This window comes from Blennius ocellaris (genome assembly GCF_963422515.1).
Source record: "Blennius ocellaris genome assembly, chromosome: 22".
NCBI classification, from domain to species: Eukaryota; Metazoa; Chordata; class Actinopteri; order Blenniiformes; family Blenniidae; genus Blennius; species Blennius ocellaris.
Window position 1 is genome coordinate 10,601,371 of NC_137671.1, and position 109,119 is coordinate 10,710,489.

Below are 109,119 nucleotides of genomic sequence, written 5' to 3' on the forward strand. Positions count from 1 at the left end.
TTTAATATGATTTCATTACCTCTTTTGCATGTTGTATCTCTAAACGTAGCTCCACTGTCAAATATCCTTCAGGAAGGAACAGAGTGAGGAGGGAGGAGGAAAGTCACACATCACATAGCTATAGAGTGTGGGAACAATAGTGAAGCTTGTTGTATATTTAAAGTATCCCAGCAGTCCAAAGCTATAGCAGCCAGACTAGAAAACAGCTGATGGTTACCTTAACTTGGATTTGTCAAATAGGAAGGTTTGATCCTGAACTTACAGGTACAGACTGGGTGAACCTCGAAGCTGGTTCCATAACAGTCCCATCGCTGAAACTTGTCCTTACAATTTAGTTTTATGAAGAAATAATCCGGAATTTTCTGATGTGAGACTAACAACTGTTTGAGACATGATAGACCTTGTTTTTTAGAGATTTGAGTGGTACGAGATCAGTTTAAAATTCCACTTTAGATTTTATAGGAAGCAAATAAAAAGAAAGTTACTTTCATTTTATTTATTTTTACGAGTATAGATTTCCCACTAGCATGTCTTTATAAATGTCTTTTGGGATTCATGTTTGTTAAAACACTACATAAATGCATAACTTTTCTTTGTATATAATTTTCTTTCCCAATCTCACGCTTTTCTTTCTCCCAGGCACTGACACTAAATACTTTTTTAAGTGTCACAATTAAATATTCCACCTATAAAGGTGGGGTAGCCTCTAACACACTCTAAACTAAGACTAGGTGGAGTAGAGCTGAGTTTCTTTAGGTGTTTCTGCACATGCCCGTCAAGTTTTTCAGGTTCGGTGAGTCTCTGTTGCACAGCAGCGGATTTAGGTTGAACCAGGTGGAAGCAAAAGTAGGCCTCAAGGAAAAATACTAAAAGAAAAGGGTTTATGCTCAGGTTCAGTGCGCAGACTTAACAGTGAGCAGGATGAGTGTAATCAGTGGGAAATGTATATGTATCCTGCTTGTGATATATTAAGTATCATTGATATTCATTCATTCAACTGTAGAACAAGCGGTTGAAGCACACAGGGAAGCAAATAGACTGTATTTAGTTCAAATGTAGTCACTGACTTTCAGGCTTCCCTAACATTTAAAGCTGCTATTCCAGTGAGCCACATTGTCAACCCCTATGTTGATCCTATGAGAAAAGACAGATTAGTTTAATAACCTCACTGTGGGACACTCTTGCACATACAAGCTCCAAATATAATCTAGATACACAACATATCTTTCAAAGAAAAACCATAACGCCTTGATATTGAGGTGCAGACAAAGTATTGATGGCAAGATCAGACACGCATCTAAAATATGTGTCATTGAAAATCCAAAAAAAATTGCTTTATTACAAACTGACCGAGCTCAGATACAATCTTAATGACATTTGTACCTGAATATTTCAGCATTCAGTTACATTTCACACTAGCCTGATAGACCGTTTACATTATTTGGTAGTTGGAGGCTCGAAAAAAAGCGATTTAAATGGATTTGGTGATAAAGGTTCAGACGGACAGAATTTGATATTTAAACTGCTTTGAAATTAGGAATGAAGCAGTGTCTGACAACATACACATCGAATTTCCTTTATTTAGTTGCATAAATGTCTTACATTTTATAGTCTTGTACAAGTGCACTGTGTATAAATTACACTCACCCTTGCTAATTGCTATTGATGACATTCCTTGAACATATGAATGCATTCCAAAAGTAACTTAACTGCCGATAACTACTGAAAAGACAGGCCCACTTTAATGGTTGACATAACATTATCTCATGTGTCGAACTGTGAAGAATGTATCTTGTTAAAACATCATGTTTAAGGCACTAAAGAGAAAGCAAAAACATCCTCTGTGACTGAACATATTGCACCAGCACAAACTCCCTAAGGTGCATTAGTAAAATATGTACAAGCCATGCATGCTTGCCCTTGTTCAAGGCTCCTTACTGTAGCCTAAAATGCATGTTTAAATGCTGAGTGTCCTCTTGGGGGAGGGTTGTGAAACCTCTGCAGTCTGTTGGGAAAATTAAACATTGCTCTATTTGATAGGAACAATATGGGTGTATCCGGTTTTAAGCCTCCTGTCAACGAATTTCGAGACAAAACAGAGTGAAATGTACACTTTCAGCATGGGCTGTACATCAAATCTCTTCTCTCCATTTCCCCTGAGGCTCTGTATAGGAACTGGAGCTGTCTTAATCTTACTTTGCTTTATTTATGGGCTATTTATAGTTTGTAGTAGTGAAAGGAAATGGGTTTGCATCGTCCAAGAAACATTGCATATATCAGATTATGTTCATCATCATGGAAAACTTTAGGCCTTGTTTAGAAGTTTTCTTGACCTCTCCTGCTTTTAAAGCTTAATGACTATGGGTGCATATTGTCATCATCGAAATAACACCATTAGCCTCTTTAAATAGCCATTTTAGCTGTGCATTACTTCCCAGGTCAATAATTGCTCTCTTGATCTCTCCTGTTTCTACCTTTATTCCTTATCTCCTCCCTTTCTGCGCTCACACACATTCCTGTCATGAAAGCCACGGGCGGACAGGACCAAACCATCTCCATGGAGGGTGTCCTGAAAGATGCATTTTTATCAAGAAGGATTTACTCACTGTACATAAACCACAGCGTGTTATAATAATACAAGATTTATGTATAAAGTGCTCTTTGGTTGTCGTGACACGGTTTTCTCCTGCGTGATTATGTGGGACACAGTCGGGAAAACGGTCCCCCCCTCTTCCCTGATAGTGGACACGTCCCGCCGCTGCCATGTTGGATGGAACTGACTCCGGGCTCTCTGGCGGACGGACTTCCCGGGAAAGTTTTCACCGTTTTCCGTCTGCGCTCCAGTCGCTCCTGTTTTGACCTTGTTTCGAGTTGGAGGAGGACGTCGCGCCACATTCCCACACATCGTGCATTTTCCCGGTGGTGTTGCTGCCGATCCCCGGGGACGGGACAGAGCCAGCCGGTGTGCGGGGTCGGAGGCAGGCCACGGAGGAAGGACCGAGGGATTGTTTATGTCTCTTCTTTTTGGATCATCTAACGAGTTCCGAGTCGGTGCATTACTTCAAACCTTAAAGGATGAGTGGACATCCGCAACGGCGGCCGCCTAATGTCAGCTCCATGCTCCTGACACCGCAGGAGAATGAAATCATCTTCAACCACCTTGGCAGGAAATGCATCGTAAGTTTTTTTTGTTTTTTTTCCCCCCTCATTGAATTGCTTTACGATAGCAGGCTAAAAGGGGGTAAGCTAATGCAGCCAAACTGGGATGGAGGGGGTTGTTTTTGTGTGTGCAATTGTGTGTCTGTGGCCTCCATTGTTTGTTTGTTTTTTAAGGTTTGTGTTGACTGGGAAGACTTAACTTTGAGAGGTGGGTTTGTTTTGACAGCCGAGACAGCACCGGGCAGAGCTGCCAGAGGGGCGACACTCGAATGTCTCCGCTCAGGACGGCGGGGTTTGTCTTTTAAAGAACAAGATGTATCCCGGCCCGGGGCCCGTGTCTGTAAGGGTTTAATTTGAGAGGAAAATCAAGGAAATACTGAAATTCCGCAGTCGGTCGCTGCACCGCACCGAGCCCGGCGTTGGCAGAGTGGGGTTAACAGTCCGGGGTGTCGGGGTTGCTAAATCCATCAGCGCCTCGCGTTGATTTTTTTCTTTCTTTTCTTTTTTTTTTTGCACTGACATTACATAACGTGGCTGAACCTTTTTGGTTGTTTTTTTTTTTAATGGGAATTGTGCACACAAAACAAAAATATGTGGAGAAAGTCCTGCTTATAATGCTCGACCTGCCAGTCACACAAAAAAAAAAAAAGAAAAACCGACGCCGGAGCGGCGGAGGAGCCGCTCCACTGTGACTGCAATCAAAACCAACAATGCAATGTCACGACTCAATAATGAGAGATCCTCGATTATGTAACACATTTAGCATCCAGCTGACTCATCTGAAGGCTCTCAGCGTGCACCACGTCTCACCAAAACATATGGAGGGGTGAACAAAAAAAGGAAATAGTACGTCAGACATCCCCCAGTAAACACTGCAGAGACCAAATAGACCACCACCGTGTTTTGCGGACTGAAATAGCCAAATATTTGGATGAATTTTAAGAATTCATTCAATCCTGAAACATCTGATTCATCAAGCCTCCATTCATTGTGCAATGAAGCATTACGTGCGTGTATTTGCCATGCATGTACAGATATCTTCGTCCTCCTAGACCCAAATGTCCAACTTAATGTAATATAAGCCACCTAAATCTCTTGCTTCACAGCAGAGGTGTCGATCACATTTTTAGTTCAGGAGCGTCTGAAGGTCCAATTTCATCTTGAATAGGTTAGATTAGTAAAATAGTGCTATAATAACCTTTAAATTTCAACAACAAAAATGTCCTTTGCGCAGTAGGGCCGGGTGATTTGGCCTGAAAATAGAAAGATGATTTTTCTTTAAAGAAAAATTTGAATTTTAAGTCGATTTTCACTTAAAAATGACTGCAGAAAGCAAATTTATTGCTCCGTTTCTGTTCCGAGGTAAAATGCATATAAACAATCCCAAAATCAAAAGTAAATGAGGCTGTCATTCAATAAATTCAAGCTTTAGCCCAGGTATAAGCAAAAGTGCAACAGCAACTGCAGAAACCCACAAGAAATGGTACAACGGAACATGAATAATGCTGAAAAACTTGAAATTGCCAAATAAAAATCATTTTTAGCTACAATTGATTGAATCGATTTTTATCTTTTTTGCCCAGCCCTATTGTGTAGCAGAGTACATGTGTTGAAAATGTCCATATTTTCACAATAAAACACAATTACTCCTTAAAATAACCACCATAACTTAACATATTTCAATGGTGCTGGTTAAATTGTGCATGTATTTATAAACTCGCCCAAACAGCATGGCTTTAAGGTAATGCAAAATCACTCGCAATGATCTCTGGGCCTCAGTGTTGTGTTCACTGCTCTTAAGAAATTTGTTTAAGAGTCTGCACATTAGTGTTGAGTAAAGTTGGGATTAGTTCCATGAGAAAGGGTGGGGATAAGGCTTCACATGAGCATTATAAAGGCTGTTTCATCATGCATTCAATAGCAATCAAGAGCAATATCCAGTATCATGTATATTCTCATTAACCCACAGTCACTTCCGTATTCTGTGGTTACGTATAATGTGCCAACGGCACTTACTTTAATTGCCAAATCTCATCTTAGAGTATTTGGTCCACTGTGTATGACCATGACAAGTTTACTAATTAAAAACTCATGGGAAGATTCAGAACCACATGATCAACAGACTTTAGATTTCACCTCTATATTTCACCATGGCTGCTCATAATGGAACGTTTTCTGACTCGACGGTTGACCATTGAACCCGAAGTCACTTTGCTCTTCTCATGATGGTATAAACAGTTCCGTGTTGTATTCCAGACTCTCCGGACACCAGATTGACGTGCCCTCATTGGGAGGTTGCTGTTGGCAGACGAGGTTGATTTGTTTTTGGGTTTTTTTAATCGGTTCACATCTTGGAGGAGCCGCGTTGCAGCTCAGTGTCGACTTCTCGAAGAAATAATACGTTTGACTCGCGCGTCAACCAAACGTGCTCTGCCACTGCACTTTGTCTCAAAACACTGAGCTGAACTGACAGGCCGTTAACCTGGACTCTGATCGGACCATAAACCGAGTTTTAATACTTCATGATTTCATTCAGAGAGTCGCAAGCTGGTCAGACTGGAGCCTTAACATGCATTTTAACATCAATTTAAATGTTTAACGGTATGATACCTCGGTAAATGTCAAGATTTTAGAGAAAAGACTTGTATATGCAAACTAGGACCGTAACCGTGATTATTCTTTCATTGTGACTTTTTTCTTTTCTTTTTTTTTTTAATGGCCCATCCACAGGTTACTTCCTCATAGCGATCATTGTTTCCTGTTATTGTGAACAGTAAAGGTGGCAGAAAGCTCTCTCTTCCTTCTTTGTGTGCCAGTAACGCTCCTGTCCTAAAGTCACCACATCGACCCAACCAGACAATTGGTATTTGTGGTTTCTTTCTGAACGTGTGTGTGTGTGTGTGTGTGTGTTGGGGAAAAGCCACGCGTCCTATCCCGTGACCCAGCCCACATTAGGTCACACGGTGAAAGCCCCTCCCCCGTCCGTCGTACGTGACCACACAGGTTCTCTTAAGGTGTGTCCCTCCCACAGCTATGTAAACCTGCGAGAAACCCAGTGACTGAGCTCCTCAGGCATCCAGGCAGTTGTGTCGAGCGGCATGCGAGAAGAGACGCGGGATCGGGAACATTCCTGGCAGTCCTACGCTCCTGCGTCTTCTCATGCAGGGCGAGAGACGAACTGTGGGAGTGTTTTGTGAGAGACTGGGAGAGAGACGCTGTGTGTGTGTGTGTGTGTGTGTGTGTGTGTGTGTGTGTGTGTGTGTGTGTGTGTGTGTGTGTGTGTGTGTGTGTGTGTGTGTGTGTGTGTGTGTGTGTGTGTGTGTGTGTGTGTGTGTGTGTGTGTGTGTGTGTGTGTGTGTGTGTCTCCCCCGCCAATCTAATTAAAATGCTCATCAGTGACGTGGAGGCTCCCCGATTGCACATTATGTAAGACGCTTATTATGCAGGAAAACTTTGAATCACGTCGTCATTTTTTTTCCTTTTTTCATCTTCCTCGTGCACAAACTCTGCCGCATAAGCAGCACGTTGTAGAGGGAATGTTTTAATATTAGTTTCCATTATCTATCTTTTTTTTTTGTGCTAGTTGCCAAATTTGATCTGTCTTTACAGAAATATTATCGTCACATTTTTGTTTTCTGTAGTTTTTTCCACGACCAAATAGAAGTGCTGATCTTTAGCTGGAAGTATAAAATAATGACGGCAATAGAAAGCAGCTTCAACAATCCAGAGTAAAAAAACAACCTTCAAGGAATCGACAATAACAAGAACAAAATGACAATCAATCTTTTCTTATCCCATTGAGTACATTTTGCACACCCTGCATTTAATGCAATGAAAGGTTATATTATTTTCACAATTGATGTTATCCCAGCAGGGGGAAAAACACAACTAACTGCCATTGTTCTTTGGGTGAGTACAAATGTTAATTGACCCCGGTTCCCCATCCATAAGCCACTTAGGGGGGAAATCCTGCAGTTTCTGACGCCTGGGCTTTGATTGAGAAAACAAAACACACGTTCTAATGCAATAGAATATCTGACGGAGCTGAACAAGCCAATTTAAACAGTGTTAATCATTGACAGCCTGCAGAATTCAGTTAATCCATGTTGGTACGTTCAAGAAAAATCACATTTCGTGTTTTGAATAAAAAGTGTTTTGGGTTGGGGTTTAGATGTGGAATTTTAGAAAATAAAATTGAAAAAGAAATTCTATCAGCTTGAGATATAGACAAAAGTTTATAATTCTATGAACGCTTTTGGCAGGATGCTGACATACAGAATCCATCTTAAACTCGCTCATAACTTTAAAAAGTGTTTTGACCTGCCTGTTAAAATGTTTATTGGTTTTACACTTCCAGTTCCCCAAAATGCTATTTGTGGAGTAAAAAAAAGAAAAAAAAACCCTCACTCTTTTAAGCTGTAACTAAGCTCACATGCTCAAAATGTAATTATGAGGATCAAGTATATAATTTTTGCCTATATAAGCATTCGTGTGCACACATGGAGGCTTTACTCATTGTTATTCCCCCGAGCTGCTTTCACTGTCAGCAACAGCGTCGGAAATGGCAAAAGGTGGAAAGGGTCCAAGTCACACTGTGTGTGTGTGTGTGTGTGTGTGTGTGTGTGTGTGTATGTGTGTGTGTGTGTGTGTGTGTGTGTGTGTGTGTGTGTGTGTGTGTGTGTGTGTGTGTGTGTGTGTGTGTGTGTGTGTGTGTGTGTGTGTGCGTGCAGACTGCCTGATCAGCAGTCCTGTCCTGCAGGAAGTCCCGTGGTCGGCCTCCTCTGGAGATTTGTGCTGGAGAAGGGGAACATGACTCCTCTTTCCCTCAACATCCTGCTTTTTTCCCCAATTTTCTCCTCTTCCTCTCTACTGTTTACTCCCTCCGTACCTCTTCGACACCATCTGTTCTCATCTTCTTCTTCTTTTTTTTAAGTCATTAATTTTTCTTGTGGCTTGCAGCCTAGCTTTGAGCCTGTATTGCGTCTCATCTGTCATATCTTTTCTTACCGTAAGCCACCTCTATCTCTCCTGCTTCAGCTCTTTAATCTTCCCTCTCTTACACTTCTTTTTCTTTTTCTTTTTTTTTAACCCTCTGGCTGTCGGCGCTGTAATAATGGTTAGCTTGTGTCAGGAAGGAGTGACCAAATGATCAGAGGATGACATTTAACGCCAAATGATGGTAAAAGGGACATAATTGAGCGCAATTTAAATGCCACGGTTGTTTCTTAACCACAGAGAGGCTGAACACAATAATTGGCTGGGCTGAGTGGTCTTCAGACATTCTGTCAATTTGGCGCAGCTCGAAACCTTTTAAGCTGAAAATGGAAGAGGGTGTAGATCGAAACCTGCTTCATTGCAGAAATATGCTTATTCATAACGTGCCCAAGCAAAGCAACTCCCATCGTCTGTCCATTTGAACGTCCGTCGTTAATGTTTGTCGTGCATTGCTCTCTGCATCGCCTCTGCGTGGTTGTGTTACGAAAACAAACAGCAGCACCGACTCGTGGCCCAACGACGTTTTCAAAATGACGTGTCGGCGACGCGTCCTCACTTTAAACGTCGTCTAAACGGAGCCCCGGGGTGTGCAGGTGAGCGTGCAGACGTCGAGTTCACGCGACTCGTTCACTTCTCGAGTCGCTTAACCGATGAAATTGCTGATCGTGTTTTAGGAAGTGCGCGGGCGAGGGGTTTTGTTTCAGGTTCGCGCTTGGTGACGCCGCTCCGCACAGCTCCGCTTCCCTCCAGCCTCTGGGCCTGTCGGGAGCGATCAGGGCTCCAAGAGCAGATGAAACCGTGGGGCTTCGGACCGAGAGACGCCATTACAAGGCTGCGTGGCAGAAACAAAGGGGGGGGAAAAAAAAAAAACCCACATGTGAGAGCAGAGTTGATTCTTGAATCGTGTATTCACATATCTGAGCTATAAGCAAACAAGTGAGATTCGATGCTGCTCCGCTCATGTTGTGTCCAGCGTTTAGTAGCTGAACTCCGCTTCATTTCCATATGAGTGTAGTGGAATCGGACAGATAACTCATTGCGCGAAAGGCTAATGGCTCATAGCTTTTCTTTGCGAGCTGTTCACATCACCGTCTTTAACGGTCTTTAAGGTTCCACCTGCACGTCGATGGACGTTCAGCATGGTCATAGGAAGTTGGCGTTAGTTTCAGTTAGAGCCCGACTAATATGGATATTTTTTGGGGGGGCCGATGCCGATTCCAATATTGGGAAATTCAAAAAACTCTGCAAACCGATATATCGGACTATTACATTTTTTTGTGCCGGGGTGACGCGTCACCGTTACACGTCGATTCGTCATGACATGTGTCAACGTCCACTCAATGTGGCAGCGGTGATAAAAGCATGGAATTCATGTTCACATTTCAGTGTAGTATTGATGATGTGACAGAATAGAAACAAATGTGAAAACGTAGCTGATGGTCAATAGAATGAGGACATGGACGTTGCCCATTAGGCTTAGGAATAGTAAGCATATGACACGACAACACTACTTTTAGAGGCTGATGTAATGGGAATAGTTTGAACCAGCCATTAGCAACACAATGCATGTCGATCTACAGATCTGCACATATAGGAGAAGGTGAAATCACATCAGGTTTCTAACAATCATAACTCGACACAGTTGGACATTCGCTGGGATCCTAAATACACCCGACTACAATAAAAACCCAACAATGTCAGGGGTCTGTCCTGTACGTTGTTTTAAAAGTACCCGCTAGTTCCTGGAATTATGTCGAGTTGAAAAATCCCAGAAGCCACAGCAGGCATTTCCTCCCATAATGCCTTTGCTTTCATACATGTATGTTAATGAGGGTGAACTTGGACCTCTGTGTGTGACTGAAACCCTGCAAGCAGCATGTGGAGGCCGGTCTGGTCTCCGGTCTTTTTGTGTGACATGGGGGGGGCTTTAACAAGGTCTGCAGCCTCCGTCTTCATAGAATGTGTTCACCAGTAATTTGCGTTGGAAAAAAAATAAGTCCTGGGTTAATTATCACATGACGTGGCTGCATTTCTTTTGAAAGGCCAGTAAGCAGCATCGCAGGCGCTGTGGAGATTCTGTACGACTTGACTTTACTGCATTAAAGCAAGTTTTGTGGGATGAACCGAGATGATAAGATACCTGGCTTCTCTTCTCTCTTTGGATGGCTGCCGTGCCTCTCTGAAAGTTTGATCTGAAAACTTTGAGACCAAAAGGGCCGTTTTCACGAATTTTCCACCAAATAGAATTAGTCTGAAATAAAGAAGAAAATAAATTCTACACATACAAAAAGCAAGGCATTAATTGATTGCATTAATGAAGTAAGCAAGTACAATTTTAGAGATTTAAATAAAAAATTTCTCTCTTGAGCCATTTTTATACTTTCTGGGATATTTTTGCCTCTTCAGCTATTTATAGCTGCAGGTTTAGCTATACGGACTTTGAAAAAATAAAAAAACAAATTTTCTCTTTTTTCTATCTTTCCTTTTCTTGTTTTTCACCCTTTTTTTCCCTTTTCCTTAAAGCTATTGCTGACTCATTTAAAAAAAAATTTTTTTTTTTTTTGCTGTAATGCAAATAAAATTAAATACAAATTAAAAACACGTTTATTCACGTGACGTATTCTGAAAGCTTCGGAGGAGTTTAAGAGGCGCAGGCCTCTGGTTTAGCTCATCGGTTTTGGTTCATTGGTTCCTTAATAGTCTGCTTTGTCTCGCCGGAGGATTCGTGCCCTACTTTTGCCAGGTTTCCTGTCGAACGTTTTGTCAATGATTGACTTTTCAACAACTTCAGAGCTGCGGCTACCCTGCCATTATGTCATGAAGTTGTTATGTGTTCATACTGCTTATCAGTGTCGGCTTTGTATTTAGTCAACACAAAGGTATGTGCGCTTTTCCCCCCAGCCGATCCGACAGCCACTAACTTCTCCTCTCGCTCTCCAGTTTCATATCTGCTGGAAGTATTACCTTCAGAGTGTGGCGGAAGCCTCATGGAGGTTGTAAAGTGGCATCACACTGGGCGAGGGAGAAGGCTCTTTGTTCAGGAGCTGCATAATAACCCCTCAAATTGTCACGACTCCAAATGTTCTCCTTTTTGTTTTATTCTGACGTCTTGTCAGAAAATCTGAACAAGCGGAAGAAAAATGAAGTTGTGCAAAAGACAGTGAAATGATGTCCACATTTTCTCATTAAATGTTATTGCGTCCAAAAGTTCCCGTGATCCTTTTTGTCTTTTTTTTGAGATTTCATAAAAGGTAATCCACCATGATGAATCCAAAAGTGACATCTTCTATAGTCATTATATCCATTTTTCTGTATCATTAACCCTTGTCACAGTCTATCATTGCCTTTTTGTTGTCAAGTGCATCTATTTCTTCTGTCTTCTGACAAAAAAGTTATATATTCACCTATGCACGTTTACGTTTTATTCCAAATCGTGTGCATGGATAATTCCTATCCATATATAAACATGATTTTAATTTTTACACATATTATGATCAAACGTGATCTCGAGATGAGAACAGCCTATCAGCAGAAGACGAATACTCGCTCTCTGTGTTTTGAGGCATGACACATCTGAACTTTCTCACAAAAAAAAGCTTCTTAATAATGAGCGTCTGCAGCAAACGCGTTCAGATAGCCTAACTTTTCCTGAAAAAAAAACAAACAAAACCTGTCTAATACATGACCGTGCTCAAAAAGCAGAGACCTCAGAGGTTGAGACGGATGATTTCTGCAGGATTCAGAAATCTATCCTTCAAAGTGTAGATTTGGTGCTATGAATCATTTGCAGCGGAGTCTTTTGGTGTTTTTAAACTTTGTAACGTCACCCGGTGGGCCGGATTCGACTCACTGGCAGGCCAGTGTCTGCCCTCGGACCGTATGTTTGACAACCTGCTCTAAACCAATATGGTGATTTCTTCTGAAAATGTAAAAAAAACACAAAAAAACACACTGACACATTTTTGCTTAACACCATTTGCTGAGTTTGGCTCTGAAAGTAAAGCAGCCATCTGTTGCACATGACAACCGCTTTGCTGCCCCCTGCTGGCGGGATACGGACACTATATTTTGAGATGCGCAGACAGTTTCCAGGTTTTAATGGCGCCTTCACATTGATCCACGTGGCAATGTGGAGTGAAACCCGCCGGACCAGTGTCTTGGATACATCTAACCCTTTGTCCCTTGTCCCTTGTCCCCCCCCCCTGCAGTCATTGTCCTCGGCGGTGGTCCAGGTCTTCACAGCAGACAGGAACTCCAGCTGGACCAAGAGATGCTGCGGGGTGGCCTGTCTGGTCAAAGACAACCCTCAGCGGTCGTACTTCATCAGGGTTCTTGACATTAAGGTAGGCAAATGCTTTATATAACGTCTTAGTGGTTGATCCACATCATAAATGATACAAGACCACGATGAATACAAGTGTTGGTTCACCTTCATTAAGTAGGAGGATTTTATATCATGCTTTTTATAGCCGTTAAGGATTTAAACAGTTTTTTTTGTGTGACCTTGTGCAAAAAAGAAAAAAAGCTCTTCACTATGACAAATCCATGAATTGTTCTCCCTCTTGTGTTTGTGTTTTCTGACAGGACGGTAAGATGACGTTTGAACAGGAGCTCTACAACAACTTCAACATCTCCCTCCCCAAATCCTACTTCATCACATTTGCTGGAGATGTAAGTTCTCCTCATTCCTTCTTTGCTTTTAAAGACTACCATTAAACGTAGTGTGAGAGAAGAAGAAGGGTTGTAAAGGATGGTGAATTTCTTCTTTTTCCTTTTCTCATAATCATTTGTGTGAAAATAAAGCAGCCAACAAAACATTTTATGCCATAAAACACAAACGAAGACAATTCTCCTCAACAACTGCCTCCCAACATGTCCTCAGTGATCCTCAGTCCTGGTCGCGGTCCAAGCTTTGACCAACTGGATAATCTTCTGGCGCGTCTGTCCGATGAGGACGTCTGCGCGAGCCCACCACAGTGCTCCAGTAGTGATCTGAACACGGTCTGCCACAGCGTGCTCACACGTCGAATGCCCTCGCAAGGTGCAACAGGCACTACAGTATTTAATCGACGAAAAGTAAATTTCACCGGAGAGTAAATCCTGCACGTCCGTCCACCATTTATTTACATGCTTGTGAAAACGTGTGGACGTCGGTTCCAGTCCGGCACGGTTTGCAGGAGCCCGATTGAGAAACCCTTTCCATGTTTTCCTTCCCAAAAATCCAACTGCTTTTCCATTCAAGCGCCGAGCTCTGTGTCAAATCTGGAAATCCCTCTGTTTTGGGAGCAAACATGTTGCTGGTGGAAACAGCACGTCACGGATATCGGTCTGGAAAATCTGTCATTAAATCGGTGTGTTGACGACCCTCGAGTGGAGTAACAAATGTTTCTGTGTCGACAGGCATGCCAAGTGGGTCTGAACTTTGCCAGTGAAGAGGAATCCAAGCGTTTCCGGAACCAGTTGTCAGAGCTGCTGGGGAGAAGACAGAGGAAAACCGGTACCAACTCAATGCTGCCGCCGCTAACACACCTCAGCTGCCGACCCCCCCCCACACACACACAAACCCCCCCCACACACACACACACAAAAAAAAACCCCGCGCAATTGAAATGACATGATTAGGAATTGATGTTTGAAAGCACCAAATCGAAACGTGGCACTGTGTAAAAACTGCAAGATATAATTGATTTCTAATCATGTCAGTTTCAGTTAACTCCAGGTTGCAGAGCTGGCAAAAAAAACAAAAAAAAAGGTCAGAATTGATGCAGGAAGTATCGTACTGGTCCGAAAATAACAAGACTCCCCCCCCCCCCCCCCCCCCTTTTTACAAAGGGCCATTCTCTGGGAGATATGATTCATTTCTGTTTAGATAACGATGATAAAAACGATCAAAAGTATCAGATATGCAGCATTTTAAAGCCTTTGAACGGTTGTTAACTAACAGCTGTGGACGGCTTCTCCTCCTCCCCTCAGTGGATCACATCCAGCATCCTCCTCCGTTTCCGAGGCCCAATTATCTGATGAAATGCAGAACTTGGTGTAACACCAGGTTCTGAGTATTAAACCTTAATTATGACTCCAGATTTTTTTTTTTTTTTTTTTGAAATTTAAGGTTATTTTCGGACCATTACGACAGGAGATTTTCTCAAAGGATCCTGTATCGAATAAAGCTGAAGATTTTTTTTTTTTTTTTTTTGTCTGGCTCTGTTAACCATCTCTCTTGTTCCTCTCCTGATTCCTCACAGTCTCACTCTGTTCCTCAAGCTGCTGGTAAAATATCAACCATCTTCTTCTACCAGTCTGCAAACTTTCTTTAGAAGCCGTTTCCATCAATGTCCTGTTGCTCACAAATGTAGACCCGGGATCTTTGTTTGTTTGTTTTTTTTCCCAGTCATATGAGGGATTCGTCTTCTAAATCTTTAGACGAGTCCAAACGTCACTAAATGACTTTTCAGCAAAACCGACGGTAGAAGTGATGCACCACAACATCACACCTGGTCTTTTAGAAGCATTACACCGACTGGCCTAATGGGGGCGCTACAGTGTCATGCTGCAATGTGAAAAACAACCTGATTTGCTTCTACATGTCAAAAAAAAATCAAGATTGATGATTTCCATAGGTTTTTTTTTCTGTATAATCCTTTATCGATACTTCACTTGAGTGCATAATTTTCTCCATATCTGTATTTCTCCTTAAATATAGTACTACTATTCAGTTTTTTAAGTACAGGTTAAAGAAGTTGAATCAAGTCTTTTGTTTAATCTGTCCTTCTGAATAAGTTAACAATGTGAGTACTTTAACCAACTAATGATTTTTCGTGCCTTTTTTTTTTTTTTTCCTCTCCAAACCGCCACACTTCTCAACTTTTTGCCGTCACCTTCTTGATTGACACCGCCGGCCTCCTTTTTTTTTTTTTTTTTTTTTTTAGACGCGGGTGATTTCCTGACCTTTCAAATGGATCGCTCACCTCCAGCTTTCCCTCTCGGCTAATCTCGTCTACAAGGCTTCTAAACTGGGAAAACCCAACGCTGAGTGTTTTAAAAGTGTGTGTGTGTGTGTGTGTGCGCCTGCTTCCCGTCTGCCCGACACACTAACACTTTGCTTGGCAATATTTCTTCTGAGCATCGCTTCAGCCTGTGCAGCTCGCGCTCAATCCCTCCAAAGCTCTTGACTTACGATAAAAAAAAAACACAATTCCTCTTTCCGTGACTCTGCGCACTCGTCCTCTCCTCATTAACACGAGTCGTCACTCAAGCAGCGCCGAACTATAACAATATAATTTGTCTGTGTTCACAGAGAAGAGACGCGACCCCATCAATGGTATGTTTTTTGTTTTGTTGTTTTTTTTCTCCTCCTCCCCCCCCCCCCACTGTTTTTCTTCATAAAATATCCAGACGACAAGTGTAAAACCAGAGTCTGACCGGTGCTGGCAAACGCTTCTCACCATCTGCTCAGAACGTCAAGGAGGCGGAGTCTGGGGGGGGGTGATGAGTTCTTTTTTCCCCCGGACCATGCTGGAAACTTTGCCATCTACGTCGCGTTTTATATTTTGTGTGGGGAGAGGCGTCAACAGTTTATGATGAGCTGAGTCGACGTGAACTTTCCTGTTCAGTTAAAAAGAATAGAGTCGAGACTTTTTTTTTTCTCGTTTTGTTTTCTAAAAAAGTAACTTCTCTGACGTGTATAACTCCCAGACAGAATGGTTCGAATCTTGACTGTTGATTTTCGGCGTCTCCGACGACATCCCGGATAATGTCATGTGACAGGCGCCCTGCAGAGGAGCCCGGCGTGGCGTCATTCTGAGTAAACGGATATGTGGACAGGACAGCAAGAGATAAACGAGTTTCAAACTGACAAGCATGTCTGTTTGTTTGCGTGTGTTTGTGTGCGTGCAGGTGCATAAGAGGGTGTGACCATGCGAAAGACACAAGTGGTTAGCTGATGCTCATTTCCACCGCAGGTTATGAGCATCAGGAATTTTGTTTTGCCTCCCGCCGCACGTCATCGGGAAGCCAATATGGGCTTACGTGACGCGCATAAACCGGCGTCATGTAATTCAGGGATGGACAAGGAAAAAAACCCATTTTGGATTAAAGGTTGACTCAAAGGGATTTTTACATCATTAAGCTTCAAAAACGGGCTCATTACATGTTTTTGTGCACAATTATGTCACTTTTTTTTAGAGCTCCAAACCTCCCCACCAACAGGTGACCGTTTGTAACTTTCATGCAATATCCTGGATAAATGGATCTTTGCAGGTAAATTAGTTAATCTCCAGACAAATCTGTCACTTTCTTCTCTCCGCCTCTTCATTACCACCTCTCTCTTCCTGTTCTCCTTCTCTGCTCCTCATTCTCCGTTTCACCTTCTTATGACTTCATTCTTTTCTCTCTCATTCGTTCCCTGCACCGATTCATCATGTTTTCCAAACCCTGGAGATTATTGTGGGATTAAAGCATAGACGGGGGGGGGGGGTACTAGTTACGTAAAGTCCTGTAGCACATCCAGAATAATTTGGCGGGATTACATCCATCCGCGGTGTTTTGCCGGGAAAGGGGAGGAGGAAGGGAGTTGGAGGTGGGCGGAGACACGATTACATCAAACCAATCCAAAGCTTGATAATCTGACAGTGGGGAGTCGAGGAGGATGAATAAACTGCGCGATGGCTGGCTCTGTGCTCTTATGATCACGCCGCGTGATCTTGGCCCTCTCGACACGGACAGGATGCATATCTTTACCACCCCGATGAGGATGTTGATTCAGTAAATGACGAAAAGTTGCACTTGTGGAGGTTTACTTTGTTTGGGAGAGATTTCCTGAGGGCCAATCGCTTCTGAAGAGAGACGTGGAGCTCCTGCTTCTCTCGGCCTTTTGGAAGCTTCGCCACATCTCTACGGCTAGAATGATGTTCTGCACCACCTTCCTCTCTGCTCCCTCCGAGGACGTTAGCCGTGAGCGAGGAGGAGGAGGAGGAGGGGGAGGAGGGGGGGCAGCGACGCCTCTCGGCGGCCCGGGGAGTTGCCTGTCGTCTTTACACTGCCTGGTCCTCCCTCAGGACGAACTGTACCCGTCCCTTTCCGACCCCACCGCCCGCCTCTCCATCTGCGCAGAGGACCGGCCACGCGGCCTGGTGGGCGCGGTGCTCCTGGACGTGGGCGTGGCCTCCTGCGGAGCGAGAGGCGGCCGGTGTATCTGGGACAAGATGAGGCGGCGACGCAGTCGGTCGGCCTCGCCTTCACCCAGCAAAACCCCTAAAAGTCCGTGTAGTGAGAGCGTCGGAGGTATACGCTCCTGCTTTCATTCCTCTGTGCAGCACCGGAGGAGGAGGAGGAGGAGTCATTAAATAAGGGATTACATAATATGAATGAAATTGCCGGCCTCGAAAATTCCCATGCTTCTATGTCCATATGGAGCAGGGTCACTTGGTCATTGAGCGCAAGTCATTAAATACTGAAGTGTAACTGTGGTTCTGTCTCCGTGTCGTCCCCAGGGCCCGCGCTGCCCATGGCCACCGTCGACATCAGAAACCCCGAGATCCACAGCGGTCACCGTTTCCACAACTCTCAGGTGAACAACATTGTGCACTCCACCTTCCCCAAGAGGGAGAAGAAGAGCAAAGGGAAGAAGAAGCGGCTGACCAAGGCTGACATCGGCACGCCGAGCAACTTCCAGTGAGTCACTGCAGGCGACGCTGTGCTCAGCTCAGTTTTCCAACGGGTCTGATCTTTCTCTTTTTCGCTTTCAACTTAGAACAACTGAGCCTTAAATGGTTTGATTTCTCAATTTACACGAACACCTTTATACAGTGTGTAGCCGCTCCAAGCTAATTATAGTAGCCGATGAAGCATATAATCATTGTGTTATTAGTGTTACAGCCGCCTGAGATTTCATCCTTTCTCAACAATTTGGTGCTCTTATCCACAAGCTGATTATGATGAAATAATGCATTTATTTAATTTTTACTCATTTGAGTTAGAGAAAGGGTCACGTCACATTGAATATAAAGCAGGGCTGTTAATGATCATTCAGTTTCTCGTAGAAGAAGGAAGTAGTATCCTGTCGAAGTGGTTCCCAGTCTGCCCAGCCCAAATTGAGTGGGGAAATAAAATTTGTCGCTAACAGACGTTCAGCTTCACTGTCTTTTTCTAGCATATCAGAGGTCAGGGGAGGTTTGCAGCTTTTCCTAGAGGCTATGTACGGGACCGGGCAGGAAGTAGTTCAGTCTGGCCTAATGGGCCGTAATCCAGAGTGTTCTCCTATGGAATATATATATATATATATATACACATACATACATACAGATTAGTAGTGCAGAAAGATGTCACTGTGTCATGGCTAAAATCCCAGCTGATTAATTACTTGACCTTCATGCCCCCCCCCCCCCCCCCCCCTTTTTAATCCCAGTACATGAAGCGTAATGCACCATACACCAGTCCTTCTTAACACGTCTCTCTTTACTTTTTCCACAGACACATTGGACACGTCGGATGGGATCCAAACACAGGCTTTGATGTAAGCAGCTATAAACTCATATTAATGTGTCTGCATGTGTCCGAGGATGTAACTTTTATAACTTTACCCAGAAGTCATCCATTTGCCAGTCTCGCCACCAGATATGGGAAAAAAAAAAAAAAAAAAGCAATATCAGCTTTGTATTATAAAGCCGAGCTGCCCGGCTGAGTCATCAGCGGCGTTACACAAGGAGATTTTAGAGGAGAACCAACCTGCATCTGCATAATCCATGGACCCATTCCCAAAAAACATCAGCAGTAATTATTCTGGATGATGGCGACGAGTTCATACAGGTCGCAAGACTTACTAAATGAAAGAGAGGAGAAAAAAAAAATGTAAATCTGATGACGTGAGGTTCCCGCTTTAATGCTGTCAAGGACTTAGATTGATTTTTAAAGTGGTAAGTTGGAGCAAAGCTTCCCCTCCATCTCGAACTGTCGGCCTGCTAAAGCCGTGGATTCACCAAGAAGTAAAGGGTGTATTTTATATTCATTATAGCTCAACGTATCCCTGCTCTTTTTCATCCCTACGACTGGAGATAAAATCAAAACTGCTCTTTGAAAACCAAAAGTTAAGACCTCCAATGACTTCCTGTGTTTAAAAGGATTATTACTACTACTTCCTTTTTTTTTTTGCAATCACAACTTTAACTTCATGGTGGGAACTAGAAAAACACGCAGTTTACCATTCCATGCCTATATAACTGTCAAATTCTGTGTTTTTCCACAGTCGGTTTCAATATCTGGCAGAGCGTCAATGTTGCTGTGTTTTCAAAAAAAAAAAAAAATGTGACGTGCAACCACCAGGTGGCAGTGTCATGACTGAAATCCGGGCTTCATCTGCAGCTATTTTAAAATAGATTGAAGTGGGAATGTATTAATCACGCAACCTCACAACTCCATTTGATTCCCCAGCAGTCAAACCGTCTGATCCTGCTTTTGTCGCTCTCACTGAAGTCCAATCTGAACGTCAACATGTGACCAGGCTGCAGAGCTGAGTCACACGACGTATAGAGCCAGTGATTGTGTGTGTGTGTATGTGTGTGTGTGGGCGGGCAGGGATGAACTCATGCACTGCAAAAACTGCTTAATAAATGGGGGAAAAAAAAAAAAAAACTGCCAGTTTGTGAGAGTCGCTGGAAGTTTAGTATATTCAAGTAAAATAGCGTGACGTGTTCGTATTTCTTTTCCCTGAACATACACTTCGTAAAACTGTAAACTGTCAATCTCTGGAGCCCGTCGTAAAAATGTGGAGTCTCTCCTCAGTTGAACAACTTGGACCCGGAGCTGAAGAACCTGTTCGACATGTGCGGCATCTCCGAGGCGCAGCTGAAAGACAAGGAGACCTCCAAGGTCATCTACGACTTCATCGAGAAGAAGGGAGGTGTGGAAGCTGTCAAGAACGAGCTGCGGAGACAAGGTAGACCCCCCCCCCCCCCCCCCACACACACACACACACACACACACACACACACACACACAAGAGGCCTCAGCGCATTGTGATCCTGTAACTCGGGTGTCAAATGTCATGCTTTTTTTTTGCAGGATTCTCGTCGTGTGAAAATGTTTTTTAATTCAATCTAACTGGTGTGGTGGTTTTATCCTCAGGTCCGCCCAGGTGGAGCGGTAGGTTTCCATGCATGACCTGCTGTGACTGTGCATGTCGAGCAAATCTATGAACTCCAGCTGTGTGAAGTCTCTGCAGTTACTTCTCTAGTGAAGCCTTTGCTGTTTTTTTGGGGGGTTTTTTTTGATTGTCTGAGACAGCTGGAGACACACCAGACCGTTAAACACACGTTTCCTTTGTGTCGTGGGATTACCGCCGTGCAGTGATACGTCTCTGTAAACTTCATAACTCCCGTCGGATTCTTATCGTGCAGACTCGTAATCTCCTGGTTTATCGCATTTCAAGGCACTTCTGCATGCGATGTGACGCTTTTATTTTTTTTAATGCGGATTTAATCAATGGATCAGATTGTCCTGATGAAAGATTTTTTTTTTTTCTTTTGCAAATTTATAATCTGATTTTGAGGTATAGTTTGTTTTTTTTTCTTTTTAAATGAAATTGCAGCTAACAAAATTAACAACCAGTTGCAGGTGAGAAGGCTGCCCCCTGTGGCGAAACTATGTAATTGCATGGCTTGGCGGCAGCAAGAATTGGGGGATTTACAAGCATTTTTGTCATGAGATGCAGTGAAATCTTGAGTTGATCCTCCAGTGGAACAGTCGACAGACTGAAATGTGTTGATCTGTGTGACGTCTGACTGATGTTTAGTCGTTTGTTGATTCTCCTTTGCTCTCTTGCCCTTCAGCTCCTCCGCCGCCGCCCTCCAGGAGTGGGCCTCCCCCCCCGCCGCCGCACCACGGCTCGGCCCCTCCTCCCCCGCCTCCCGCCCGCGGCCGAGGCGTCCCGCCGCCGCCCCCCTCCAGAGCGCCCGTCTCCGCGCCCCCCGCCTCCCCCTCCGCCTCCGTCCCGGCCGGGCATGTCCGCGCCCCCGCCTCCCCCCCCGCCCAGCCGGGGCTCCCTCCCGCCGCCGCCGCCGCCGGCCCACGCCTCGGTGCCCGTGGCGCCCCCGCCGCCGCCGCCTCCCCCCTCCGCCCCGTCCGGCTTCGGGGCGCCCGCTCCGCCGCCCCCTCCTCCGCCTCCCCCGGGGCCCCCGCCCCCTGCCCCCCCGCCCTCGGAGGCTAATGGCGGCGACGGCGGCTCGTCCTCCATCGGCAAGACGGCGCTGCTGAGTCAGATCAGGGAGGGGACGCACCTGAAGAAGGTGGAGCAGAAAGAGCGGCCGGTGTCCTCCTCCACCGGGCGAGACGCGCTCCTGGACCAAATCCGACAGGGAATCCAGCTCAAGCCTGTAAACGTCTCGCCGTCGCACCGTTAGCTCCGCCGGCGGCTGCGAGGCAAACGGCGCTTTAACCGTTTTCCTTCCGTCTTTACAGAGAGACGATAACGGCGACGCACCGGCGGCGGCGGCAGCGGCGGCTTCCTCGGCGGGCATCGTCGGCGCTCTGATGGAGGTGATGCAGAAGAGGAGCCGGGCGATTCATTCTTCAGGTGAACGTGAACCTTGATTATTAGTGATTTTTTCTTTTTTCAGGGGGATTGAAAAGCAAACGATCAAATATGACTGAGTGGAAAACCATGTTTACTAATGGATTAAAAGTCTGCGGCTCGACGTCTCGGCAGCCATTCTATCCTGTAATGTGCAAAAAAAAAATTATTCAACCATAAATTATTACTCACTGTAATACAAAACATGTGGGATATATGCTTGAAGCCCTATACTATATATAAGATCATGCATATGATTTAATATCACACAGATATATATTATGGTCCTCCACTGTCGTCGCATAGAAAACCGCTGCACAAAACATCACATAAACTTCTCTCTATATTATATTATATTGCTAATCTACAGGATTGGATCTTTAAATACCATAATTTACAGACTATAAGCCTCTTCTTCTTTCTGAGGTTTAAATGATGAGGCTGCAAATTTCTGGATTGTCCATGCCGCTGATGCATGGATGATGCGTTCAGGTGCATCATGTTTTCTGGGGTTTTTTTGTTTGTCTTTTTTTTTTATTTGGTGGGTGGCTTCTACTCAGGTGCGTTCAATAGTCTGGGAATTACGGTAATGAAGGTCGATTGAACTTAACAGAGTTCACTTTGTCTCGAGAGTCATTTCTGGTTGATTTCAGTGTTTGGAGAAGTTAATGACACATAATGTCATTTCATTTTTTGGGGGTTTTTTTAAACTGAAGTTTCACTACTTCCGCATCAGCATCAAACTTCCCCAAGATCTTTTTCATCATGTGATTTTTAAGCCTCGTGTTCATGCGTTTCCTCTTGCTTCGCGTTTCATGAACGTTTCGCTCGTCTTCACAGATGAGGATGACGACGACGAAGACGACGAGGACTTTGAGGATGACGACGAGTGGGAGGATTAGCTCCGCCCCCCCCAAAAAAAGAAATATCCCCTGGGATGATCATGACGCTAAAACTGTTCATGTCTGTCTAAAAACAACACACACAAAAAAAAAATTCTTTAATTTCAAAAATTCTAAGTGTAAATGTTCTGTTTTTGTTGTAAATTTTTTGTTGCCTTTATGCTTCTTTTTTTTATTATTATTATTAATCTGTGCAATACCTCATTTATTCTGTAAATGTTTTGTCATTCTCATCTTTGGTTGTTGCTTCTGTCTCCTCACCACAAAGTCTTTCATTTTAACTGTAATTTCTTACTTTCTTTTTCCTTCCCTCCATCACTACGTCCCTCCCCCCCCCCCCCCCCCCCCCATCCTCTCTGTTTATCACCTCCATCTGTCGCCACACAGCCATATTTCATCTGTCGCCTCCCGTCTTCCCACTCCTCACGTGCAATTTGAAATTGTCTCTTCAAAGTTGTTTTCTTTTTTTTTGTTTTTTTGTGTGGTTGTGTGTGAGGGTCGGTGATCGAAAGTTGCCACAAACTCTTTAATCAATTGTGTCGCCGGACAGGCGGTGAAATAATTAACTATTTTCATATCCTAATGCTCTGTAGTTTTATTTTTACGTATTCAAATGATCCTAGCTTAGCGCCCATATTTTCTTAAGGAAAAGACTTTAAGTTGCCTGCGGACTGTAAAATCTGCTCCGGAATTTTGAGTCTCTTATATTTTTGCACAGATCGAGAGAAGAAGACTCGCTGCGTGAATACAGGACATTTTGCAGCTCTGCGGCATTACGAAACACACGCACACACACACACACATACACACACACACACGCTTTAAGTGATGAGACGGAATAGACTGTAGGCGTTGAGTTTAGTTTTTTTTAACCGTTGACGTACAACACTACACACACAGACGCAGGTGATCCAGTGTTACCGCTGTCTATTGTGAATTTCATTTATATTCTTTGTCACACTACAAATTCAATTGATTTGTCCTTTTTTATTTTCTTCTCTCTTATTTTTTTTTTTTACTATTATTAGTGGCAAGCAGACTGTTAATAAAGGCCTGTTTGTTGGAATCGGGAATAAAGACATTTTTAGTTTCACACACCGGATGTTTCTAATGAGTCCATATTGCTCAGTTACTGCACAGAAACACCAGGGAGAAAGTGTTTTCCTTTTTCTTTTTTCTTTTTTTCTTCCTGCTGTGGAAATTAAAGCTGACGCTCAAGTATCAATGTCGTTTAAACTGATAAATGTTAATGGGTAACATAATGCAAATAACTGTTTCCGCACACCGTTGTATTATGTAATGGAAGATGTGTCTTAGTTCGGAATTACTGCAAACTACAGTCTCAATAGTTCAAAAGACAATAGATGTAGTAAAAAAATAAAGTGGCTGCTGTCTCTTATGCAAAAGCATTTGGAGGATTATTTTCTCCATAATATATGCATAAATAAATCTGTTTTTGTTGTGAAAAATAAATGCAACAGCATGTTTTCTCCCAAAAAAAAACACATATTTAGGAAGATTCATAGTCAGTATTTTGGAATATGCTTATATCTTTTTGTTTCTCATCAATAAAGCAACACAAACTACAGCTGATTTACTAAAACCTTGCATTAAGCCAGCTGCTCACCGATTCCGCTCTTCAGTAATAATTAAGGATAAATACCAAGGTTTGTTAGATACAGCATTATAGCATTGGTAGCAAATTTCACTTTTCTTGAGTCGATAAATCTGATGTTCGCTACAAATTTAAAAGTATTTGCAGCAAAAGTGTGGATATTTCCTCCTTTTAAGGTCTTAAAATCTGTTTTTAAGGCAACAAAGCCATTAAGTGCTACTTATTTTTACACTGAAGTTAAAAATGTTTACATTTTTTGACTTTCAGTTTAGTTTTCTTTGTTTTAATCATAAGATGCATTTCCTGAGCAAATATACTTGCATATGTTCGTTTCTTTTTTTGCATCTTCAGCCTAGATTTGAGCTTTTACCTTCAGACCCAACATGGTGATTCACTGTGACAAATATCCAAAATCTGGAGAGAGAGAGAGAGGGTTTTTTTTTTTTTTTTTTTTTCACTTTCATCATTTCTTCTGCATACTGGTATCACGCCATCTCGGGTCTGCAGCCACAGTCTTGGTCGAACTATAAAGAAACTTCCTCGGGAGGGACAAACTTGACCATGTTTTTCCGCTCATTTTAGCTTCTGTCAGTGAAAAAGGTGTCCTGGACGCCAACGGGCATGTAATGAACTCTTACATTGTACACTACTCCAATAAAGAAAAAGTCGATATTTACATACTTTTGTCTATTTGGGCGTCTTTTACCTTCATGTCATCAACTTTGACCCTTTTTAAACTCTAGTGGGCGAAACGGGCAAAGCGAGGAATTACAAAATCCGAGATATTTTTAGAATTGCTTCTGCTTTGACCACAACAATTCGTTTATTTTTAGTTGCTCACATCAGCCGACTGTGTATCGGTTCCCTTTGCAGCTTCAGAGAAGGATTAGAGCAGGTATGATACTTTCCACTACTGTGCCACGACTTTTCGCTCACCAGCTGCATTTCTTACAAACGATGTAAGAATAAGTGAAGTTTGGGTATGGATTGTTTATTTTACTAGATTTATTTGGGAAAACTGCTCAATATAGCTTATTTAAAGATGATGCAGTGTGACTTTTCAAAGTATGTATGATTGAAAATCAACACACTTTACATATATGTAATAACATGTTAGAAGTTATATAAAGTATTCATGATTTCCACTTTGAGAAGGCTGTATATGAAAACTTTAGCAGCTGTGTTCACCTCATTTCAAAGGTTAATTGTATTGTTTTTAGGTTATTTCTGAATATTTAGGCTAAAATGTGTGATAAAATATTAGAATTTCAAATATGTTACTTGAACGACATCTATTTTAATATTCACACAATCAAGGATCTTATGTGTGAACTCACAGAAGAAATGTAATATACCCCCGCAAACTGATCCAGTCATCACTAACACAATCGATCTTATTGAATCTATTAAAATATATCTAATAAGTCATGTACGTTTTCACAGACTTGGTCAGCTCTAGTTTATCTTTTTAAATGTAAGAATATTCAATGTACGCTTAATCTACAGCTAATTTTCTTGGATTAAATAGCCTGCGGACGTTGTAATTCTCGGCCTTTCGGGAACATAAAATATTAAAAACCAGCCTATTAAATAGACGAAGGGTCTTGATCAGCTGCAGTGTTTGTGAAATCAACTGATTTTGACGCCAAACATCAAACGTACCGGACACAACATGTTCTGTGTGGACAGTGAGCGCCTCTGTGCATCCTGCACATGTGAACGGAACACGAGGGCGACGCGGTGACCGCCCTGAGTGCATTCACGAGCGGGAAGGAAATACATTTTCGCCGAAGGACCCCCCCCCACACACACACACACACTATGGACTTTTTGACAGGCGAGAGCGAGTGCAGTGCTCTTTTATACTTAGGACACTTAGCTGAAGGCACGCATTGCGCTTACTGATCATCAGCTGCTGTACTTCAGGAAGGGTGGGGGGGTCATTGAGCTGACTGCTGGTCAGCAGGTTTGGTCAGCAGGATCCCGACTAGTAACTGGCGGTACTGAGAGCCGCTCTCTACAATCAGTTCGAATCTCACTGATTCACTCGCTTCACAAAGAGCCATTCATTTTAGGTTGTTCTTCACAACTGCACCGGACGAGACAAACTTCTCTCTTCTTCAACTCCTATAGGCTTTTCAAGGACGTCAAACCTGCAGAGATAGCGAACACACACACAGGCCCATTGTGTGTGTGGGTGTGGGTGTGTGTGTGTGTGTGTGTTGCAACAGGTGGGCGAGCCAGGAAGACTCTCATAGGGAGGCAGGAGATCTAAACACACAGGAAGGTAAAAAGCTGCACTCACACAGACGAGCGCTTTGTGGCATTTATAAGGTATGACTTTGTTTTGTGTGGCTCTGATGCACCGACACAGACAATCAATATAAGTTCAGAACTATTGCAGAATAAGTGGTTAATGTCATCTGAGGAACATTGCGAAACTGTAAATGGGAATGTGCAAAAGTAAAATAAATTTTTTTGAGGGGGGGCAGTTTATTGACAGAATAGATAAAATTTTGTTAAAAAATTTAATTGCAAGGAAAACAAATATAAGAACAAAAATATAGAAGGTCCACGGATAAAGAGGCGTCCTCGATTTTGTTTGTGGGGGAAAATAATGTACATAGTCAGACTCAAACCACATTGATAGGATTTTTTTTTTTTTTTTTTTTCAAAATAACAGAAAAGTTGGTCAACTTGCTACAGCATGAGGATGTCAGCGACTAATGGATGAAGCCTGAGCTGCGACAGAGAAGCAATTAACCTAAAATTTTGTGTCACGCTCCTGTAAAAGTTCAGGCCATTGGATACCCATTGACAGGCACATTTAAAGAATAAATCCAGATTGTTATTCATAAGATTTTCTTCTTATTTTCAACATTAGTCAATAGGCTCACATGTGTGTTACCACTTGGACTTCATCCGGGAAAAGGAGGCGGGGCCTGAAGAGCTGAACCTGTGTACTGGATTGTTCCTCACTCAGTACAAAAACAGTGATTTAAGTACGATTCCGTGAATGTACGTGTTTGTTTCCGTGGCTGGATGCATCGCAGCTCTGTGGTGGTTTTGCTTTTTGACCCTGAATTCCGGTTTAAAAACTAAACAAGTTAGAACAACAATCTTTCTTGTTGTTATTTCCGACATCAATCAAGTCACAATGATGTGTGAGGCCATTAAGTTATAATCATGTGGGTCAACCTTAACGATATTGTAATATGTGTTGAGAATCATGTCCTGTATAGTTTCTTCCCAAGAAATTTGCTTTTTGTTTTGATTAACACTATTATGAAGGTAATTTTTACACTAAATCAACCAATATTTCATTCATATTCTCAACCAAAGGGCTTTATATTGTGCGTCACTTCCACACATGTGAAGCAGCTGCCACGCGGGGCTTCGATCCATCCATTGGGGGCAGTTTGGGGGGGATTTACTATCTTGCCTCCGGCTGAGAGATGACAGGTTTCTGAGCCCATATTGATGCACCAACAATGAAACGTGTCCCTTGTCACTGTTGCCACCCGGAGTCTGTGGACAGCTGCACCGGGGATTTAGGAGTCGTGGGGGAACTCTTCCAAGAAGTATAAACAAATACAGGACCGGGATTAGAATGGCTGATACTAATAGCTCACATCTTTCAGTGTGTCTTCAGTGTCTTCTTCCAGACATGTGTCCCACCGTCTGGTTCACTTTTTCCCTCACTGGCTGCAAAGTAATTAATGAAATGCCAACATAATTTAATTACAACTAACCAGTGAGGAAGGATATTGAAGTAAACAGATCTGCCTGTGAACGCTCACGTATTTAACGGCGACCAAAGCAGTGTCGTGTGTGTGTGTGTGTGTGTGTGTGTGTGTGTGTGTGTGTGTGTGTGTGTGTGTGTGTGTGTGTGTGTGTGTGTGTGTGTGTGTGTGTGTGTGTGTGTGTGTGTGTGTGTGTGTGTGTGTGTGTGTGTGTGTGTGTGTGTGTGTGTGTGTTTGTCTTGTCCAGTACTACAATACGTGCTGGTATTGTTTAATGCAACGCCAGCGAACAATCCTTTCTCTTTCGGAGCCTTGCTGTGAATCGCCCCATGTGATACGGTTTATGAGAAGCTCGCAGCTTTCCGTCAGATGTCATGAAGTTTATCAGAACCGTTGATGTCACAGTCAGCATCGAACCCCCCCCCCAATCGCTCATCATTCATTGTGAATTGTTCAAACGAAGTGCACAAGCGTCCTGCTTTGCAATACGTGCTCACAGGAGTGGGCGTCCTGTGAGTGTCTCCAACTGGGACTATGTATCAGTGGCACTTGACCAGTGAGGCTGACTCACCGATAAACAGAACGGCGTCTGTACTTCCACACAACAGTACGACCCCCCCCCCACCCCCCAACGTTCTTTCATCCAGTAAGAGGAGAAGAAGAAAACAGCCTGCAGACCACGACGAGTGGTTTTACCCAACAGCAAAAAATATATATTTTAGAAATGAACACATAGCTCAACCAACAATGCCTCATATTTACAATTTTACAGCTTTTGAAAAAAAGAAGAAAAGAAAACGCGTCGGTAGACAAATCGGCCAGCTCATTGTGAATTTTGAACACAAAACATAGTTTGAATAAAGAAAAAATGACAACATTAAAATGTAAAGCTATCGTTCCGCAGTGCAAGTCTCCAGCATATTTGTTGCATTTGATGAGTTTGTCTTCTCGTTTTCACCCGTCGTGCCTCGCCTCCTTCGTCACGCCATCGTCATCATCACGATGCAGGTTCAACCGATCGGATGGATCTTTTTTCTTCTGATATTCCTGCAGGTATTATCGTAGGTGAGGGGGGATCTCCACCTGGAAAAACGACAGAGATACAGCAGTTTTACTTATAAATGAACAGCAGCAGAGCTTAAAATGTCAAATCCTCTTTAATTGGCAAATAGATATTGTGAAGAGATTCTACCACCAGTGGTGAATCCCATTATCTCCATCGTCCGGTACCAAACTCTGTCCTCCAGGATGAAAATCCTACCAGAGCGGTGTTAGGGTGCTCCGTCTAGACCTCAACACCAACTGAACACTTAGTGAAAGTGACCAACAACAGCCACGGCGGCTAATTTGCAGTCATTGCCGGTTCTCAGCTGTGTGGAGTTCTTCTACCGAGAAGCATAAAATTTAAAAAATGAAATAATGTCTTCACTTTTCGCACATAGTTTAAAAAGATAGGAAAGAGATGATTCAGTTGTGAAGACCAAATATGGCCTGCATGCGAGGTTGAAGTCAAGCTTTGTTGATTTTTGAGTCATACGAACGTCTGCATAACACTGTGTTGTTTATAGATTGTTGTTGCCCCCTGGTCGTTCAGGTGAAGGTGTGTTATTGTTGTTGTTGTCGTCGTCGGTTGCGTGCTGTGGTAACGCGTTATATCTGTGTTGGTCAAAGCCGCAGTGAACACGTTCTATTAATACCTGCACTAAGTGGCAGGAATCTCACAGCTGAAGTAGGAGACCCCGCTATCTGAGGGCACCGCTGATTTTCCACTCAGACAATGTAATGGGCGACGCTAAAGCTGCAGGCGGGATGAGACTTGTGTCTCTTCACAGATGAAGGAGCACTCGAACCCAACTTCCTACGTGCATAAGCGACAGTTTGTCTATTTATTCTGGTTTTCTTTCCGTATCCATAAGCATGTTTGACATTATTACGGCTATATTTTGGATTTTCTTTACAGATCTCTGTCTAAAGGCGTTGTGATCACAACCACTGTGCTGGAGGCCCGCAGCCATTTGCCTGGTATGGAGACAGAACACGCCATGTCAACCGCAGCGATGACTCAGACGCCTCTGACTCCGTGTCATCCCCATCGAAATCAAACGTCCCCGCTTGTGTGAGTCGAACCAGTGCTCTTTACTCATCCACTTGTGTTTTTGTCCCGTCGCTTCGTCGAGCCCTCTGACTCACAGCGTCGTTTTACCGATCCAACAGTAAAGGGACGCTTTCATTTCAACCACTTTTTGACACATTTTGAAGTCCAGCCTGAATGTGTTAAACGATAATGATGACGTAACTCATAATGATGTTACAAAATAAATAAATAATCATCGGTACCCGTCTCAGGCTGCGGGTGCTGCTGCTGCGGATCGACTCCATCAGCTGGTCGTGGGCCGACCTCATGGGCGTGGACGGCCTGCTGCCCTCCTCCCCTCTCCTGTCCGCCCCCACCGGCCTGAGGGCGTTCTTCAGCTCCTTCAGGATGCTGCTCGTCTCGTCTTTCCCCGCACTCTTGTCCTTCCCCTTCTTCCCCTTCTTCCCCTTTGTCTTCACCACCTTCTTGTCCCCCGCCTCGTGCGCCCTGATGACCTCGGCGATCATCCTCGTGGGCCCCTTCTTCTTCTTCTCCGCCAGTTGCTGGGGAGGCGGTGGCGGAGGGGGAGGTGGCGGCGGCGGTGGCGGCGGGGGCGGAGGCGGCGCCGGCGGCGTCTGTTTTTTAGCCGCGTCGCTCCGGGGCAGCTTGGGTGAGGACCAAGGCGAGTTGTATGGCGATGAACACGGGGTCCCTCTCTAAATACAGAAGAGAAGCAAGAAACGGGCGATTACATCGAAGCGTGATTTCATTTGTCCGGGTCAAAACCGAGAAACGCTACGAACCAGCGCCGTCGTTCGAGGGTTCACGACCCCGTCTTGTTGCTGCTGCTGCTGCTGCTGCTGCTTCTGCTCCTGCAGCCGCTTCTGCCTCCGGCGGTCCTGGTTCCGGGTCAGGATCCCCGTCATGCTCATTCTGGGACCGGGGAGGTTGAACTGGTAGCCCAGTTTGATCAAAGTGTAGTTCTCCCTCAAAATCTTCACCATCTCCATTTCCACCTGGTGACAGTTCGTTGCTTGTCAGAACACCACAAACGACCATGACGACCAACCACGGGGGGGACGAACTGACCTGTCCTCCACACATGTGCCGCTGGTTGTGGAAGCGGAGTTCGGTCAACGTGCTGTTTCCCGGGAGCGCCTGGACCAGCGCCATCACGCCTTTGCCGCTCACGTAGTTGGACTCTATATTGAGACTGACGATGGAGGAGTTCTCCCGGAGCATCTTGGCGACGGCCACGGCCACGTGGTCGTCGGCTTTGGTGTTCGCGAGGGTGAAGACCGTCACGTGTGTGTTGGACCTCAGGGCCTCGGCAAACCGGATGAGATTTTCCTTTGCGGTGGAGGAAAGAGTAGAGGATTCAACAAGATTACCGGATTTCAAACCCAAAACAATCAATTCTAAAGGTTCAGTTCAGTGATATAATGGTTCTTTTTACTGACATGGAACAAAGGTCAGGGTGTCGCTGGAGAGATATCACACCCCTCTCGGGCCGGCGTGTTTACCATGTTGACACAAGAGCTCACACCCAAGTCGTTACTCCAACGGACGCTAAATTTAACCACGTCTGTCACCGACTAAGCCCCAAGATGTTTCAAATAGAAAGGTGCCCCCGCAACATCGAAACCCTTGAGCTGAGCTCAGTTAAAAGTGGATGCCTTGTATTTGTTCAGTGTTCAGAATTGTTTGGACCGCAGTCGTTCTTTGTTGCGTAACCATGATACGCGGGTCTAAAAATAAGCAGGTATACAGCCAAAGAGAAGAACGACTATAGAGTTTGTTTTGTTTTTTTTAATCTGCTGCTGTTAAATCTATTCCTGGGCATTACCAGACAACGTTCGGTGTCACGCCAGGGTCGTTTTTCAGCAATTCTGGCTCGTGAGGACGCTGTGAGGTTTGTACCTGCGAGATGTCGTCGATGTTGTTGAGATTAACCTCCGTGAGTTCGGGGTCATTGCTCAGGGCTCGTTGCAGAACATCGTCCACAACGGTTGGGTTTCCGCACGAGTCGGCAGGTGGAGGGGGAGGGGGAGGAGTCAGCCTCATCGGCTCCACCCGCTGAGGTTTCAGCAGCATCGGGCTGTTGGCCTGCGGCACCTGCTGCACTGGAAACCTTGAAGGTTCAGGCTCTGTTTTAGTAACTTCTTCTTCTTCTTCTTCCTCTTCTTCCTCTTCCTCCTCCTCTTCCTCCTCTTCTTCCTCCTCTTCTTCCTCCTCCTCTTCCTCCTCTTCCGTCACAGGCTCTTCCTCTTCCTCTTCCTCGCTCTCCTCTTCCTCTTCATTGTCCTCGTCTTCCTTCCCCTGTGTGTCATACCTTTTCTGCTCTTTCTCGTTTCCGTCATCTTTTTCATCCTCCCCTTCACTGTTTCTGTGATTGCTCTCCTCATCTGGTTCTTCTTCCTGTAGTGAAGTGATCCAAAGCTTTAAGTATACCTTTATCAAATCTAAATATTGATCAACTCTAAAGATGCAGTTTGAATATACAGTAGTTTAAAAAAATTATATTTCTTAGTTTTTCCTTCCTATTTTTTTCCTTTTTTGACATTATACCTCATTGTCTCACACAAGATTACAGTAGAATACATTTCTATTGGTTTATTACTGACCAGTGCGGAGCTTCTTCCACCCATCTCGTCCTCCAGTAGTCTACGTGTCTCATTTTCCCAGTACTTCATGAGGGCTTCCCTGCTAAACGTTCCCGTCGGTGTTTTGTCAGTTTGGTCTTTCTGTCTGAGTCCTATCGGCACGTTGTCGTCGGGGTCGATGTCCACCAGCTCCTTCTCCAACTCGGCCAGCTCCTCGGGGCTGAGGGATGCCAGGAGCTCGTCCTCGTCGATGTCCTCATACTTACTCAGCTCTCTGCGATACCCGAAACAACTCATGGCCGCAGGGTGACGAACGCAGGCCGGTTCAGAGTTAAAATATACAAAAGAAACGATTTTTCTGACTCACAAGTGACTTAATGGCGATCCAAAAGTGAAGAAGTCGGAAGAAAAGGACTCCAACAAAAGATACTGTCCATCAAGAGGCTGCCGGATGGCCAACGACAGAAGGCGGTCATTTGAAATTCTGGGTTTCGGTTGGCAAAATTTTTTTTCCAGTTGGAGAGTTCTTCTGATGGGTGTCAGGTCCAGTCTGAACTGGAGCCGTCCTGGCTTCCCAAGTTTATGTGAGGCAGCTTAGATGTGTGTGTGTGCGCCCCCTGTCCTCTCCCTCTCTAATCTCCACAGCTGCTGCAAAGGCCTTTAAGAGCGGGATCAGAGGGGAGCGTACCGACGCGTAGGCCCCATGATGCAGCGTCTTTTTTTGGGAGGCTACGCTCTGAGGAGCGGAGCTACAAAAAGCCTGTGAGCTCAGAGAGCGTTCGGTCTGTCAGCGGCTCAGTCTGTCACCGTCACTTGAGTGGCTTTGTTCATTGCTAAAAACGACCAACCGGACCCAAGAGATGCACACAATGAGACAGACAAATAATAATGATCTTTACAGTGTCTAAAGAGTGTCCTACTCCTTCATTTGATTTAAAAATAACAACATAATTGTAATTATGGTTTACAGACAATGTCCAGGAACGAAGTAGTTATGGGTATGATGGATCATTTTCATGGATTTATGTGACTCTATTATGTTATTTTAGCTCAGTGAAGTGGTTTTGGTGAAAACTTAAAGCCTAATATAAAAGTTAATGTCCTGCTCTTTGGGTAGTTTTGAAATTCTTATGATTCAAAGTGATGTTAAAGAAGAGATTGCAGTTTTGTAAAATTTCAACCATTTTTCCCATTAGATTAGTGACTAACTGACTCCCCATGCTTCGTTGGGTTGCACCCTACCTCCAGCTATTGTAAGATGCCCCCCCCCCCCCCCCCCCACACACACACACACACACACACACTGCAAAATTTATAGAATTATATTTAGATGATGGAGCCATCATAAAAAAGCCAGAAAAAAACTTCCACAAAAACTGTACATTTCTCAACATGTTTTGTTTTATTATCATCATTTATTATAAAATAAAACATCCATATCACATTTTAATTTCAACGATATAGCTTCAAACTTCACGTTAAATGTAGACAGTTTACTCCTTAGAATCAATTGAAAACATTGAATACGAATGTTTTGTTTGACGTCTCCTGTTTGCATTTCTCTCATTGTGTAGCAACTGTCAGGCGGGACAGCTTATCGTCCTCCTAATTGGTTCCGGCCACTTTCATTCCCCAACAGCCTTATCTAATTTGTCATAAGTGAGAGCAACAGGTTGCCTTTCCACACGTGTAATTTTCCAGCGTAATAACGACGATCCTGTTTCACGGGTGCAGTCGGCAAGAAGGTAGTCGATCCAGATTGTTTTTCATTAGGAGCGTTGCTGCCACAGGAAGCTATGGATGAAATGAGCTCGAGGGAGATGAAAGTTTGCTGTACAGGTCGTACTCCCTGTAGGTCAGATAGTCGGTGAGTCTGGGGGGGAAAGGAGCGACGGCCATGGCTCCGGGGTCATTCAGGGTCCCGAGGCTCATCTGACCTCTGATTACCAGCCGACACAGGTGCTGCAGGGAGCGGGGCTTACCTGAGGACACACAGCTGTACTTAAACTCAACTCAGTTGAATTCACATAAAAAAAAAAAACATGCATCTATATGTTGCTTTATAACCTCTCGGCCTCGACCAGCTGGGATGTACTGAGCACATATGGGAGAATGAGGTCTGTCTGCTCGAGCAGAGGACGTTGGCAGCCTTACTCAGTATTTCAGAAATGTCGTCCCACTCCGGCCGCCTCTCCAGGATGCGTCTGAGGTTGGAGCAGATGCTGACGCGGCCGACGTAGTCCAGAAGCGTCCTCACCACGCTGCCCACCGCATGTGCCAGCCACGACACGGACACAAACTCACAGAACTAAGAGATCAGAAGATATCAGAGAAAGTGTTCACTGCTTCAGTCGTGCCGTTGGCTTGACGTTTCCAGGTCTGTCATCTCTTACTGGAATGACATCGGGTTGAGCGTAAATCTGGTAAGCTTGGTTGTGGAGGTCATCCCAGGTACTGTCCAAGCCGTCACTTTTACTATGGCAGCATTGAAAACACCTAAATAAAGAGAGTCGGATATGTTGAGGCTGTTCACCGAGCTGAACAGCCTCCATTGTCTGACGGGTCTCAAGTGGTGGGTTACGACGCGAAAGGTGGGCCGTTGGCTTATTTTCAATGGGGTTTGTTGGACTTTGCCTGGGTCAAAAAGTGTCGACATCAAAATCTGTGTTGTTTTGTCAATTCAACACTTCCTATAAATAAGAGGAGAGTAAGGCCCCCATTTATGCAACGTTTCAATAGGACACACGTCGTTTTGGTATTTTCACTTCAGACAAGTTTGGCATTACATGGCAATTTTTGGGGAAAACGATGTACATGGAAACGGCAGAATTCGTGTTGGGCCACGAGTGGGTGCTGTTGGTTGCTGTTGTAGTGAAACCACACACACGTGCTCAGAGAACAGTACACTATATACATTAACTATGGTAAGTACGCTGACATTAGTATGGACGACCATGTTGGATTGGTATTACAAGTGAGTCTCAACTATATAACTGCCACAGTGAGTGTTGACACTCTGGAGGCCGCCATTGTTGTTATCGTCCATCTGCACCCACATGTACAGAAGAACTATATATTTTGGCCGTGGTGCTGATGTGCAGAAGCAGCATATCAGACAGGTAAATATGATTTAAAATTTGTGCATGTGCATGAAAACCCATCTGAAGTCACTGACGGTAAAGTATATCTTAAAAATCCATCTATCTTAAATCATAAATGTTTTTAACATGTCTTAACAGAGTGTGATTATGTTTAATTGAGCTCCTGATAACAAGCTTCTTTCCTCATTCATGTTTGACCAGATGTGGATTTTCGTTTGCCGTCGCTGTACGTGCTTGTGAGCGTGATATCCGCCGTTGAGCAGCAGCCGCAGCATGACTTGGTCCCGGAGGCAGTACTGCAGCGCCGTGGGGAACGTCGTGTCGCTGATCGCCCTGAAGTAACAGTTCACCTCGGCTCCGTAGGACAGCAGCAGGCTCACCAGCTCGTACCTTGCGCACGGACGGAAGATGGTTAGGCGTCACAGCCCGCACAAGAGAGTGCGTTGAGGGCAGGCGCTCCCACCTCTCGGCCCGTACGGCCACCAGGATGCATCGCAGTGGGTCGAGGTCGGGCTTCGCTCCAGTTGCCAGCAGAGTCTCCGAGCAGGTCACATCACCGTTACAAACGGCGAAGAACAGAGGGCTCTTCCTCATGTCCCCATAGTTCTCTGCAACAACAGTTTAAAGCTATGGCGGGTTTCAAATGGTAAATATATTTCTCACTGCGTTGTGGAAATGAGCTTACAGGAATCTCACACTGAAACATCCCGCTGAGACTTCATCATCGTGCTACTCAGTGACCCTACACAAACACATCTTTGTTTACCGTTGTTTATGTGTTTGGGCACACATCCCAGCAGCTATTGTTAATTATTCCATCTCATTTGCAGTCGGAGAGTCAATGTGCCGACAGAGACACACTGGTGCTTGTAATGCTTTCGCTGCGGTTCTGCACTTGTGCGTTCACCTGTAACCTACCAGAGATGTGCGTCCCGAGCAGTGCGTCGACGTCGAAGTCTCTCTGGAGGAGAAGCTGCAGGCAGTCGACCTGCCCGCCGTCCGCCGCCGAGTGGACGGGGCTCTGGCCCGAGAGATGGATGGCTCTCTTCGTGGTGATGGGAATGAGAGTCTTCAGGACTCTGAGAGGGGGGGAAACGGTGGGGGGGAGGGTGGTTAAACAGGAAGAGAGGGGGCAACAGAAACAGTTGAAAACACAAAACAGAGCGGGGAGAAAAATGTTCATTAGGCTGTGTTTTGAGCTGCAGTGTCATTTAGAACTGAAAAATAGTGACGGACAAAAGACTCTTTGTCGAGACGAGTGCAGAGCGAAACACTGCAGAGCTCAGAGGTTAGAGGGAGAGAGGAAGAGAGAGAGAGACAGAGAGAGAAAAGACATGTTTTATCCGACAGTTTGTTCAATTTAGCTGGAAAGCAGGAGGAAAGGAATTTTAATTTGTCTGAGAAATGTCTTTTATTTCAGGAACTTATTTACGGATGCGATGACCCTCCTGCTGTCTTGAGAACGCGGAGCCTCACTCACAGTATGTGTCCCTCATACGCCGCCCGGTGGATGGGCAGCTGGTTGGCGTAGCTCGCCACGTTTGGATTGGCTCCACGCTGCAGGAGCAGTCTGACGCAGTCCAGGTTTCCAGAACCAGACGCATCGTACAAGACTGTGTCTCCATTACTGGCCCGGGCGTTCACATCACCGCCTAGTGGAGGGCAGAGGAAATACACACCGCACGTGGAGGTTGGGGTGGGGGGAATCTGACGTGCAACATCATGCAGCAAAACACACAAAATGGATGGAAAACGTGTTTGTGTTGAGATTCTTGATGGTGTTTTTAACCATGTTGTATGAGAACGTCCAACGCTTCGGCGTTTCCATGTTCAGCTGCGATTCCCAGAGGCGTGACGCCATGACCGTCCTGAGCCATGACTTTGGCTCCGTGTTGGAGGAGCAGCATGAGAATGGCCGGGCAACCCGCCTGAGGGGGAACAACACACACGGCGTGAGGAAAACACTTGAAAGCAAACAAAAAGAAACAGAGATGCTCGACCTTCATGCGGAATCCCTTCCGATCGTCGGTCACCTTGGCGGCTTCGTGAGTTGCCGTCCACTTAGTGAGACACACCTGCTCCACGAAGGCCCCACCCATGGTGAGGCATAACGCCATGTCATAGGAGCTCTGTCTCACTGCTAAAGAGTGAAAAAACAAATAAAGAAAAAGTACTCAACGCATGATATTTACAACAGTGAGTCAAACAGGAACTTCCGATATGGCTCTTATACCCAGGAGCAGAGGGGACTCATTCCTGCTGTTGGTGTTGTGCGGCGAGGCTCCGTGTCGTAGCAGCATCTTGACGTTTTCCAGCCGGGCGGCCTCCACCGCCAGAGTCAGAGCCGTGTCCCCGTCCCGCGTCTGCACCTCCAACGTCAGCTCCGTGGACGCCATCGCTGCAACAGGAGAAAGTCGTGGACTCGAACATGCAGCTGTTGTTGCTTTCAACAAAAATTTTCTTTGTTTTTCCTTTTCTATCCAATTTCGTTCTCTCACCCTGCAGCACCACTCTCAGGACGTCCAGCCGTGGGAGTGCAGCTGCAGCGTGCAGAGGCAGCCAGCCCCTGCGGTCACTCTCTGTCAGGACGGACTCGCAACCTGACAGCTCCTGCAGCACATCCGTATCACCTGCAGAGGTACAAACCAGAAACACACACGACACAGAGGGAGCCGTGTGCAATATTTAAGAATGGCCATATGAGCTCATGCACATATGTAAAAAAAATTTTTTAAAACAACAATAAAATAAAAGCTTTTAGCATCACACCACGTGCAAACATCTTACATTTGAGTTTTACCTTCATAAATGGCTGACATGAGCTTCATGAAGTCGTCACTGTTTGACTCTTTCCTGATGAACGTAGCGCAGCTTTAATGGAGGATCTCCATTGCAGTGGCTTTAGTTCAGTTTCCTTCACACTGATTCATTCATGATTCCCCGTGTACTCGCAACTCGCGACGAACTGCGATATAAACATTTCATACCTGTTTGATTGGAGCGAACATGGCAGCTCGTAGGCATCCTGAAAGCTCTCTCGGATGGCAAGCTCCATCAATTCTTCATTTATACCTTCTTGGTCAAGGTCACCCATTCCTGTGTGCCGGGGAGAGAACGCAAGGCACGGGCCGCTTGTAAACAAAGATCTACTCTTACCACACACACAGACAAAAACTAAAGTTTGTTTTAGCATAATGAAATGACACTGGCAGGTAAATTCAATCGTGTTGAAGTCACATGCTTGTAGCTGGTGTGTCGTTCTCGGCCGTAGTCATGCAGAAGTTTGCAGGCATGTTATCAGGCCTCGTGCTGAAAATAGGATCCTACACGAGTGCATTAGGGTCAACTCATTCGATCTACACACACAGAATTAATGTAAGTCTCGTTGGTCTGCCTCACCTGTTGATCTGAATGAATCCCTTTGAGCTCCTCTTCTGTGGGTGTTTTTGTTGTTTTGCAGGGTCCGAGGCAGCCGGCAGGTTTATATTTAGATGTGACCCGCTTTCGTTGACCTGAGTCAGCTCAGAGTGTGTCTGTCACGTATTCACCCTCAGTTCCATCCACGTCATGATTTATATACATACAAGTACATTTTATTGTTGTTATTGTGCTCCAGCGTTTACCACAAACAGTCAAGAGAAAGATGAATCTGGATTTCCACTCTCTCGTTCATCCCTTCCTGTACATGTCCTCAATTTATACTTTGTGACTGATATTGATTAAGTAATGGAGATCAATTATAGATAATGGGTTCACTTCATCAGCGTGTATCATGCAGTAGATTAAGCAACTAAACTTCAGTCTGCAGACCCAGTGAATAACAGCAACAGTGCAAAAACATATAGAAAATACTTGAAACCTGAATCCATCAACTGACTGTGAACCTTTAAAAGAAAGCAATACGACTGAATATGCATTAAAAAAAAATTAATAAATCACACAATCCTGATTTACACTTTCCAAACAACAGCTTGGGGAATAACCTTGACACATCCCAGCCGAGACCGTCCCCGCAGGAGAACAAGCACCCACTTTCTCCTGACGAGCAAATTGAGACGTGGGAGTTTATGGAAGTCTGAGACAGCGTCAGTGTGTGACATAATGACTCATCCTGTAGGCGGCCTCTCCACCACGTCAAAAGACTTCAGCAGTTTGAAGTGAAAGCAGACTGCCGGCCCGTCCTCAAGTTTCATTACACGCTTTGGACGCTGCACACACACACGCACACACACACACACACACACGCACAGAGATGAGCTCTGTCTCTGGGCTGACAACACTGAATTTCATGCGCTGGATTTGAGAAAGCTTGGATTTTTTTCTCCATATGAGGAAGAAAGTAAGTACCTTTCTTTTATTAATGCATATATTTCATCATAATATGTATTTATGGGATATGTTTCAGGAAGCAGAATTCATATGTGTGTAGTGATCATGGATTATAGTTTCATTGATGTGCTGTAGAATTGTTGTAAAATCTTGAAGGAAAAAAAGGCTTTTATTGTGTTTTTGCAGGGATAAATGAAATGCAGATTAATTCAGTTGAAGGTTTTCAGAGAAAAGTTCAAGTCTGGACAAGTAAACTATGTAAAAAAAAAAAAAAAAGCTTCCCTTTAGAGGTGGATTAAGAATCTGCAGTTATTCTATATCATGTTTCTGATGCACTCTTTTCAGACAACATGCATGACATTGGCAACTATAAGCATTAATCCCTTTTTGCATGTGTCCATTTTGATAAATGTAATTTAGTGTCCAAAACATCAATATACTGCAAAGAGAAGAAAAAAAACAAATATTCACATTTAGGGTTTGAAGGTTTTGTGTTTGTATGTGGATGGAATCATCAAATGATTTACTGCAGTTTTACCTCACAAGATGTGATATTCAACCGCAGCCGTTATGCTGGGGGAACTCTCAGCCATACCACAGGGGACGGGAGGAGGGGTGATTGTGCTGCCCTGCACAAAAACACAACCACAGTCCCTTCAGGAAAACCTTTGTGAGCACGAGGAGAGCTTTACTGTCCGGCTTCCTGCTGGGAACTTATAACTGGATTCATCTAAATCACATTTATGTTGACTTCCGCCACTCTCAGGAAGGGAAAAGAAAAAAAGCAGCTGCTTGTTACTGTAGGGCGTAAATCTGCTGCGATGTAAATCTACATTGTGCTGCTCTTTTGTCTTCAGATCTTGAAAACACCTTGTCTCCTCTTGAGTCTGGTAACAAGTCTAAATCTCTGCTCTGGAAAATTTGGAGCACCGATAACTGATGATGTGACGAAGCTGACGATACTGGTGAGATTATAATAAATGCTTGGTGGCAAATATACAGCATGTTTTTATAGCATCACCTGCCCGTGTTAACCCTTTGTAAAGCATTATATTTACTATGTCCTCTGCAGAAGCAGAATATCCCCTCTGATTATGAGATTCCTATCAGCTACATTCCTAAAGAAGTGGTACGTATGAAGCGGTGGGTGAGGAATTATTGCGGTTTCCTGTCATCTATATAAGTTTGACTGTGTTTTGTGCCCTCAGGCCGGCACGTGCTGGGTGGTGTTGAATATCTATCCTTTGGAGCAAAGCCTTCGGAAGCTGGCCAACATGTTTGGCGCCATCTCCTCCAACAAAGAAAACATCGTCGTCTTCATCGCCATGGTCAAGAGTTTGCGCTTCACCTTCGACCACGAGGAGCTGGTGAGTGATTTTTTTACTTTCCTCACCGTTTCATGGTTGCGGAATTGAATCGGGGGGGGGGTTTTCCCATCGTTTTGACCTTTTTGACCGTCTTAATTCCAGGAAACAGCGATGCAAGTCTTCCAGTGTCACTATCAAGAAGGAAGCCTCCTGTCCGGTCTTTACTTCGACTACATCAAAGACATCTTGCACAGTGCGACTCAGGGAACGTCCGGCTTCTCGTGCAAGCCGCCACCGTGCCTCAATTCTCAACATACGCCAGGCACGTCTTTAATTTCCGTCTTTTAAAACGAAACTTTGCAGCATTTTAGACTGCAAATATTGAGTTAAGGCAAAGGAAGGAGGCTGTGGACAGGAATCCGATATGTAACATCCACGTAATTAAAGTAATTACACAATCAAAAAGCATTTAAAGGCAGTTTTATATTATAAGTGTTATGCCACCTGACACCATAAAAGGGAATAGGAGTGAAAGTTATTGATTGGGGTAACTGATCTCGTGCCTGCAGACGAGCCCAAAGATGAAAGGGGGATTGTTTTTCCTCGCTATCACGTTTCTCAAGTGTAACTGTTGTCAGTAACGTATTCCCATCATTTCCTTCTCGCAGGGGGTCAAGAAGAGAATCGCCGATACAGCTGGTCGACGAGAGCGCCCTTGCTTTTGGCTCTCATCCCCTTCACAGCTTGTGTTGTTCTCGTAGTGTGGCTGGTAAGTACGCGCGCCACTTTGAAATGATTAATAGTTTTTATGATGGCCAGTTTCTTTTTAAGCATTATTTATTCTTAGAAATTCAAAACCATCTCCAAAACTGAAGATTTTTCATGATGATTTTCCCTCTTGAAGCACCGGAAATCTCCGCTGTGAACTAAAACACAGACACAGGAAGTGCGTAATGCTGCTAGTGAGCATGCTTTCCTTATTTTTAAGAAAAGCCATTGTCAGATCGAGCCTTTAACGTGACTATATACGTACACAAAATTAATTACAAGAGTATTTCAGTCTGTCGTACCAAACAGACATTAAGATGAGTGTATATTTTCAACGATTGTTAACATTAAGCCAACAAACTCTAAATAATGTATTACTGCAATTATCAGTTGTTGCGTTTAGGAGCTGCGCAGCTTAGTTTTCATTTAAAAGCTCCTCTTGTCTGCCTTGCTTGAGAAAATAACACCACCATTATTACGCTACAGGCATCAGTGTGTCAACAGTCCATAAAACACTTTTATATCTCGATACCACAAACTGTGGCTCCTGCAATTGATTCACTTCATTGGCTGTTTTCAACAATGAAAAGTTTATCATCCTTTTTTTTTTTTTTTTATGACATCAGACGTCCAAAGTGCTCCGGCGCTAAATGTCCCCTTCAACTGCTTTGACTCTTGTTCCTGCTGCGGTTCAGCCTAATAAAGGCCGCTTGGTAATGCACCCGCATCTCAGCAACCACTTCCAGGAAGCCAATTCTTGTAAACTTAACGACAACTCATCAAATATTCATCAGTACTCTGAGGCCCCGTTTGAAGTGAACATATTATCTGGTCATTTTCGGTCGAAAGGCCTTCATACGACATCTTTCTGATTTCTCTCTCTTTTTTTGTTGTTGTTGTTGGGGGTTTTTTCAGGTCCAATCTAGAAGGCGCTTGCCGGTGTGCAACACTGAAAATAGCCAAATGGCACCGTCCGACAGGATCCCAACTGTGTCTGTCTCCATCCCACTTCAAACGCTCGCCCACGCCGCTGACACTCAGCCAGCGGGGGAGGAGATCGCCGAACACCAAAGTGGATGAAGCGTGATTAACGAGGACGGAGAAATTGGACGGCAGTGTGGATGGCTCGCTCTCCGGGTTGCCCCGCGGTTCGGCGGCGGCGGCGGCGGCCTGCTGGACATAAGGGGTGGCGGTCTGACACTCTTCCTCCGCCGCTACTTTAACGTGAGCGTTTGCTCACCTTTGCCGTGCGACACCAGGAGCTTCACCAAATTCCCCCGGAAGCGGCAACTCTCCGTGTAAAAAAAAAAAAAAAGCTGGTTATCCGACACAGCGGCTGGTGAAATACACACGTCTTTTGTCTCTTTGCTTCTTGGCCGGCGTTAAACAGTTTTTTTTGGGGGGGTGGGGGGCAAGTTTTGGTAATGTCACAGTGTCAATCAGGGTTTTGTTGCTGCTTCGGTTTGAAGCTGCAATCACAAATATCACTGGAACCACGAACGAAAACGATATGACAAGTTTGAGAAGGACTTTGTTTTTGTTTTGTTTTTTTATTTCCTAATCATTTGGCCGTTGATCTGCAGCCAGCAGCTTGTTGGTCTGCGGCCGAGTGTTTATTGAAACTGTCCTTTTCTGCTGCTGTAGAGTCACACAACTGTCAAGACATACTCTCACCCAGAGTTTATGTTCCACTACCGGTTGTACTCGATTCAACGCGGCCCCTCGTGTTCTTGTTGTTGACGATATTTTGATCGCCACTCGTCGTGCTTGTCACAAACAACTCGCTGAGCGGTTCAATCAGACGTCCCCAGCTTTTGTGTATCAAAAGATCCGACACAGATGGCAGATCGCCCGTCGCCAGAGGCCCCTTTGAATCCAGTCATTGTGTTTGAAGGCCGTTTGCCCGGTGATCTATCGCCGCTGCTCGGCCGCGCCGAGTGAGTTGGAGTTTTTTAATGCCTCATTCACTGAGTCAATCACGTTCGGTCATGAGAACATGACTCTGTGAGTGTGAAGGGGAGCGAGGCAGGAGGAGGGAAAGTGGAGGAGACAGGGATGGGTAGATATGGACGGACGGACGGACGGATGAGCTCAGTGAGAAGCATAAGGAGGGCTTGTTCTCGCCACAAAAGGACTGGCCGTAGGCTGGAGGAAATGCCAGTTACAAACAGGACCGAAGTCGACAGATCCCAATGAATCAACAGGCAAAGAATCTCCCCAGACCGCAGGCGATGAAGCCTCCGCTCCAGAGGCCGGTCGGTATCTCAATAACAATTTTCTGTTCTCTGATGATTTTCCTTCCAAAACATACCAATTAAATATACATATACCTTCTAATATGAATGTTTTTCCTCTTGCTGACTTGGACTAAAAATGTACATTAATATCGTTAATTGTGAACAAATTGTATGATTTTCTTTTCTTTGTGTGTGTGTGTGTGTGTATTTTGTGAAATCGTGTATTTGCTTTGTATGTGAGATGTTTAAGTTATTTTGTCACAAGTTATCATGAACTTTTCCTTCCACGGTAATATGAATGGTAAAAACGGTTCCGCTCAAGCCGTGAATGTACAGGGGCCAAACCAAATGCTGTGAACACAATGAAAACCAATAAAGACGCCCCTGAAAATGAATATCCAATAAAAAAAAATGACACCACGATGAAAGATCACATCAATAGTAGAGCCAATTTTTGTATGTATGTGTGACTGTTTTACCTTTTTTTTCCTTGTCTGAACATTTTTTAAAGACATATAAGCCACGTAGTCAGTGTAACTAAACCTGAATGTGTAGATTACACCTCATGTTGGTGTGAAGATGCACATACAACTGTGCCGATTGTTTAATACTTTTTATGATTTTTATTACACAGTCACCACGATACACATTATTATGAACTTGAATATAGTGTTAGGCGGTCTTCTGTCATAACCTGAGCAAAAACGTTTGTCTGCGTTGAATGTGCAGTATATCCACAGTCCTTTCGACTCGCACCACAGGCTAGGCCACTTTCAACAGCAGGTCTCCCGCATATTGGGTAAAGTCTCTACCCGATGTGTCCCCAAACAGGACACTTGATGATTTAACGTACAGTAGTTCTCATTTCCCAAAGAAATTAAATGATACACCAGTTTGGCCTTTAAGGTGAAATGCTGGCACTTTGCAGAGAGAGATCTCAATACAGGTCGATTAACATTTTTCAACATTGTGTTGAATTGCACAGATGAACCTACTACTGCTCATCTCGATTTAATGTTGTGGTGACTGTAACAATAAAATTATTTACAAAAATATACACAAGTGCTGGTGTAGTTTTGTTTTTGTTAATGTTGGAAAAGTGACCACAACTTCATGGCAACAACAAATTTAGATAAATGCTCCAACGCTGGAAGACAGAAAGGAGCTTTGTAAAAAAGATCACTCAAAATGAAGAAATTAACTGTATTGTATTTCTCCAAAGTTAGAGTCATTATTTTTGTTTTAATTTACACACATTTCATCGATCCATTTTCAACAAAAATATACTTGAGATGGCCCAATGTATTTATTTATATTGATTGTAATATGAAGGATTGCATGTGTTTTTGCTTACATATATGATATTGTATATATTTACAAACAATGTACCAGTAAACATATTTAGCCTCGAAAAATGGGTGTAGTTAATGCAGAGCTTTCTGATGGCCCAGTCTTGAAATTCTTCTGTTTCTGTTCCTAATGCAGCTTGATGTCTCTCCTGGAACAATTTGATTTTTAAAATACAATTATAATCTGATATTTTACAGGGAATCATGGGTGTTTTTGTTTTATTGAAACATTGCAAAAAGATGATTGGCTATTGCGCATTAACATCCGCCGGAAGTGCTTTTGTTGTGGAAAGCCGCTACCCAGTGTTTACTATCATTACCTCTGGCTTTACGGTTTATTACTTTTGACAATTTCAGACTGCTTGGTGCTCTACGTGGACCACTTCTCAAACTAGTTTGAAGTCCTGAATAAACTTGCGAGAAGCTCTGACACATCTGGTATGTGGCTAGGCTAACAAGCTAAGTATCGCCGGTGTCTCGGATTAACTGGTTTCCGTGTTTACCGGTGACTGACTTCCACAAACTGCCAGTAACCGAAGTTAAAATAAGACTCACCAACGATACGACATTGCGAAATTTTAGTCTAAATGCGGTTAAACAGCGTTTGCCTGTGCAACCACGGATTTTGTCAGGTTTTTAAACATCTTCTGTTACGCTCGAGAACGCCGACCACCAGTTGACAGGGACACCAGTTAATCTGAAACAGCGGAAAGACACTATAAAGAACACGGTCCATCTGTCGCAGAGAGCCTGGTGTTGGCTAGAAATCGCCGGCAAACGGCAATGTATTGACGTCTGTCGTGTTACTTGCGGGCCAAGCACGGTTGTTGGCTCATTAGCAATCTGTAACAAGGGCTGTTGTTCAGAAGGTTTGATTCTCTGGCTTGCTGGCGCTCCTGCTCGCGTCTTGCGAGCACTGCAGCGCCCCCTGCTGGGGACACGGCGGGACCACAGGCACGTCCACCCATACATCCATATAAAATAATGAGTGAGTTTTTGCACAGTTTCAGAAAGAAAGAACAAATCTTGTTCCGTTATTTCAGTGTGTCTGTGATACATCGACTAAACAGTGTGGGCTAGTCGAACACTGAGTAATTCACTAGCTGACCGTGTCCCCGTAAAGCTGTGACATCTTAGTTGCAGGCTTTGTTTATCCACCATAAATGGCTCCTTGTCAGGATTCGTGAACTAAATTCAAAGTTACAAACTCACAGTCAGCAGACTCCGTTAAAATCTAAAGAGGAACTGACTGATCTGATTCAACATAAGCGCTATAGATTGGTATTTATTCACGAGTGCATTGAACCAGTTACTTCAGGGTCTCCCTGCCTTTTTGTTTTACTGATACAGCGAATAGAAGTGACTTTTGAACTATTCTATTTAATAAAAATGACATCATCAATAGTGTATATGTTATTTTTGTGGGAATTCACAGGAAATGACCGAAGTTGCATGTCAGGTGTATGAATGTGTGTTCAATACGTTGCCATGACAACAGACATTCGATCACCGTTCTGCTCAGTATTTTATGTCACAATGTAGTTTGTGGATATTACATTTAAATGAATCATGGTGATCTGTTGCTTAGTGTTGGGTTTTGTTGTTTTTTGTGTGTGCTGGCTGTAGTTTTGGCTTGTATTATGGGAGCAAATGACTGCAAATCTTTACAGCCAATAATTACAGGGACGCTACAAGATCCTGTCCTTTTGGGGGCCCGCTCCCCCGAGGAGGGACAGCTCGCTCCCCGTGTAAGGAAAATGGGAAACCACAGTGAGTTGAAGCACCAAACATGAAACTTGAGAATGAAATCAACACATGAGTTTTATTACAAAGCAATCTACATAAAAACACTTACAGAAATATTTCTGGGTTCGAAGAGCCGTTCACCACACAGGTGGATCTTGCTTCTCAGAACCAAAAACCGGACCCAAGTGAATACGGCGGAGGAAAATGGAAAAGACCCCTGGCTCAGAATTACTGCCTCCTTTTCTCTATCTCCTCCAAGGTCTTCCTCCTGTCCCCGCCCGTGCTTTTCCAGTCACGGGACATCAAAATGGAGGAGTAAGCTGGTTTGCACCGGTTCTTATCAATTTTAGCAGGCCCCAGCCAGGACAACTACAGCCCAAAATCAAAACAATTTTAACAATCCTCACATTTAATGATAATAAATATCCAACTATATATATCTGTATAGCTAACTAATATGGCACCCATTAGCCTCAGCGATACTTTATATCGAGAGCTATATTCATAAGCTCCAGTAAAGTTGTTTTCCTTCCATAGAAGTTCCTTTCTCTGAACTTGTTCTTTCAATTGTAGACAGAAGAGGTGATACACAAGTATAAATTTGGAGGAAGAAGATATATAGTTCTTATGTACAATAAAAAAGAAACAGTATGTTTAAAATCAAGTTGTATGTCCCTTCAAAACAATAAATCGCGTACTTGGACGTATTATGTTTACTTTTAAAAAGTAGGTGGCGCTGTGCAGTGCAGGATCTCACTGAGCGTGACGTCACTCTGCCGTCCGCGGGTATGTCGAGACATGCTTGGGATCTGGGCGTCTTCTTCCTGCAGGGACATCAGTTGACCAGCAGGTGGCGCCAGAGACAGAAACAAAGTGAAACACAAGGCACTGACGAAGAAGTGGCAACAGGGCAGAAACAAACAGGAACGTGAAGAGACGAAAGACTCGAAGAAAGAAAGAAAGGCTTTCAAAGACGACTTTTTGTTCAATGACTAATTATTTAAAATGTTCAATGACAAACTGTACTGTCCATGTTTTTAGCTCCATACCTCTACAGCGGCAGTGTGTATGAGAGCTTTGAGTTATTTGTGGTGCGTTGGAACATCTCAAAGTTGATTAGCTCCGCCATTATTCAAAGTTTCGCTCGTGAAAACGGTCTATATTCCAGTGATTTTCCACCAAACTTCCCGGAATGAGCTCCCTCCCTCCCCATGTTCCCTACAAAACCGCCCAGGAAGTCTCCATACCGGGGGCACAAACGACGCCACCTGCGCCGTTTCCTGGAAGCCCCGCCCGGCGCGCTGCTGCGGTCCTTAAAAACAGCGCACCCCTTCCGCCACTGAAGTCCAGAGTTCAGTCGACTCTCACCTGAAAACAAAGTTCACCGACTTGTTTCTCGTCTTGTTTCTCCTCACTCCAATCCAAACATGACACAAATAAACCCGGGCCTGAAGCGCGTCTTCACCATCTTCAACATCCTCTTCGCGGTAAGTTTTTTTTTCTTTTTTTAAAATCTCGATAAAACATTAGTTTTTGAGACTGGAAACGGCGCATGTTTTTTTTTTTTTAATCTCTCTAACACTTCCTCTCTTCTTGACGCGGAAATAGTTTAAATAGGTTTACCTATTCATTTTAAAGCGATAAAAGTGGTTGTTTTTGACTGCGCAATGTGCACCGTCATTCTCAGTTTGAGGCCTTTTGAATTGAACAAACTGCGTCAAGCGTTCTGTTTGTTCCTGTGCGGAGTTTTTTTTCCTTCTTCCTTTTTCTCCTCTACTGCTTTGACGCTTTCGCTGTTGTATAACTCACAGTTTGAAATCTATCTAAATAGATAATTAGAGGGATTTTTTTTTTGTTTCGTGTCGGGTTGCTTGTGCGTTCGTTTTGACTTCGTGAGATTCACAGACCAGGAGCAGCTGCTCCTGTCTGCACAATAAAAGGTGTCAGGTTACAGTGTTTGGGGTGTTTCCTGTTGAGGTTTACTTTCTGAGTTTGTTTGTTTTTTTGGGGTTTTTTTTTCTTCCCACAGCTCAATTAACTCACAGACAGATGTCGAAGCATCAAGCAATCTGTTATGATATTTGTTTGTGGTTGCAGATCATCGGGGGGATCATCATCGGCCTGGCCCTGATCGCTCAGATCTTCACGAACTTTGAAGGACAGAACGTGAGTAAACTTGTCAGGAGCAAAAACTAAATAAAAAAAAATAATAATAATAACCCTGTTAAAATGGTTACCCAACTCGGCGGGTCCACAGATCGAGGATCGCACCACTGGACTCGTCGTCCTCTATGTCTTCGGCGCCATCACCATGGTGATCGCCCTGGTGGGAGCCTACGGTGCCCACAAGGAGAGCAAGCCCGCCCTGATCGTGGTGAGTTCCAGGTCAGATAAGGGAGTGAGAGGAGTTTCGTTCTCTGTCAGAGGGAAGTTGTGAGAGGGGGGATGCGTTTCTGAGTCACCATGGTGACGTGTGCCCGTCTGTCTGCAGTTCCTGGTCTGCATGGTCATCGGCAGCTTGGTGATGCTGCGCATTGGAATCCCCACCGCCGCCGCTCGCCCTCAGGTACCCTCGCCGTGTGTGTGATATCATGTGGTGTTGTGTTGTAGTGCGCCTGTGTTGTAATAACATTGTTGTTCATAACGAGTTGTTTGTAATAACGAGCAACTTGGTGTATAATGTTGTTGTAACAACACTGTCTTGTAGTAACATTGTAACACAATGACAGTGTTGCAACATTGTTGTCGTATAATAACATCGTGTGCCTGTGTGGTGCAGTTGTATAGCGTCCTGGAGGAGAAGTTCCGGAAGGCTCTCCCGCTGGACGAGGCTCCAGAAGACGTGAGGACCATGGCCGACGCCCTGCAGACTCAGGTGAGCTTGTTCTACTGCATTTCCTGAGAGGGGGAGGGGGGGGCACAGCGAGCCCTCTGATTGGCTGAAAGTGTTAGTCCAGTGCGCCATTAAAACTGATATATGAAACCAGGTCAAAGAGGAAGTTTGATTTCCTGCCTCGGCTCAGTCGAACCATGTTTTATGTGCGAGAGGTGGCGGATAAATAAAGTTAATATTGAATGTTGTTCGTTTGTCAGATGCACTGCTGCGGCCTGTTCAGCTACCAGGACTGGAGGAAGGAGATCCCGGAGTCGTGCGATTGCGACGTCGCGGCTACGGCCACCGAATGTCTCAAAATTGATTACACGGTGAATTTCCTGGAATCTCAGTCTTTTATCCAAGTTCCGTTTTTGTATTTGTTTGACTCACTTCCTTCTGCCTTCGTTCCCCCTTCAGGGTATGATGCTGTCAAGGTTCATCTACTCCAAGGTCAGTGAACGCACCGTTTTCCCTCTCTCTTGTTTTTTGGGTTTTTTTTAATCTGAACTCTCGATTTTTAATATTTCAAATGTTTTGTTTTGCCTTCCAGCCGTGTTTCCCGATCTTCATGACGTACGTGGATCTGATCGTCGGCATCACGCTGGGCGTCGTCTTCACACTCGCCATCCTCGCAGTGAGTCTGCGTGTCTTTTTGTTGTCGTTTTTTTTTTTGCTTTAACACTTCCTCCAGGAGGCGCCGGCATGAACCAAGCGACCCGTTTCTTTTTTTTTTTTTTTGTCGTTTGTTTTTCAAATGAATTTGACCCTCTTTCCTCTCTCTCTCTCTCCCTCTCTCTCTCTCTCTCTTTTTCTCCAGCTGCTGGGTTTGGTCTTGTCCTCCATCATGATCCACCAGATGCGTTTCCCCAACCGTCCCACCGTCCTCCTCTCCGTCCCCGCCATCTTCAGCTCGCCGCCGCCCAAGTACCAGGAGCTGCACAACGCCCCGGCGTACTGAGGAGCTGCACTTTTCAAACTCGCATTCTTCAAATAGTTTCATCTTCCTTGATTAAATTTATTTGTCTGTTGTTCTAAAATTTCCTAAAAGTTGAAAATGTGATGAAATCTTCCCTTTTTTCCAAGGAGGATCAGAAACAAAGTTTCATAATGTTGCACCGAAAAAGAAGGGAGAATAAGTGGAAAAAACCTTCCGGTGTGAAGTCAAGTTGACTCTAAACTGAACAGATGAGAAAAAGCGACAAGGAGTTAAAGTTTTTTATTTATTTTTTTTTACTTCATTGTGGGGAAAAAAAAATAAAAGACTTGACAGCCACTGTTGTGAATTTCATGAGTCATGGAGGAGGTGAAGGTCACTGATAAAGATTTGTTTTTCTTTCTTTTGTGTGACACTTGATTTTTGTAAAAGAAAAATATTTTTGAAATCCAATTAAAGAAAAGCTTTAAAGAAGACGCCTGTGTTCAGTCGTGTGGGTTTGAGACTTGTATTCACTTTTTTTGTTGTTGTTGCTTGTTTTATACCTGTGGAACAAAACCAGCTCTTGATTTACAAGAAAATTGTTTAAAAAAAAATTTTTGCAAATTTTTAGAGGCTTGAATTTTCAACATAAAAGTGAGACTTGAGCTTTGATATCAGTGATTGTTTGTAAAAATGCCCATAATGCAACTGCTATAAATGGTTTTTTTTCCAGACATTTCACTGCATTTAGCACCAGAAGCAAAATTTGAATAAGTAGGATTAAATATTGGGTGATTTGGCTGGAAGAAGTCATTTTCTTCCATCGAGAGAACTTCACTTTTACCTCGTTTGCTCCCTGATGAATCAACTTAATTTTGATTCGTGGCAAATTTGTTGAATCAACTTTGTGAACGAGGCTAAATTCCATTCCTCAGGTGATTTTTTTCATTTTCACACTGGGCCAAGTTGCTGTTTTGGACCAGAAGGTCCCGAGTTCGAATCCAGGCAGGAATATTCTATAATGAGACTGGATGAAGTCATTTCAAGGATGGAGAACAAAATTAAACTTTAAACCCTTTTAAATGTAGTATTTTGAAACTGGTGAATTTTGTGTATTCATAACAAAAATACTTCAGATTTCATTTTTTTTTCTAAAATGTTTTATTTCAAAAACAAAAACACCAAAACATTTGGATCCGCAGCATAAATTAAAATCTTCAGAAAACCAAGAAAGAAAATCTCCCCCCAAAAAAAGAATTAAACAGGGTACATTTTATAAATTCTTTTACCTAAAAAAAAACTGTTTTCTGCACCAACTTAAGATTCAGAGGAATTTTCTGTATTTTTGTTTATGAAAAACAAACCATAAAATGTTAAATCATTCACATTTGAGATACACGATGTTTGAATTTTAATGTGGGAGTTAGAAATCAGAACCCAGCAGTTTCTATTTTTTTTTATAAATTTTAGATTACTTGACTTTTTAGGCCGTTTGTACATTTTAAAGTTAACATGTTAGTCATTTTCAGTGATTTTTTTTTTTCCGGCTTTATTATAAAGCTCACACTGTTGCTACTGCAGGTCTTTAAATCAGCCGTGTGTGTGTGTGTGTGTGTGTGTGTGTGTAAATGGGAATCATTTAAAGTAAAACTTGTTTTAAAAATTATGTGCAGAGTCTCTTAGCGCCGATTTGTGTCTCTGAAAGCGATTTATTCTCTTTTATTTGACGAGAAATTACACAAACAGCTGCAGTCAAAGTGCTAAAAACGTGATTTAATCACTGAACACAGTATATATATATATATTTTTTTTTTTATTTATTTCCAAGGGATTAGACGGAGGACTCCCCAGGCTCCTTTTGCGGCGGAGCCGAACAAACGCAGGATTATTGGGTTTGAACAAAAAAAAAAAAAGCGACCAATCAGACTTGACGAGTGTGGCGGTGGGTGTTGTGTTGTCACGGCGACCCCTCCCGTTAGCCGGAGGAGCAGCAGCCCCCGGTGGGCGTGGCCTGTGGCTCGTCGTCGACGATCTGCACGCCCCTCCGGCTGGACGCCGCCTGGCTGCTTCCGTTTCCCTTCAGCCGCTCGTCGGCCTGCGCCGTCTCCATCATGCCTTTGGACGGAGGAACACGTTTAAAAAGAGCGTGAGCAAAAGGTGAAGGTCGGCGCGTTTAACGTTGAGGTTTACACTCCGGGGCGGCGTCTTACGTTTACACAGATCCAGGAACAGCTCCTCGATGCCTTTGTTGAGTTTGGCTGAAGTGTGGAAATGTTTGGCTCCCACCGACTCCGCATAACTGATACGCAAACAAACACAAAAAACAAACAAAGGTTTCCTCTTCAGCAGGCTGAAACCCGTCACAGCTCTATAGAACCTCAGATCGGTAATTACTTTGTAAACTTATTTAACGGCAAAAACCTCAATTATTAGAGATCAAATTAAAGACTCGCCGTCAGACCGATCGACCACCTCTTCAGCTTTCTCAACGGAACTTGAATCACGGTTATCCAGCCTGCATCCGATAGACTAGATCAGATCAACCCATCTCTAATAACAGAAACCTTTAAGGTTGTTGTTGTTAAACCTCTTCCTAAAAAAAACCCACCCTTGACCCAGGTGTCTTAGCAGGTCACACACCAAAATCCAACCTTCCCTTTATTTCCAAACTCCTAAAAAAAGATGTTGGAATTCAGTCATGTGACCATCTGTGCAAAAACGACCTATTCGAGTCGCTCCAGTCCGGTTTTAGATTCGTCATAACACAGGTTCTTATCGTGGCCTCCGACAAAAGGCTGGTCTCTGTTCTAGTCCTGTTATAGACGTCAAGTCTGAATTGGTTCCACTTTGTTCATGTTCATCCCTCTTTAGCTCAGACTTAAGTTAAACACGGAGTTCCACAAGGTTCCGTCTTAGGACCTATACTTTTCACGTTATACGTGCTCCCTGTCGGGAATTTGATTAGAAAACACTCCATTCACTTCCATTGCCAAGCAGATGACACACAAATCTATTTATCTATGAAACCAAATGACACTAATCAACTTAAACTAGAATCTTGTTTTGAAGAAAAAAAAGCCTGAATGAGCAGAAACTTTCTGATCCTGAACTCGGATAAAACACAACTTATGATATTTGTTCCAAAACATCCGAGAGAGAAATTATCTAAAAGAAATATAGCAACACTGACATCATGTCACCAACACTCTGCTGCCTTGCTCAACATTTCCATTGAATTGAGCCAAACAACAACAACAAAGGATAAAAATACAGACAAGTCAACAGACACAAAAGTGACAATAAACTCAGCACATTTGTCGTTCTCACCTTTCAGCGTCTTCCACTGAAACGTTTCTGTCTTTATCCAAATCGATTTTATTACCTACGGAAACACAAAATATAACAATGTGACAACGAAAAAGCACGACAGACGACTTTCTGACTGAATAAACAACACCATTAGTTGTTTTTCTCTCTTTGACAATGAAACTTACCAACTATACATAAACAAATGTCGTTTCCCAACATTTTCCTCAACTCTTTGACCCAGTTCTTCACCTGGAAACACACACACACACACACACACATCGTCATTCGTACAGCTTGAGATTCGCGCCCGTTTTCCCCAGCGTTCCCCCTTGAATCTTCCGGGACGTCACCTTCTGGAAGGAGTCCTGGTCGGTGACGTCGTAGACGAGCACGGCTCCGTTAGAGTCTCTGTAGTAGATGGGACCTAAAGCGTGAAATCGCTCCTGACCGGCCGTGTCCTGCGGAGGAAACATTGGAAACTTTCAGCAAAGAGAAAAAATAAATAAATAAATCCTGAAGCTGAAAAACAAAAAAAAAGAAAATAACTCACCCAAATGGCCAAATTGACTCGTTTTCCTGTGATATTCAACTTCTTTGTGAGGAAAGATGCCTGAGAGTAAAACACAAGAAAACTTTGCAATTATGACAAACATTTAGGAACAATCAGGCACAATTAACAAGAAAAACATGACTTATCACATGAAAACTGCCGATTTACATGGATTAAACAAACAAATGTTTAAAAGATCAAATAGATTTTTTTTCTTAAACGACTTTTCCTGAGATCAGAGGGATTTTAACAGATTGTTTGTTTAAAATATTTTTAATTAAAAAAAACAAAATCTTAACACGTTTCACGTTGGAGAAACTTCCCACACAAAGCAATGATAAACGTCAGATCTGAGGAGGTCAAAGGTCGGCATGACTTAACAGAGGAATGCGTCAGGCTGGGGTCAGAGGTCAGTGTGGGGCGGAGCGGCCGGGTGACCACGTTAAGAAATCCTCAATAATCAGTACAACTGCCTGGATTATCAGAAAGGATGTGGTCACAGTGCTTAAGCAACTGCTGTGGTCGACTACTAGGATTACAAACTTTTGCTCATGACATGCCGACTTGCCTTAAATTTCACTGCCCCAAGGCATGCTGGGAAATATGAGCCGTCAAACAGAAATGCTGGGGAAATTGTGTGAATGAGTGCCTAGATACAGCTGATGGGAGGTCATGTTGTCACGTGTCCTCAGATGACCTCACAGCTTCAGCTTCCATGCTCTTCATCACATGACCTCCTCCTCCTCCTCCATCATGAGATGGGAAACTTCGGATGGAATTAAACAGGATTTCACAGATTTTCATATTGAGGAACTTTCTTCTGGCGTTTTAGTTTCCATCAAGAACGTTTAATCCGACTTTAGTAACTACTTCTTTTTTCACATTCAACCCGTTTGAAGGCAAATGATCGAAGGAAAATGATTAAATATTAATGATTAAACCGTGCAGGTATAATTCATCTAATAAAATCATGAATTATCTTCAAAACTTTGATAACGAGGGCACGTTTATACAGCTCATGGAGAACATGTGTAATTTTTAGTATGTCTTTAAAAGTATGATCGAAACCTTGAATTTAAAGCATGAATTGTGATCAAATATAATTATTGCTTTGGTATAAATCTATGAAAATGTGATCATGTTCGTTTCTTGGTATGAACCCGTGTAATTACGATGAAAGTGTTATGATTATTGGCACAAAATAGTGAAAATATGGCGAACATGTTTGATTCTTGAGAATTTTTACTAAAATGATCAGGAAATCTCACGCAGTGTCGACGTTCACTGAGGAAACGCCTGATTTAAACGCCGGCTGATCCCGCTGAAGCGGGCGGGTCACGCCAATGTCTCTATTTCACGACAACCCCGCTTCCCTGTGACGCGTCGCGCGTTCAACCACGCGCGCATTACAGAGCAGTGACAGACACGAAAACAACCAGACCCCCCCTCACCCCCCCTCCTTCGGCTCGAGTGTCCCCACAAACAGCGGCTCCTCGACCCGGAGGCACCCCGCCGGTCGAACCGGCCGGGGAAGCCGCCAGTGGAGCCCGAGCCTCGGTTGTCGGTGTTTCACCGCAGGCCCGGTGGCCTTACCTGTAGGGTGGTGATGTGTTTGTCGTTGAATTTGTTCTCGCAGTAGCGCAGCACCAGCGACGTCTTCCCCACGCAGCCTTCCCCCAGTAACACCACCTTAAACGAATACGTCCTGCTGCCGCCCGCCGCTGCCGCCATCACCGCGCAGGTCCTCCGCTGCGATCAAAACAGGCGTTTGTGGAGGGAGCGGCTTCCCACTTCGACCATGGGGCGGGCGGCTCCACGGAGACCGAACCTGGCCTGCTGGCTCCCGGGCGGTACGAGTCCGTGGTGGGGGTGGGGGGAGGCGGTGAGTGGAGCGGGTCTGAACACGAAACACTTCCCGGTGACGCTGCGCGGACGGACGGCTGCTCCTCTCCGCTCTAATGGCGTCCCTCGCAGCTAGCGGCTAAACAATTAGCATAACCACAGATCGTCTATCTGCCACAGGAGTTCTTCTCAGTGATTGTTTTTGTTGTTGTTTTTTTAAGGTTGTTCATATTTTATCGCCCCTTCTTTTTTTTTTTTAAACATCTGTTTTGTCTTTCAACATTTAAATCATGAGATTAAATGCCATCATTTATAGACAAACTGAAGTTAAATAGAACATGATAAAGAGGCGACGTTTAAAACAATCCTGATGAAATTGAAAGAATCAGATATACATGAAAGAATAATAATAAAAAAATAAAAAAACGAAAAACCACAAAGTCAAACAATAAATTTGGATCAAGTTGGAATTATCATTTAAAGGCCCAGATCTATTGTTTCTATTTTAGCAATAATACAACTTGAGGCAAAATCACAAACACATCGAGCTTAATGAACCAGTTTGAGTAGGAAATGCAATCGGAAAGGGCGTTTTTTTGTTTTTTTAAAGCCTCTTCCTGTTGCTTTTAGACTGAATTCGGAGCAGTGCGTAAGCTGGTGATCAGAAATTGAAAACGAGTGACACTTCTAACCGACGGCTACTCTCTGCAGTATCACATGCAGAGATCCGTCAGCACTGTTGAAAGTTCAACAGAGGCGAGCTGTGCCGAACGGAGCCGATCTGAGCCGAACGGAGCCGAACTGTAAACGAATCTGCGTCACTGAAGTGACGAAATAAAGAAAGAGTTCTACTTTGTGCACAGATTGGCAGAATTTCATTGACGCCATAAAACAACAGAAAATTGTTTGATCGAAAACAAGAAGTCAAACCTACAAAAAAATTAAAATAAATGCACCACATTTGACGATGAGGGGGGAAATGATGCAATAATAATGAGCCAGAGTAACGCTGAAAATTCTGACGTGTGAAAAACGAACCCACAACATATGCAAAATACAAGAAATTCAAATCAACAAAATAAAATGAAGTATTGAGAAAAAACAATCAACGTGATTCTCTTTTCCAATCAAAAACCGGTTCTTATCAGTTATTGAAAACCCCATAGTCATGAACCATCTGTAGTCTGTTCAAAATGTCCTTTTATATTTACTAATATGTGCATTTATGTGCAGCTGTAGCAGACTTGATCATTTTCTTTTGTTTTCTCACTCATTTCAACAAGGCCAGCCAAACATGCTTATTCACCGCATTTTTGCACTGGGTTTGGATGGATGAAATTACAAATTCGTAGGAGAACATACTTGCCCTCAAACTCTGACTTAGGAGATCTGTTCAACACAGCCAGTTTTGTCATTACCCAAGTGTTTATCAGGTATTTATCAAGTGTTTATCAGTGGTTTGTTGCCACCAGTCAGGAAATGACAGATTAAGTAATGTTGCTGGCACGGTCGTCTCCTTACAATGATCAATTCATTGCATTTTATTCACAATTTGAACTTTCTCTCAGACATTTTATTTCAAGTCAACTCCGAGGTACAACTGTTGACCTCAAATCTTCTCTTTCCTTTGCATCGGTTATCTGTTCTTGCTGTCAGGGACAACAGAAAGGAGACATCGCCACTGGAGGAAGACAAAACAAAATACTGTCAAGGATTATCTCTCCATCCGCGTTCAGCCTCCGTTGCTGCGATGAGGGCTTGAGTTTATAAAATGTTGCGACTTCAGTTTGATAGATGCCACGTTATGAAGGATAATGATATGAACACATCGTCTCTTCGCCACCCGCCAGACTACTGTCTGTCCCCTGATGGCCTTTAGTGTTGCAGCTCAGATCCCAGAACGAACCCCCATGGACAGACAGCCGCATGCGGCTCAAGGTCTTTTTTTAGCATATTTTATCTCTCAGATCCCAAGAAAAGTGTGAAAACCCCACCAAAGTCAGCCTTTTCAATTCAGACCTAAGACTCTTTCTGTGGGAAACATGGGAGGAGTTTTACTGACACTGCTGCGTGTTTGTGGAAACACACCACAGGTGTGTTTCCTGTTCAAAGCTCAAAGTCCATCTGAGAGACGAGACGATCCTGAAGCACCCTGGAACAACAGCTGGATTACAGAAGCTTCAATATCGGGGGACACGTAGAAGGGGAGCGCCGTCGACATGGGGGGACACATTTGAGAGGGTCCGCGTCCTCCGCACATGGACTGCACCTGAACACCAGCGGGTCGGAGCCCCTCTGACCGGACGCCATCTTACACTACCCAGGTACGCTTGAGCCAACATGTCGAGCACGTCCAAGCCAATTGTTTGCAGTCGGTTATGTAGACATTTTCATAGATTGCATAATGAATTCTGGATTAAAACTCGAGTGTCAGGTGAGTTGGATGTACTGAAATCAGAGAGAAACTCCTCTGTTCCCTGTGTGTGAATCAAACGATTTATCAATTAATATAGAACCAAACAGGCTTTAAGGAATTAAAACTTGTCTGCGATTCTTCCTTAGTTGGATCTAAACGGTCAGAAGTAAATAGTTCATCTTTAAATTATATTGATTTCAGAAACAACCTACAAATAAATCTTGTATTATACAATTTTATCATAGTTATGTCTGAAATTCCACATGAAACCTCTCCATCATAAAAAGGAAAGGATTTCATCTGAGCTTTTGTGCGGCATTGAACGCCGAAGTCTCACCAGAAAACAATTTGTAAAATCTGTTCCATAAATATGGGTTAGTGGGGATCAAATGCACCTCCTGGAGCCAGCAGGGCAACTCAGTGGTGACCTCAAGTGGTTGTAGCAGTTCTAACATTAGCTCCTGAGCTTGATACTGGCCGACGTTTACTTTGATCACAGAATTGCCTTATTTATACATATGAACTTATTTCATTTACATTTGATAATGAGGGACTCAGAGCTCTGGACCCAAAGGACATCAGTGTAAAACAGATCCACTCGTCATCTGTCAAATGAGGAGCGACACTTCTGCCCAGATTGGCTGCAGTGAAAGTACAACCGCTGACAACATTCAAAGATAATTAAAATTGCAATGATTCAAAATTAACCATAAATGTTTCGAGTGTTTGTGAATTACTACAAAATGAGGTTACTACACACACTGCCAGTGAAATGGGGAAACAAAGAGAGAGACGGAAGACACAGCATTGATGCCCGAGGGACTCCAGCACCCACTTCACATGATAAACAAATGAAGTGTCTCATATAAACACACAACGTCTGTATTATGGTTAAATAACATAGGCTTGTGCTTTCTTTACACTGCTGTCCTCATAACTACCAGAGCCCCAGGCATGAAAGCGCCTGAATTATAAAATTCCTATATTCTGTTCTATATAATAGAGGTCATTTAATTTAAAAATGTAGCCCTTAAATCAAATCCTGACCAGGTTTCTTATAGCATTTGAACTGGCTGATATATTGAGATTAAAACAAAAAAGATTAGCAAAATGTAGAAAAAAGTCCCAAGATTCCTCGAGGGCTAAATCTGGGTTCTTCACTTTGGTTTGAGTGTCATTTGACAAAGACTGAAGTCCTTGTGGAAACTGCAGGAACTACTTGACTTACAGAGAATTAATTTAACTATGAGACACGGCAAGAACCAGAGAAACTCCAGGAACTACACAGAGGTGCAGACACCACGGGGACTAGGTGGTAAAGTAGATGGATGGATGGACGGATGGATATAAGAAGGAACTACATGGTGATGGTAACTCAACCCAGGGCAGGATTATTGTCTGTCAAGTATCCCACTTGTGTGAAAACTGTCTGCAGACTCCTTTCGTGTTTCAACCTTGTTGGTTTTCACATTTGCTTTCATTTTTTTCTTTTTTTTCCCCCCAATTCGATTTTCGGACCTCCATCCTGCAGCCTGACACTTACAACTTGTAACTCTGAATTCTGCATATGTCAGATTAAATGACTGTCAATAACAATCCCATAATGCATCTCTGTGGAAAATGTATGCACCTATTTAGATTTGTTTCTTTGGAGAAGTGGTTCTTCATAACAAACATTCTCATTTCCCTTCCAATATCACCAGTCCTGTCGCAGCTCCAGCCTCCTGCCTCGTCCTCCATGGACACTGGAAGTGGCCAGTCGGCCCCTCAGGTCATCGGGGAGAATGAGGCGCTGCAGCAGTTCTTCAGTGGTGAGATGATTCAGAAAGCTTCACAGCAGCTCTCCTGTTAGGTTTCTTTCTCAAAGGGCCTGAATGAGAAGCTTCAGGATGGATTGAAGAGTCGACAACAAAAGTCCCACTATTAGATTTTAACCTGTAAAACTAGTTGAAAAAATTATATATTTTGAAAAGTCAAAGTCACCTGCTCTCAGTAGGTCAACAGGCCAAACTGCATATCGTCATTATGGCCATTAGGATTAATAATTTTTTTGTTTCGTCTGTGTCGTAGGTCATGATATGAGCATGTTAGATAACTCCGTCGCCGTGGATACGAGTATCCTGGAGCAGTACCTGAGTGCTGACATGGACCCCAGCTTGTGAGCACACACTAACTCACACACACACTTATCAGCTCAGCGGGGCTGTAAACTGAGAGAAGTGCACTCTTATGTTTCTTGTGTTGGTTTATTCCCAGCATGCTCCCCGAGTCTCCTCCTGATTCCTGCTCAGAAGGCTGTTCACCTGCACAGATCCCAGGTACCGTTGTGGAGTGAGAACATGCAAACTCCACGTAAAAAGATCCCCTCTTCGGGAAATAAAGTTGAACCAGTCAATCCACTTTTTCTTCTTTCCTCATTGGCAGATTTTCACCACGAGGCGTCCTATTGTTCCAAACCTACGGTTTCACCATCCTGTCCTTACAATCCAAGTTCCATCCCACCCCACCCCAGCCTGCTCACCCACGACCAGCTTCGCTGTTTAGGCTTCACTAAAACCTGCGTCAAGACTGCTGCTCCACCTGCCCCTTCTACCTCACCTGACCCTGCACACAACCACAGGGTCTGCTCAACCGAGCAGCCACAATACCCCAGACCAGGAAGTTCCTTGCAGACTCACAGGCCGTCTGTTTCTTCTCCTCCACCCTCTATTACGCCGTCACGCCACACTGCTGCCATCGCTGGTCCGGACACGCTCCACAGACCAGCCTCCAGCTGTCTACAGGGCCCCGCCTCCACACTCCACACACCAGGCTCCGCCTATCTGCAGGGCTCCGCCTCCACACTCCACACACCAGGCTCCACCTGTCTACAGGGCCCCGCCTCCACACTACAGTCCTGGTAATTCAGTTCTTAATTTCATGACAAGGTACAATATGGAAAATGTGATAGCGTGGCCAACAGTCAATTAACGGACCTGTCCAGTTTCAGCACTCATTTTTCATGAATTTGTCTCTTCAGGTCTCCAGACAGTAAAAAGAGAAGGAGATCAGAGTGTGATGAACCCTTAACGGGACTTGATGCGTCAGTCCCTGATGGTGTTGGGACTCATGGATCTTGTGGATCTGCTCTAGGATCCTACCAGCTCCTATCCTGGGAGCCATACCTCCCAGGACAGTGTTGCACTTTGTACGACAGCAGCTTCCAAAGATTGTAAGTAAACCACGGAACTTTCTATCGCCATCACACACACACTCGTTCCAGTCGCCTCCTCTTCCTCTTTTTTTGTTTTTGTTTGTCCATCAGGTCTCCTCCTGTCTACCACGTTGATACAGACAAAGGCTTCAGCTACTCTTCGACTGATGAGGTCTTCGTTTGCCAGAAGAAGAACCACTTTCAGGTCACCGTCCACATCGGTGTGGCAGCGGAGCCGCAGTTCGTCACAACGCCCAGCGGGCCGCAGGAAATCCACCACTTCCAGATCAAAGTGTTCGGGGTGAAGGTACGTACGGTACTCTGAAACAGTTTACATCTGCCGAGTTCCGGTAAGACATTCCCTTGTTTACCAGAATCACTCTATTGTTTAATACTACTGAGAAGCTTGTAAGCAACAACATCTTCAAGATCTTTATCGGCTCAAAAAAAATATAGGAAAATGTCCATTTACTTAGAATTACATTATAGTAAAAGACTGCATAGATATTCTAAAGGATTATGTGGATGAGGAGAGTCAAGTCATTTTCAAGCGCAATGGTGACTTTTGATGACACCGCTTGTTAATGAAGACATTACCTACACACATTACCCCACACACACACACACACACACACACACACACACACACACACACACACACACACACACACACACACACACACACACACACACACACACACACACACACACACACACAACCTCCACTTAGTGTCTGTTGAACAATCTGTCTCCTCTCAGATGGACTCAAACCACCTGGTGACCATCGAGCAGTCTAAACCTGACCGGAGTAAAAAGCCCTTCCAGCCCATCAGGTAATCCACATCAGATATCTGTGTGATTTACAGTTCCCTCTGAACACACTCTCATTTCTGTAATTTAAAAAAACAACAAATAAACTTCCAGGGTCAGTCTACCTGCCAGGCAAATAACCAAAGTGACGCTCGGTCGGCTGCACTTCAGTGAAACAACGGCCAACAACATCAGGAAGAAAGGCAAACCTAACCCGGACCAGAGGTGTGGTAGTGGATGATGAATGGATGTAGATGAGTGTGTACTGTGCAGTAACAGTGTGTGTGTTGATGTTCAGGTACTTTCAGATGGTGGTTGGTCTTTACGCTGCAGTCAGAGAGGAGACGTTCCTGCTCACCGCTCTGGTATCCGAGCGAATCATTGTCAGGGTGAGTATCGACCAGCAACCACCATCCGCCAGTGAAAAGAGCATCTCCAAGCTCAGCGTGAACTTCAACCCTGCAGGCTTCCAACCCAGGCCAGTTTGAGACCGACAGTGACGCCATGTGGCAGCGCGGGGCAGGGCAGGACTCTGTGGTGTGCCACGGCTCCGTGGGCATCAACACAGACTCCCCAGACGAGGCCTTGGTCGTCTGCGGCAACGCCAAAGTTATGGGCAACATCCTGCAGCCGTCGGACTGCCGCGCCAAGCACAACATCCAGGAGGTCTGTCCTTCACTTTCCAACTGGTGATTTGATGTCATCATGTCTCCGAACGCTGCGTCTGTAAAGAAACGGGTGTTTGTCCATCAGGTGGACTCTGAGCAGCAGCTGAAAAGAATCACCCAGATGAGGATTGTCGAATTCAATTACAAGCCCGAGTTTGCCTCCACCGTGGGAATAGACGACACCCACCACACAGGTATCGTCGCCTGTATTCCCCTTCTTTAATCTGATCGAGGAAAAACTATGGGTCCAGTTTGTGTCAGCGACTTTGTGATGACAGGAGTGATCGCCCAGGAGGTGAAGGAGCTGCTGCCTCGCGCCGTGAAGCAGGCCGGAGACATCACCTGCTCCGACGGAGAGACCATCAAAAACCTGCTCATGGTAGACAAGGTACAGACAAATCTGAGATCCGTCCCATACGTACAGGGCGAGAGGGGCATTCTCCTCTGGGTTGTTCGCAACCTGATGCTTTCTCACCCCCCCCCCCCCCCCCCCCCCCCATCCCAGGAGCAGATCTTCATGGAGAATGTCGGGGCAGTGCAGCAACTATCGAAGATCACCGACAACCTGGACACACGGATTAAAGAGCTGGAGGTGTGGAACCGCCAACTGGCCAAGCTGAGGAGCCTGAGAGGCAGCCTGCGCTCCACCGGGTACCAAATCACTCATTCATCCATCACCTCACCCCTTGAAATGTGAAAATCTGTGGCAATCCTGTCAAAACTTGTTCTGTCTCTTGAGAGTTAAAGTTTTCCTCAGCCTTGTTTTCCTGACCGGTTTACACATCCAGCATGGGGCCGAACAATAGATCCCTTTCTTTCGCAGGGCGCCTCAGAAACACTGCAGCGTGCCGACGGCGTCAAATCCGGACTCCGGTAGTACCGAGAAAGCCCAGCCGGGCGGCGCCAAGGGTTCTTCTGGTGGTTTCAGATACAAACACAAGCTGCAGTACAAAATCCTCCATGGCAGCATCTTCACCCTGCTGGCCACCATGGCCTTCTGGTGAGGAACCACAGGATGCGACACGTTAGCCTTCTGGGAGGAAGGCGTCTTCATTCAGTGTGTGTGTGTGTGTGTGTGTGTGTGTGTGTGTGTGTGTGTGTGTGTGTGTGTGTGTGTGTGCAGTGTCATCTCCATCACCTCTTTGTACCTTCTGAATCTGAAGGAAGAAAGTTCTGAGGATTTGCCCACCTTCAGGTAAACCACTGTCTTCTTTCAATGTCCCTCCAGGCTGCAAATGTGTCTTTACCCAAATCAGCAGTACTCTCCCTCTCTCCCTCTCTCCCTCTCTCCCTTTCTCTCTAGTAATGACAGCGTTCTTCCTCAGCTAACGACGGCCTGGTCCACCACAGGTAATCTAACCTTCATAGCCAAACCTCCTCTGATGACAGTCACTTGTTCACCTCGTCTTCCTGAACATTCGCTGCCTCTCTTCCACCGCTGTGTTCTCAGTCGCTGTGACCACTGCTCCGGGCCCCTGGCCTCCGGAGGTGGACTTCTGTGACCTGCTGTACTGCGATAAGGTCTACTGCTGCCCGTCCACAGCCAGGGACGACGTCGCCATCGACTCGTTCGAAGCCGGGGCCGACCTTAAAGGTTTAAAGAAGAGTTGATTCACGACAAGTCCGTTTCTGATTCCTCATTCGGCGTGATTTCATATTTGATGTTTCTGCTCCACAGAAAGGAAAAACCTTTACAATCTGGTGAAGAGTGCAAGAGACTGTGAGTATTCCAGGTTACCATGGCACAGAGTGGGAGCAGCCGGTGAGTTCGCATCTCTGAAAAGGACAGGATTTATGTCTGTCTTTGTCCGTCAGGGACGAACACAACCATCCACACGTTCATGATCAAAGAGAACCAGCAGGTGATCGACAGCAGGTACTGCCTGAGAGACGAATGTGGGTGAGTTACCGAAGCGACAGCGAGGCGCCCGACGGGAGTTTCCCGGGTCAAACGTCCATGAATTCCATTGACAGCTTCCGCCCATGAATCAATTTTCCTCCGTCAGGCCCGGTCATTTCGTCTTCAGAGTTCCCATCAGCCAGTTTGTGTCCGTCAACATGCGAGTGACGCTGCTCATGAAGTGAGTCCCAACTACTTCACAGGACGTCTGCATGATATGTGACGATTTGTCGTCTGTGATCTATTGTTTGCAAGAGGTTTTAAAATCCTTTTTTTCTGTTTCCAGCTCCACGGAGCTGCTGGTGGTTCATCTGTGTGGGTTTGATGAGTCGATGTCCTGCGCCGCCCTGCTGGACTATAACACTGTGACAGGCAGCAGGTACCCGTCAAACAGCCAGGTACGGCTCACCTGATGAATGTGTGAATACACCTGAACACACACACACACACACACACTTAACTGTCACATATAAATGACTTTAGATTCAAATGTATCATGGCAGTAAAAAAAAAATTGTATTTTGTGAAGTTTGACAAATGGAAACATTTATTTCATTTGTCAAACTTCACAAAATACAAATTAAATAAACTTTTTCATTTGTCAAACTTCCCAATTGGAAAGGTTTATTGCTTTTTCTTACAGGAATAATGACAAATCTAACATACTTTACTGTGTAGTGTACAATACCTATACCTGTACTTATACTATGTTATAATTTTTTTGTTTGAGTTTGTTTGTTTTTTATTCACAACAAAACATTTTATAGAAAAATGTGTTAATTTTAAATAGGAGCACATTCCCAAAAATTCGGGACAAAATCAGACATAATAATAATAATAATAATAATAATAATAATAATAATAATAATAATAATAATAATAATAATAATAATAATAATAATAATTGTATTTATTTTATTTTTTATTATTAATTCAACCATTTGATTTATCTGGTCAGTTTTGTAACATCTGTTCTCTAAAGATAGACTTTTATTTCCACATAATTTGTTGTTTGTTTGTTTGTTTATTTGTTTCAGGGGGAACACGCCTGGCCTCTGCACGTAGCTCAGCTGTACCGCAGCTCGTATCATTTCCGCTCCGCAGTTGCTGTAAGATCAGCAAATACAAACTATAACATTTTAAAGAATAACGTTTTTGTTGCTTGTGACACTCAGAACTGTTTTGTTCCTGTTTTACTTAAAGGGGCAGGCTAATTGCAGTACCGACTACAACTACGCGGGGGCGCTCTTCACAGATTACCACTTCCACTTCTACAGACGCTGCATCGACTCATAGCAACAGACTTCATGAAATATGATCAATACCATAAAAAAAAAAAAAACCCATCTGTCTTGAAGAAGTTTGATTTTCCGATGTTGATTGTCATTTTCTTTCAGTGTGAAATGAAGTACTTCATTTAACTGTTTAATATGTTTTTATTTAAATGCTGTTTTTGGAACTAAAGATTATCGACATTGTAAGATAAAAAAGAAAAGATGAAAATGTAAATGTAATCACCTTGAAAGATTTTCAGAGATTTATTGTGGGGGAAAAAAAATCAAAGCGATTTTTATAGAAAATAAATAATAAAATAAATCTTTTCTTCAGAAAACGTTTTAATTTGCTTCATTTTTCTTTGAAAAATTAGAAAGTGTTTTAAATTCTTTAAATTCCTTTCATATAAAAGGTTTATTCTGGAAATTGTTTACGGGTGTTTTTTATTTGTGTGTTGTTTTTTTTGGCCTCCAAAATATGCATATATTTAGAAAAAGAAACCTGCAAAATTGGTGAAATTAAATGACAAGTTTGAAAAAAAAAAAATGATTTTTACTGTAAAAAAAAAAAAGTCCTTATCTCTGCAGCAGATTTAAAAAAAAAAAAAGGTTTATAAATGTTTCCCCTCTTGAAATCAGACACAAATGGTGAATCCTGAAGCTTTCAAGAATGAAACGGTAAAATCCCAACAGTGAGCCTTGAGGAACGCCGCCAGTAGGAAAGGTCATGAAGTATCACAGTGAATCCAGAGTTACTCAAGTTTGGATTGTTTCATGTGTGAAAATAACCTGAAAGTTTCTGCACAAGAAGAGAAAAGCTCAACACACTGATGACTAATTCAGGTGGAAGAGGAGGAGGAGGAGGAGGAAGATAAGCACAAGCACAAACTAATGAGGTGAGTTTAAGCGGCTCGGCTGACATGCGGAAACGAAACACAAGCTCAGAGATGGACTCTCAGCGCAGGGTGAGTTTCTGCACACTTCTCGATTCTGGACTTTCTAGATCGTTTGCAAATATGAATATAATTTCCAGAAAACACTGAAATATATCTGAAATATGGACGATAAGCAGAGGAAATGTCCACAGTGGTGCAGCTGTTTTCGATGTTTGGTCGCTGGGAAGCACAAACTGACAAATTGTGGAAAACAACTGTGAACCTGAACGATTTTAATTCAAATTATCCCGTTTAAAAGAGACTTAAACTTAAAAACCTCATTTAAAATGACAACAGTGAGACTGAAGCTGCAACTGAAACTGAGAGCAGGAGAGGGCTGGAGGTGAACACTCACTCCTCAGGAGCTGAACTGGTAGCTGGTCTAGTAGCTGGTCTTGTAGCTTGTCTGATCACTGGCCTCGTAGATGGTCTGAACGTAGCTGGTCTTGTAGCTGGTCTTGGAGCTTGTGTGATCACTGGCCTTGTAGCTGGTCTGGATATAGCTGGTCTTGTAGCTGGTCTTGTCGCTGATCTTGTAGCTGGTCTGGATATAGCTGGCCTTGTCGCTGGTCTTGTAGCTGGTCTGGATATAGCTGGTCTTGTCGCTGGTCTGGATATAGCTGGCCTTGTAGCTGCTCTTGGAGCTGGTCTGGATATAGCTGGTCTTGTCGCTAATCTTGTAGCTGGTCTGGATATATCTGGTCTTGTAGCTGGTCTTGGAGCTGGTCTGGATATAGCTGGCCTTGTAGCTGGTCTTGTAGCTGGTCTTGTCGCTAATCTTGTAGCTGGTCTGGATATAGCTGGCCTTGTAGCTGGTCTTGTCGCTGGTCTGGATATAGCTGGCCTTGTAGCTGGTCTTGTTGCTAATCTTGTAGCTGGTCTGGATATAGCTGGTCTTGTCGCTAATCTTGTAGCTGGTCTGGATATATCTGGTCTTGTAGCTGGCCTTGGAGCTGGTCTGGATATAGCTGGCCTTGTAGCTGGTCTTGTAGCTGGTCTTGTCGCTAATCTTGTAGCTGGTCTGGATATAGCTGGCCTTGTAGCTGGTCTTGTCGCTAATCTTGTAGCTGGTCTGGATATAGCTGGCCTTGTAGCTGGTCTTGTCGCTGGTCTTGTAGCTGGTCTGGATATAGCTGGCCTTGTAGCTGGTCTTGTCGCTGGTCTGGATATAGCTGGCCTTGTAGCTGGTCTTGTTGCTAATCTTGTAGCTGGTCTGGATATAGCTGGTCTTGTCGCTAATCTTGTAGCTGGTCTGGATATATCTGGTCTTGTAGCTGGCCTTGGAGCTGGTCTGGATATAGCTGGCCTTGTAGCTGGTCTTGTCGCTAATCTTGTAGCTGGTCTGGATATAGCTGGCCTTGTAGCTGGTCTTGTCGCTAATCTTGTAGCTGGTCTGGATATAGCTGGCCTTGTAGCTGGTCTTGTCGCTGGTCTTGTCGCTTGTGTGATCACTGGCCTTGTAGCTGGTCTTGTAGCTGGTCTTGTCGCTAATCTTGTAGCTGGTCTGGATATAGCTGGCCTTGTAGCTGGTCTTGTCGCTGGTCTGGATATAGCTGGCCTTGTCGCTGGCCTTGGAGCTGGTCTTGTAGTTGGTCTAGTAGCTGGTCTGATAGCTGGTCTGGATGTCACTGGTCTAGAAGCTGGTCTTGTAGCTGGTCTAGTCGCTGGTCTTGCCACTATAACAGCAGCATGTCATCTCAGTTCTGTGAAGGTTCCTCCTTGAGAACCAGTCACCATTAATCACGTCGCATCTTGACGTATGAACATAAAGTCCTGGAACACGAGGAGAAGTTCTGATGTTCTGGGTCTGAGGAGGCAAAAGGCTTCAATGGATTCTGTGATTTATTTGCCGTATCTGTCGGCCGTCCCACCGTTTAGAGAGCAGCTTCATTTTCACACTCGCAAACTTTTTGGGGTCAGTCTTTTTGGTGGGGTTATGAATATTTTTCCATAAAAAGGTACACACACACACACGCACACGCACGCATACGCACACGCACACGCACACACACACACACACACACACACACACACACACACACACACACACACACAACCGCAGAGAGGCTGAATGTGATTGGACGGCTGAGGTAAACCACGGTGTAAAGTTCTCAGGTGCACACAGGTAACTAATCTCCATTCAGCCGTCGGCGCCGTCCGACGCTGACTGATGGATGTCTGCTGTCACCACGGTAACCGCCTCCACTCCCCCTGACAACCTTAATTAACTGACACCGATCCGCTGAGTGTGTGTTTTCAGGGCCGGACGAGACCCGGACATCTGTCTGGGATCCACGAGGAGGCGGACGGCCCGGAGCTCAGGTAACCGCCGACCAGGGCGGATTTAAGGTGCAACAAAAATTTAAACAAAGGTTTTATATAAGTGAGAAGGTGGGAGCAAAACAGTGCCAAAGGGTTAAAGGTTGATATGAGTTCTAGGTGTCTCTCTCTCTCTCTCTCTTTCTCCCAGCGCCGGCCTCCTCCCTCCCATCGCCCCTCCCAGCGGTTCTTCAGGTAAACCAGGTGACAAGTTGATCAACAGGCAGCGGGTGGATCCAGCAGCTTTGGCTTTGTACAACCAGCAAAGACAACTGGAGGAAAATCGGAATCTTCTGGAGGAAGTAAAAAAAAAAAACAACCTCCAAAACAATCCTACATGCAAATTTCCTTAGGGAAAGTCGGGATGAACTTTGTTTCAGCTCTCGAGCATCGAGGCCGAGCTGCGGCAGTCTCTCCGTCTGGAGGTGGAGCGACAGCAGGAGGCGCAGTTCCTCCGGCAGCAGCAGAACAAGATGCTGCGGCAGAACCTGTGTTACCTGAGTCTGAGCCAGCGCGTGTCCAAGTAGGGCCAAACACAACAACAACAACACACAACTACTGATGTAACGCATGCAGATCATAGTAAAAATGAATAAGTAAATAAACCAAAAAAAAAACACTCACACGCACACAAATATATGTAAAACACAGAAAAGTAGATGTAGCAACACAAAAATAGATGGAAAAACACACTGAATTATATGTAGTAACATAAAAATAGATGGAGAAATAAAACAGAATAGATGTAAAAACACACAAAAATATATGTAGCAAAATATATGTAAAAAGACAAAAATAGATGTAGAAAAACATAAATATAGATGGAGAAACAAAACAAAATACATGTAAAAACACACAAAATTAGATGTAGAAATGTAGAAAGCACACAAAGAATGTAAAAGCATACAAAAAAAAGATATATGAAGGCACAAAAAAATACGAAAAACGCAAAGCAAATGTGAAAACACACAAACATGTTAAAACACAAAAAATATGCAAGTACATACAAAAAAATATGGAAAAACAAAGGTATTTGTGAAAACACACAAAGGTATGTGTGGAAAAAATTAAAATATGTGTAAAAGCACTGAAATATGTGGGGGAAAAAACACAAAAACCTTTAATGTGGAATGTTGTTTTGATCACGGTATTTAGTCAAGTATTGAAAAAGAGAAGTAAAAAAGCTAGAAAGACTATGACTTACCAAACATAAATATAAAAAAAGTTTATACTATGCTGACCCCTGGTGGCCACAGTAAATTCAACATCAGGATTGAAGGCAGTCATGTCAAGACATGTTCGGACAAAGATTTTTAACCAACATGAAAAAAACCAACCCAAAACGTCTAAAACTTCTGGACTCGTCCCATGACATCGATTAATTCCATAACTCACACGGACAATATGGCAATTTGTGATAATAGAATCAAAACAAAGTTGTGTCGGCTGACTTTGTTTTATCTTGTTTTTGGCGAAGGCCCTGGGTGACCAGTTACTTCCAGAAGTTTCCGATGCACATGTACTGCCTGCCTGTCCAGGCGGTCGGCCACACGGGGAAGCGAGGAGGCCTGAAGAAGAAGAAGCTCTAATGTTTCACGCGAGACTCGTGTTTATTGTTCTCTTCTCTCTGTGGAATTTAGAATTATTGCTTCAAAATCAAACTTAAGAGGAAAAAAAAATAAGACTCACATCAACTACCAAATAGCACGTGTCACAGATTTTCTTTTTGGTGTGATAAGTAAAAAAAAACAACACAAATATTGACCTTGAAAGGCCCGTATGTGGGAAAAGTTGCTCTGAAGATGTTTGCTGCCCCCTGCTGGTCGTCTGGAAGAGGCATAAAAGTCTGCCATAAAAATGGCAGACTGAAGAACCTGACTTTCTTTTATACAGGAACTGCTTTCAAATTGTAGATCAATATATATATATATATTTCCCACCGAATAGAAAATATATAAATTCTCTGAAATTACTTTAAAAAAATGCTATATACAGAAAACCTTGGTTGCCTTCATAAAGTGTCATAGGTACAATTTAGATATATTTTTATTGCAATTTTAACTCTTTTAGCCTTACAGATTATTCTTTTTTAATGGATTATTTTCAGATTTTCTTTCCTGACAATTTTAATAAAATTAATTTACCATTTGTTTTTGTTTTTGTTCTTTTTAAATCACTGGGGGAAAAAAATTCCAATTAAGCAAAACGTTCATTTTCGTGGTTGCATGCGAGATATAAACACACTGAACATGCAATATGAAATGATCTATATGCATATTTGAATATTTCCACATTGTCCCAACTAATTTGAGAGCAGCTTGTATTACTGAATTAAAAAAATAAAATAAAAATTAGAGACAAAACACACAAAAAGAGAAGCCAGAAAAATGAATGAACAAAGTGACAGATTCAGAAAAACTTTTTTTTTTCCTTTTATTAGAACAATACAGCAGATATAAAGGTCTATTGCAATCAAACACTCCCATCAGAACAGGAACATGTGCTTCAACAGACACTCTGCGCTCCCCAAGAGAAATAAATTAATAAAAACCAGATAAAATAGAAACAAAAACAATGGAGACGATGAAAACAAGTTCTCCTTCTTCTTCTTCGGTTAAAACTTGCAAGTGTAGGAACTCCGCTTCAAACGATTGTAGAAAATAAAAAACGACCTCTGAATGGAAAGTGTGAGTTTATTATCATTACTATTATTAATAATAGTAATAATAACGAATAGAACCTGTGTTTTCATTGTGCAGAGGTGAGATTTTGGTATTGCCAGAAAACATGAAGTGTAAAAGTTCAGCTTGTCTGAATCTCCAAGCGACGCCTCAGTATGAGACGATCATGAGCCCTTGAAGTAGATATATTGGTTTTTATCTTATTCTTTTTTTTTTTTTTTTTTGCTGTTTTGAAGGTGAGAGACTCTCTGCTCTCACCTAGAATCACCTGATCATACAAACCGACAGGAAAAAAACAAAGTAAAAACAAGGTCAAATTAAAGCTTGAAGTATAAACGATATCAGCAATGGATAAATAAAAGTCAATGGAAGCAGAAAAAGCTTCTTTTTTTTTTTTTTTGCCTTTGTTCTGTGTGAAACTTCTGGAGGAGGAGGACCCCAAACAAACAAAAACAAATAAAAACCCTGCAGTTTGACCCAAAATCGCTTCGATAAAAAAATATCTGGGTGACGTCTTGTCGTAAAGGAATTCAAGGGCATTTCATAGAAAAAATAAAGTGTTGGATTCGTTTCATCTTTAGACACATCATACAATTTACAGTAAGAAAAGAAAACCGCTACATATCGTCTTTGTATCGGAATTTAAGGTGTTTTTTTCCTCCTTTGGGGATTGAATTTGTACCACGTCAACTCTCGTTAAAAAAAACAAAAACATACAAGGAGGTTTTAACTGAAATTTTACAGATTGAGATTGAAAGTCAGAATGCCTGTAAACTTAAACGTCAGTCTAAATGTTAATTCTAAAATTAATTTTAACCAGATTAAAGTCACTTTTAAAGTGTACCAAGCCTGAAAGTTGAGATCAAAAGTCAGAATTTAAGTTAACAAATGCTTTAAGCCCAGTTTGCAGTTAAAAGCACCGAGAAATGTCGTATCCGTTGATATATAAATAAAGCTGAATTGAATAGAAATTAAATATTCATTTCTTCCTCGAACCAGTGAGGAGAGAAAGTGAAATAAATTTAAACAGAAAATTGAGATTAGACAAGGAATCGCGCACAAATTAGATTTAAATTGAAATGTGAAGTTTACATGTATGTAAGTGGGGACTGAAGTTAAAAGTGGTTAAGTTTCCACAAAGTTGAAGTCTTATCTCACATGTGACTTTTATTCTTCTCTGAAAGTTCAAATCCATCCTTGTACTTTTTGTCTTTAATGTGAATCTACGACGTCGTGAATTTGATTCCGGGACTGAAACTCTGTTTTATCTATTTGGGGGGAAAAAATTATTATTATTTTTTTTTCTTTCCCACCCCTCCTAAAGTGACTCTTTATTTCTCACCTTTGACGTGAAACTGGAGACAATAAACAGGAGAGAGTCGGATGTTGTGCCTTTATTTCCTCCACCTGCAGGATTTTTTTCCTCCACGTCACCAAATCTCCTCATATTCACTTCTTCCTCCCACCATTTGCAACATTTTTTTTAAATTTCTTTTATATATATATATATATTTCATACAAATCTAGAACCCAAAATTTTGAAATCTTATTTACATGGAAAAGTGTTTTTATGTATTTTTTTTTAAATTTTATTATTATTTTTAAAAGTGTCTATTCGACCCCCGTCTTTCCCTCCCCTGCAAACAATCAAGGAAGCAAATCCGAAAAGCATTCTTCTTTTTCTTTCATATATGAATGCTCTGAAAAGTGACGGCATTCAGCAAAACAAAAAAAAACACTCCAAAACGTTTCTTAAAGCCACGATTATTCATCCTCGGGGAATAAAAGTTCACAATTATTGACGGGAGGCTTTGGGGGTTTCGCTTCCTCCCGAAGAAAATAGGGGGGGGGAAACAAAAAAACGTCTTGTAAAACAGGAAGTGGGGATGGACAGACACACAGGAGGACGGAACGCACACAACATAAAAACTAAAAACAACCTGTCAGTTGGTTTTAATAGCGCCCCCTGGGAGGCTGTCCTGTGTCACTGCACACAGGTAAACAGCAGGACGAAGCCACTTCGGTCTGTATGTGTGTGTGTGTGTGTGTGTGTGTGTGTTAGAGGGCGCCGTCCTCGGCGCAGCCTGCGCCCGCCGTGTAGCGGAACTCCTGCAGGTTGGAGACGCCGTGAAAGTGAACGAAGGCGCCGGCGACCACCAGGATGTGGAAGAGCTGGTGGGAGTGAAACTGCGGAGGAGACGGGGGGGGGGGGGGGGGGGGGGGGGGGGCGTCAGCGACAAAACGCTCTCCAGCAGCCATCGCTTTCTTCAGCGATTCGGCGCTCAGCTTTTAATTCTTTTAAAATCCACGTTTTGACCTCAATTTACTTTGTTTGTTATTAAGTGATGATTTAACGGCAATTTCTTACTCGCTTTTCTTGTCAACCTAATTGAATTTGTTTTCTGATTTTCACACAAGCATTAAGAGTTAATACGCAGCAGTCCACTTTTCATATAAACTCCTAATCATTCGAATATTTAAGTTGAGTTTCTAATCACTGCGGGAGCATTGAAAACTTTGTCCCCCAGTTCCTTTCATAAGAAAGTTCAAAGGCAGCGGCCATTTTTATGCTCGGGCGGTATAAGAATAAAACCGAGCCACTAAAAGAATGGAGGGGGGGGTAAGAAAGAAGCATGGCGGCGCCATGCACTCACCCAGATGTCGCACTTCCCGGGGAAGAACCTCTCGGGGATGCGGGCGGCGTACAGGCAGGCCCCCGTGATGTAGAGCGTGGCCATGAGCAGCAGCCAGCCCATCTGGCCGATGGTGGTGGCTTTGATGAGGCCCTCGCTGATGATGAAGTGCAGGGTGGGGACCACGCCGCTCAGGCCCAGGCCCACAAACACGCCTGTGGACCAACAGAGGCAAATAACGTCTTTCATTGATTAATTGGGGGGGGGGCATCTTTTTAACTCTGGATAATTACTATTAGAAAACTGTTGGTTCCGAATTTTTTGTGTGTTCAATTTATCATGTTTTCTGTCAAACAAGGCTGGGAAAATTATCTCCTCACACAACTTAAGGCCAAAAATCGGGCTGCAAGAGGCTCCGATCTGACCAAACTGCTAAGAAAACTGAAAAATGTCTAAGAAAAAAACTAATTTCTTAAAGCGTAGCGGACACACAGTAAAACCCTGATTTGAGCTGAGGAGGAGGAAAAGCTTGTTTGTTGGACCAGAATTGGCTCCATGTTTATTTTCATCGCATGTCCTCTGCGCCGCAACAAAGTAAAACTTTAAAAGTTGAAATCTCAAGGTCGCTGCGACACTATTTTACCAGTCCGACCCACGCCAGATGAACTATTCGACATCATTTTAACTTGAGCCGAATCCCATTTCCACGCAGCACCTGATGAAGGAATGGAGTCACAGTGTGGTTTCCCCTCTACCTGCTCGCACTCCTCTGTACTGCGGCGTGGCGAAGAAGTCACACTGCGAGACGGTGATGGCGGCCAGCCCCAGGCTGCACACCACGATCAGGTAGATGAAGCGGGGCTGCGGCGAGCAGTAGAAGGAGTAGTACAGCCAGGGCACGAAGGAGCCCATGATCAGGAAGGCGATGCCGCTGTAGTCCAGCCTGCAGGCGAGACGAGACAAGACAAGACGGGTCAGAGCGGCGGAACCGACGAGCCACGCCGCCGCCGCCTGCGTCCTTGTCTTACTTGGAGAAGACCCTGGACACGCCCTCGGAGTGGCAGTACACCGTGTGGAAGAGCCAGGAGAAGGAGAGGCAGAGGATGGCTCCCAGGAAGAACATCCCGATCACCACCTTCTCCTGGACCGGCGCCACGAAGGACATGTTGGGCCGGAACATGTACATCAGACCCAGACAGAGGAAGAACAAACAGCCTGGAGAGAGAGAGAGAGAGAGAGAGAGAGAGAGAGCGAGAGAGAGAAACGGTCAAGATTGCTTTATATTGGTTTGATTTATAATCAAAAAGGTTCCATCTCTTTACTTCAATACAACTTGAAACTGAACTTCCCTCTCATGTAACTAAGTGCACTTCCCCCTCACACCAGTAGGTGGCAGCAGAGAGCAAGCGAGAGTCGGTTCACAGGGTTTTCACAAGCAGCAGCACATTTTCTCAGAAGGACTGAAACTCAAAGCTGCAAGGTGTTCAATCCACGTGTTGCATAAAGGCTGAATTTACTTTGCGTACAAGAACCAGTAAACTACGACTGTAAAAGCTTAGTGTGTTCGTGAGGCCAAAAATTACCTCGAGGACAAAACACCAGAGGGACAAATACTTTACAGAAATAGACGCTAATGACGGAAAAACAATGTGCTATTCCTGTAATCGGCATGCAGATTCTGTTATGAGCCGTGTGATTGCAGTACCGAGCAGGTGTGTCCAGATGTTTCCCGTCTCCGTGTGGATCCTGAAGATGCTCTTGAAGCAGGCGCGGAACGAAGGCATGGGCGGCCTGTGGCCGTGGAGCAGGAAGTCGTTGTCCTTCAGCCAGTCGGGCAGCACGTCGTGAGGTATGACGCGCCACCGGCCCTCCCACACCTGATTGGTTCACAAGAGCACATTCAAGTCTGGGCCCCTTTTTGCGAGAAAACGCCGCGGAATATGTTTTATTTATCGGGGTCGCGGCGTGCGGAGAGAGGCGAGGTGTCGGCTGCGCGGCATCGAGGTCAAGCAGCCGCGTGAATAAATCAAAGATCAAGGAGAGCGGCTCCGATATCGAGGGACGGTTCCTGCCGGCTGACGTACGGCCCCGTCGGTTACTATTTCGGCAGACTCCAGACGGTGTCGGGTTCCCACGCGTCCAAAGACTCTCCGACTTCGCGTCGACGTCGTGCAGAAGTCCTTATCGAAGTCAGCAGGAGTTTCATGAATACTGCACTAATGACACCGTCAAGCGCTCTCCAGAAGGCTTATAAGAATTTTACGCTCCTAAAACTGCCCCGTAAAACCGTTTTATCACGAGTGAATTGGCCGATTTACACAGCCGATGAGCCTCTGCGGCTTTTTTTTTTTTGGGGGGGACGTTTCCACTGTGACTCGATCAGAGGCAAACCGCCTCGTGAATCCGGCACAACGTTAAAAGTGAAGCGACAAAACTTTATCTTTGTTGTTGTTCCACTTTTTTTATCGCTTTCTTTTACTACGTGGCTTTATGGCGAGGCGCCGTTACAAAACCGCTTCCGGGAAGCGTGACTAATGTGGACGGTGGTTGAATTGAAATGTGTAGAGTCGACGAGAGCAGAAGTTTTGTTTGTTTGTTTGTTTTTATTACCTTGTGTACAAACTCCTCCATCCTCTCCATGGCATGATGGGCTTGCAACAGCGGCGTCATTCCCATGAAACCTTCGTCGATGCTTCTCTCCTCCTCTTCCTCCTCCTCCTCTTCCCTCTCTGCTTCTTCTCCTCTGTCGTCATCTTCACTTTTCCTTTTCTCCTCTTCGCACTCTGGGACACTCTGGAAAAACAAAACAACAAAGGGTTTTGGTTTTTTTAGAAGATTCGTGACGTCTTCTCCAGTTCATTCTACTTTTTTGGAAAATCTTCTGACCAATTCTTTGTTGTGAAGTTGTCGAAACTCTTCAGAGTGCAACCTGGAAGTGTCTTACAGTTACAACCGGTACTGGTTGACCCAATAATTCACGTCTATTATATAACTGTGCGTCATCATCGAAAAGTGGTTAAACTGCAAGAATGACTTTTGCCTCCCAGACAAACTCGATGCGACGCAGCCCACCCATTAAAAGATTCAACAATCAAAACTGAAAACGAAGCAGTTTGACTTTTTTTTCCCTTTGCTTTTAACTCTGAACGGTCCGTTTAGAATTCCATTTGTCGTCGCAAAACCTGGACAGACGGTGCAAATTGAATCTCACACAATTCCCGACCCAGCTGGAGAAGCAGGGGACCGAATTAATATGGCTCACGCTTTGTGATAAACACACGGCCATTCATCATAACCGACACACACACGCACACACACACACACACACACACACACACACACACACACACACACACACACACACACACACACACACACACACACACACACACACACACACACACACACACACACACACACACACACACACACACACACACACACACGCACACGCCGAGTTAAGCGTGAACCGACGCAGGGAAGCTGTGTGGAGGACTCGGGTGGAAACGATTGATAAAAGCGCCATGTGCATCGAAACAGACTCACATTTTACTTCTGCCATGCTGAAATGCATATTTACACACACGCAGACTCTCACGCCATGTGTACACACACACACACACACACACACGAATGCACCACGCTCGTTCTCGCTCCTCCGATGGCGGAGAAGGTCGGAGACAAACAAGAGAGCAGCGAGACAGAGACAGACAGAGGAACAGCAGACAGAGAAAAAGAAGTCCTGTTATATATTTATAATGCATGACTAACCCATTTTTAAAGAGCCGGCAGCCAAATGTGCTGCACAGCGAGGTCCCTGCTCGTGTGTGTGTGTGTGTGTGTGTGTGTGTGTGTGTGTGTGTGTGTGTGTGTGTGTGTGTGTGTGTGTGTGTGTGTGTGTGTGTGTGTGTGTGTTTGACCACCATGTGGTGTCTGCAGGGGTTCACTTTCAGAGTCCCTCAAATCTTTACTTTGTTTGTGTGTGTGTGTGTGTGTGTAGGAGAGCACTTAGGAGTGCAATGGCTGTGCTTAATCATGCATGAGGACAAATCTCAGTCTGCTGCAATGTAACAGAGGGACACACACACACACACAGACACAGACACACACACACTTTCAATCAAATCAGATTTAAGTTAACTGTAAAACCACGTTCTCATAAATCCGCCGTGTTTCAGAGCCGAGATAAAGGTGACACCTGACATCGATTCAGTGTGTGAGGGGGACGCGGCGGTGATTGAGTACACGGTGTGAGCAGAGGGTATCTGGGTGACTGCCAAACAGTCACGTGTGCTCTGCAGTCTGTGTGTGTGTGTGTGTGTGTGTGTGTGTGTGTGTGTGTGTGTGTGTGTGTGTGTGTGTGTATCAGGAATAGCTTTTCATGCATGTCCATGTGTGTATTTAATGCAAAAGTAGGTTTAAATCCAGATGCTGCAAGCCTGGCTGTGCATCATGAGGTCACTCTTGAAGGGTGTGTGTGTGTGTGTGTGTGTGTGTGTGTGTGTGTGTGTGTGTGTGTGTGTGTGTGTGTGTGTGTGTGTGTGTGTGTGTGTGTGTGTGTGTGTGTGTGTGTGTGTGTGTGTGTGTGTGTGTGTGTGTGTGTAGGAAACAGAGTGTCCTCTAAACGTATTCACGTGTTGTCAATGTATCCTTGCCTCCTGATAAAACTATCCATTTTACACGCGCGCACACACACACACACACACACACACACACACACACACACACACACGCACACACACACACACGCACACACACACACACGCACACACGCGCGCACGCACACACAGCTGAGCCAAATGACGCATACAGACACACTCTAACAGACACAATACACAAACTGCACTTTCTGTACAAAACAACAGCTGCTAAAGTAAAACTGTCAAACTCCTGCAGTGACTCCAGAGGAAAACATCAATTGACCTCAATTAAAACAATAACTGTGCAAAAAAAAAAAAAAAAAAACCTAAAAGATCAACTCTGTTGTGATGCGCAAACGACTCAGAGGCAGATGAACACATGAATATTACTTTTTGCAGGTTTTTTTTTTTTATTAAACTTGAAGTCCATGATGAATTCTTTCCAGCTGCGTCATTCAAACTGTTCGATGTAATAATGCTGATAGGAAGGCTTTGACTCATTAGACGACGTTAATGTGAGCATTCAGGCTCTGCTCACAGTTTCAGTTAGAGACGCTCAGAAAAAAACAACTAATTTAGACTTTTATGATAAAAAAAAACCAACCTTCCTGTAGGATCTCTGGGTTAGCTTTCAGTCGGATATAAACTTATTATATAACACACGAGTCTGGTTTTTCATGATAAAAATAGGTTTATTCACACGACAATTCATGATAAAGGAGCCGAGTTTAATTGTGTAAAAACGTCCATGTTGAAACTTTAAAAAGAAAACAAGCAACAGGTGTCTTAGGGTGAACTTGTATTGTCCTTATAATGAAGATGTAAAGCGTGTCGAGCTGGTTTCTAAAGCCACATCCTTAAATTGGACCAAAAAAAAAAGGGAAGAGAGAAAACGATTGAGAGCGTGACAAATATTCAATTCCTTCAATCTTTAAGAAAAAAAAAAAAAAAGATCTTTTAAACTTTATCATGATTGTAATTATATTTAACTGGCTTGGATTTATTTAGATTTTAAGGCTATAGAATTATTCAGTATTACAAATCGGTGCGACGTCCCAGAAGCCACCACAACGATTCATACGAAGGTCTGTTTATGACCATTAGAAAATTCAGCTAATGCCAGGAAGGGAAGTGCGTGTGTCAAATCCCGTCGGAGGGTGAAAACAGAACAGGAAAACAAACGTTCAAGACTAAATAGATGATTGTTTGTTGTTTGTTTGTTGGTTAATTCCTGATTTGACATTTTGGAGAATCTTGTTTTTCCACACTGCCATCAGCACCGCTGAGTATCGTGCTGCAGCAAAGTGATTCCATATCTTGATCTGGAGAACCAGGCCCTAAACGACTGTTTCAGATACCGTCTGACTGCCTCCATGCCACATTAGAGTGTTGATCTTAAAGAGGAAGTCATGAAGTTTCTACTGATGCCCCACAGGAAAGGCACACTGAAAATGAAAATGACAGCTGCCAGCACAAATAAAAGATACATTTTTTATTTTTTTTTGAAAGCACATCAGTTTAGCTCCACTAAACGGAGTGAAGGAAAAAGCCCCGGTGTTGAAGTTTAGCGGCAGGTGATGCGGCCGCTCTGTGGGCCAACTGCTCAGCTGAAGTTACAGTAATCAGATCTGATGCCTCGGAGAGGAGAGTCGGGCGGCGGGAGGTTTGTAACAGTGAAGGAGGTCGATGTTCGAGGAAACTCAAGAGTATCCCAAACACACTAATGTGCTTAGGACACACGCACACACACACTAGAACCACGTGACTTCACCTCAGCTGCCCCCCCCCCCGTCTCCAGCAAGACATTCTGGCAGGGCTGCGGGCTCAAATTTCGCTCTGCGCGGAAGCATGTGTGTGTGTGTGTAGTCAGAGATATGATCCCATCCCCTGCTCACTAAATAACAGCTCATCATGTATGACTAAAGCAGTCTGGAGGTCAGCGCACGCCGCTCGGCAGCCACATGAGTCACCACGCTGCAGCACGGGCCTGTTCCCACTTTTCTAGGAATGACGTTTTTCCAGGGGAAACGCCCCGGAGACTTTCTGTCAGTCCCAAACATCGAGACAAAACACACAACGACACCGTCGCCTGGTTAACGTGCGGATCTCGGAGGAATTCCAATGACACACGAGAGCAACAATCCATTGCATTATCAATAAATATATTGATTATTTGAATTCTTTTTATGACCCAACTCTTGGCCGATACAATTATAGTGCAGATTCTGTCAGTCTCGGAGAGATTTTCAATCCAAAGATGAAAATAAAAGCTAGAACCATTACATGTAACAGTCTTATTGATTAGAAAAACACTGAAAATCAATTAAAAAATGATTAACTTTTAATGTTTCATTTTAACTGAAATCTCCACATGATAGATTGGGGGTTTTTAATCATGTGTACAGACATGTTATTGTGTGTGTGTGTGTGTGTGTGTGTGTGTGTGTGTGTGTGTGTGCAGTGAGCATCTGATAAGCGGGGCAAATATAGTTATCAGGACACTGCAGGCACACCCATCAGTTTCAACACGGCACTGGGGCGACTCCGTTATTTTAATGTGGGATTAAAAGATGTGTTTTTGCATTCTGGGCCTTTGGGAGTGCAGATAAAAACCTGCACAAAAAAAATAAAATAAAACTTGTACCAAACAAAGCCACTGTAACTTTATTAGGTACATTTGTTAAAACTAATATGGTCGTGTGAAACGGCCATGCTATAGGTTCCATTTCGTTTTTAACTTATTTATAACTGCACTTTTAGGTTATCGTTTGTTGTGGTATTGAAACAGACGTAATTCTAAAATGTCTAAACCCGCCATTAACCGACGTGCGAACGGGAAAATATTAGAAACGTCGTTCAGTATCGTGTAGCCTGGGAAAATTTACAGCTGCAATAAAACCTTATTATGGCAATTCCATGCAAAACTGAACATTATAACCTTTGTGAAGGCTGAATTTATATCGGCGTGTATCTCGCACTGTGGCTGTACTGAAATGAGAACAAGCCCATGAATGAATAAGGACATTTTTCTGATTTCAAATCGCACACTTATCGCAATAAAAAATACATACCCCGCTCCTTTCAGACTCATTAACTATGCTGTATGTAGTTTCACTTCATCACTTGCTAATACTCGTGCTTCAGTTATGCGCTGCTCAGACGACGATCATTAAGGAAAGCTAACGTCCGTCTTCAAGTGACACTTGGCCCTTTTTAGACTGAACGTAAACAAAGTCGCATGCGGACTGCAGTTTGGAGGGAGGGGGGGGTTTCCTCGCGGCTCAAACTCTCGGGGCCAATGGCGCGACGGCCTGGACACAGAGCCGGCAGGAGAGGGAAGAGCTCACCCTTGTACACAATAACCCCTGCACGGCGCGCAGAGATTCAACATGTGACTCACACATGCAACAATTCTCTCTCTCTCTCTCTCTCTCTCTCTCCCTCTCTCTCTTTCTTACACGAGACAAAAATATTTTTGGAAAACGACCCTCAAACGCAGACGGTATGTTCCAAAAAGCAAACACGTGTCCCCCCCGCTGTGCTCCAGCCACCGCAAGACAAAACTCTGTGACTTTTTTTTTTTTTTTTTTATCAATCTGTTCAGAGCCAGAGGGCTAAAAATCAAGGATGCTGGAAAGTGTTTTTGTACAAAATGGACATTAAACTGGGTTTATGTAGCTCCTCCCTACGAGAGCGGAGGGATTGCATGAATCCATATTTGAGCGCTTTTCATTCCGTCACATGGATAAAGATAAAGACCATCAAAACAGAAGAGGGTTAAAGAACAGTGTTGCTCTCCAGAGCAGAAACACTGAGAACTCTCTGCTGCGTGAATGCCAGAACACTTCTGCACTTTTTTCAAACCAGGGATTTCAAAACAAGAGTTTATGAAAAGCTTGTTTTGTTGCAGCAGGTGGGATTGTAAAACACTTTAACGCTTAAATAAATCCTCCCCCCTAAAAAACTAAGTTAAACAAACAAAACAGACGTGAAAGGCAGTAAGGTGCCGGTGTAATCTCGGCAGTGGACACTTATCTTTATTGTCACATGTTTATTGTTTAATGTCCGTTTTAAAGCATTTAGTTCGGCAAGTTTCAAGGCTGCCGACGAGATAAAACAAAGACATCACTCTGAGGGCAACAGTCGGGCTTTAATTTATTGCCGTCTCCCGCAGTACCTCCTGATAAAGTGCTTCACAGTTACCTTGAGGTCCTATAAATAATCCCTGAGGGTCTAAAAGTGTAGATTTTACCTTGGACACCACTGAATAGTGCAGTAAGCTTTAGCGTTCAGCTTTAATTCTTTGCTGAGGTAATACTCAATAATAGCTATAGAGAATAAATTAATGCCAGTGCACGGCAGGTACAATACAAGGAAGTTAATCTTGTTACATTAAATTGAGAAGCCTGAGCAGCAACAAGCAGTCGAGCACAAAGGGAGGATGTACAAACGCATCAAAGGCCCAAAATCTTTTTACCGTTATTTGTGGACGGTTACTGTTGGAATTTCCCGTTTTTGTTGTCGTGTGCACACGTCTGTAATAAAGATCCTCGGCCTGTAAACTTGGCTGACATAGTGGTTATTATTGAGACATATTGTTCCCCCCCTAAGTTTGTTGTTGTTTGTTATTCTGGGATCGACGTTATCGCCACCTCCATCAGATCAGTTATCCGTCTGTGGATCCACTCTCCACGACATTCTCATTTCCATTATGTGCATCACGACAAAGTTTCCCCTGACAAACCCTCCAACGCTGACAAAGTTCCTCCAAGTCTTAATGAACTGAAATCAATCAAACGACCTGGAAGAGTCAGTTCATTAAACTTAAAAAAAAAAAAAAACGACAGCAGAATGCGGCTTTTACGGATGGAATGCTCAAGCGTCGACTTCGAACGGGCAACTCCTGGATAACGTGCAACGGTAATGATGTGTTTATTAAACTGGTAACCACAACAGATCGGGGGGCGACGGCGGATTTGTGCAGAGAGCAGATCTGGCATGCGATCTGAGAGCAAACGGGACGTGCGACGCCAATCCCGACGGTCTACCACAGGGGCTCGCCGAGGCATTTAGAGTAGAAGGCGGCGGCACGCGGAACAGGCGGGAGGCCGGACAACCCCCCCCCATCCCCCCCTCCCCACAGAGTCCGCCGACTGACGGCTTCTCGGGTATCCGCGTCGCGTTACAGCAGGTAGAAAAGGCGAAACACAAAAGACACGCACACACTCGCAACACAAGCGCTATTGTGTTTCGGCTCTCAGCTGATTGCCTTTTCGCACGGGACAATAGTGCGGTGGCTACGCCTCTACACACACACACGCGCGCGCCGCCTATGAACTAAACGAGGGCGGTGAGAGTGTCTGCCGCATTTGTTTGATCAGCCCGACGGGCCGCCTTCATGGGACGCTAATCAAACAGGGGGTTTGTCGTTGTTTTTTTTTTTAAATGTTTGCGCTTTCCTTCCAAGAAGACGTTTGTAAATAGCCACCAGGTCTATTTTAGGAGCCGCGCACGCGCTCAATAGACTCAATAGCGCTTTATAAACGTGGAGTGGGACTGAATGTGAACATCAGACCGCCGTCATCATGCGCCGCTAATTGCTGGAGCACAGAGTGACTCACCACGGAGGCCGGAGGGCCTTGAAGGTGGCGGAGTCGTCGATAATAAGTGGAGGTGGTGGAGGCTCATGATCCCACCGTGTCGTAAAAAAAAAAAAAAAAAAAATGAAGAACCTGCTGGTGGGACTGATTACATAATCCTCCATTTTCTCCCGCAGCAACTATTTCTGAGGTGCCCCCCCCCCCCCGAGCAAGGCACTAAATACACAACAAGCCCAGGTCAGGCCACTCGGTTACACTATAATAAAACATTAAAAGGCTTGACTGGCTTCGACTTACTTTTTTTTTTTTCTCCCTTCCGAATGTTCGGATCCCTTCGTCTTATCTTTTACTCCTTTAACTGAATTTTTATGTAACCAGGCTGAAATGTGGCTGTTTGCTTGCCAGACTACATACATTTAGCGTCAGTGCTGTTCAGTCAATATTACTTTTCAATCTCGCAATTTTTCAACCCTTTTCATTTCCAATTCCCTTTAACTTTAATCGAGCTCTGCTTAATGTTAAATTAGGGCTTTCGAAAGGGTGTCAAGTAATTAACCCGTAACGCCGATTACTGTTTCGGATGATTGCATTGGTGTGCTTGTGTCTTTGTATGACTCACATCAAAACTTGTACTTATCTAAACCTCCCTATGGGATATTTGCATGTGCACAACGGGCGACTTAACAAATTCCAGTAAGTCAAACAATTTTCTGAAACTAGAAGGCGAGCGTGGTCGAGCGCATACCGTCGCCACGCCTGCATGTTAGCCGTTAGTTCATATCGATGCTCACTAGCCTGTCAGGTAGCGGCATCACTGTGTGAAACACTGAGCAGGGAGCGTCTCCACGGCAACGGCCAATAAGTTTTTGCAAAAAGCTGATAAAATACATACATAAACCCCCCAAAATAAATAAAATAAACACACGCAGATGAAAACCAACCATTGGTTTGTAACAATTCGGCGCTACCTAAAGTTTATGACGTAAACCAGTAAATTGGAATATTTTTACTTACTAGTAAAAACATGCGGTTAATTATTGAGGTGGAGGTGTGTGTGTGTGTTTTGGCAGGATCCTTTTACTGTGTGACCGGCCTGACCCATAGCACCTCACACAACACTGAGCCGACCAGATGACACCCTGTGTTGTGTGTGTGTGCATCAGAGACTCACTCCATTGTGTGAGGGGCACTCTGCCGTGCCTCTGCGAGTGCCTGGAGAACCCGAGTTGGGCAGGTCTTCTTTTTCCCGAGGACTCGAGGGATCTGTCGGCGCCTGCTGCTCTACTAGATTTGAAGTCCTGTGTCGCAGCACGAAGGCCGGGCCCTCGGCCCCACTCGTTTCTCCTCCGTCCAGCTTGAAACGCTGGACTGTCCCCTCCACCAGAAACTTACAAAAAAAAAAAAAAAAATTCACTCGGCCGCGACCACAAGCGGACGACTCGATGTGGCGGGTCCAATCGGGGCGCGGAACCAGACCTGATCAGAGGAGACAGAAATGGATGTTAAAAGGTGACGGTCGTGAGCAGGTGTTATTAGCTAAACGCGCGGTAATAGCTTGTGTCTGCTTCCAGAACGATCCGGCACTGCAGGGCTCCATCTGGTTCTGACAAATATGTTGACATGGAGATTGTGACACAAAGTGAACGGCAGGATATCATTTATTGCCGTCTGGTCGATGTTTTGCAGTGTGCGTGTTTGCGATTGTTGATATCGCAGGTGACCGACCTGGACTCCGCAGGGGCTGGAACCTTTCGACTGGACTTTCGATTGTCTTGCCTCACGACTTAATGGGACATGATATCTGGAAAAGAAGAGCCAGAGACAGAAAGATAAGACTATCAGCTTGTTTTCACAATGAACATGCCACAGAAATTACAACGTCTCATTTGACCTCATATCATCTCCTCCATGGGGTGCCTCTCCCATCCGGTTTGTATTGGAATGTTTTTTTTGCACATTTTTTGCTATTCTTTTGTAAACGCTCAACCGAATCGTCAACCAGATCCTCCAACTTTCAGCACATTTTGCTGATAAATAACAACCCACAAATTCAATGCAGAGATGCAGACTTTGTTAGTAAACCATGTAAATCCCAGCCAGCACATTAGAAAGCCGCCGTGTTCTCGTTTGGACCTGGCCGCCAAAGCTAAAAATATAATTAGAAGAGACACGGCCTTGAAATGAAAAAGGCCACAAGCTTTATTCCTCTGAGGCCACACAGTGTCCAGCAGACACAGAGATGTTTGTTACACTTTCAATGATTATAATGCAAGTTGCTGCTCCAGTCAATGTGGTACATGAAGGCCTTAAAATACTGCATTTCCGACACTTTCGGCCAATTAATAACTGCCAACTTGCCGTCATGGGGAGTTGCTTAGCGACGAGAGGGTGTCGGGGAACGGGAACAACAGATACACACACACACAGGAAGTACAAGTTACAATTTGCTTCGCCTGGATTATATCGCAATGAAACAGCGGATTGTTTCATCAAGCCAACTTTCCCACACGACTACAAGTCAAACGGTTTCCTTGAAAATCGCGCGTGGTTCAGAGGGGCCTTATGTCTTGACATTTGGCCGTTTGCAGCCTTCAAGGATCAATGCGTTTTTATTCGAGTGCGTTCACAGCGGCATGTTTCCAAACACTCGCCAAACCTTTAATGTGGAAATGATGAGAAATGCCGTTGCGCATTCACGTCAGCAGACTGCTGCAATCTGTCTTCTCCCCATGTGTCCCTCTCTCTCTCTCTCTCTCTCTCTCTCTCCCTCTCTCTCTCCCCTGTTTTCGTTCATGAACACACACAGATCCCCCGAGGGGCCAACTGGATGCGAGCGCGTCCCCAAGCACTGGACCATTGCTTCATTTAAACCATGTTCCTGTGCTCCAAGACAAACATGATATGCTCAAGGGGGGGGGGGGGGGGGGGGGGGGGGTGAAGAAAAACAAAGGTGCACATACACCGACGCATCCAAGGTTCTTTTTCCGACACGGAGCAGTGGAGACATTGTTTGCACTTGGACGATGCATCGACATCTGCTAAAGAAAAAGAAAAAAAGAAAAAAAAATCATAAAAAGTATGAAGGGTCAAAGGAAAACTAGAGTTGATGGTGACACTATTCATGCTCAGAAGATGATCAAGTAGAGCAGTTGAGCTGAACTGAGGCGTTTTCAGAAAGTTTCCAAACAGAAATGAAACACCTCAGAGATTGTGGGATCAATCTCCTCCCATTGCCGTTCCCTTTTTCTCCCCAGTCGACTTTTTTCTCTCTCTAAAAATTACACCGAGCTTTTCCTGGGTAGCCATGCCGTCCGTTCTCTGTCACGACAAAACGTTCGACTTCAATAGATGGCGAGGTGAGCGTCTTCCTCTCCACGGCAGCCGTTGACATTACTGGTTGTGTGTGAACGACCCTGCGTGTCAATGGAAGAACATGAAGCACTGCGAAAAGCGGATGCCCATTTACGAATTTGCATTAATAAGCAAAAAAAAAAAAGCCTTTATTTGATTAAATATAAAGGAACACACATTCAGAACAAAACTGTACAGCCACAGTAGCAATACAGAACAGTCCCATGCTGAAATAAAAAAAAAAGACTTATAAAATAGAGAAAGGCCAAGGAAAAGAAACACAAAACATTTTAACACATCCAATCGGGGCTTCCCTGAGTCCACAACACAACTCCAAAAAGAAGTTTCAGTTCTGAGAAGAGCTGACACACACACACACACACACACACACACACACACACACACACACACACACACACACACACACACACACACACACACACACACACACACACACACACACACACACACACACACACACACACGCACACGCACACACGCACACGCACGCACACACGCACACACGCACACACGCACACACGCACACACACACACGCGCACACACACACGCTGTCTGGCGACAACAGGATGCAAGATGACTCATCAAGATATTACATGCCGAGTAAATCCAAGATCACAATCTTCTCCGTACACAAAAGCCTTGGAAACGTCGTACGCACCCTCATTTTTCCCTAATAAAGTCCCAGTGTGAAGTTCAATTATATTCTGCATTCAACCCCCACGGAGCAAAACAACCACACACACACACACGTGGGCCATCTGCTTCGTTTTTTTTTTTTTGTCACATTGTAGTAATTCAGAAACCTGACCCTGAGTGACACTTTACAACCTCGGGGAGACACAGAAAAGATGGACACAAAGGATATAAACAGCGGCAGCCTGAAGGAGCCGTGCTGACGACAAAAAAAATAAATAAATTAAAAAAAACCTGGATGCATAACAGCAATAATCCAGGGGCTCTCACTTAAGATCTGTACTGAGCGACACTTCCTCTTATTGGAACTAAACCTCCCCGAGTTCACGGTGCTTTTCACCCATTCCCCGAATAGATGAAACACAGCTAGCAATTATGACGGCATGCAGTCAGCAGTATTGGGAAACACACTCGCTGGTAACATTCAGTCATGCCGATATTGTGTGAAGACGACTTGCCGAGGCTAAATTGAGCGAAAAAGATGATTTGTGAGAAGTTGATTGCGATATGGGTCCAAATAAACTTGTGACTTCAAATCATTTTCACACGCTACAACCTGTAGGGTGACAGAGGAGTGCGAGTTGTGATCCCGACTCATTTGAAGCCAGAGTTCAGGGGAGAATAACCGGATTGGCTCAATACCCCCCACCATTTCTACCAAAGAAGCCATTTCTGGCTCTCAAGATGTTAAGTGAATACCCATTTCCAGGTCAAGGGGCCCCATCGTTCACGGCTGTAACCGTTCAAAAGATAGACTGCAACGTACCGCCGTCATTCCAGTTGTAAATTTTGTGCAATAGAAGGACGTATTTAACGGGTGACCTCATCAATGACAATCTACGCGGAAACTTATCTTGAGCTTAACGTGGCTCATCTGGGGAGCGACGGCAGATAAAAAAAATTAATAATCTGTCACATGAGGAAGTTGATGGTGAGCTAAGTGGAGAAAAGTGGGTGAAAGCGTCACTTCTGCAAAACAAAAAAGGGGAAAAAACAAAACAACTTCTAAAGAATGCGACTTGACGAAAACCTGGTTTGCAGCATCACCTCATCTGCACGTCAGACTTCCAATGAAACGCCCCGGTGGTTTGTGTAATGGCACATTAAAGTCGTACCGTTTGAAACGACAAGGTAAAAAAAAAAAAAAGCACTTTCTTTACTTGCATGCATTGGAAAGCTCATGTGGGACAAAGGTCAAACCGTATAGTAGAGCACTGTGCCAAGCAGTTTTCACACACAGACAGAGACCAGCGGTAGTTTCGCAGCCTCGCTGACGAGAGATATAAATGTACATAAAGGTTAGCAGGTAACATTTAAGATCTCTACAGATCTTGTCAGCGTCCTTTTTTTTCTTCTTTTTTTTTTTAGCAGCTAGCCTTTCGCTATCCAAACGCAGTCACTCGCCTAATATTCAACGGCTTATCGGGACGACGTGTTAATTTTTAAATGACCTCGCAGCCTGGGTTCTCAAGTAAAACAGTCAGCAGGTGACGGAGCATGAAAAAAGAAAACAGGTCAAACGGGTCCGTCTGCTAAAAACAAGTCCCAGTGAGGTTAAACTGATAACCTGATGACTATCTTGTCTCTTAGCAGGGAAAAAAAACCCAAAACCCGACAAGTTATTCCAGGCGTGACAGAAATCTTTATGGCGAATAAAGTTTCTAAGCACTTGCATCATACAGCATTTATGTAAATAATGTGACAGTAGGACTGGAAGCCACTCCCAGCAAAACAATTAGCTAAAAAGTGTGCAGTTCTTTTTGTGCGTATGTCCGAATGATCCGTTTCTTACACACACACACAACATTTGATTGAAAAAGCACGTTTGTTCTGTGAACATGAGCGTGGACGTTCTGCCCTTGACGAGAAGCTTTATGTCAGATAACATCCAGAGGTCCCCGGGCCAAACAGTCCTTACATAAGATTAAAAAAAAAAAAACTCCCAACAATGGCCATTGAACAATTCCGTGACCCCGTCTGGTGACTGGCTGTCATGTTTTGTTAGACTGTTGCACTCTACACCCTTCTGCTACTGCCGGTACTCCCAAAAAACAAACATCTTTGGCTGATGAAGTGAGTTTTTGTGATCGGAAGCAGGCAGGAGAGGGAGTGTTTTAATCAGCGCAGGAATTTGTGTTCCCCTGTTGGTGGAGTCCAGTTGAACTGTCAACATCCTAAACCCCTGACCTTGCCGACGAAAGGCATAAATAAAAGTAGTGTTGACGTCGATTGCTTGCTTCCAATTTTTTTTTTCTCCTTCCTTTCTATGAAGCAATTAACGCGTCAAACGAATCGCCATCAAGGTTTCTATACTTACACAGGTCTGACTGGTCACTCGTGGTTCTGTGGTGCATTTCATTCTGCTGCTTCATGCGATGTGTGGCAGGGCGTAGGTGAATAGGCCTCCCTTTGTACGCGGGGGACGCTTTACAGTGATTTAAACCTGCTGCTGGACACCACATGACTGCTTTTACTGTTCGCTGGCTCTATTTGGACGCAGTCAAGACTTTAAAACACGACCAATACAAATAGACAAAAAAAAAAACCAACAAAAAAAAAACTACAATACCGCAGATCCACCGTCTGGTTCCAGTAACAGCTGAGGGCTACGGTGCAAATGATTTGTGTTTTTTTGCTTTAACCTACATGCAGCTTCACGTGGGTGGCGTTAGCGCCTTGTTAAAAATAATGTCGGGCACTGTGCCATCCAGTCTGACAACATTTTCAATATCACTTGCCATCTTCGATGTGTTTTCTTCTTTTCTCAACAACCTCGGTACTCCAGGATTGTATTATATCACTTCAAACGACCGCATGATTTCGAAATTGCGCGAGTGTCTACTGGCGACCCGCAAGTCCTGTTGCAACAGCAAGTTTCTGACGGGCCTGCCAGGAGTCTTATGATAGAGAGCTAAACAAAGAGGACCAGTGTGATGTAACCATCACACACATTCACACTCTTGTTCCCTGCCTCACAGTAAACACACAGCACAGATACTTCCAAGTGTATGTATGCACACCAAACTCGACAGACGTGACGGTCGGTGGAAGTACACAACAGAGGAGCCGTTTTTTGCTTTTTTTAAAAGAAGGTGACGTCGACACAAGGAGAGGGTTCGCTTTTGTCAGAGCCTGCTGCTTTGAGCTGAAACAGTTTGTACGCGACTGGAACTGAACAGCAGGCGTAAATCTAGAAAAGTGCTTCTTGACGTTGAGTGAGGATAATAAGAGCAGGAACCACAATCATCCATCTCCTAAACCACTTTGCTCGAGTCAGGGTCCGTGTGTCACTGGAGCCAATCGCCAAATGGCAGCAGGTGAAGACCGTGGACAGGTCACCGGTCCGTCACAGAGGAAGAACAACATTCCTATTCACGGCCACGGGAAAGACTACCGAGCCTTGATTTCACGTTTTTTTTGTAAGACCGTGAGGAAACTAAAGTACCCAGAGAAATCCCAGCTATCCACGCAAACCCTGCATCTCTGCCCTCAGGCCTAACCTGGGCTTGTACAGAGGAGCCTTTTGTGATGAAATCAGCCAGTAAAGTTATGTTTCCAGTGGCTGCGAAACAAAGCTTCACACAATTAAATGATACTTTTTTTTTTTATTATGCGATTTATATCCTCAAAACGCCGATCCAGACCACAACCATAAGAACACAACACTGAAGCCAGATTATGACTACATTATTATTTAAAGATATCCACGGAGACTGCCCTGAAGTTTCGGAGTAACTACCACATTACAACTATCTCACTGTGCACAACAACCACAACAAGGTCAGTGTGCTGCCGGCTCCACTGGCCAACACAGTAAAAAAAACAAATAACGTGGGTTTTCCAGCGCCGGGTGGTAACTCAAAGGTGGGTCAAAGGAAGATAAAAAATAATCTCCGAAGCAGGGATAACGTAGCTGTTGAATCACCGTACCGCCGGTATCAGCACACGAAGGGGTTTTTTTTTTTCCCCCCTCAGCTTCCTCCCAGCGGGAGGAGGAAGTGAGTTGTTGCCTTCGGTGAAAAGAAATTGATTGGCGCAGGTTATGTCTCGATTTAAAAAAAAATCTTTTAAAAAAGCTGTAACATGAAGCTGTTTGTGGTTCCATATTTTTTGTGTGTGTGAATTTCCTAGGAGCGGAAGAGCTGGGAATTTACTGTATCATTTATGTTCAGAACTTGTTTACAAAATGTCATCAAAAGTTTAAAAAAAGATCAATAAAAAGGATCAGCCGTTATGTTTTCTTGGGAGTTCAAATAAACAATAAAAAGGCTTACTTTGTGTTTGCAGGTGTAAAAAAAAATAAACAAAAACTTCTGTTACAAAACACAATATACATGGTGATTGATCAGTAACATAAATACTTAATTATTATAAATATAGTTGATCTAAACAAAGAATTAAAATTAACTTGACCACCAAACTAGAAAAGAATATACTAACATTCGACAAGTAGAACCAAGGGTAAATAGAAATGAAGCATGTAATGTAGTATCTTAACGTTACACACAAACACACACACACAGTCATATGTGTTATATTCATGCCGGTAACACTCTTAAGTGTTTAGAGTATAAGATGCTTACTGGGCCTGCGGAAAAGTACCACAGGCTGTTGTGTCTCTGTACATGTTTATTTATGGCACAACAACAGACAACAGTTTTTTTGTTTTGTTTTTTAATAAGAATGAGTATTGTTCCATTTGATCAACACAAGTACACACAGTTTGATTTTGAGAATATTAAGTGAAAGAAGTAAATAGAGAAAAACAAGGCGATAGAAAGAGCAGCTCGTCCATGTTATGATCAATCAACGTTGCAAAGACGTGCCTACTATTCTTAGAAGCTATGTTTAGCTGCTCTGCTGCCTGGCACACTGTCAGACACTGACTTCATTTTACATTAAATTCTCCAGAGGGGTGTGCTTCCAGTAAAAAAACAAAACAAAAAAGATGACATACAGCTCAATTCCCATGTCTGGCAGCATGAGCGTGAGTGCACACATCAACTCAACCAACAGATGATTCTGAAATGCATTCTTTTTTTTTTTTTTTGTATAATAGCAAATCAATATCTCGCAGCAGGAAATTACAGCAAATTTCCTGGTGAGATGATTATATCAGGTAATAGACACGGCTCTATGAAATTAACTTGGCTCAACTTTGCCTGTCTCGCTTAAGGCTTGTCACTGTTTCCACAGGGCACGGAGTACACATAAAAAACAATGACGCGGGCATTTGCATTTCTCCTGTGGGTTTTCACACGCAAAAAAAAATAATTTCTTTAAGTGCAATTCTATTGGAAAGATGGAAATTTTGTTCCCGAGCACAACAGGCACTGGGTAGTGTAATCTAACCCAAATTCATCAAGTTGTTGATGGTTTTCTGAGATGTTTTTGTGTCTTTAAATTTGGGCTTGGAGGCAAGCAGGCCATCAGCTGCTTTGAGCATGAATCATTTATGAGATGACCTCATGTTTTGTGGATAACTGAACAGCCCCGAAAACCACTGACATGGGATGGGCACACTTACAAAAGCCAACAGAACAATTCCATACATTGAAATTACAACCTGTTGTTCCATATTTGGAGGAACTACTGCTCGTGCTCCGCCGCTGGGAAAGAAACGTATACTTGACTAGTGATGGTAAACAAACCACTTTTAGCTGCGATATTTGCTCTGAAGGTTTGGGTGACTCGTCGAGTCTGTTTGACAGTGCTTACTGTGAGAAAATTAGTTTGAGTCTTCAGAGGCTTTCATACATATTTTATGTTCAACAACAGCACATCAATAATACTTGCTGACAATGGGAGCAGTGAATATTTAAAACAAATGTACTGCGTTGCGCAATTAGTCTCTTGCAACAAAAAAAGCAAAACAATGAAAGGGGATTAAAAAAAACTTTTTTTTTTCTTTCAAATCTGTTACAAAAGGGGTACACGTGGCTTATGTTAACTGTTTCCCTGGTTAATAGCAAACAGCTGCCCAGCAAAACACACATTTAGATGCAAGATGACTGAAGCTGAAGACTGTCAACTGGTTTAACTAGTGACTTATAACTGTAGCAGCTTACATGTGTGTGGAACTCTGATATACCAAAAAAAAAAAAAAACATGCAAAAATAGCAGCAAACTGAGCCACACAAAGTCAGACAGAGTGAAGGCAACAGTGGCGAGCGAGCGAGACAAAGAAAACCAAAACTCCTGCCAAGACAAACTACCTTCTTGTTGACAGCGATCATTTCTGCACTTCTTGCCCAAGATCTCACACACAAAGAGGCTGCTTTACTTATGCACGGGGTTGGCTTGAAGGAGAAAAAAATAAATTAAAAAATCCACCTCCTCGCATGGAGGACGAGCTGTGATAGCACCGATAAGGAGCTGCAGCTCCGCCGTTCAGCTGGCGATGAGGGTTTGTTTACACCCGAGCTAGCGCGCTGGCTAGTCCGCTAAACGGGCGCGAGCCACAGCCGAAGAAGAAAGAAAAAAAGAAGCGAGATAAACTCTTTAACAGTGCGCGGATTCATTTTGACAGCGGTCCAAACGGACATATCCGAGTGTACATGTCCCCGACACGGCCGCCACATGACGGATGGTGGCTGGCAGAGGGAGAGGAAGGCTGTGGCGTGTCGCTGGCTAGCAGATTACGCTCCTCTTGTTTTGACAGGCAGAATTAGCCGGATAGCAGCGCTGCTAGCCGCCAGGTTACGTTCACTGACGCTGGGAAAGTCCGTGGCGACAGTTAAAAGCTCGAAACTAACCCGGGTGAGCGTCAACAGCGACAAAGAGGAGTTGTGCTATTCACCTGGTGTGGATGTCCGGGAGGAACGCGGCGTCCTGGGTGATGTGTCACACAGTTCCCGGGGAGTTGCGGTCTCCGCCGCTCTGCCCTCCGCACTCGGTCTGAACAGCCACACAGATCGACTGCTGGACCAGACCGGACCCGGGGTGACGTCTCTCGCATGAGCCGCGGTCCTCCAATCAGAGCGCAAGATTAAAAACCAGCAGCCAATCAGCAACGACCAGGAACACGGAGACGTTCCACACGTTGAGTAATGTTTTGTAGTTTATTTTAAACCACAGGTAACAGTTGTTAATAAAATACCATCAAATAGAGCAAATGAGCCATTCTAAAATAACACAGATCTTTGGATATTACAAATTATGCATCTGTCAGTACATCTTACTTCTTCCTACCTAATTGCAGACATGTTAAAGGGGTCATATTATGCAAAATTCATTTTCTAATTGTTTTCCATTCAAACAGTAATTTGTTTCCCCATACCTGCCAACGACGCCCCAGAAGCGAAGACAGTCTGTCATCTCTCTCTCTGGCTTGTTTAATATTCGATAGTCAATATTCAAATGGATTAAACTCAAGAAAAAGCTGGATTTGGGGCAATAAACGTTTTTGGACCAACAAGATCCATGTGAAAATGTTGAAAAGCTGTAGGGTATGACAACTTTAAAATAAAATATATGTTTATTACCATGTGCATGTATACAAGTTTGTATGTCGGAAATGGATGGATGGATGTTAAGTAAAGACATCTCCAACACAATAGATAAGTATTTACTGACTTACTTTCTTACTTATTTACTTACTTAGTTTCTAATAGATATCAGTGTAAAAACACAAACTTCATGATGACAACTTCTTCCCCTATCTGAAATAAAGACAGAAGCAATAAGAATGGAGTTAAAAATCTTGATTATTCTTGTCATGTTTATCTAAACTGCTGACATTCCCTATACGATCTTCAGTCTTGAATCATGACATGAGTAAAGAATTGATGTTTTCATGACGAATTATTGGCTACAGAGGTTTGCTGTTGACTGATTCAGTGATTTTTATGAATAAGCACGGCACGTGTTTCATCAATGCAATAGTCATTAAAACGCTCTCTGTTTGCAACTCGGAAGGAAAGAAGGAAGCAAGGAATTACCCTGCAGTGCAGCTTTTAGCAATAGTAGCAGGTGGTGTGACAATTCAGCTCAGTGCCACTTCACCTGCTCTTTAACCTCACCGCCCCTCTGGTTTGGCTTGTAAATACCCATAAATAAATCTCACCAGAACACAAACACACTGAAAATCAATGATGTTAGCATTGACTTCCATTGCACGAGGCTCTGGCAGCTGGGTGTGTTCCCAAAAAAAAAAAAAATCAGCTCCATGCAATTACTGGTTAATCAGGTTCGCCGTCACACCATCAAACCCGCTTGACAACGTGCTCCAACAGATCTTATTTTGTTTTCAAGGGACTCCAGAGTTTTCCAGAGACACAAACTCACCTTTCACAGCTTTGCTGATGCAGCCCTGGGCAAGCAGAGTGTGACGTTCCCGCCGACCTTTGACCTGATCAGTGCCGTGTGATGCTGATGCAATGTGCCTGTCCCATCGGAGAAGTCATATTTTAGATAGATAGGTTATCAGTTTAACTGTACTTATCAGCTGTACTTTGTGAAAAGATCTCAGAACGATACCCTGTAGTGATCTGCACAGCCTTGTTTTTTTTTAATCTCCTCTGAGGTTTTACTAGTTTATTGACTACTCCTCAAACTGGAGCTCACGTCTCTCGCTTGCATTTCTGACAGAGCCTCACCCTCATGGTTAGTCATCGATTTTCCTTTTCTTACAGTTTGACTGATGTCTCAAGAGAGACCTCCGCCAAGGACTCGGTGCAGGTGGGCCCGTAATGTGATTTTGACCTTGTCTATAGCACTGATAATAAGGCTCGACAGCGGTTACTCTCAGAAAGAGCACGTAAAAGTACTTCTAAATTACATTTTCCAAGCTGCTACAGACCAAGAAGCTATTTCAGTACTACGATAATTCACATTGTTGGCATTTCTGATTTTCTGTCATAAAAATGAATATTTCATTAATTTAACAGTATTTGTTTTACACTTCATTCATCAAATTCAAAATTTAAGGGTATTCAGATTTTTTTTATTTCTATTTTTCAAGACTATGCTGCAGTTTATATGCATAACGCTGCACGTCAACGTTGCTAATCCAGCATTAAGATGTTTCTTTGTTGCTTCATTTCCATGTATGTACGAGCACGTGTGCAGGCCCCTCGTTGGGTAATGTTGCAAATAAGATAATCTGTCGATGCTGTACCAACTGGAGAGGCACGGCAGACTTGGCTGCTTTGTCGCTGTGGAGATTATTTTTCTTGGCTGCGCTTAATTAAAAGAAATGCTAAAGAAGGGTTTGGCGTGTTCATGTGCGACGCCTGTGTGTTTTGCGCCTCGTGTTCAGAGAGAAATGGCAAATAAATGAAAGATGATGACACCTGGCAAAGGTGTTACACCTTCTGTTAATAGCAACACACAAAGCAAAATTGTGTGTTTACATCTAAGGATGAGTCGCCCTTAATAAACCTTAACCCCTCAATTTGAGAGTAAAATAATAGAATTTGAAAATGGCTTCAAGAATATGAATTCAATACACCAACTGTGTCTCAAAGATCACTTTGAGTCAGGAAAAACATTGCAGTTTGTGTAGAGAGTGTAACATTGTGTTGCTGGGATGCCAGCTTCCACAGAACAACAACAAGTAGTAACAGGCAGGCCACACCTCAAACTAGTCTTTAGGCCATTAATCACACGAGCAGTTAATGTGCATTCATTTAAATCCGGTTACATTTTACGAAAACTGTGAAAATGAATATCCAAACTTTTGGCAACATGCATGAAAGTTCACATGCAAATCTCATTAAAACGTATTAAACCTGAGATGCAAACATCCTCTTATACATCCCGCTGGTTTGAGTCACAGGCTCACTCTTTTTTCTTGTTGTTGGTTCACTGTGAACTTGCTACATTATTAAAAATCCCAGTCTACACATGACGAAGCGCGCGTTTAACAATTGATGATGTTCCTCCGAGTGTCACGACGTCGCCCGTCGGCGGGCGGAATTATAGCTGCTGATTAAAACCTGTGAGTTTGTGCTGCGAGTGAAAGAACGAGGTGTGGCCAAGTTTAAAACGGGTTTCACGTGTCGTGTGAACACGGTTTGTGTGTGTGTGCGTGTGTGTGGCGACAGGAGGTAATTGATCGAATTTTGTGTCATTTTACAGGTTTTTTATGCAGTAGAAGTGACTTGGAGCTACATGGATTTGACAGTGTGTCCAAAAAGCGTTCACGGAAGGTCGAAAGCTTTATTTTCTCGGTTTAATATGGTATGATTCTTCTAGCCTCTTTCTCTTGTATCCTGCTTCCTTATACCATTTTCCTGCATGTCCTCCCTCAATTGGCTGTAATTTCTCCTGCAAACACAAACAAATCATGCTATCGTCCTTCTGTTTCAAACTGCCTCTCGAGATTTAAGATTCTCTTCACATTTCTTTCCCCCCCATTTAAATGCAATTTGACAATAAAGTTGTTCACAGAGTGATTGCAGTTTATAGTCGGTTGTAAAGCCATTAAAATCTTCCTCCTCTGTCATCCCGTATCAAGACGAATCCTTTTATCTCGGTTCAGTGTCCGGATCACACGCTGACTTTACTCGCTGGGAGGAAACTTTTGAGTCGCTGCTCAGTTTGAGAAAACTTGTAATTTTTTTCTCGCCATCAAAGTGATTTGACGCGTCTTTCATCGATTTTTACTTGCAGATACAAATTCCTCATACTTTAATTTAGCAGTTTTATGGAGCAGTCTTACACAGACCAGATATTCTCGGAGAAAAACAATTTGAATCTATGAAAAAGACTGACGCCTTACTTCCAAACGACTCGAAACTTGGAGGACTTTGATTTTTCCCTTTCAGGTCTAAAAGAAAATGAAAATAAACAAATGCTTTAACAACTCAACTTTAGAAACTGTCAATTTGACATGTGTTTCATCAAATTAAAAGGCAATTCAGAATTCAGCATTCTTCACACGAATATCAAAACAGGCACAAGAAAGGTTTCAATGAAGACGCCGTGTGTCCGCGGGAATAAAAAAAAGATTTGCTGGTTCACCACAGGCGTATAATCTGGTACCTCGTACAATCAGCCAGCCACATGTGACAGACTATTTTAAGCCACACTAATCAATATAAGATGGTGAAACAGGTCAATGAACACAACAGGTTTAGGACACGAGTTAGAGCGGGATGTGTGAATCAAACTTCCACCTCAGAGGGCGTATTCCCGTCTACAGCCTCGCCCCTGGGGGAGTCGATGTTCTGGTTTAGTGAGGATGCTGTGTCAGAAAAATGAGCCGTGGACTCAAACTTCGACTGTTCTGTATGAGCGTGCATTTATTGGATGTGTGACAGAAAGAAAAGAAAAAAAGGCGGTTGTGTCTTCTTCCTCAGATAATGCAGATCAGAGAGTTTGCGTACAGATCTGTGAAGTACATCAGCTGCTGGCTGATCTACAACTCCCCGCATCTAAGATCTCATTGTACCGTTTGCTCCTGGCGTCACATAGAGCTTCAGTAAAAATGATCAAACAGCAGCTTTGACAGTGAGTGAGAGACGACACTGTGAGATATCAAAAAGACGACGATGGGTTTTCACTTACAGGAGCCACACGTTTGTGTCTTTATTCGAATTTCAAAGCAAATCTCATTCACTCTGTCACGAGCGGCTTCCCGCTTCCCTGTAAGTTGGAAGAGTAGAACTTCCGACCCCCTCTGCTTCTACTCAAAACACGTAGAGCGAGCAGGTTGTCGGAGAAATTATCTCATTGCTCAGTGTCAAAACAGCTCAGAGGAAAGAGACACAACCAGAAAAAAACCAACAACAACAACAAAAAAAACAAGATGAATGGAATGAAAAATTCTCCCGGTCACGGCAAAAAAGAGCAGAAACGCTTCTAAACTGGCGATGCTGCATAATGAGGCAGCTGGCGATTGCAGTCAAATCTCCTGCAGGAGATGACTCTCATTAATGCTTTCATTAAACCCCGGCTGGGAGGGGGGGTTCTTTTCCATTTTATTTTGAGAGCAGATGAGTGGATTTCAGAGAAGGCGATAGTTGTGTTGTAAAGTCCTAAAGCTGGACGTCAAACTTTAAAATGCAAATGGCGGCGGCTGAAAACAAAACAAAACTCGACGCACTGCTGATTGATGACGATGAAACTCAGAAAGCCACCAATGGGAATATTCCCACTCTTGAGTGAGATATTTAGAGACAAGTTCACCTCAAACACATTTCTTTTTTGGACTGTGGGAAGAAACCGGACTGCCAGACAAACCGTCACACTTTTTGACTTTTCAATTGAGCGAACATTTAAAAAAGAAAATGCTCATTACCTTTACATTGGCCACACATGCTATGGTACATGCATTTCTTTGCCCCCCCCCCAAAAAAAAAATAGGTATTGTTCACAACAACGGAATACAAAATTGTTATGGATGTTGTGCCTCAAAAGGGACAAAAGTCATGAACTTTCACATGTGAATGTACGACATTATGATTTGTCTTCCCAAACAGCATGCGGCCGTCACACAATTAGCAACAATTTTTTAAATTAAATCAAATTAAAATGGATAAATTAGTAGTTTTCAAATGAATAACTCAGTTATATTAGTTGATATATTAGAAAAGAGTTCAAGAATGTGGCTTCATGTTGAGATTGTTGAGTCCTTTAAAGTTGTGATCGTTCAGATTTGTATAAACTATTTCAAAACATATAGTCTGCCAAGCAAAGAAGAGCTTTAAAGTTTAAATTTAAAAGTTAGAACGGCACCATTTCACCGACTGGGGCCCACTCAGGATGAAACGGGGCTGATTGTGGCGCCTGAACTAAAATGTTTAACGCCCCTGCATTAGACAAACAAAGGTTATGTATTCATGAATCATGAATAAATATTAATTGTGTTTCCATGGAGATCCTGAAATGGCCCACTTTTCAGAGGGAAACTTGTACGAAGTTCTCCGGCTCAGAGCTTTGGGAAGTTACTACTTAATGCACCATGTGAGGCAAGAAAACACCTTCAAATCTTTAAAAAAAAAAATAAAAATCTTCCACACTGATGTGATGAATTGAATGAAGAAGCGTCACCGGGAGGGAGGACGGAGGGAAACCCTGCAGATTGTGGCTGGTTCGTAGTTGTGACGAGCAGCAGATGGTTACCAGGTGAAACCGATTAGTGAGGCCATCTAATTACACTTTCACCGCTCTAATCTTCGTTAAACACACACATTCATCATGTCAGTGTGTGTGTGTGTGTGTGTAACCGCTGGAGATCAATCTTCACAATTAATACACACACACACACACAAACTTGACTTTCCAGCTTCAGGACGATCCGTTTGTCCACAACGAGAGAAGAAGTCAAACACGCCCTGTCAGGTGAGAGGGATTACCCGCACTGACCGTACCGTGTATCGGTCACGCCGCCCTGGTCAGTGGTCTAATCCAATTACCTGTGAGCAGCTGAGAGTAATGGGATTGTTCGTTAGGTCGCTGTCCAGTATCTGCTTATCCGTGACTGTGTGCTTGACGTTCAGCACCCGGAGGTTGTCGGAAGACGAGGGTGAGGCGAAAGGCGCCGGAGCATTTTATAGATACTGCCGGTGTCGTAAAGGAACCTTGGGAGAATCCATCCCGGGTGGATTCAGTGTGACAAATATAGAGGAAAAACTGCACACACACACACACGTCGAGGTCAGTGGCGCAGTTGAGGGACAAGCTGCTCGACCATCTGATGGGATCAAAGGTCTTCAGGAGGAAATACAGTCGAGGGTGAAGAACGAGTAAAACCAGGAAAAAAAAGAAAAAAAAAGGACTAAGCAGTGAAAATGTCCTGTGAAAGAATCACTTGTGCACAAATCTACAAACACACAACAATACATTCATGTAAACACAAGGTGACACGAGATCGTCTGCGGTCCCTGCTCATGTCTTATTGGTTCACTGTTATTACCGAGAGAATGAAGGTGGAATATTGGGTTGAGTCTTCACATTCAGTGCAGAGTAATAAAGACGCTTCTACATTTAAGCCTCATATAAAACCCTTATTGACCAGTGGGGGAAAAAAAAAAAAAAAAGTAAAGCTGTTAATATCACAAATTTGTCAGAATTCCTGTGTTCCAGATCCTTGTTATTGCCTCGTTTTCATGAATGGCCGCACTGTCTTTCGCTCCTCCGTCATTTCCTGCCCTGTATCTTCCCATCATCCCATCGTGTTCCAAAACAGAGCAACAAAGACTTGTATTTAGCGTGTTTGGTGTCGAGGACAGAGTGAGAAAATGTTGGCCTGTATGTGACTTCTACCCCCCCCCCTCCAAAAAACCCCCCCAAAAAATGCAGTTAATAAAAAGCCTCGTGTTCAAAGACTAGTTTATCAAGAGAATACACAATAATACTCATGTATAAAACATAGAAAAACAAAGTGGAAAAAAACATTAATAAAATATACTTTCTTCTCGGATCTAGTGTTTCTCAAAGTAATAATAAATTGCAGTCACTTCTGTTTTCCAGTCTTTTTGTTTTTTTTCTTCAGTTCGCTTCGTCCTCCTCGTGTTTGTCACTCGAATTACAAACAAAAAACACTCAACCGATACAAGACAAGAAACTCACGGTACAGGTTTGTAAAATCAGTAAACAGGTGGCCTGTTTTTGTTTTCTTGTTGACGTCGGCGGTTGCGCAAAACGACGCGAGGAGAAGCCGCGTCTCCCGGTCCGGCTTCATTGCGGCCGATACGGCACATTAATCTCACTAATGGAGGTTTTGTTCACTCCGCTGCCACGTGAAGGTCGCGGCGCGCGGCCGGCCGCTTGTTTAAAAAGTCACGTAGTATCTTGAGGTGGCGAAAATGGACAGAGGCTGAAGTAAGATACACTGGGAGACGATGAGTATTTTTTTTTTTTCTATTTAAATACAAACCTAGAGCGAGAGATAGCTGCACTTAAGCTTCTGAGTGTATGTGTGAAACAATATATTGATGTAAAGAAATAACCATACACATTCCCTTTTACACTGCCTGACATGTATTTTTCTGTCTGGTGCCAGTTTTAACTCCAATTTCTCACATGTCGCCACGTGCTAAGGTTTCTCCATCAGGTTTCCTTAAAATAGACAGAGGGACGCCGACGGGCACCGAAAATAGCACCGGGGCCTCCAGGGAGCCGCCAAAAGTCCAAGCCGCCGTCTCTTTAAATAACAATACGAGTTGTATGCTGGTTTATTATTGAGTTATATATTCATTTCACCTCGTCTCGCACTGCGTGTCCAGTCTTCAATCCAGTCGCTCCCGCTTGCAGGTCCGTCTCTTTTCCTATTCCCTCATTTTTGCACATCGGCTTGTTTTCTCCATCTTCCCCTCCCTACTTTCCTTCGGGATGGCGATCGGGATGTTACACAACAACTTGCACAAAAACAAAAACAACAACAACAACAACAAAACTGGCCCAACAGGCATCAAGCAGCATTTTTCTAGTTGTAAAAAAAAATGATTAATAATCAGAGGTGAAGAGTAAAAATTGTGTCCCATCCTGACCATAGACCTGAAAGACCAATTTCCCGTTGTTCCCCCACCCCCTCCCCCCTTGCGTCCCCCCGCCTGCATGTCTGTCCCAACTCCACGTCCGCGGCCCGGCGTGCTACTTGCACACGAACTGGTCCACCAGCGACGTGCAGCGTTTGCACTTGACGTAGCAGCACCAGTGGAACTTGCAGTGGCAGCGCTCGTGCTTGTACGTCTTGAACTGGTCGTAGCCTCGGCCGCAGCACATCAGCTCGCAGCCGTCCATCCCCTCCGAGGTCTTGTTGCACAGCCGGCCCTGCGTGCCCAGCGAGCCCGTGGTCTCGTTGCGGAGGCAGTAATCCGGGCTGGGGTCGATGTAGACCAGGTCCTCGGGGGTCGGCGTGTTGAAGCGCTTGTCTTCCAGCTCCAGCTTTCCCTGAGGCAAGGAGGGGGGGAAAGAAATAGCGTTCGGTGTGGGATCCATTTTTTTTTGAGAGTGGGGGAATTTCTCAAGCCGTGAACGTGGTGGATTCCGTACCTTGCGTCCGATCCGCATGGCGGCAGCGCTGGCGTACTTCTCTTTCAGGAATTCTCCAACCCGTCTGAAGTCGGCCAGCTGGAGCCAGCAGGTCTTCAGGCTGCAGGATCCCGAGACGCCGTGGCACTTACAGGCCACGTTGGCAAGACCGTAGACCGCCTGGGGGGGGGGGGGGGGGACGAGAACGAAAGACATTAGACACTTTCAATTACTTGATGTCGTTTAATCTCATTTTATCAACTCGTCAGCTATGTTTACTCTCTAAACATTCAATAAAAGCAACATGATTTTAATCGTATTTCCCATGAAACCTGATTTCTAGATGCTCGATAACGTTGCTTGAACTCACTTACACAGGAGGTTCTTTTTACATAAAACAGCAGTTATATGAAATTCTCATATTACACTAAGCCTTTGAAAATTGAATTTTCCCCCAGGGCCAAATTGTTAAAAACAATAAAATAATCATCTTCATCATCTAGCGATGGGGCGTCAAACATTAAGACTTGGGGGGTTCAAATCAGCCTACCAGAGGGGATGATCGAGCAAAGTGTAAAAACGATAAAGAAAATGACTATAACTGCTGTTTCTGGTGTTTGAGTGGCTAAAACATATGCATGTAACAACCAATACAATAATAATGACGATCAATAATAGAATCCCTGCCAATAACTTAATAATGTTGGCCATTTTAAACCTATTAAAGCCCATAACGTAATTACTTGCCAATAGTGTAAGAGGATAATGGAGCCATTATCATAATAGCATTTAGTCAATAGGGTAATAGGTTATGGCATGATGGAGTGGCATTTAGAAGAAAAATCCTTTCAGCATGTAATGAGAGGGCTGCTGAAAATATATCTATCTATCTGTCTATCTATCTATCTATGTATCTATCTATCTATCTCGCTATCCATCTATCTATCTATCTATCTATCTATCTATCTATCTATCTATCTATCTATCTATCTATCTATGTATCTATCTATCTATCTCACTATCTATCTATCTATCTATCTATCTATCTATCTATCTATCTATCTATCTATCTATAAATATGTATATCTAGCATATGAAATAGAAACAGAATAATACACACCACAAAAAAATTATATTTTCTCCAACACCAGGAAGAACCATTAAAAAGGCTTTTTTTTTTGTTGTTGTTGTTTTTTCTTGCGAGAGGTCGAACTATTCAGATTATGTAAACAAATCAGGTAAATTGAAATGAATGAAGCACACGTTATTCTAATCACATTTATTTCACATAACCAGTGTGGAAACTTAAATAATCCAACATACTTGAAGTTCAATTGTTCTGCACGTGGGCCCCTAAACTGAAGTGTGTGTTGCTGTTCAGAATCTGACAGGTTGGAGTTTCCCTGGCGTTCAGCGGTGTAGATTAAAACGCTGCTGCCCTCTAGCGGTGAACATTTGTAAATACTTTCTGTCAACCAGGTAAAACCACGTGCTTAACTCTGAATAGATTTAGTACTTTAAGCTATAAATATCAAAAGAGATTAGGCACCATCTGTATTTAACTGATGATCATCAACGTGAAACTGCAGAGTCAAATACAACGGACACGGCGACTGCACCTTATCTTTGAGGCTGCTGTAAGAATGACGGGAAACAAAGTCGCTGACTCGGGAGTGGAAAAGCTGCTTCTAATCAAAGAAAATTGTACCTCAAGCTGACTTCCCTACAAACTCTGTGTACAGAAAGAAAGTACATTTAAGAGGACTGTAATTTCACAAATGGCTTGTTTACAAAATGTGAAAATTTGGTTCTCAAGCAGAAAGTTCATGCGACTGAATTACTCAGTCCTGAATGATCTTTCAGCAGAATTAAAAATGAACGTGGAGAACGATGCTCAACTGACGCATTTGAATAGGAAAAAAACCCAACAATCATTGCATGTGACTGTAAGTAACTGAGGGAGGGATATATATATATATATATATATATATATATATATATATATATATATATATATATATACATATATATATATATATATATATATATATATATATATATATATATATATATATATATATATATATATATATATATATATATATATATGTTTAAACTTTGAGAAGATATATCACGTCTCACCTTTACATGCCACTAATATTCTGTCTCCTCTCCTCTTTCTCGATTCCCTGCATGACGTCTGACACTGCATCATTTTACCCTTGGTTCATTCCAAACTGTGAAACTCTGCTTAGAAATTAAACTTGAGTCGTTACTGCTTAAAACCTTTAAATATATAAAGTTTTTATTTGCAATATTCGTTTGAAAATATCGAGGAAAATATGTAATTTTGACATGTTAATAATGACAATTTTGAAAATGCTCTGACCCCCCGGTGGACTTCAGGGGGAACCGTCCTGCTTGCAGCTTGGCCAGAGAAACAAGAAAACACGTGGGAGACCCCCCCCCCCCTGAACACACACACACACACACACACACACACACACACACACACACACACACACACACACACACACACACACACACACACACACACACACACAGAGGAATCATACCATGTGCTGTCACTTCATGCCATGTTGTGTGTGCACACCAGCACCTCTGAAACACACTCCCCACACGCGGCGCTCGCTGAATCAATTACGTGTGATCCCTGATTTCCCCCGGCTCGGCCCCTCGCACAAATGAAACCCATCACTCTGTCTCCTCACCCGGCCTGATCTCAATTACCTTCTCACCTCTGCTAACCCCGGCGTCCCCAAACACCGCCGACCCCCACCTTCCACCCCGCCGCCCACCCCTTCTACTTTACTACCCAGCAGGCATAGCACTCGGCACCCTCCAATCCCGCGAGTCGACCCCTGTGACCCCCCCCCTCCCTCAGACAGGGAACAGGGGGACAATGACATTTTGTAGAAGAGGAAAAGCACTTTTTTTTTTTTGGTGGGTTTGTATCAAGGGAAAATTAGGAAGTGGAACACGTGAAGGTCATTTTTCTTCAACTGTAATCCAGCCGCTCGGAGCGAGAGACAGTTAAGGCCGGTGATCCATACATGTG

At 43.7% G+C, this 109,119-nt stretch overlaps 9 protein-coding genes across 14 annotated transcripts in view; 4 read left to right on the top strand and 5 right to left on the bottom strand.

Annotated features, from left to right (window-relative positions):
* The first annotated feature begins 2,776 nt into the window (after positions 1-2,776).
* wasla (WASP like actin nucleation promoting factor a) lies at positions 2,777-24,874 on the top strand. Its single transcript, XM_080517875.1, is given in 13 exon segments — positions 2,777-3,177; positions 12,363-12,497; positions 12,739-12,825; positions 13,555-13,651; positions 15,452-15,475; positions 17,646-17,826; positions 18,625-18,667; positions 19,933-20,086; positions 20,275-20,292; positions 20,979-21,112; positions 21,114-21,521; positions 21,607-21,721; positions 22,559-24,874. Coding segments are annotated over 13 exon segments (1,560 nt in total). The 5' UTR covers positions 2,777-3,075; the 3' UTR covers positions 22,621-24,874.
* Positions 24,875-28,663: 3,789 nt separating this feature from the next.
* On the bottom strand, positions 28,664-33,278 carry lmod2b (leiomodin 2 (cardiac) b). The gene is made up of 6 exons (XM_080517884.1): positions 32,677-33,278; positions 31,973-32,470; positions 31,142-31,402; positions 30,856-31,068; positions 30,316-30,768; positions 28,664-29,061 (listed from the first exon to the last, which is right to left on the bottom strand). The coding sequence occupies exons 1-6, from the start codon at positions 32,950-32,952 to the stop codon at positions 29,035-29,037; spliced, it is 1,728 nt and encodes a 575-aa protein (XP_080374010.1). The 5' UTR covers positions 32,953-33,278; the 3' UTR covers positions 28,664-29,034.
* An 887-nt stretch (positions 33,279-34,165) lies between these two features.
* Positions 34,166-39,249, bottom strand: LOC308146269 (ankyrin repeat and SOCS box protein 15-like). 2 transcript variants are annotated; one of them, XM_080518005.1, is made up of 14 exons: positions 39,156-39,249; positions 38,744-38,852; positions 38,557-38,609; positions 38,255-38,386; positions 37,990-38,154; positions 37,790-37,896; positions 37,546-37,684; positions 37,237-37,408; positions 36,675-36,835; positions 36,220-36,364; positions 35,991-36,146; positions 35,049-35,151; positions 34,810-34,963; positions 34,166-34,637 (listed from the first exon to the last, which is right to left on the bottom strand). In XM_080518005.1, the coding sequence occupies exons 2-14, from the start codon at positions 38,848-38,850 to the stop codon at positions 34,450-34,452; spliced, it is 1,782 nt and encodes a 593-aa protein (XP_080374131.1). In that variant the 5' UTR covers positions 38,851-38,852; positions 39,156-39,249; the 3' UTR covers positions 34,166-34,449. The 2 variants fall into 2 exon arrangements, with proteins under 2 accessions (XP_080374131.1, XP_080374132.1); XM_080518006.1 differs by lacking the exons at positions 35,049-35,151; positions 35,991-36,146 and having other exon boundaries at positions 36,147-36,364.
* Positions 39,250-40,655: 1,406 nt separating this feature from the next.
* Positions 40,656-43,462, top strand: LOC308146692 (uncharacterized protein; the record flags this gene model as incomplete). The annotated part of the gene is made up of 7 exons (XM_080518595.1): positions 40,656-40,778; positions 40,943-41,050; positions 41,158-41,214; positions 41,294-41,452; positions 41,555-41,714; positions 42,154-42,161; positions 43,277-43,462. The coding sequence occupies 7 exons, from the start codon at positions 40,656-40,658 to the stop codon at positions 43,460-43,462; spliced, it is 801 nt and encodes a 266-aa protein (XP_080374721.1).
* Positions 43,463-48,797: 5,335 nt separating this feature from the next.
* On the top strand, positions 48,798-51,777 carry LOC308146331 (tetraspanin-8-like). Its single transcript, XM_080518102.1, has 9 exons — positions 48,798-48,979; positions 49,590-49,658; positions 49,750-49,866; positions 49,984-50,058; positions 50,272-50,367; positions 50,586-50,696; positions 50,785-50,817; positions 50,918-51,001; positions 51,185-51,777. Exons 1-9 carry the CDS (start codon positions 48,920-48,922, stop codon positions 51,323-51,325), a joined length of 786 nt encoding a protein of 261 aa, XP_080374228.1. The 5' UTR covers positions 48,798-48,919; the 3' UTR covers positions 51,326-51,777.
* A 1,258-nt stretch (positions 51,778-53,035) lies between these two features.
* On the bottom strand, positions 53,036-57,111 carry rab21 (RAB21, member RAS oncogene family). The gene is made up of 7 exons (XM_080518103.1): positions 56,736-57,111; positions 55,143-55,202; positions 54,943-55,050; positions 54,778-54,841; positions 54,611-54,665; positions 53,494-53,582; positions 53,036-53,398 (listed from the first exon to the last, which is right to left on the bottom strand). The coding sequence occupies exons 1-7, from the start codon at positions 56,871-56,873 to the stop codon at positions 53,259-53,261; spliced, it is 654 nt and encodes a 217-aa protein (XP_080374229.1). The 5' UTR covers positions 56,874-57,111; the 3' UTR covers positions 53,036-53,258.
* Positions 57,112-60,645: 3,534 nt separating this feature from the next.
* myrfl (myelin regulatory factor like) lies at positions 60,646-67,267 on the top strand (the record flags this gene model as incomplete). The annotated part of the gene is given in 24 exon segments (XM_080518596.1): positions 60,646-60,715; positions 61,104-61,211; positions 61,471-61,558; positions 61,657-61,718; positions 61,825-62,299; positions 62,420-62,611; positions 62,705-62,900; positions 63,353-63,426; positions 63,518-63,628; positions 63,702-63,792; positions 63,869-64,069; positions 64,157-64,265; positions 64,350-64,459; positions 64,577-64,712; positions 64,715-64,722; positions 64,905-65,071; positions 65,375-65,421; positions 65,522-65,665; positions 65,750-65,833; positions 65,887-65,971; positions 66,078-66,152; positions 66,258-66,369; positions 67,009-67,080; positions 67,175-67,267. Coding segments are annotated over 24 exon segments (2,910 nt in total).
* A 6,105-nt stretch (positions 67,268-73,372) lies between these two features.
* On the bottom strand, positions 73,373-96,985 carry adipor2 (adiponectin receptor 2). 2 transcript variants are annotated; one of them, XM_080518330.1, is made up of 10 exons: positions 96,919-96,985; positions 89,014-89,088; positions 87,779-87,854; positions 87,225-87,440; positions 78,424-78,606; positions 77,519-77,690; positions 76,842-77,028; positions 76,569-76,756; positions 75,835-76,028; positions 73,373-75,367 (listed from the first exon to the last, which is right to left on the bottom strand). In XM_080518330.1, exons 2-10 carry the CDS (start codon positions 89,058-89,060, stop codon positions 75,239-75,241), a joined length of 1,392 nt encoding a protein of 463 aa, XP_080374456.1. In that variant the 5' UTR covers positions 89,061-89,088; positions 96,919-96,985; the 3' UTR covers positions 73,373-75,238. The 2 variants fall into 2 exon arrangements, with proteins under 2 accessions (XP_080374456.1, XP_080374457.1); XM_080518331.1 differs by having other exon boundaries at positions 89,014-89,091; positions 96,919-96,984.
* An 8,640-nt stretch (positions 96,986-105,625) lies between these two features.
* Positions 105,626-109,119, bottom strand: part of wnt5b (wingless-type MMTV integration site family, member 5b) — an 83,827-nt gene continuing 80,333 nt past the window's right edge. For all 4 annotated transcript variants that reach the window (XM_080517938.1, XM_080517935.1, XM_080517936.1 and 1 more), the window contains 2 exons: positions 106,062-106,220; positions 105,626-105,959 (listed from right to left, as the gene is read on the bottom strand). In XM_080517938.1, coding sequence (XP_080374064.1) covers positions 105,660-105,959; positions 106,062-106,220 — 459 coding nt within the window. In that variant the 3' untranslated portion in view covers positions 105,626-105,659. The remainder of the gene's footprint in view (positions 105,960-106,061; positions 106,221-109,119) is intronic.

Coding starts and splice junctions, on each gene's coding strand:
- LOC308146331 (XM_080518102.1), top strand. CDS start 48,920: ATGACACAAATAAACCCGGGCCTGAAGCGCGTCTTCACCATCTTCAAC. Junction 49,659..49,749: donor CGAACTTTGAAGGACAGAAC/GTGAGTAAACTT, acceptor GCGGGTCCACAG/ATCGAGGATCGCACCACTGG. Junction 50,697..50,784: donor GTCTCAAAATTGATTACACG/GTGAATTTCCTG, acceptor TTCCCCCTTCAG/GGTATGATGCTGTCAAGGTT.
- LOC308146269 (XM_080518005.1), bottom strand. CDS start 38,850: ATGGGTGACCTTGACCAAGAAGGTATAAATGAAGAATTGATGGAGCTT. Junction 37,409..37,545: donor GGACGTTCTCATACAACATG/GTTAAAAACACC, acceptor GCCCTCCACTAG/GCGGTGATGTGAACGCCCGG. Junction 35,152..35,990: donor GGCGGATATCACGCTCACAA/GCACGTACAGCG, acceptor CTCTTTATTTAG/GTGTTTTCAATGCTGCCATA.
- lmod2b (XM_080517884.1), bottom strand. CDS start 32,952: ATGAGTTGTTTCGGGTATCGCAGAGAGCTGAGTAAGTATGAGGACATC. Junction 32,471..32,676: donor GTGGAAGAAGCTCCGCACTG/GTCAGTAATAAA, acceptor ACTTCACTACAG/GAAGAAGAACCAGATGAGGA. Junction 31,403..31,972: donor ACATCGACGACATCTCGCAG/GTACAAACCTCA, acceptor TCCACCGCAAAG/GAAAATCTCATCCGGTTTGC.
- adipor2 (XM_080518330.1), bottom strand. CDS start 89,060: ATGTCTCCACTGCTCCGTGTCGGAAAAAGAACCTTGGATGCGTCGGT. Junction 87,855..89,013: donor AGAACCTTGGATGCGTCGGT/GTATGTGCACCT, acceptor CTTCTTTTCCAG/ATATCATGTCCCATTAAGTC. Junction 76,757..76,841: donor GTGTCCAGGGTCTTCTCCAA/GTAAGACAAGGA, acceptor TCTCGCCTGCAG/GCTGGACTACAGCGGCATCG.
- rab21 (XM_080518103.1), bottom strand. CDS start 56,873: ATGGCGGCAGCGGCGGGCGGCAGCAGGACGTATTCGTTTAAGGTGGTG. Junction 54,842..54,942: donor ACCAGGACTCCTTCCAGAAG/GTGACGTCCCGG, acceptor GTGTGTTTCCAG/GTGAAGAACTGGGTCAAAGA. Junction 53,583..54,610: donor TCAGTGGAAGACGCTGAAAG/GTGAGAACGACA, acceptor TTTGCGTATCAG/TTATGCGGAGTCGGTGGGAG.